The sequence below is a fragment of the Empidonax traillii genome, unplaced genomic scaffold (assembly GCF_003031625.1).
Source record: "Empidonax traillii isolate 1590-97213 ecotype Southwest subspecies unplaced genomic scaffold, ASM303162v1 scaffold368:size764316, whole genome shotgun sequence".
Classification (NCBI taxonomy): Eukaryota; Metazoa; Chordata; class Aves; order Passeriformes; family Tyrannidae; genus Empidonax; species Empidonax traillii.
This window is the reverse complement of record NW_020955561.1, coordinates 233,770-377,948: the sequence shown is the minus strand read 5'-3', so window position 1 is coordinate 377,948 and position 144,179 is coordinate 233,770. Positions and strand designations below refer to the sequence as shown.

Sequence of the window (144,179 nt, the reverse complement as noted above, 5' to 3'; positions counted from 1 at the left end):
AGAAATTGCAAGAAGTGGATTTTTGTCATCTTTGACAAAATGCACACCATCTCTATTCACATTTTCTATTATACTGAATCATTTTATGAGCTTACCCCCAATATCTGGCCGAAGCTTATTGTCATACCCTTGAAGTAAGGAGTCCAGTATGTGAGTTACATCCCCACCATGAATCTTTGGTGCAAGGACCCATGTTTTATTCCCCACTGGATCTTCATCGTCCTCGTCATCTGGTTTATCAGCTCTATGTGGAGTGAATAAAAAAAAAAAAAAAAAAAAAAAAAAAAAAAAAAAAAAAAAAAAAAAAAAAAAAAAAAAAAAAAAAAAAAAAAAAAAAAAAAAAAAAAAAAAAAAAAAAAAAAAAAAAAAAAAAAAAAAAAAAAAAAAAAAAAAAAAAAAAAAAAAAAAAAAAAAAAAAANAACTCCATTCACATTTTAAGTAAGCAAACAAACATCACATCCGTGTGCTATGACTAAACATTAGCAGAAGCTGCAGTCATGTGTCAGCTAAATATCTGCATGTATATATGGTTAACTGAAAGGAATGGTGCACCATTTTAAGACCATTTGTTAGCTATCTATTTTATCAAGATGAAACAAATGTACAAGGAAAACACACATTAATCTATCGCCTATCTTTTAACTAGATAAGTAGCAATATAGAGCTAATCACTAAGTCATTGAAAAACATTGCAATACCTTGGTTGCATCTGAAAATTAACTCAGACCAAAAGGTCAAAGAATGCCTGGAAGTAGTTTTCTTTCCATTTCAATCAAAAGAATATACACTTCAGTACTCCTCCAGTGCTAAAACTGCAATCTGTATTACTCATCTACTTTATTTCAAGGAACTGCTATGGGCTTGAGGTCAAGCAAAGTGCATCAGATGGATAGCAGTAACTCTGACAGTCGCACAATCTACCTTCACAAATGGGCACTGGCTAGCAATTACAGAACATGTGCAACCCCTATAAATCAGATCCAATGTTAACATAAGTACAATATTCCAGTAAAAGGAAGAAATTAAATTACTATCCTCGTGCCAATTTGTATTGTACACTAAAACTAAAAATGTTATTTCTAAATTACACAGACATATTCTGACCTCAAAATTAAGGCTGGTACTTTTCAGTAAATTTCCTACAGGAAACCAAACCTCTAGTACGTTCCATGTGAAGACTAGACAGAAAAAAGTCAGGAAAGGACAGAGAAAGAGTATGCAAGCCTGGCTTTTACTGCAGTCCTTTGTGGGAATGCTTCAGACTGGTCTGTAACCGCAAGGCCTCGCATCACCTCTTGGATAACACTAGCAAAAAATCACAACTATCATGGCTGTGCAAACTGCTCAGTGGTTACGGCATGCCTGCTTAATTTAGGAAGTGAGACAAAAACCTCAACTCAACAGTGCCCCAACTCAGCAGGTCCCCAGAGGATGAACTGTTTGGATATCAGGGCTTTCATACCTAGCTTGCTGCAAACAAGTTGAAAGAGTCTGTTAAAGCTGAAAGTAATATGACAGCTTCCCTGTAACAGTCTGAAAAGCGCTTTCATTCTTTTAAATTGAAATGCACTATAAAATACTTAATCTTTACTGCACTACATAGACATTACAGAAATGTCAGATATTAAATATTTAACATTTCCCATTAGCAGGATCCCACTAATGGGAGCACTAAAAGAAGTAGGAAGCTAAGTTTTGTAAATGTACCCTCTTTTTCCCTCAAAGCTACCTATTGCCATCTCTTTCATGTTTTGTTACCACGCAGCTTTTTTTAATGTGTCTATTTATGGTCTGCTTGCAATTTTTGGCATCCAATTACTATATAAATTGGCTTACAGTTGCTCAGAGTAGAGAGGCAATCCCAGTCTTTTCCTGAGGGCATTAAAATGATGAGGAGTAAAAGTTAATTTATAAGTAGCTCTCTAAGGAAAGAGACATACCCACTGCAAAACTGACCTTTTCCTTCTTCCTCTTTTTGTCCTCCATCCCATAAACAGCAGAATGTACAGTGAAACAACCAGAGCTCTGTACAGATCCAGGGCACCTGACTCACTGGATCATCTCAGTTATTTGCAGAGAATCTGAAGTGATTGTGACACTATTTTGTCCTGCTTTAATGTTCTTTCCACAACGTTATTAAGAACTGAAGAGATTTAGCCAAAATGAAAAGTACAAGAAGTCATGCCATTACTACCAAAAGCCAACAGGAATTACATCTACAACACCTCCACTCACAGTCACTTGAATATCTTGACCTTTCAAAGAGTTCTTAATTTTATTTATAGATTCACAGGACAACTCAGGTGGGAAAAGGATCATGAGATGTGTCTCTAGTCCAGACTCCTACTCAAAGCAGGGCTGGCTCTGAGGACAGAGCAATGCGCTCGTGGCTTGATCAGGCTGGGTTTTGCAGACCTCCAAGGATGAAAGCTGCACAACCTTTCTTCTAAACAATCTGATCTCCACTTGTTTCTTTTCGGTTATTTACTCTATTTGAATAAATTTTAAAATTGACAAGAAAAAAAATTAAAATACAAATCCATTTCAAATTTTCACTTTCTGTCTTGCTTGACTGGAGAACCTCTGGTCCCCCCCAAGCCCCCCCAGTTTTAAAACTCTGAATGGCAAATTTTCTAGACACTACTAAATAAATCCATTTAATAAGACACTTTAATTAGAGGCAACACTTATTTACTTAGTGTCTGGCACGTTTTGGCTTGAAATGTGCATTTCTGACTATTTACACGGAACTATCTGATTTTATCTAGAAAATATGGTACACTGAAAGAAGTGCCAACCACTAGAAAAGAAATACAGTAGACTTCCATGCTAATACACAAGGCTAACAAGAGCTTGTGACTCAGCTATCGCTTAGATAAACCAGCAAACAGACCAACACAAATCAGATAATACAACCAAATGTGGAGGAACTGCATTATTGCTGTTCTACACAGTGAAAACAGCTATTTTCACTCTGTCTATTTTCATCTTACTAGGTTTTTCAAATGCTATTGCTTGAGATGAATCCATCTCAAAATCAGAATACCATCTCTTTAAAATGTGCCCAAGATCACCAAGCATGTAATAAAGACTATATTGTCCTTGCAATGCTGATGACACTCAGTTCTACATCTTTGATTCCTGAGCCATAGCCACCAGTGTGCAACAGCAGGACTGGTAAGAAGGAATGCTGCAGGCTGGAACAAGGAAGTGACCCAGTGAGCAGTTCAGTTGAGATGTTGTTGCCAGCATCTAATCAAGCTTCCTGGACTATATTCTTTAAAAAGACATTCACTTTGAAAAACATGATTCAAAACTGTTACTCTTTTATCAAGTTACTGTGTATCTCCAGCTCTTTATGCAGGGTTTGGAATGGGCTAGAAGGAAAGATAGAAGGCAGCAAACTTCATTTCAAACCAGAAAATAAAATGTTAAATTCAGGTATACCATTCAATTATTTAGTAGCAGTTAACTTTGGTTGAGCACTTTTTTACTTCTTCCCTGTTAAAATAAATCTAACAAACCTATGAAGATTAATGTCAATTAACTCAATTCTCACTGTAACAGTAGCACTTTCCCCTCTCTCTCACAACCTCAGGAAGAAAGGCAAACTTAATTAAAGAGGAATTCTTTTCCTTTCCAAGTTCATCTAAAGGTTATTTCACTATACATAGAAGATAATACTTGATCCTCTCTCCATCTACTGTAAAATATATTTTTTCCAACAAAGTTCAGACAGTATCTCTTTTTCAGAAAGTCTGGAGAGACTATGACTTAGAACAAAAATACAACATCAAACATTAAAACATTCCTGTTTATGGCACAGCACTACTTTACATCTTTTTTACTGCAGGTGCTAATCCTGATTTTAATGACTTTATAAATAAGAAAGAGACCTCACTTAAGATGCTTGTTGTTGTAACACTTCAGCTAGTCTCATAAACTCAACAGTAAACTGTATGTACACAGTTAACAGTAATTAGGCAAAAAATGCCCCAATTATGCTCTCTGTCCTTCAACTAATTGGAGACATTACCATGACTAATAAATCCCTGAGCACAAGTGACTAATGCCTAAATAAGTCTTTTCAACATCAGACAACATGCTCATCTTCAGACATTAATGTCATAGGTCTTTGTTCTCCTTTAAATATGAGAAAAACCAATCAGATGAGCCTTGAGTTGCAATTAAGATCTGTCAAGTTACGTAATGAATTGGAAAAAAAAAGGATATAGTGAAAGTGTTCCTACTGCTATTTACATCATGCATGTCTAAGTATTACACACAGAAGTACACATACAGCGTAAGTGGGAGTATTTAAACATGGCTAAGCATCAATTTAGCTGCCCATTCCTAGGCTGCTATTCCCATCCAACACACACAAGGATATCCAGTCCTCCAAACTGGGTTGAGGAACCTGTAGACTTCTAGAGCAGTAGAGACTTGGCAAGGAATATGAGTTATCTCCACTGATGCTTCACGTCTGTGCACAAGCAGCTCAATCAAGTCCTAGGTATCCATGAGGTTTAGACAACCTGCATAGTGGCCTTGTCTATTTGGAGATAAAGTAAACCTCCCGTACAAGGAATATTCTGCTAATCGTTTAATAAATAAATAAGGAGAAAAGTCAGCATTTCAGATAATTTCTATTTTAAAAGACATGAAAGGTATATATGTACCTTTTTTCTTGTCATGTTATGTACATTAATGAAAACAGTAAAACTAATTGCATTACTTCATCTAGCTGAGGGACTTCAGTTGCTTCAGAAGTTTTACCAGTACAGGGGTAGGGCACAGTGATACTTACCTAAATGATGAAACATGCCTTAAGACAGCTGTTATTCACTGGCTGTGCCTCCCAGCATATTATATAGATGTCCTTTGTCTAAGTATAATACAATTTAACCTTTATTTTCCATTACTTAATAAACAAACAAACAAACAAGCAATTTCTCTCAACTTTCAGAGAAATGGTAATGCTTCTTAATGTGTAAACATGGGAGAATATTTTGTTAGCAACAATACTGCTTCAGAGGTTTGTCGAAATAGTGCATTTAAACCAGACAGGGCTTCCTCATAAGTCAGTCATGACAGATAAGTTTCCCAGTGAAGTGTTCCAAGAGATCAGACACCTAACTGGCCACTAGCTTACTGCAAAATACCAAACATTATATATCTGTATGCGGTGAAAAAGTATATTTCATTGCCCTATCTATAAGAGGTCAGAGCTTGTCTGACCTAGCCAAATTCCACACATGAAAGAAGACCTAAAGCATTGCTAAAAAGCTAAACATGGTCACTGACACCCCAGTGTCGAGTCAGACATTTGTACAGAGGCTGTAGAAATCTAAGTACTTAGGCGTGTGTGAACAACCAAGGCATAGGAACAAGCATAGATGAAAATCTGAACTCTAGAGGGATGATAAGTTCAAGAAGTGCCTGAAACAGGGGAAACTTCCTTAAATAGAGCACAAAATGCAACTTCACCATGGAAGGAATGAGTAATTACTCTCATGTCAGCAATTTAGATTACACATTTGCATATTTTCTTAAATCTTCCTAAGATAAAACAAGGGCCTCAGATAGACTCATAATATCCTTAGAAGCTGAGAAAGGACTGGGACTCCTGTACATACACAAATATTACTTCTTTTCAGTAGCAACAATAAACAGGACCACATAGTCATGACTGCTAGAATAGAATACAATTACATTTTTCTACAGAAGACTTTCTTGAAAGCTCACTATCACTGCTAGCTGTCAGTAGTGAATGGTTTAACCATCTCTCAAGATTTATCTTTCAAACTTGATGGCTGACTTCATACTCATCAGTCCTATTAGCTTTCTGCAGAAAAAAGCTCTCTTTTGCATTTCATCAGCAGCATCATCACTCATATGCTTTATGTGTCACAGAAAAATTCTGGCAAAATAAACATAACTGCAAGCAAAGAAATACAGGTACTGAAAATACATTTCCAAAAGGCATTACTTGCTCTTCCTAATCCTGTGGGATATAGAGTCACTGATGTTGTATTCCTTCATGTTCATCCTTCCAAAACTAGTTTAGACATTCTCTTGACAAAAATCTCTTTTCTCCCCATCCATTCCATCTCAAATGCTTTCATCAATCTATTTCCCAATCCTTCTGCCTTGCCAGACTTTTTCATATTCTTTTCTGTGTCAAACTGTATTTCACTCTCCCATTGAAGTATGTTTTGCTTATTCCCTACATCATTTTTTCCAGTACACCTGCTACATACTGTTAGGTTGATTCTTCTGAATACACACAGTGCCTTGTGCTCTTCATCTTTTCTAAAGTCATATTTGTCTGGCTATTTATAATTTCTTACCCTGTTTTCTCTTTCCTTTCTTCCTCCTGAGTTTTAACTGAAGGGATGAATCTGGACCTTAATTACCAGGGAAAAGTACAGAAAAAATATTAGAAATACGGGGGGAAAAAACCCATAAAATAAATTAAAAAACCCACTCCAAGAGGATTTCTGTAATTTTCCACAGAAATTATTAATTTCTACATACAATTTAGAAAGGATTTTGGGAAGTTTACTTCTAGTCAAAGGAGGGTCACTGAATTCAGACAAAGCCTGATCCAGTTGGGTCTTTGAAAATTCCACAGACAGACACCCCAAAACCTCACTGGACAACTTCTTCCACTGTTTAATTATCCTCCCTGTGAATTTTTTTGTTTAAAGCTAGTTGGGATTTCCTGTGTTGTAATTCATCACCATTGTTTCTCATATTCTTACCATGCAGCACTAGGAAATGCATACCTCTATTTTCTTGATCACCTCCCTGTAACTGCTGGGGGCTAATGCTGAGTTCTCACAAAGCTATCTCTTCTCCAGCCAGATCAGCCTTCTCCCCATAGGGCAGATGTTCCTGACTGACCAGCTCAGTAGCCCTCCAGTTTAAACCCCAAACTGGATACAGTATTTCAATGCAGTGCCACAAGTGTTGACCAGAAGGAGACAATCACTTCTCTTAACCTCCTGAATGTTACCTGGATCCACAGCCTGGGAGGCTGCTGGCCTTCTTTTGCTATGAAGGTTCCATGCTCTCCACTAGGAACTTGAGATCCTTTTGGAAGAGCTGCTCCCCAGCCAGCTAGCTTCAGTGTTGTTGATGGGGACTTGTCACCTAGGTGCAGGACTTTAGCACTTACCTTTGGTAATTTTATAATATTCCCATAAATCCATTACCCAGCCTCTCTTCCTCCTCTTAAACAGTAGCCCTGTCTGCAAACATAGGCTTGGTAAAAAAACTATCTTTCAACATAGAAAGAAATAAATAGTTTTCAGGAAATATTATGCTAATTCCTGTATTCCTGATTTTCTGAGCAGTTCTTGTTCCAACCCAGACAAACGAGGAAATACGACACACTTCTCACTTCTCTTTTCTTGCATTGATTATTTGTAATCATTCTGATTACAAACTTGCAGAACATGATGTATGATTTGTTTTCACTGAATCACAGAACCATTTAGGTTGGAAAAGATCTCTGAGATCACTGAGTCCAAGCTTTGATGGATCACCACCTTGTTAACTAGACCACAACACTAAGTGCCACGTCCAGTCGTCTCTTGAATACCTCCACAGATGGCAACTCCATCACCTTCCTAGGAAGCCCATTTCAATGCCTGAAACCCTTTTAGTGAAGAAATTCTTTCTGATGTCCAGTCTGAACCTGCCCTGGTGCAGCTTGAGACCATTTCTTCTTATCCCATCTCTAACTGCCTGGGAGAAGAGGTTGGTCCCCACTTTTATGACCTCCTTTTAGGTAATTGTAGAGAGCAATAAGACTGCCCCTGAAACTCCTTTTCTCCAGTCTAAACAACCCCAACACCCTCAGCCACTCCTTTTAAGACTTACTCTCCAGACTCTTCACAGCTCCATTGCCCTTACCTGGACTCACTCCAGCACCTCGATGTCTTTGTTGTACTGAGGGGCCCAGAACGGGACACAGTACTCGAGGTGTGGCCTCACCAGTGCCGAGTACAGGGATAACCATGGCCTTGCTCCTGCTGGTAACACTATTTTGGATATAAGCCAGGATGCCATTGGCCTTTTTGGCTACCTGGGCACACTGCTGGCTTATGTTCAGCTGTCTGTTAACCAGCACCCCCCAGGTCCTTTTCTGCTGGGCAGCCTTCCAGACACTCTGTTCCCAGCCTGCAGAGCTGCCTGGTGTTGTTGTGACCCAGTATTTGGCCTTGTTGAACCTCATACCATGGGCCTTGGCACATCAATCCAGCCTTTCCCTCTGCAGAGCCTTCCCAACCTCCAGCAGAATAACATTCCCCCTCATCTTGGCTCACAACAACTGGTTAAATTATTGGTCATACCACCTATGCTTACACCTCTTCCTCTTTTTCTGAGAAATCAGGTCCAGCCTGATCTATTCTTGAGAAAAGCATTACTATTGTAATGGTGTTAGTTTGAACTTCAAGGACAATCTTGCCCTGAAAATTTAGTAGGGGCCCTTATACCAACTATATTTTAAGATTAGAGATCAAGAGCATTTTGTTACTGTAGAATTTGTAGACAAATATATATTCATCTTCCTCTACAAAATGTCTTCCAAGTAAAGCCTTCCATTTATTGCATGTGACAAAAATACAACCTATTAGGAAGATAAAGCAGGCTTTAGCATAACCTGTACTGCCTTGACTGAAACTGAAGTCTAAGACTGATAAAATTCTTAGGGAGATTTATTTCAGCTGGACTTGAATCAAACCTGTAAATGTAAGCTTGTAAGTCTTATTTTTTTGGTTGGTAAGTTTTACCTTCTTTTTGGGTTTTGGTCATACCATGCAATCAAATAAAACAGATGTAGTCTGCTGTTTATCCAGACCAACCAGCAGGGAATGAATGAAGACTCCAAGAACAGAAGATAAGAGGATAACCATAGAAAATTATAGAGCCTAAGTAGATATAACTGAAGAGGGACAAACAATACTAATTAAACATCAAAATACCCCCAAATCGCTGAGGAAGGACACGGTGATGGAAAGGCATCACCTCTCTGGATATGTGAAACAGGTGCTAACTGTGGCAATACCAGATCTTCTGGGAGCTTCAGACTACAATCTTCACACAACAGACACACATAAATCCATGTACCACGTGTCAGCACACCATCCAAGAGGCTGCAGATCTCTATCTATGCTTGACTGATAAAAGATTAATTGTCATCAGGTTCAAAATGAACTTATACACTGTTGATGGGCTAAGTGCCTTGATCCAAGAAACACTTTCCATAGTGAAACTAGCCTTAAAACAAATGTATGATAAACGAATGCTGAGAACCATAACCTCAATAAAAAGCAGTCAGCCTAATTAAATGCCATCCCACAGTCACTAAAACATTCACCAAATTGCAAAGTCAACTTTTTTAGATTCTACTTTAAAATATCACAAGCATCTCAATAAATATGTAAAATGAGCTCTCCTTTATAAGGCATTTTCAGTCATTTAAGTTGATGATATTTCTACATATCCATGTGAACATTTGTTCTAACACAATTCACTGCATATTTTCTGCAAAATCTTCAGGTAACAAGAAATATACTACAGCCCTTCACAAAAACAAACTTATATGAAATAATTCCAACTTCTGATACACATACGAGCAGGTAGCAACCTCCTCCCACAGGAGGCATAGAAATGCGTATGGACTGAAGTAGCAACAGAATCAAAGACTTGCATTGAATTGTGCACCATAATCGTGGCATATAGGTAAATGTGGCTTGAAATCACAGAGAAAAACCATACAACTACAATAACTAGCCAGCATATCCCCATGAGAAGTGCAGTGAAGGGCTTCTACTGAAATTTTAGTGTAACTGTCATCAGACAATTATGGACTAATCCAAGAGCCAATTAAGTTAATGAATAATTGTTCAAAAAGGTAAATATACTGTGTAGGGACTAATGGAAATATCTAACCCATGTAATAAAAAGCTTACTGTCTCTCTCTTAACAAAATTTTCTCTTCTCTGATGTAGTTTATTGTATATTAAATATAAAACATACCTCTTAAAACAGGAAGGAGTATTACACTTTATTTGAGATGGTGACTAAAATTTACGGTTAGCAGAGTTGTCCTCTGCCAGATGTAACCCACAGGCCATAAGCTGGATGGCCCTCATTGGCAAAGCAAGAACCTAAGGTGTAGGTCCATCGCTCACCTGCAGCAGGTCTGACAGAATCCAGTACATATTCAATGGCTGTATGGTCATGAGATCCAGTACCATTCTTCTCCAGAAAAAACAATGAGGGCACTTTATTTTTAAAAACATCTACATAATTTATTCTGTCCTGTAAATATGGCATTGGACAATGAGAAAAAAAGATTGTCATGACTTATAATGACAGTTAAACACCTAAATGAACACTTAATGCTACTCCTGTTTCCTAATATAAATTCTATCTGGTTGAATTTTATTCTGAAACATAAATTGGACAATAATATTATAATAATAACAATAAAACTTAATCCCTCATGGTACAGTGTCTTAAACAAGAAGAAAGCCATATTAAATGAAAGGACTAACAATCTAATTTAATCCAAAGGGCATATATCTCATGTTACCTCGGATTTTTCCTATTCACAATGTCTTTCTTCCTGAAAACAAATAAAAATGACTGCATATAAATTTGGAAATTCAGAATCAGCCATTCACACCTTATCAGAGATCAACGCAGTGACACATAAAAGGATTTGAGGATCAAGGTAGAAAGTAAAGAGAACACCTGAGCTATACTGAAGCTAATCCTGCAACAGAGTATCTGTGTAGTATGAAGTAGTAATAGTGAACCAATATTCTGTGTGTATCTACCATTAATGAGGTTAATAATTACATAATCTACCCATTTTTAACTATGCTCTTCAAAGAAAAATGGAAAGGGTTTACAAAATGGTTAAGGAAATCAATATTTTCTGAAGAAATGTAAGTAGCTCAGTTTCCTTATCTGAGAGGAAAATGTAAGCAGCTATCAAGTTGCCTCTTGAACTGCGTATAGCAGGTATATACGTCAAACAGTAGTTCGAAGAACTGTAGTTAATTTGACTGTGGCGTGGGTAAACCTAATTCAGCAGAAATTTCCGTTCTGCATTGAGTGTCTCCAATTGTGACATATTTGTATAGCACTTTCATTTTGGATTAGGTCACTCCTGCAACAACTGCTAGGCATTTAACTGCACTGCAGCTTCCCATTTCCAAGAGGTGAGGAGGTTTCTACAATGCATTATGAAAGATTTGACTGGAAAGAGAAAGGCACCAGGGTATTTTCTGACCAAAATGCTGATTCCTTTAAGAATTTTCAGGATTCACTTGTAATGCTCTGAGTTCTTGTAAAGGCAAAACTAAGCAGAGGCACACAGGATGAGCTTTCATGACTGGTTTCCCTCTTGAAGAGCAGATGGATGCAGACCATGCTCTGTTCCTGAAGAGCAGTTGCAGCCATTGGCTGCACCCTGAGGCTACCCTGCAGAACCAGAAGTGTCAACCAAGACCTGGATTTCCCCACAAAAAGATGGACAAGGGGTCCAGTGACTGAGCCAGCTGTAGCAGGTGGCACTGGGAAAAAAAAAAAAAAAAAAAAAAAAAAGGTTTTATTTTACTAGCAGAAGAAAGCAAGAGATGCACTGGCTGGAAGCCAGAGAAAACCTCACTCTAGAAATACTGTACAATACTTCACTGGATTCCTCCTCATGATGTCTTTATGCAGGGACTTAGAACAGTTATACTGAAGGAGGAAACCTGATACAGAAGCCAGGGTAAATTCTCCAGTTTTGTTTATTCTCATACAAGACTAGATTGTCTCAACAGATCCTATTGAATGGAACTTCTACCAAGTAAAGCATATTTTATAAACTATTTCCATCTTTGCCATATCATTGAGATTTCCCTCTTCTTTGAAATAAGTTCTGTACTGATGAATTAATGTTGATCTTTCTAGTCTCTCTAGTCACCTCTATTAGTTCAGTTTTGGTGAATGATTTACCATTGTAAGTTTAGATCTACAGAATCAAGTTTTTTACATAGGCATGTAATCCACTGAACTTACCACACTATTTTCAGTGTTAATAAAAATATTTGCAGGTGTGAAAACGCAAAATCGGTGCTCATGTGTCATCTCTAGATTAATTCGGTCACATCTAAATTACTCTGTACAAATGATTACCATTCAGAGAAATTGTTAAGAAATAAAAGTTAGTGTTATTGTCATCCACAACCCTTTTAAAGGTTTCTGACAGTTTATTACAGTAATTTACAATTAACAATTGTCTCTGATCCTCTTTATCAAATAAGTAATAACATTATTTTGCTCAAGTACATGATCAATTTAGTATGCCATGAAAGAAAGGGTTATGCAGGTAATTAAAAATGTGCTAGTACTCTTCTCTCACAAAAGGTTCAACAACAATGGGCCTTGAGATGCTTACCTTTGGTTTTCTGTGAGTACAACATCCATGACTTTTTTAGTTGATATGTATGATACCCTAAAACAAAGCAACTCACTTTCAAACAATGAATATGCCTAGTCTGTATAAGTGGTCTTACTTACTGGCCATAGAATTGACCAAGGTTACTGCCATTCCTCTACAGCTTCAAGGAAAAAGCATATATTACCCAATCCCCTTGTAATCAACTCTGTGGACAGATTTACGTATTCAGAAAAAAAGTTGAATAAGGTCAACAAGTGCTCATCTGTAACCTTTTCTGTCCAGCTCAGAAAGGCTTGAATAGGTACCCATGGTGTTCTTTGTAGCATTAGGCATATTTAACAAAAAGAAAGTTAAAAGTAATTGAAAATGTGGCTCAATTTGTTAACAGCTTTTTCTTTTTTTTTTTTTTTTTTTTTTTTTTTTTTTTTTTTTTTTTTTTCAGAATAACATAGTTGGAAGGTTTCCTTGAAACCTTGTAAGAAGATTACATGCAAAGAACTTCTCAATATTTCTCAATATTTCTGTCTCTTTAAACTTTATACTAACAAAAGAAATTATTAACAAACTTTTCATAAAATAAACTATATTCTAAGCCACTGGGACTGCTTAATAACAAGTTCTTCACTGTCACATTATGAGCAAAGCACATAAAAGTGCAGATAATGATGAATAAACATCACAGACACTCAAATGAAATAGTAAATCACTATCACCAAGCACTAAGAAACCAACGTTGTTATGGCCAGTTTAACTCTGATCCAGGAATTTATATGAGAAGAAAACGTACGATGTATTATATATTTTCCTAACAGATACTTTGAAATAGAAAAGAAAATATTAGTTGACATTTGTACCTGCTGACAGTGCGCCCAGTTGCATTTAAACAGAGCATTTTTAATTGCTTTTAGAACATCAGATCACAAAACTAAAGGGAAGATATGGCCAAAATTAAGTTAAGCTTACAATATACTATTAGGCATGTTGACCAGCACATACTATTTAAAACAGCATGAATTAGAAGAAATGTTACTGTTAAGCTGCACCTGTATGGTTGGAATTAAGGACATAATTATGTTGTCAGCTCTTATGCTCTGCCTATGAATTATCTGTTTATTTGAGTTCAACAAGAATAATGGGTTTGCTGAACATTTAGAACTGCAGTGACTGCTGGGTAACTACTCTTTCCCTGCACGTATCTTATAGAAAGGCTCACAGCCCAGTTTCTGCTACAGATGTCTGCTATTGACAAAAGTAGTCCTTCAAAACAATAACTCATGAAGTTACATCAAGTGCATTGGCCATTCAGGTCTGTTTGTGCTGCAGGTGAAGAACTGGGCATAAACAACTGTTTTACAGAGTTCACTTTGGTGAGGGAAGTTTGGTGTAATGTCACACTACCACTCTTGGGGCAGTACCTAAAAGCAATAAACTCTTTGATAGGTTCAAGTTCCCGTGTCCTTGCTTAGGCTTTAGCTCCATTTGTAACAGCTGAAACAACTTTACTCACACTCAGCGCAAAGTACTTTGCGTAAAAATGCATACTAAAAGCACTGCAATATGCAATCTTTCAAAAAGTATGTGTTGAGAAGGTGGGCTGGCTCCTGCAAGATGTTTTTAGAAAAAAAGACAGAACTGGTGCAACCTGGTCCATTCTTGAGAAAATCATTACTACTGCAATAGTTTTAGGCTGAACTTCAAGGAAAATCTTGGGCTGAAACTACAGAAAGGCCTCCAAAAAAGCAGACTTTTTTGTGGCAGACTGTTAAAGGGCGCCAGAGGTCTCTGCAAACACCTTGGGTTGCAACGCATTACACACCAGAGAATAATGATCTGCAAAACATATCCATTTGTTGCCACTTAAAAAAAGATGGGGGGGAAAATAAATCTTTCAACCACCATTTTTCCATGCATTCTCTGAATGAATGGCAAAGCTGAAAATAGTTCATTCAGATACATGGATATTTATACCAAAGGTTCCATTTTATCTGAGATGTCCTGTAATAAAGAATAAAATAACACATGTAAGTTACCTCTCTTCCTCACTGAAGACTTCTTATCAACTTATTTATAAATACTAATGTTACCTCTTTTTCTCACTGAAGACTTCTTATCAAGTTATATATAAATACTAATGTTAATGAGATGCATACATAATAATCTGCACCTAGTCCTATAATTCAAACCGTACTTTGACAAACAAATAATTTTTTTTTTTTTTTTAGCTAGCCCTACTCCTTTGTAACTAGGTCTTTGAACTGATAAATTAGCATGCATATTCTTTTCTCTAAAACCACTTGATAATTTCTTTCATACCTGAGGTACACTATGATCATTAAGAAACATCTTGAAGATGCACAGCTGCACTGGTATAATTTTCATCAGTGCCTTTGAAAAATATTTCCTTAATATACCAAGATTTTAAAAGACACAGATAAAAAAAAGCATAATAAGTGGTGATTTTGACTAGGATAACACAACAGCCTTCTGAAGATGAGAGATGTCATGAGATCAACACATTAACTGATAAATCATCATTCAGCACGGGGAAGGGGTCTGGAGTCTGACAGACTTTAAAAAATGTTTAATAGATTTTTCCCCTTTTTTCTTTTCTTTCTTTTTTTTTTTTTTCACAGCCTTTACATTACACATTTGTATATCCTCTTAGAATGATAATTTGTTCTACTGTTAAAAAGAAAAAAACACTGGCCAACAGTCAAATACCCTTTCAGTGCTGCTTTGTGATTTTTTTTGAGAGTGTAACCTGTGGAATGGTTCACATTAGTTCTGTATTATTAATGGAGTTGAATGATCAGATTTCTTTTTGTTAACTTGTTATGGTTACTAATAAGACACGTACACAGCCGTACCAAACTGTGGTTTCTTCAGAGCCCTTCAGCTCGATATTCTAGTTCTCCCTTAAAATGTACGTTTTCAACTTCTGGGACGGGAGCAGCTGCCCTTGCCCCATCCCACGCGTGAGCCCGATCGCCCCCCCGAGAGGTGCGGAGGTAGGCGCGGGTGCCGTGCGGGAGGTGCCGGCGCCGGGAGCGGTGCCCTCCGCACCACCCGCTTACCCGCCGAGCCCGCTCCCCGTGTCCCCGCATCCCCGGCGGGCACGGGCGGCACTGCTGCCCGAGCTCCCTGCGCTCCAGGCGCCGGGCTCCCCCCGCCCGCTGCCCCGGGCCGCACCCGGCACTGCATGGCCCCGCCGCCCTCCCCGGCGTGCCGGGGACACGCTTTTCCCCGCACCGAGCCGAACCTGGACTCATCATTTAGCCCAGCGAACAAGTGGGATGCAGCTGAACTTTTACTTTGCCGGTGCCGGCTCCCCCCCGCAGCCGCCCGTGGGAGCCACAGCGGCAGCACTGGCACCTTTTCCCACTGAAGTTTGGCGGCGCAGCACATGCCGCCTCCCTGCCTCTGCTCCCGCCGCCAGCCTGCCCGGCGTCCCCCGAGCTCAGCCCGGGGCGCGAAGGGCAGGGAGCCGAGCCCGGTCGGGGCAGGTGCGGGGGGCCCGCCGTACTCACCCGCTCCCCAGCCGCACGGTCAGCAGCAGCAGCAGCAACCGGGCCCCGCGGCGATGGCTCCAGCGGGGCGTGGGGCCCCCCCATGCATCCATGAGCGTGAAGGAGCTCTCTTTTCCCCGGGTTTTCTCCGGAGAGGCTGAGGAACGGCGACCCTGCTAATCCCACCACCCCCCGGCACACGGCAGGCGGAGGGAGGGGACGGGAAGGGTGAAACACCCAAACAGGTAGAAACCCACTCTGCAAGGACCGAGCAACTCGCCCAATAGGCTCATCAGGTTGCTCCATAAATTATCCTAAAAACTGCTGGGCGAATCAATCCCTAGCAGAGGTGGAGCCTCCTTTACTAGAAGGCAAACATGCTTGGGAGAAAGGGTGGCATTGATTTCCCGAAGAGGGAAATGAAATACACCATGTATGTGTATATATATATATGTATATATGCATATATAAATATGCAGAACATATAGAACGTTAAATATATGTTTAAAGCTATATATTTAAATCGCTCTATTTTAAAGCTACTCGGAGGGTGCCTCGCAATCCGACAGTCAGCCCCTCGGCCCTGCCGACCGGAGACCCGCAGTGGGGAGCAAATGCGCCGGGGCATGTGCGCGGACACCCGCAGGGACCGCACGGCCCCGCGTCCGGCACCACCTCGGTTTTGGGGAGGTCCCAGCCGCGGGGAAGGGAACATCCGCCAGCCTCTCGTTCGTCCCCAGGAGACGGGGCACACCCCTCCAGCCGCGGTGCCTAAAGCCATGCTGAAGGCAGGCGGCGTGATGGGCAAGAGCAGCTGCGGGAATTACGCTCCCAAGGCGCGACGGGAGCAGGCTCGGCTGCTGCAGGCGGCTCTGCGCGGCCGCAGAGAACCCGGAGGGAACGAGGAGTGGGGTGTGCGATGCGCGGTGCTGAGCTGTGAGATGCGCCAGGGCATGCAAAACGCGCGGTTTGGGATTTTTTTTTTTTTTTTCCCCTTCTATATTCCTCTTTGCGTCCTCCTCGGGTGCTCCCTCCTTCTGCTTCTCTCAGGACATGTACGCGGGAACGTAGCCAAACGCACACCGCCGACTACTCCCCTACCGAACACCGCAGGGAAAGCACCGCGGTGGCGGAGGAGATCGGAGGTTCCTCGCTCGCAGCCTCTGCCCTGGCCATGGGGACGGACGGTCACGTCCCGACGGCACCAGAGCTTAGATAACGCGTTATTTCTTCTCTCGTCTTCAGGGTCGGATGGCCCCTGAATCTCTCCCCAACCCAAATTCCCTACCCCTGAAATGCCTCTGCTCGCAGGTCTCTATAGGGCTCTTCTGGAGTAACCTGCACAACGTGTTATCAGCGTTAGGTTCAAACCGTTTATCAGTCATCATCATCATACTCCTTCGAGTCAAGCTGTCACTACACAGAAATGTAAATAACCCCCCATCCAGTAGTTATTCCGATGAAAGGCAGTGTTTTGCCTTTACACATCATCATTTGATTATTATTTTATATGTACAGCTTACAGCTGCTTTAATGGTTAAAGAAACTCACCACGCTTCAGAGAGCTGCAGTACATTAACTGAAAATTCAACGACTTGAAAATTAATAGCCAGTCCTGTGGGTACTGGCAGACGGTAAAGACACATATTATTGTATGACCTGAGGTCTCTTTACTGGTGGATTAACACAGCAGGCAGCATCCTAGCATGATGGCAGAGGCATGAGCTCAGAGGAAAGCATATGCATTTATTACAGAGTAAGTGCAGAAGCAGCTCCTCTGCTGCAGCTGGTGGCACTAGCTCCAAGGAGCAGGATTACTGTCCCCCTCAGCAAGACAATAAGCATGGCCTGTCCCCAAGTCCCTTTCTCTCTGGGAAGTCCTTCTGCCCTGAAAGTAGCCATGGTTCTAAGGTTTATTATGGATTGATCTGTCAAATTGACTGCATTTTGCAAAATATGCAATGAGTGCTTCTTATGTCTTTGCATCTGATGTTTATGGAATCATTAAAACTCTGTACCAGTCTATAGAATTTCATCCTGTCACTAAAAGATATTATGCAATTACAGTGACTACTGAGAAAATTTGACATAAGAAGTTTAAGTGTACTTACAGGATTCCAAGGCATCTTCTTTCTATGTGAGCAGTTTGGAGCATCTATTTAAAAACTTAATATCACCCCTGGGTAGATACAGCAGCTTGCTACCACTGAAAGAGATGGGAGACTACAATTAAAATAATACATAGCATGAATAGTGAGAAAATTAAATTTTTCGTTTGATTTCTGGGTTTAAAATGCTAAGACATATAAAAATACTATTAAAATAAAATTAAAATGAAAACAGCACCAATGAGATTTCTTAAATGACTCGGGATGACTTCAGGACAAGCTGTTTTCAGATAGTCCCAAATCTGAATTTTCCTTGTACTTTAATGTAAAGAAGAGAAATCCATCCCTTTCAAAATCATACGAAATTATTCCCTGAGTAAGTAAAATACTAGATGGAAAGTAGATATAGAAGTTTTGAAGAGCAAACAGCGAACAAAAAAAAAAAGAAAAAACCCTTTACCTACTGGAAGAAAACTTGAAGGAAGTCAACTCAGTCATCTCAGATTGTCTGTATTCCTAAGAAAAATTTTAAAAAACAAGAAATAAAAACTGCAAAATGGAAAGAGAATATCAAAGAAAAGCTGGGGAAATGACCTCGCTGGGTGTCCAGAAGAATGAGATGCTCATATATGGTAGTACAATGAAGAACAGTGACTTAGTTATTAGGGCCTGGTGATATCTGATATTTCTCAGCTGCTTGCTGAGTACAGTACTGGCACAGCTAGCCTAAAAACAGCATTTAAATTCTCAGTTAAAAACACCTTCTGCTGCCGAGAGTAATAAGGCTGTCTTAAAAAACAAATAAACAAACAAACAAACAAACATAGGTGAAGAAAGGAGTCAATAGTATCATTTCAAACCTGCTAGACATCACTTCAGAAACAGCAAAGTGACCAAGGTTAAGTAAAACTGTAGGATTCAAATCACTATTATTCCTAAGTTTGGATTCTGCTAAGGAAAACCACTATCTTCTGTCTTCTTCAGTCATATTTAATGAGTATATGAATAGAAAAACAGGGCTTCATAATTCACTGCCTTTCAAAACCATTTTAAGTGTATCAGTTATTTGTTAAAAGAGCTGCATAGTTCTGGGGTGAATAGGAAAGTAATGCCATCTTCCAGAATCTGCTTGAGACTACCATCAGAGTGATTAACATTCCATGGAAAAAAACATGAATCTTGAGTTCTTAGGAATCAGCTCTTGAGCTTATCTTTCTTAACTGATTCCTCACTGAGGTAATGGTTTCGAAGAGAAGAAATAGAAAAATTTACAGACGAAAATTTCAGTTTGGTTAAGTGTATAGAAAAAAGTAGTGAATATTGATTAATTCATCACAGTGTAGAATATCAGTTATAAAGTGGGAAGCGATGGCATGCTAAGAAATGGAAAAAGAAAAATAATACAAAGTTTGAATTTGGTAATGATTTTAAGTATTTAAATGTAAAATCACATCTTAACTTTCAGCTCTGCTGCTACCTAATAGTGGAAGATCTAGAGAAAACATATATACACTTAAATTTCTTTAGAACTGTAGAGCAACACCCATACAAACACCCAAAAGAGCACTACTTTGAACAGCTCAGCACCTAAATTCTGCCCAAGCTCATCAGAAATCTTTCTAACCTCCAGGTTTGGGGAGTGCAAGACAACAGGATTAATTTGATGTAAAAACCTCTAAAACACAGCCAAGGTGTCTCACCTGTTCCCTGACTGCTTAAAAGTGTAATTATTGCTTTGAATTCCATAGAAAGACACCTAACCCTCAGGCATTGTAAAAGGAGCAAAGGCACTTAGCACAAGTTCTTGGCTTCCAGTCTGGAAGCGACCTATTCAACCTCAAAGTACCTACAATCTGTACTTCATCTAAAAGGATATGAGAAAAAATTTTCATACTTAAAGATGAAGTCCAAATATAAGGAAAAAGAAAAAATCCCCACATTAATTCATAAATAGCTAATATCACACTTAACCTTCACACTTAGTATCAAAGAGCATTTTGATTCTTCAAAATTTAATTGTTCAAGACTACTGAGGAACCCATACCTACACGTATGTAATTTTCCGTAGCTGACATCCTACATCTATTTCTCTCGAATATAGCTACTTCCCTGGCAGGGACATATAAGACTTGATGTACGATTTGTGTGCCTGCATACCATTTTGAGTCCATAAGAGCTTTGAAAACCTGGCCTTAGTGGATGGTCCGTCTTCATTCACTGTGCTTGAGGGAAGTTGATGGCTCTCACATAGTTCTGTAGGGAGCACTTATCCTGATGAGAGCAAAGTTATCCAGTGTGTGGAGAGGGAAGGAGAAATTATTGTAGTGTTCTGTTCTCCACCAAAACCAGCATATAGAACAGCAAGAGCTGAAGGACCATTGCAGTCACATCTTCGAAAGGGTAGATTTACATAACAATATTTTGATGAAATTGCAAATGTAGACCTTAACTGTGCATTCACAAAGCAATTTACCTCACCTCCTAGATTTATAGAATAATGGAACAATTTGGGTTGGAAGGGACCATTAAATGTCATCTATTCCATTCCCCCTCCCACGGGCAGCAACATCTTCAAAAAGTTATGCTTACATTGGAGTAAGCATAAACAGAAGTGCAGAGTCACATGCACAGTATTTAAAAACTGCAGCCCAAATGAAAACAGTTCCATTCTTCTTAGGGCAGTTCAGAAAAAGTGGTTTTGAATATGCATAATCATGCTTAATCCTACATGAATGTTTACTCTGATAAAATTAAAGAAAGCTATCTTAAACACCCTAGTAGCCTACTGTTGCAGTAGATGTAAAAAATATCTCAAGAAGAAAGAAAATTATTGCAAACATTTTGGCACTGGCCTTTTAGAATGGTCCTTTAAATTTGGTAATAGTGGATATCCACAGGAGAACAGAAAGATGCAGAAATATAACTTCAGTGAAGCTTTTATATTGTGATTAAACCCACAAAATAATTGCTTTCAGTGAAACAGTCAACATCTTAATAGAAAATAAATTATGAAACTCTCACTTCCCATAACTAAATACCATTTTAATTAAGATTTTATCTATGATACATTGATTTAACTGCTCACTCACGTTACTCATTAAAATGATTACTAACAGTACGGCTTTAGCTGCACTTAAAAATCAAGCAAGAGAAGTAGTCTCAAGTCAACAGATGAAGAAAGAAGACTGCACCCCTCTTTGCATCCAGGGGAAGGGGGACTGTTATAGCATATAAGATGATATTCCTTTATCATTTCTTCTCCATTTAAGCTATGTTACCCTTCTTCTCCATTTAAGCTATGATGAAATGAAAAACAAATTGAAGTATAGACAGATCTATGGTAACTAGGCTGAAGTGCTTAGGTACAGAAGGAAAGTCTCAAATCACAAACATTCCCTTGGCCTATTACTATTCTCATTGCCTTTCACTAGACCTTCAAGTATTTTCAACATGAGCCAGAAAAAAACAAATAAACATATTTTGATCCTTCCTGTATTACAGGGCATAAATCCACAGTCCCTAATACTTCTTCTCACTAACAGCACAATTTTATCTTTGCCTTTCCCTCACCTGTCAGACAATTTCCCAGAGAAGAGAGTCCAGGACCCTGGATTTCTCAGGAGCCTGGAGTTTCCTCTGTCAAGACACATCTTCAAAGGCAGTGGCCTTTCCTAACAAATATGGTTACCAGCGAGAAGAGAAGCACATCCCAGTGGGAGGCATGAGTGTGCTGCAGACAAGGCAAAGAGTCTTACAGGAGACTGGGGCACCAAGGTGCACTCTAGTTCATTTAGGAAGTTAAGTCCAGCTTGGATTACCCCAATGCCACGGGCAAGAGATGAGTACTATTCAAACTCTTCTCCAGTCTGTGCTCTATTTCCCCTGTCGAGGAAGTGGCACGATTAAACCCAGTGTACCCCAGTGGCACAAATCTACAAAGACTACATGGTATACATTGGCACTCCAGTTCAAATGAGGAGCTTCAAAAGTGAGCCTTGGAGTGCATGAAGATGATTGCAGCATCTATTTGGATGTGCTTACCAGGACGGTTGGAACATACTGTGCTCCAGCACCGATAGGTCTTCAGTCTATGGAACTAGATTGGTACTAGCCTAAAGCAAATCCCCTCCAAACCACACTTCCTGTGGGTGCTGGGTTCCCAGCACCAACCGATTGTCTTTGAAGACCTGCTTCCATTTCACCACAGTATTTGCCAATGTAGCCAAAGCCACTGTGATTATTTAGAGAATTAGGACCTTGGCACAAATCGTGGCAAAACAGCCTGCCGATTTATGTGCTCCCACACTTTGAAATTATACAGCAAAGAAATCTTTTCTTTTTGCTGATTCCTTTTGTCTTCAGGTAGGATGAAAATTCCCTTCAAATGGCAAGAATAAGAATCACTTCACAGCTTATAGGATACTCTCAGGAGAATACTATTTGATTATGTGTCTGCTCTTATTTTGTTAGAGGCTAACAGGGCAGCTGTTCTACCCGACTACTGTGAGCACTTACAGTTCCAGCCAGATCAGGAGGACAAAGACATGTGAAAAAGAAAAATAATGGGGCAGGCAAAGACTGTGGTCTGTACTTTTTCCAGTTTCAAAAAGATTCAGTTGATACTTGGCTCAGCCTTTGTTAAAAGTTGAAAGTGGCCTTTCAGTATACCCTATCCTGACCAGTCCTCCTTAGAATATAAGAAGTTTTTTAATCTGAAAAGCACAAGAGATGAAAAGGTCTCTTCCTAAGACTGGTCTGTCTGATAAATGAAAAACATTTTCTCCAAAATGCCAATTTAAACTTGGTAAGAGAATCCCACAGCAAATCTAAAGGAAAGGTGATATAATGCTGTCCAGAACATTAACACTCTCTCTGCAATATATTATGTCACTTGCTGAACTTTCATAATTGTTATTAATTGACCTCTAGACCTCTCAATTGTAACAAAAGCCTCAGATATTTAGAGATTGCTTTTTGGTATATTACATTGTATTTTGCTGCCTTTTATAGAGGGCATACATTTTCTGAAGTTGCACTAAATTTGTCCTTTACTTTTGCATCTCCCCCTTTCTTCTTAAGGTTCCTTTTCCATCTTCCAATTACTGGTTACTATACAGCAATTTAGGAAACAAATGTTTAATTTCCATATTGAATACATTACTGTCATCAGTATCTTCTGTGCTTACTAGAGAAATAAGTAGAGATCTGGCTGAGCTTCAGATTAGTTTAATTGTTATTGTGTATTCACTACATAATCAAATAGAACTGTCCCACAATATAGCTTGGTGTAAACCCAGCGATCAGGTTGATAGATTTATTTGCAGTGGTAGGAATAGGTCAAAATACTTCATGTAAAACCAGCATTACTTCCAAGTTTAATTATTGAGAGGAAAAAGGAATAAAACCCTATCTTCCTAAGTAGTCTGTTATGACAGGTCCTCACTAGATTGTGCAAAGAAAAGGCTGTTAATTGCCAAAAATCACTTTTTGATGACATCAAACTTTTCAACATTTAGCAGCACTAGGATAGCATGGAGGTTAAAGAATATAGGCATATTCCACTGTGTTATAATGCAGAGGTCTGCCAGTATTTTAAAGATGTACTTTGTGGTATGTTTTCAAAACTACTTAATTGCATCATCAGTATGAAAGTGCTTTGATTTCTTTTTTTAAACATAGAAGAGAAACAGAGAAGAATATTTTTCTTTCTCAAACAATACCAGAAAGTAGCCTTAGAAGACCCTTAATCTTAGGTCTGTTGCTCCTAGACAAACTATTTTTTTCTGCAGTTGTCCATAATCACTAACTTGGATATTCTAGCATTTGCATATGATGAAAATTCATCATTCTAGCATGAAAAATTTTGTTGCTGTGCAGAGATAATTCTGGTGAATAACATAGAAATCAACTGTTTTTGAAAGTGGAAGAATTATATTTTATCATACAGTCTCAGGAAGGCCATTACTAGTTATGATTATCAATACCAATTCACCCTTTTGATTGGAGACTGATGAAACAGCTGTTTTAGTTTGTATCACTGATGATTATTATTCTTAAGAATGATCCTTCTGTGTAGAAATTCAACCATTTTCTTGAAAGTATCTCCTAAAATAATAACACTTACAAGACTGGTGGTATCTTCTGCTTCAGCTATGTTGCAAATGATACTCTGTATGTCACAGTCTTTGGTTTCCCTAATAGCTGTTAAAAGCATTGTATGTTTTTGTGAAGTTTCACCTCAGTTGCCACACTGTATTAACCATGAAAAACAGATTTTTTATTTAGTCTGGAAAAAAAAAATCATTATAATTTAATCTGATTTAATAAAATAAAATGTAATTTAATTTTCTAATCTATTTTGTTTCATATCTCATTTACTTGAAAATATTTCTTCTAAACTACTAATCCTTTTATACCATTTAATACTCATCAGCTCCTGGCAAAACATTGTCCACCCAGAAACTCACCTTTCTTTTTTAGGAAGTATTGCAAAGTTTACTGTATGTTAATAGCTGCCAGTCTCAGAGTGCCACAGGCTTATGACAGGTGTAGAGTAGAAGCTGCCATTCATGCAGAATTTTGCAGTGTCCAGTAGCTGAGGAATTTCCACCATCCATCTTCCACAGCTCTTTAGCATAGCATGTAGTTTTGGGCACTACGGTATGAAAGAGACAAGCTATTAGAGAGCATCCAAAAGAGGGCAATGGGAAAGGTCAAGGGACTGGTTGCCAGCTTTTCCTGGTGAATGCTGTGGGATACAGTATCAAAGGCTTTACTGAGTACATGTAGACAACATCGAGTCTTTTCCTCATCCAATAGGTGTATCACCTGGTCATAAAAAGAGATAAGGTTGGTCAAGCAGGACCTGTCTTTCCTAAACTCATGCCCTCTGGGCCTGATACCCTGGCTGTCCTGTACATGTCATGTGATCACACTCAAGATGATCTGTTCCATAACCTTCCCTGGCACTAAGATCAAACTGACAGACCTGAAGTTCCCCATATCCTCCTTCCAACGCTTCTTGTAGGTTGGCATCACTCTGGCTAACCTCTAGTTGTCTGGGACCTCTCTCATTAGCGAGAACTGATGAAACATGTTGGAAAGTAGCCTGGCAAACTTTTCCACCAGTGCCCTCAGTACCCTCATGTGAATCCCATCCAGCCCATAGACTTGTGAGTGTTTGAGTGGCACAGCAGGTCACTAGCTACTTCCTCCTGGGTTGCAGGGTGTCTACTCTGCTTCTTTTCCCTGTCTACCAGCCTAGAGGGCTGGTTGCCCTGAGCATAACTGGTCTTTCTGTTAAACATTGAGGCAAAGAAGGCATTGAGTACCTCAGCCTTTCCTCATCCTTGGTGACAATATTCCACACTACATCCAATAGAGGGTAGAAATTTTCCTTGTCCTTCCTTTTGTTGTTAATGTAATAAAATAATATTGTAATATAATAAATACACTTTTTATTATCTTTCACAGCAGTAGTCAGATTGAGTTCTAGCTGAGCTTTTACCTTTCTAATTTTCTCTCTACATGACCTAACAACATCCTTGTACTCTTCCTGAGTTGCCTGCCCCCTTTTCTGGAGGTCACACACTCTATTTTTTTTCCTGAGTTCAAGTGAAAGCTCTCTGTTCAGCGAGGCCAGTTTTATTCCCTGGCAATTAGTCTTTTGGCATATGGGAATGGCCTTCTTTTGCGCCCTTAAGATTTCCTTCTGAAAGTATGTTCAGCCTTCCTGGACCCCTTTGTTGTTAAGGACTGTTTCCAAAGGGACTCTCTGAATCAGTGTCCTGAACAGGCCAGTGATTGCCCCCTAAAAGTCCAAGGCAGAGGTTTTTGTTGACCTGCTCCCTTACTTCACCAAGAATTGAGAAATCTATCATTTTGTGGTCACTGTGCCCAACACAGCCTCCAACCACCACATCTTCCACCAGCCCTTCTCTGTAAACAGCAGGTCTAGCAGGGCACCTCCCTGGTAAGCTTGCTTACCGGCTGTGTCATAAAGTTATCTTCCACACACTCCAGGAACCTCCTAGGCTACCTCCTCTCCTCTTTGTTGAGTTTCCAGAAGACATCCAACAAGTTAAAGTCTCTCACAAGAACACAATTAGCTATAATGAAACATCAGCCAGCTGCTTATAAAATACTTCACCTGCCTCTTCATCCTGCCTGGGTGGTTTATAATGGACTCCCACCAGGATGCCTGCCTTGTTGGCCATCCCCTGATTCTTTCCCATTAACACTCAAGTCTGTCATCACCATCAATCCACCCTATGCAATTAAAACACTCCCTAACATATACGGTACCCCATCACCTCTCCTTCCTTGCCTGTCCCTTCTGAAGAGGATGTAGCCATGCATTGCAGCACTCCAGTCATGTAAGTCATCCAACCAAGTTTCCATCATGGCAACTACCTCGTATCTTTCCTGCTGCCAGTGGCTTCCAGCTCCTCCTATTTGTTACCCATAATGTGTTCATTGGTGTAGACACACCAGCCGCACGTCGATTGGATGTGTTCTCCTGTTCCTAATCTTCTAGTCACAGACCAATGTACCCTACTAACTGTACCTATCACTTCTCTGAAGGTGAGTAGGCTTTTCCCACTTTCATCCTACACATGCCTGTGGCTGCTTTTCCTTTTCTCTGGAAGCAACTCAAAAAATCTTAATAGCTGCAAATAAAATCATAGTAGACAGTGTGTTACCCTCTGAATGTTTTTCACCATATCAGATAGACAAAATAAACCAAAATATTAAACTAAGAACCATCTACCCTTTTCTGTGACGTCTTAGGTCCATGGGACTTGAAGTTGTTTCCAAGTTGGGGATGCAGAAAGCTTTCTGTCCTCATTATAAAGTGCCTAGTTCTCTGTTTTCATTGGACTGAGTGCTTCTTTACCCATTCCAAGGTGCCTTTCCTCTTTCTTATCAGAAAAAAGTTGTGACTTTCCAAGAGCTTCTGGTCTTGTTTTAAATTTCACATTCTTGCTTTTGTGGGGGAGCCCCAACTGTTACTTAGGCTTTCAAACCTGGTATATTACATTGCTTGTAGATTCTCCATCCTTATCCCCATATAGTTCTACCACCTAGGATAGCAGCAACACATCTGTTCTGTCAATTTTTGTCTTTTCTGAGAGAAAAAAATTTGGGATGGCGTATTAGAACATCTAAGATATCTGGAGAAAGCATACAAGCTTGCAAGTACATGATGTCTTCACCAAGTCTGAAAAATTGTGAAAAGTTACAAGCAAAGCAGAGATCAAGTGCAGTTGCTTTGGATTTACCATAGTTACGTTTGTCAAACAGACAAGCTGAAAGCAAAGAGCACTTAGCACTTGCTCAACAAAGAACTACAGGAGGTAGTAGGAGATGAGGTAGATTGGTTTAATGATCCATTTCAATGTGGTTCTAAATCAGAATTTTACATTTAAGTAGCTCCCTGAATATTTGGCTTCTTGACTAAGAGAACTGAAGGTTGATGTTTTTGAGCAAATTTCTCAAAATACCAGATAAGTGTTCTGCCACGATATCTTGACACTATTTTTCCATCAAATGCTATAAATTTTAGTACCTTTTAATGCCTTTAAATCTGTCACTTAATCTTTTCAACTCCTAAGCAAATTTATTCAAATACTCTTTTCCAAAATCAGCTTGAACTCTTCTATGCTGAAGACCTTCCACTAATACAGCTCTTAGAAGTTTGTTTCCCAGTTCTCCCTCTTCTCTGCAAGAAGTCTTACTCCTTTCCAGAATTTTTCCTTGTAACTGTGATGTTTTATTTTTAAAAGTCTTTATTCTAATGGAGTCAGTCCACAGTTTTCAGTAAGACATTCCAAATCATTTTTCAAATATGTAACTGTCAAAATGTCTGTTCTTGAATGGGAGAGGACTTGATAATAGGCATACTGGACTACCCTAGCCCTGTGTCACCAACCTGTTAAGGTGGTGTAAATACATCTGCAAAACATAAATGGATTTCAAACAATTAGGTTTATGACCAGAATTAAATCACATTTATAATAGCAATAAGCTGAAATCAGTGAGTTAGGAATAGCATCCCAGTACTACCTAGCAATGAATTTTGCATATGCAATGCACTCAAAGAGAATTACTCCACAGTTAATCCTACACAGCTTTTGACAATGTGCAAAGTGCACTAAGGATTTGAGTTCAACTGTTCAAATCTGCTCTTAGCTCTGGAAGCTACTAACTCATACTGACAAGTTAAAAACACTCCATAAACTTTTTAAAATAGCTACTCCATTTCTAGTGACTGAAATTCCTCCTCTGGTAAAGCAATTTCGATAACAGTGACACTGCCATAACTAATAGGTTTTAATAGTAAATAGTTACCAAAATGTATCCGCATACAAATAGATGTTCTTGTAGAGCATTATTTTTTTTGTGGCATGAACCCTCGACTTATCCTGGAATGAGACTGTATGCTTGACTGGATTGTGCTACTATAATGCTAATTACATTATTGGGAAAGAAGAGCTCCAAGGCATTTGAAGGAAAACGGGGTTCTCCAAAAAATCCAAACACAAGATACAGAATGGACCTTGAAAGTGCAAGAGCAGGATGGCATCAGAGGCTTTAGAGCCATAGACCAGAGTAGTACTGGATACAGTGATGACAAAGACAGCAAAAGTCATGTATCCAACACATGGGAAATACACTATGTATAGTAAAACCTAGTGATAACTTGGAATTTGCAAACCACTGAAGAAAGAGCAAATAAGTTTGTTAGTAAACATACAAAAATAACACCAAGTCAAACCAGAAATGAGAAGGAAGAAGTCATTATAACCACCATTTTCCTGTCAGCGAAGCACCTGAGATGCTGGATCCACAGTACAACTCTGCTCCTCTAATATATTCTGCCTAAGGAACACTGTTGATCTACTGACCAAGAATAATAAAGACAAGTGTACAAGAGACAGGGATAGACACTAGGAAATCTGTGTTCAATAACTGTACTATACATGAAAATTTGCTGTAATTAGATAATTTCAACTGAATGTGTCAGCATCCTTGTAACTATATTAGTAATACAATTTTGATTAAATTTCTAATACTTTGATTGGACTAACAGTAAATTTCTGAGTTTGTATAAAGTGTGTTTCTTTAGCCCACATGCACTGCACAGAGCACTTGTTTTGATACCTTACCCTTGATTGTAATTTGAATGTACTGCTTTTTAAAGTTATGTAGGATATCTCAGGCATCATTTGTTCTTTTGCTTTTTAACACATACATCTAACTTAATGATAGACAAGTTAATAGGATAGATTTTATTTTAATGATAAGCTGTGCATATATGAGGGCCTAGTGAGTAGGTGTGTTTCATTAGCTTTGATGGTGCAACAATCAAAATGAGAATAGTGGCAATTTGGTGAAAAGACTGCCATGGCTGCCCACAAGCCTCTGATGCTCTGGAAACAAGCAGGGATAGCAGGGCTATCTTCATAGCAAGGGAGGTACACAAACCTTCACAGCATTAGTCACTGAGTGGTGTTTCCTAAATTACATGAGAAAGAAGCCCTTTGTCACACAGAAAGATGTTAACTGCACCTTCAGTTCACTCAGGCAGACACCATTTGACCTCCTGCCCCTCTCTGAAATGCCTGAATGTTCTACTTGCAAATGCAGATGAACAGGTAATCCCATCCTGATGCAAGTCTGGCTGCAGAGTTTGTTTTGTCCACTCACAGCTCCTCTTCCAAAGCTCCTGTAAAGTACCTGTGATCAAACTCTTCCCTTTACATAGAAAGTCCAACTTTCTCCTGTCTGCAGAAGGCTTCTATCTAAAATCACAACATTCCTGAAGCAGGAGGGAATCACATCAAATAATTTTTTTGTATCTTTGATATTTATTAGGGTATAATTATAATTTTTCACTAGTAGAGGCATTTTGGGAAAAACAAGTGTTTATAAATTAGTGATAAATGCTCGTGAAATAAACTGCTGGAATTTTGATAAAAATCATGGCCAGTGGGACCAAGACACGTTTAATAAAGAACAACAAATAATTTTGCACAGCACAATTTTTTATAATGTATCTTTACATATTGAAGCCCCTTAATACATAATCCCCTCAAAAGTCCTTTCCAGGTGTCTTTTTACCTCCTTGATGTATCTGATTCCTTCACCAAAGTTCTAAATAATCCACAGCCAAACATAAATCATTAATCTTTAAGAAGAATATCTTCTGGAAATCTCCCTTTAAAGGAGTAATACAGTAGCCTGTCATTAAATATAGCAAATTATTAGTGGTTCTGCTTGTTTCTTTACCTATTCTGAATTGCCTAAGCATAAATTTTAATTCTTTTTTCCCTGTATCTACTTTGTAAACATTTTTTCCTCTTCAAAATACCTGTCTTAGTCATAAAGCATAAAGGAGCTATAAAAGCTGACTTTAAGTGGTGTCCTGAAATCCCTTAGGGACCATCCAGCATTCAGCAGATTAACGTAGTAGTTTTTCAAGACTGAAATGACATGTGAAAACTCATCTTAGTAAAAAAAAACTTGTTGGATACTAAGGTAGACAAATGAGTCTTTGAAAAGAAAGCTTTTGCAGTGCACAAGTCACTACCTGGGTATTAATACATGTCTCAAGTCTTTCTTCATACGCTATATGGAAGTGTCTGGGATGAAAAAAGGCTGCTTGTGCTATTCATCTTTTACACTGCACGGTGCTGAATTTGGTTAATGCTTTGTCCTCTCCCAACTGTACCTGTTGCTGTGTGAAGGCCTTTCTAATGGAAAACAAACCATTCCCCCTTAAAATTCATTGCAAATTTACCCTTTGAGCTTCCAACACAGTATCTGTAAGATGCTGTGGTGACTGGATACTGTGCAGCAGCTCTAACATTCCAACAAAACTATTAACTGTTCACAGATAATGAGTTATAAATGTTCTTTTGCCAATAAACATAAAATGCTCCTGCCGATGAAAACACAATCATAATCCAAGAAAGTGGCGTAGGTAAACTTACTAGTAATGAAAATCTGTAGCAAAATCGAGGAATTATATTTTGTGACACAATACCCCAACAACTACTCTTCCATGGCTGCAATGCAATCAGCAGGGCTTTGCCTGTGGACAGGCTCCTAGGAGGCTTAGAATGCTGGAGGGAAGAACCTCATGGGTTAGCAAAAGCCTCGTAAACTTCAGAATCAAACTTAAGAAGAGATACCTGAGGAAACAAGACTTTGAAGTTGACCTTTCTTTGTTATTATTTCTAGAGAAAGAAATGATGGGACGGTTTCACTCTTCCTGCTCAGGCAAAAAGAAGAAAGGAGAGATGGGCTCTTTGTGCATGTAAAGTAAGTGAAAAGAATTCTTGTGAGGCAAGTTAAAGGACAAGCAAAATAAAATTATTTTTCATGCCATTGAGACTAACTGAATTGGGAAGGGAAATGCTGAAGGAAAGGAAATCGTAAAACGCTGAGCTGTATTTTATCAGTGTAGCTACAATGTGATCTGCTTTAAGAGAATTCCCTGGAGATCAGTCCATTGTGCAAGAATTAATATAGGCTCTCACTCAACATTTCTGTAATAATTTGAGACACCACACAATTTGGAAGAGGTAGAACATATCTTAAATAAACTTAACTTAAATATCCCTTATCAAAATATTGCGAATTTATTGAGCCAAGAAGCTCCTTTAGGGCTATTTAACACTTGTTACAATTTCTAATTGTCTCCCACATTATTCCAATACTTAAACAATCCCAGTAGCTTCTAAATGGAAAAATACAGCAAGCTACCTTGCCAAAATACACCAGAAAAAGTGGTTGTTTACATCTGAGACATGTAGAGGGAATTTTATTCTCAAAGGCACTTCTAAAGCACCTGACTATCTTACTGACACTACAGATTCACTTGATCATTTTTATTATAGAATAATAACATGGGATTTGCTTGGAATTAATAAGGGTTTGAATCATCTCTGGGTCCTTTCTGGACAAATTTTGGGTTCTGTATAAAAAAACAATCTAATGATACGGATCCTCTATTTGATTTAGCTACATTATCTTTTATGTCTTGGTAAGTTCTGTCTCCATAAAACTCACTGTAATTCTCCACCGTGGTCTTTTGAAATAACTTCTGTTGCTGCTATTTCATCTTACTCGAGCCCTATCTTCTGCTGCAAAAGGATGGGACACACAGACCTGTATCCTGTCCTGTGCAGTCCTGTCAGTTTGCAAAGGAAATAAAGCAAACACCACAGAACCAGTGGTGGTCCCCTGCCTGCCCTTGCTGCCCTGAAGGAGAGGGGGCTTGTTGTGCTGTTTACACCCACCTGCAGCTCCAAAAGCCCCTAATTTATCCCCTCCCTGAGACAGTGGCTGAGCCAGCCTAAGGGAACCAGGCAGAATTTCTCAGTGATTCAGAAAAGCTAAGGAAAGGATTATGGCTTTACATATATTATAAATGGTTACGCCTTCATACCTTCAAACTATCTGCAAAGGGTATTATGTAGCTGGGGTTTGCCTGTTATTGACTTCTCTCCGGTGCATGCAGAAGTTTCTGTAAACAAAAATGTTTCTTCCTCAAAGTTCTGTGCCTCAGAAATAAGAGGTGCATTGAATCTAATCTCCTCAGGTTTGAGGGGCGATAGGAGACTTAGAAATGCTCTTGTTAGCTCTCATACTTTTATAGAAAGAAATATGATGTTATGTATGGAAGCCGAGGAAAAATTCATTTCTCTAAGCCAAGAAGGAATTCACCAGAATGAAACATATCGGGAAAGCAACTAAAATCAAAACCAAATAAAAAACAACTCCCAAAACCCTAAACAAACAAACAAACAAACAAACAAATCCTCGATTCCTAAACAAATGGGATTTAAACAAATCAATTTTGGAAGCTTGAAGCTGTAAAGAAAATTGGAAAATATCTGGAAAAGCCTGACACTAAGGAAAAATTTCTTTCAACTAATCTATGGAAAAATTCACTTAGGTGAAATGTGTTAGGAAAAAAATAAAAGCAAACAAAAAGCCCTTAAACAAATAAAATTTAAACAAACTGGTTTTGGAAAAAGCAATTTCTTCTCAATTGCTCAGCAAGTCTTCTTTGAGAAAGTGCAAGTTCAATAGTTCTCTGTTTGTCTGACTTTCTACTATAAGAAAAAAAGCACGAAACTGAAATATTTTTCTTTAGATCAAACCCTCCTTGCCTTGTACACGCATTACAAAGAGGTGAAACACAATAACAACTGCCTTTATCCTGAACAAGTCACCTTGAGAGGTACAATCTAACCCTGAATTTATTTATGGCGACTATGAAAATGACTATGAAAGGGAAATTTAGTACTGAAGAATGAATATGAAATATGTTTTTGTTGAAGTAGTTCATTATTACATAACCTCTCATTTGTTATATAGCCTCTTGTAACCTGACAGAAGGCTGCACGAATGAAAGGGAGGCACTTCAGGTAGAGGAAGATTTTCTAAAAGTCACCTGCAACAAGAGCTCCCTGTCAAGCATAAAGTCTAATCCACTACAGTCCCCTCTTCCAAAATCTCTGTGGTATGGCTTTCAAATAAAAAGCACATCTAAGTATTAACCTTCTGGGGAAGAAAAAGGCATAGAAGAAGAGAAACTGACAAAACAGAGACATGTATTTTCATTAATTTTAAAGAATCTGCATTTCTCCTTCTTCATGCATCTCTGTTGGAGAGTGAAGCAGCCCAGGTGAGAGCTAGACCTCTGCACCATCAGCTGCATGGGGGGAGAAATTAAATCAAGGATCCATTTATTCAGAGATTTCATCAGGATGTGAGTTGCCTTAGAAAATATCAACTTTTCCTAAATATGTGTATACTTATTATAAATTATTGACAAATAATACAGGTATTGATATTCACATTCTGCTGCACTGTGTATGAAATAACTTTGAGTTACTCCTTAATTATCTAACTAATGGCAATTACCTAGACTGAATTTCTGGTTCACAAGGAGGGAAGTAGTCCCAGAAATGAAAATATATACTGGAATCCCAGGTAAAATTTACAAAAACCCAAGTGCCTGTTAAATATTTTTATGCTTAAAGAGTCACATGAACAGGTAGGATGGAAAACTTATACAGGTTTTCTTTTTTATTATTTTTCTGAATATCAATGATGATTACTTTAAAAATAATCCTTATAGAATCAGTGATCTCTGTCATGGAAGACTTTTCTCACTTACTTTGATCACAAGTGCTTCCTATGAATGAGAAATTTTGTTTTCATGCTTGTTTTCAATACAATGTAGTTTATGCAATCACCATTTTTAACCCGAATTTGACACTTTACTGAAATTATCATGTTTCTGTCTTGGCAAGAAGTGTGTCTGTTGTGCTTTTTGATGAACTTTTTAATACAGATGTATCAATAAATCATGTTCCTTTACGTAGTCCGATTTTCTGAAGTAATAAAAGAAAATGATAAGCATCAATTCTTTAATGTATGTCACGCCATGAGGCAGTTCAGATCAGAAACAAAAACATTTTCTATGATTTCATCTTTAAAATGCATTTCAAATATTTAAACATACAAATACCAAGTTTCTAAGCAATTTGTTTTTAATTTGATGTGAAAATAGTGTGTCATTATCATGAAGTATTCTTCTTGGATAATTTCTTTCCTTCAAATTACTTTGCAGTTAAAGTAATTATTTTCCTAGATACTTTGCATATTTTCATTTTCTTTGATTCCCTATGGTACTGTGTCATACAACAGATGTGGTTTCCATATCTTCTTGCTCTTTCAATTAAACTTTTTTTTTTTTTTTTTTTTTTGGAGTGGGGGGATGTAGAGGAAGGGAATTCACTGAGATATCATTTCAAGGGAATGCTAAACAAACACCCAGCTTATTTTATGGGCTCAATATTGCTTTACATTTTAATAGCTTTTATGCAAAATGGAAAAATATAAGCCATAATGGTCCTTGAATGTTAGATAATGCCTTCAGGCTTAACTGTCAGCACTGTTCCTGGATTAGGTGGATTGAAAACCATTCTTGGTATAAGTCCTATGAAAAAATTCATTGCCTTGCTGCAACAAGACTACGCTATGGACCACTGCAATGGGAGAACAGAGCAACGGCCTCACCCTCGCTGCATTCCATCCTTCTTCCTTTGGGGCTGCAGTTAAGATTATGAATGAGCTGGTCAGATAAAAGAGAGACAAACGTGGACCTTCCGTTCCTGCACCTGCACCATGAGAGGGTGATTGTCAGGGCTCTGTGTAGAGAAGACCTGCCCTCACAGCCCACCTGGACAAGAAAATGCTTTGCAAGGAGCTCCGTTATTTTATATGGGATTACTTGGGGAAAGTAACCACCACATGGGCAAGAGAGTAAATCAGACCTGAAATGAGTACCAAAGGGGTTTGCCTCAACAGAATCATGTTCTGCGTTTGGGTCACTACAAGTTTTACTCAACTGTAGGTGTGTGTAGCCAGTGCCTTCTCCTGGGCAGAATTCTGGCCACTGTTGCCAGAGTTTGAGGTTGATGGGGAGCCTCTAAATTCACCACGATGGGAATACAGTCCACTATAGGCTCCTTCAGCTGTAATCTGGGAGGACTTTCTCTGCAATTCAAGAAGAGGTCTGAGCTAGTAAGGCACAAGGTGAAGGACTGGTACCTAATAATGGTTGGTTTGATCTTTTCCTTGAATGAAATTGTAGACAATTACAAATGGGAGTACCGCATAGATCATAAGGTCAAGTGCTTGCCAGGTCAAAAATGCCTACTTACCCACTCCAGCCTTCTAAGTTGTTTGCAGCATAATGCTGTAATTAATTCAAAAATCAAATGCTATTATTTTCCTTGGGAAATAGACAGGAAGAAGACTTTGTCATCTGAATGGTAATTCCTTCTAATACAGGTATGTAATTCTGATATGCAGTGACCCATTACCCCACTGAAAAAATCTGCAGAAATTGTAATCAATAAATGAACTTGCAATTTAAATCATTAGTCACTGTGAATATTATATCTATCATCTATTAATTGGAGATTCAAAACTTATAAGACTGCTTTGCCGTTGATCAAGATAAATTCTGATGAAGGAGACACGAATATTCTGAACAATAGTATTCAATCTATGATTGCATCACATAGCACAATGAAAAAATTAATCATTACTTGAAAAATGTAATTGAATGCAAGGATATAATAGGCAATGGATGCTTGAGCAGGTGTAAGGGATTCAGGAATAATTACTACTGTGAGAAATGAAATGCCAACATACATAAGAAAATAAATGTCAGAAGTAATTCTTGTATGTGGAAAGGGAATAGTTTAATCACCTTTATAAAAAAAATTCAGTCAATAAAACCAGGTAGAAACTCTGAACAGAAAAGAACAAGATCTGCAATGGGAGCTAGTGAGGGAAGTCAAGCTGAGGTATGCTTCTTATCATAACCCAAATACACTACTGCATCACTCATAGCAGATTCTCACTTAATTGTGGTTATTCCTTTAGCTTTGATATTCACAATTAAAACAATATTGATATGTGCATCACACTCAAAGGTCTTGAAAGCTTTGCCATTATTATAACTTAGGAACAAAACTATAGTGAGAAAGACAATTTCAAGTGGCCAGCTCTTTATGGCATTGTGATTAGTTCAGAATAAAAAGAAATAATCTGATTACCATTAATTCTCTGCAAAACTGAATGGACAATTTGAAAATTTTCATTGTGAAAATGGAAGATGGCTAGCAGGCAAAACATTGATTCAGTTGCAGGATCTTCACATTAAAAGGACTATTTTATGCGGGTTTAGACTCATAAACATAAGATATCAAAGTATAATAACAGGTCCAGTCATGCAATAGAGAAGAAATAACTAAAGACATGAAACATGGGACAAGCCTTTTCACAAACTGGCTTTTCTGTGATAGACCAACATCAAAACAAGATGTAGCAAAATGAGGTGTAACTGCAATTCTAGCTTGTGTTGTACCGCAGGAAACAGTTTTTTTGGAGGGCAGGTGTTTTATCATTAATATTATAATAATTAATAATTATAACTTTTAAATATCCTTCCTTGGCTTACAATCTGCAAAACTTAGTTTTGTTTGATTCATAATACTACAGCACTACATAAATCTCAGTATATGCTCATATTTTACAATTTCCTCTTTCCCATATCCAAATAATTGTAGTTAAAAATAAGCATTTGTAACCTAGGAGAGAAAATAAACCCTCTTCCTTGTTCAGATTACTTAAATGGTCTTATTTGGAGTACCAATTAAATCATTAACTGATTTTTCCACTACACACTAAAATGACACTTCTCAGAGGTGTTCTATTGAGTCAGATTGTCTGCAGATTCAGGGAGTGCTGTATCTTTTGATGTGGGGCATAATTCAGAGACTTTCCTTGTAACTGTAAGGAATAGAAACTATTGCTGAAAGGCAAAATATCAGCATACAAGGTAAGAAACAGGGCAATAGTGATGGGCTGTCTACTGTGCTGGCTGCTCTGGGAATGCAAGACAAACATAATTTTTCTTGTTCTCCCTTAATGTAAGGAAAAATTATCTGCAGAACTAATAAAAATCCTAGCACCCCAAAAAGTAAGGTTGTCCTACATGCTGGTAATGCTGAAAAAGTTACACTCGTTTATGCTGCACTTTTACATGTAATGTCCCATGTAATGTAAATTGCCCTTGGAGTTCAATGGATCTGCTGACAAAAGGGAAGTTACTACTCCTTCTAGATGGATATGGGCTATGGAGTTTAGACAGCCTATTCTGCTTTTCTGGCTGACTAACCAAGTAGGCTATGGGAGTATGCCACTGTACTTAGAATTCAGTTAATAAAGAAAGTGATGACAGGCAAGAAAGTTTGACATTTATGAAATGGTTAAGTTACAGACAAAAGTATGTGCTAGTAAGAAGTTGGAGGACAATCTTGACATCCAAAAGTAGCTTTAAAAGGAATGAGGCCAGGATTTCACCCAAGGATTGGAACATCAACAGACCAGGCAGGCAAAGCTTAACGATGTGACTTCACAGCTATGCTAAGCCCTTCCCTCACCTCTGGATACTCATTCCCATTCCTTCCATTTGGCTAGCACTTGCTTTCTGTTTCAGCTCAACTGGTCAAATTCAGCAGCTAATACAGCCATTAATAAGTAAATAAATAAATAAGTCAGCATTTAGCATCACTAATAGTGTTTCAACATTTTATACTGTTATATCTACTAAAGTAGGAAAGTTCCTCACTTTCCCTCTTGAGCCAACAGTTTGGCTCAAGAGACATTAGCTATTCTGCTCTAGTTACTTTAAAAAGTGATCCAAGCAACAGCTTTTAGTGATTCACAAATTATAACACAAATATAATTGCCATTAAACTGTGGCTTAGACCCATAGCTTATGCAGAACATTTCTCTAACACATGGTTCATTAATATCAGGTGGAATCCTGGGTTTTGCCTTGTTTCTTCCTTTAAGGATCCTGAACGACACCATCTCACAGTCAGTGTACCCAAGGTTTGGACATTCCCAACCAGTCAACCCTTGTTTGTAAGTATGAGCTGTAGCACTACGCTACCCCTTCTTGACTCCTTCATCAGCTGTGCCATGAAGTTGTCATCAATGCACTTCAGAAGCCTCCTATATTTGCCTGGGGTTTTCCACAATATTTTGTTGGGTTTTTTTAACACTGTCTCAGTCTGAGGTGTGAGGGTATTCCCACCATTGGTAAATGGCAAGGTTATCAGTTGAATCTAGTTTTTGATGTTACCAGTACCACTTGATCACTGGCTCATTACTATTATTGGACACTTGTTCTAGCGTATTAATGCTGTCAGAATTCTTTTTTTTAAAAATATAAACACTGACCACTGTACACAGCCTACAGTAAAAACAGTTGAACTCAACCTATGAGACAACATGAAGCATGTTTTGACTCTAAACTCCCATCACTCTCATTTCTGCAAACACTAACCTGTTTAGTGTCAGGTGGCTGTGATAAAAAGGGGTGACAGAAAGGGGTTTTGGAAGAAAATATGTTTCATCAGAAAGGTTTATGTCAAAAAGCCAAGCCACAGCTCGAGAGCATTTTCACTGCCAGTTCTGACTTGGGGGGAAGGGAGAGGAGTGCAACAATTATATATGTTGCTCTGCACAAAACAGTAATCTTCACAAACCTTTGTCACATTCTTTGCATTTGCCACTCATGTCCAACATTAGCAAAAAATGCTGCTAGTATTTGGAAAGTTGAAGAGACATTGAATTCCTTCCTCTTTAATAATTTATACCAGGGTCTCAAAAGATCTGCAAAGAACTTGAAAGCAGAGTTGCTTTTCAATATTTAAAATGTTATGAATATTTATTTTTCACTTGTACTGTGACTCCTATCCACCACAAATGCAAAGGACAACTGTTCAAAATATTTTCCACGCTGGATCTAGTTAAATGTTTCTCTTCTCCCATATGATTTGTCGACTCTGCAAATATTGCTCAGGCCCCCTGGTTCCTTCATATCTGCACATAAAGCATAGTTTTAAAAATAAATCCTTATTCATCACAGACTGATTTTTTTATTTAAACTTTCCTTAAAATTATATATATGTTATAGACTATTTTCTGCATTGCTCCTAATCCCTCAGCATTCCATAAATTGCCATGGGCAGGGACACTTTCCACTAGACCCGGTTATTCAAAGCCCCATCCAACCTGGCCTTGAATACTTCTAGGACTGGAACATCCACAACTTCTCTGGGCAACTTGTGCCAGTTCCTAACCACTCTCAGAGAAAAGAATTTCTTCCTAACACCTAATTTAAATCTCTTGTCTTTCAGTTTAAAACTTATGCCCTTGGTCCTATCACTACCCACCCATGTAAAAAGTAACTCTCCCTCTTTTAATAATCCCCCTTTAAGTACTGTAAGGCTGCAATGACGTCTCCCTGAAACCTTCTCTTCTCCAGGCTGAACAACCCAGTTCTCACAGCTTGTCTTTGTAGGAGAGGTGATCCAGCCCTGTGATCATCTTTGGGGCCCTCCTCTGGATCCACTCCAGCTGCTCCATCTCTTTCTTATGCTGAGGACCACAAACCTAGATGCAGTTTCATGAAGGCAAAGCTTCTCCCAGTCTGGATTCGTGTCTGGCATTGCCCCAATTCAGGTGCAGCACCTTGCACTTGGATTTGATCAACCTCATGAGGTTCCCATGGTCCCACTGCTAAAGTTTGTCCAGGTTCCCCTGGATGGCATCCCTTCCTTCTGTTGTGTCACTTGCAATGTTCAGTTTCATGTCACCTGCAAACTTGCTGAAGGTGCACCGGGTCTCACTGTCTGTGTCATTGATAAAGACATTGAAGAGCACCAATCCCAAGACAGAGCCCTGAGGGACACACTTGTCACTGGCCTCCACCTGGAGATTGAGCCACTGACCACAACTCTCTGTCTGTGTCCATCCAGCCAATTCCTTACCCACCATATATAGTCCACACCTTCAAATTCATGTCTCTCAATTTGGAGATAAGGATGCAATGTTCTTCATCTTCCATGAAGAACATTTATGTACTTCTCATGAGAAGATGCAATTTTCCAGGAAAAGAAAGGGCCATCCCTGAAATATTTATAGCTTTTGCACTGAAAGACTTGGAACTCAGAACACTTATTTAAAAAAAAAAAAAAAAAAAGAAAAAAACCAAACCCACACCCTACTAACAGTATAGTCATTTGGTTGTTTCCAAGTAAGTTTGTTACTCCATCTAGTCCCACTGATAAATCAAGGTGTCCAGTAGGAGGTTTCTTGTGTTTCACATCAACTGGTGGTTAGTGTATACCCAGCAGCAATAATATGCTTTATAGCCTTCTGAAAACACGAAACATTGGCATGTGAATATGAATACGTGAGGGCAATCTCATCATATAAATAGGAAACCTCTTAAACTCTCGCCAAGATAAGGAATATTTTTTTCCAATTTATTGTTAGCTTCCTTTGGGAAATTCTGTCTTTAATAAAAAAGCACCTTCATAGAGGCTGTAATGGGTTGCTTAAAAGCAAGCAAATGAAAAACCCACACACAAGTCCTAAGAGAAAAGCCATGGAGGGAATTAAATATTTTTTGCTGTCAAAGCATTAAAAACAAAAATACAAAATGTGCTATATTTAAATTAACTTTAATAAGAAGTACAAAAAGATAATGTTAAGCAATATTTTGCATGTGGTTAATAAATATTCCTCAACAGCAAGCAGTGACACATTCAAACATAAATCCAGTTATTTCTTTTACATTTTAGAAAAGTAACAATTTTCCCAGTTAAAACAAGGTCACAAATTACAGAATATTATCATCCTCTTTAATTATTTATGACTATGAAACCTACTAAATAAGTGAACTGTCACCCAGAAGATTTTGTATGATGTTGATGTTCAAAGTTAAGTATACTTACATTTATCATGCAGTTTCTTACTGTGCATATTTGATTGGTGTTTAATTTTCTTTAATATTATTGGTTCATTCTTCCTGTTTCCTTATTCCTCATTAGTATACTGGAAGCATTTATTTTCCAAGTGCTATACATTTTCATGCCTAAGTGACTCACTAAAGTAGATTTGTCATACAATGCATAAATGCTTTCTGACTCCAGCCCAGCTGAGAAGTTGCTAACCACGTCTGAATCAGACTCCACTTTATTTTTACAATTTTTTTAAATAAAGTATAAAAAGATTTAATCTAATAATGTCCATTAAAATTAAAGTGCCTTCAAATGTTTCCTAATAAAGTGACTATTTGGAGGGGAGAGGGTGAAGGGGTGCTGTTTAGGAACTGATTCTTTAACAGTTTATAGATACGGTGCATATGTATTCTAATAGATGTAAAGTACTACATTGCATTCCGTGCTAATGCTAAGCTACAGTAGCCTATAAACTGATAAATTCAGCCAAAATGAACATCTAATAAAGAATATCAAAATCAGTTGATCAAAGTAATATCTTGTTTCATTCTCTATTTCCATTCATCCTCAACAGCATAGTTAGATGGATTAAGTACTGGAAAACAAATATAACTCTTCAACCTGTTGAAGCTTGAGTTTGCCTCTTTTAATGTCAGATGAGTGAAAGCATTCACTAAAAACCTTGAATGCATAAAGACATGTTCCAGAACCCCTGATTGAGTGAAGTATTCACAACGTTATGATAAGAATTAAAATTTAAAAGCAAAATAGAACTTTTAATAAACTTTTAATAAAAATATAATCATATGTATTTATGTAGACTTCAACACTAAAGGAAGAGTATCTTGCATATTTTAAAACATCCTCCAAATTCCTTTTTGTTAGTGTTATCACCTAATTCTCACAGCTCTTTGTAAACATTCTTAAAGGGCATTAATATATACCAAAAATAGAAAAGACATCAAGTCCTGTATTTCAGTATGGTTGACTCTTCTTTTAAGGGTTTATTTTCATGGATTAAAGAACTGCCAACCTCTATCCAAAGGAGAGTCCAGATGTACTGTTAAATGTACTCCTCCTCTGTAAAAATTCAGTTTTACTTTAAATTCAGTGCTAATTTTGCCCTGATCTCTATCAGAGATGACAAGCCCTCAGAGTTTAGCCTCTTCCAATAAGATGTAAACACAGATTCCAAAACGCAAGCTAAACAATTCACATACAGATGTGAATCTCAAAAAGTAGGTGGCTTAAAGTAGAGGAAAACAAGTATTTTATGTGATGAAGATCTGCCATTCATTGAAAGTAAGTTTTGATCCTTTAACTTCTACTACTAAAGGCATGAAGTGATGAAGTCCCTCACGGATTCTCAGATGGCTCTAATTAACAATTAGATTCAGAATATAATTAAAAGTTCTGGTTGTTAGGGAGTTTGGGTTATCTGCAGAAATGAGGCAGAGAAGGTCTTCTTGACTAAAAAGAAAAAAATAGCAAGACATTAAAGGGATATAACAAAGTTCTATAGCACACTGAGAGCATTTTAGAAGAAGGTACACTGTTACGTGGAGAAGGTGGAAGGAATCCTAACACTCCTTTATAAAGAGCCATTATCTACACGAGGCTGAAGCATGAGCTGAATTTCATATAAATTCACATAATTACTTTAGTGTTTCAGTGTATGGAAGACAAAAACTTTTTATGTGACATCAAATTATACCACAGAGATTATATTTCAATGTGTTTGGACATTTGTACATTTATCTTATGTGTTTTTAAAATAAAGATATTTAACTTCCTGGGTTTGTTTTGAAATGTTTTCTTCCTCTACTTTAGAACTCATTGCATCGCTTTATAAATTTTAGCATTCTGTGTCTACACATAACTGGGCAGAGACTGATGATAGCTTCATATCCATGCCAAGATAATCTTCTGTGCAGACTTGTTAGGAATAGAAATGCTCAGCAGCACAGACCATCTATTTTGTGAAAGGCCAAGGCAAAACTTGTGCACCACTAAACTTTCAGAATAGGATTGAGAGGTATGGAGGATGGATGCTGACTGTCTGAGCTTAAGTGAAAGTCACACCTTTTAGGAAAAAAAAAATGTAGAATTAACAAAGTGTTACTTAATTTCTGAAGTGTATTTTCTCCCTCTACCCCATATGTCCCAAATGGCAGGATACACACAACACTTCATGGACATTTTTCACAAAGCAGTCAGTAGAAACCTTGCACTTTCAAAGGCACAACCCATGTCCCTCAAGTTCAGCAGAACTGTACAAGAAGTATTTCAATTTCATATGCTCTAAGAGTTACTTTCCCACAACTCACATGTGGCAGTGAAGGCTCAGAACTGAAGCTGAAACAGAAATACACATTAATTCCTCGATGGCTTCTTCCTCGGTTACCTCACAATCCACTGACATGGTAACAAAGCTTTTTCTCCTCCTTCTTTTCCTCCCTCATACATCCTTACCTTCTCCCAGCTGCTTCTGATTGATTTCATACAGACAGTTTATGGTCACCCCACTTTTGAAAAGTCTCACCACCTATAACAACTGGCAAGGGAAGGTGATTCAGTAAGGCTCCCGTTTGGTGTCTAAATGCTCTCTCCTGTGACTATACGGGCAAATACTATGCTCTCTCCTTAATTTAGAATAATGTTCACTGGTATGAGTAGTCTCTCAAACTAAAGCTTGTATCTCAGAACACCTACCATAAAATTTTTTTTAAAGATGCTCAACAATGCAGCAGTTAAGTTGAATTAACCCAGATATGGAAGGTGAAGGTAATTTCACTGGCTACAGTATAACTAAGAAGTTTGGAAGCCACTCTTTTAAAAGCAATCTGTCATGAAGTGTCCAGCAGACAACTCTGGCTGATAAACCCTGCTGATCTCCATAGTTTTCATGCTGATTTGTAAATTACTGTTAAATTAACTGACCACATGCATCCAGAAGTCTGTACCCTAATACTACATTGGAAACTGATTCCTAAACCTCATGTGGAACTATTGTAACTCCAATATAAGTTTAACAGAGTGTAAGTATATCTTTGTAATAATTTCTTAAGTCATATAAAATATGATACCCTGACCCAAAAATAATGGGAAAAATAAATTAGATTAACATGTCAACCAAAAAATTTACTGGTAGATTCCATATGCAAGTCTTTGAGAGAGAAGTGACCTACGTTTTCTCACTCATTCTCTCTCTCTCTCTCTCTACTCGAATGAAATGAAACTTCTGGGTATTTGCATTTCACTTTGTGACACCAGCTTTAAAATCCCAAACACAGACTCTATACTGCTAAATGAAAAGAAGGCTAACTGTGGCATTCCTTGTGCAGTGCTTCCATTCATTTAAATTCACATTTAAATTCACTTATCCAGTTGACAGTCTTACAAATTTGCAACTTATGTGTACTCAGTTTGCCCACTGTAAATGTTTCTGTAGTGAATCAATAAAGCAGACTCCTTCTTCCCACAGAAGGAGTTTGCTTTAATGTAGACAAACTGACCTAAATGTAAAAGTGAAACTTCTCTGGAGCATATACACTTAAAAGTCTTGCTGATGCCCACAATAACTGCATGTAAATGTTTAAAATTTATTCTTTTTCACTGCGTTTGTATAGTATGCCCACTTTTCTATATTAATGTGCAATAAATGTATCTTTAGCATGTGATAAACATCTTTTTGACCAACTCTAAGCATAACACAAGCATAGAGAAAAGGGTCAGTGAATGAAAAAATAGTTGTACCCAATAAAAGCAGTAGTAGCAGAGCTGACTAACTTTAGACATCGTCGGCTTCTTGTGTAAACTCAAGATACATTTTTTGCATGCAGCTCTGAATTATCCAGATGTTATTTTCCAGAGAAGAAGTCTTGTTGGAGAAGACTTGTACTGTTAAAAACCTTTGAAGGGTCCCATTCTTAGACAAGGATGTAAAATCCTTCCTTATCAGGTAATTCAACATGACTTTGAGCACACTCATATTTGGTGTGGGCAGAGTTCTGACTATAAAGTGTCATGCAAGGAGAAATACACAACATCACGTCAACATTGGGAAGGCTTTGAGTACCTGGGATGTAGCCAAGCGTGAAACACAAACCTCTGTTTCTCATACCCCAGTCCAATGAGGTTTGGAGAGTCCCTAGGTCATGATGTAAACAGAAGGTACGGACTCCCAGTAGGTCACAGGAGGGACACCTCAGTCACAGAAAACATAATCAAGCAGTTTAGCATGGGCCTCCATTGAACTATACAGTCAGAGCCCTTTGCCAAAAACAGAGTTAAAAGGGAAGGGATTTTTCTGTAGTCCTAATATTTACAATTATTTGTACATATGTACATATTTATATACTTATTCATACCTGGACAATGTGATGTTGAAGGGAAAATTTATAATTTACAAATGAAACATTTTAAAAATGTATAGTTATACCATGAAAAAACCTTTTTTTATTGCTTGCCTTCCAGCCTTATGCTCATAATCACACTATTGCACACATCTCCATGTTACATGGAAGATCTACATTTACATATAAATATATATGAAAATAAGGATACTTTTTATTTTAATGTTCTGAGTAAAGTGCTCATTTTTTAGCTACTGTTGATGAGAAAGGTTTAGACTGACAGTTTACTTAGAGGGAATTCAAGGGATACACACCTTGTCCATGCTTCTCCCTTTCATTTATAACCTACAAAATGTCTTTATTTTACTGATTTCAGCTCTGTCTTAACTATTAATTCTATTCATAATATGCATTTGTGACCTTGGCGTGTATACTGTCACACAAAGTACAAACAGAATCACATCAAAAGCAAATAAAAAGCAAGAAAATAAAACAGCAAAAGAAAGCAGTGTTTCTCTTTGTTCTTTTTAGTACATTTCCATGTCTTAATATATTATTTTATTTGATTTTAGAAATATTTGTACAACTTTTTTTTAAACTCTGAACATATCTATTTTATGCACTATACTCAAGTACTGTACAAAACTGCAATAAATGACACTATACGACTACAAATGTCTCTACTAGAAGACATCATCATAAAGGTGTATCTTTTTTTAAAGGTCAACTAATAACTGCTAATGTATGTGTGAATCAAAATATTTTTGATTGGCCAAGTATACTAAAATCTAAATACAGTACACAATTATTTCTTATGATTTACCAGGCCTTTAGGGGCATAAAGAATCTTTGCAAAGGCTTAGATGAAAAACAATTTTACTGATAGTATTAAATGTTCTTATAAAATTGCCAATGACAGCTCCAATTTTGTTGTATTTGTGTGTATGAAATACAGTTGATACCTACTGATGATGCATGACCTTTTATTAAAAAAATAACATTCAAATCTTAGCAAAATCATTTCTAGTATACAAAGTTGTTGTAAAGTTATGTCAGCGAAATGTAAAGTTGCGATTTACAAAAGCAGCAGTAAATTTTATTATATGGACAATTTCCTCAACTTAAATCATGGTTCTTGTTTCCTTTGAAAACAGTGCTTCCTGGGACAAACACAGGTAAATATTTTAATGGTAAGCTTTAGGAAAACATTAGGCAAGGAAATAAAATATATTATATTACTGATATACTTAACCCTGAAAAATTTCTGAGAGCTCTAATGAACCTGATAACACCCAATTAAGAACAAAATCAAAAGGCAAAAAATACTCCTTGCTGAACCAGACAACCCGGCTTAGCAACATCAAATAAATAAAGCAATGAAAAGAATAAGAGTCTCACTAGCAGAAGTTGGTTTATATTGGAAATTTGATTAGCACTTTTTCCTGAAATCAATTAGATGAATTTATTAACAACTTCAAAGAGGATAGAAGTAAGAAACTTGTGGCTTTTGCCATATAGTAGTCTTTCCTGCCTCTTCAGTCTAACTAGTATCCAGAATGTTTGTGAAGAGTAGAACTGTACGGCCTCTGTACTCTGTTATGTACATGGGTACTGCTATTGTATCAAACAATTACACCTCTTTAAAAAAAATCACTTTTTTAAACGACATTTTCTTCCATTAAAGTAGAATTAGTTACTTTATAGAAAAATATTTTAACTTTAAAATAAAAAAATACTGTTCCTAAATAATTATGTAGGATCATATCTTCATTTCATTGTATGGAGAGAATATAATTCTGTATATTTGAATGCTAGTTCAACCGAAGTCCCCTGGGTTTAACTTTTAAAGAGCTGGCTGTATTTGCCATGGGTGCTATCTGTTTACAGACCCATGAATTAACACTGTGTGCCTCCTTTGGAGATACACATTTATATACACACTGTACATAATGGTTCACAGATTAGCAGTTATTAGTCAGACTGTACATAGCAAACAACCTATCTGATTAGAATGATGCGTTAAGTCCTCAGTGCAATTCAGCTTTTAGGTTGATGGCGCAAAGCCAAGTAAGACAGGCTCCCTGTTTAAATACGTAGCCCAATACACTAAATTAAAAGTACCAAATAATACTGGAAACACTATTCTAGACATTCTGTCAATTTTGCTAACACTGTTGAATGTCTTCTTTGCTTCTTGTGGCTTCGCTTCTGGTTTTGCCTTGTTGGGTTCTGCGGTTGTAGCACTCTTGGAGATGGTTGGTAGCACTGAGTCCTTGGTAATATTTGGAGCATAGTTGGCAACAGCCACTGCATAGGCATTATTTTTCTTAATGACAGACGCTTTCTCTTTTTTCTATTGGGAGACAGCATGAAGTTAAATATTTAATGTGTATTTGCCAGAATAGACTTAAGAAAACATAATTTCAAAAATAAAAGAAACAAAAATAAAATGTGTTCTGAGTATATTAATGACTATATAAAATCAATACCAGGAATAACATACTGAGAAATTCAAATATTCCAGTCTATCCAAAAATAAAGTAGAGGTGACGTAAAATTGCTCTTGCACCATCAAATCCCCACTGAAGTTATATGAGGAAGGGTCTGTTACTGTGATTTTAAGGATAACTGGAAAAGAGTTGGACTTTCTCTAGTTGCTTTGTATCAGTCTCCTTACAATAGAATTGCAGTGATGAGAACAGAAATAAGAACCTAAAAAATAGCAGAAGATAACAAAAATGGGATGGAATTAAAATAATTTAATTAAACCGGGCAAAGAGAAATGTAAATCCTGCACCTGAGGAGAAATAACCCTATGCACTAGCGCAGGTTGGGTCTAATGGGCTGGAAGGCAGCTTTGCAGAGAAAGCCTGGGGGTCCTGGTAGACACTAAGTCAAACACAAGCCAGCAATGAGCCCTCACAGACAAAAGGCCAATAGCCTCCTGGGCTGTGTTACAGAGAGCGCTGCCAGTAGACTGTGGGATCATTCCCCTCAGCTCAGCCCTGGTGAGGCACATCTGGAGCCCTGCCTACAGTTCTGTGCTTCCCAGTTCAAGAGAGACATGGACATAATAAAGCAAGTCCAGCGGAAGAACACAAAGCCTGAAGTATCTGAAATATGAAATGCTGAGCGAGCCGGGGCTGTTAAGCCTGGAAAAGAGCAAGCTCAGGGGGGAATCTTAACAATGTGTATAAATATCTGATGGGAGAGAGCAAAGAAGACCAGACTCTTCCCCGTGGTATCCAGTGGAAGGACAAGACACAATGAACACAAACTGAAATACAGAATATACCACTTTAACATGCAAAAAAAAAAAAAAAAAAAGTTTTCTACTGTAAGCATGACCAAACACTGATTGCCCAGAGAGGTTTTGGAATCTCCATTCTTGGAGATATTAAAAAAATGTCTGGACGTGACCCTGAACAACCTCCCCCAGCTGAGCCTGCTTGGAGTAGGGGAGTTAAATTCGATGATCTACAGAGGTCAATTCTAACATCAAGAATTCTATGTTGCTATGGGATTGTGTATGCTTTCAAAGGGCTAAAATTCAGCCTACAGTAGTTCAGTAGAGAGTCTATGTGTACACACAGGTACAGGGCTGTGTAGGTAATGCATACAGGCTTGAGGTTTTAGACATATATATAGGTATGCAGATGAGCTCTGCAGTAAGATTTTAATGTTTTAGATTGATTCATTGTTTTGCAGCAATGTCAAACTATGGAATTTCTAATATCCTACAGGAAAGAATGGAAGGCAGTTTCTCAGGAAGCAACAAATATTATTTTCATCTCTATAAAAATATAACATAAATTATACATAAAATGTAATAATTTAATGTAATATTAAATATATACATATATTATTTAGAGACCAGCAAATAAATATTAGATTCATTCCATCCCTTCCACAAAATACAGAATTAAACAGATGAAGAAACAGTTAACTTTTGGATTGTGTAAGAAATCATCAGCTGTTTTATTGCTTTGTTTTGATTTTTAATCTAATGAAAGTGCATAAATGAGGGAATTCTTGTGACATTCCTCATACAGGTGCATCTCTCAGGTGCATTTAAACTTTTTTCTTTCATTGGGAGGCATCTACCCAATTTCCAAATTTTGGTTTTAAATTATGTCCAATTTGATATTTATACATGCCACCTAAAAATCTTAGTAAGATCCTCATGGTTAGATGTTATGCCCAAAATACCTTGTCTTAGGAGACGGTGTCACATAAAAAGAGAATCTGGGAATCAGTTGGGAATTTAGCATTGTTCCTTATTGACTGGAATGTGAAAAAGTGTTGATCAAATATGTAGCTTGTTCCTGCACCTGCTTTTCTGTGAGACAAATTCCATGTCAATAGTACTTAGACAAGAATTTCCATGGAATGTGAACACGAATGACTGTGACTGAGGAAACATATTTAACTTTAATTGGTGAAGAGTAAGCCTGGCTTTAGGTGTACAGATGCATTCAGCAAAAAATTAAGAACAAATTACCAAATCAAATTATGATATAAACACTTTAATTCATCTATAATTCCTTCCTTTCAGACACAATTAGTGTGTTTTTAAAAGATATCTGTACTACCATTAATGAAACCAGCATAAAAAAGATGAACCATATTTTTGTATGAGTTAAAAGTTTAGCTTTTTGTTAAGTCAGTTGGAAGAAAGTAGAGAACTGGACATGTGAATGGTATATAAATCTTAGAATGTAATGGCTAATTTTGTCATTCCTAGGGAAGGAATAATACCTAGCTGTTAAACAGTTGCTGCTCCCAAGATTATGAGACAACACTGCTGTACTACTTTAAAGGAACAGCCAAAGGATGATTAGAGAGTTTATAAGGGCTCCCTGCACTATTACAATGCCAGAGCAATGTGCTGGTCTGAAAAGCTTCACTCATGAATGAGATGCTGATAAACTTGTAGTGATTCAGTATCTACCTCTTGCAGGAGGGAACAGATCCTGAAGTTATGGATAGTTCATGCCCTTAGGAAGTCACAGAGACTTACAAAGAACATACACTTCCTCTAACTCTTCTTTACTATTATCTGAACATTTTTCTTCTTAATGCATTCAAAGTGCTGAGAAAACATCAGTTAATGAAACTTTGCTTCACATCTACTATAATCATTTGAGAAGCAAAAAATACTCTATCCTATTTTAAGAAGAATTACAGAAATCAGTGTATTCTTTGTCAGAAGAAATCTGTTTTCATTGGTAGAATCAGGGACTGGGATAGAACAAAATTATATCATATATTAAGTCAGTCAAAACAGGTGAGTTTTAATATTTGTTCTGTGTTATTACAATTCTAATCTGTAAATACAGAAACTTAAGTTTATCCCCAGTTCATTCTGTTCATGAAATAAGAAATTCTTTCAAGTTAAAACTTCATGCTATCACACCTACATCACTATCAAAACCAAAAAATTAAGGCATGACTGTATTTCTGCACACTCAGAGCATCAGTACCTAATAGGTGAAGAAGAATTTTGTAAAACTGCTATTTAAATTAGCTTTTAAATTAATGTTTACCTATCATTAGGAAATGTTCAAAAGTTTTAGATTTTGTTATTCATAGTTATTACATGTATGGACAATAATTTGTTTTCTGATCCTTACTTATCAGGAAAATTAACATACATTATATCTTTCTGTATTCTTTTTCTTATTTCCAACTCAATTGAATTAAAAAAAATTTTAAAAAGTTATAAACCAATATAATCTGTATTAAATTTTATGAAAGACCAGATAAAGTTACATCTGAGGAGACAAAAAAAAGGCAGACAGTTCCCAATATAAAAAACAAAGTGCTTGATAACTAAATCTGGATTAGAGAGACCAAATGGGATTAGCTACATCAGGGCAGATATATTTTCATTCAGGGCAGAAAATACATCCATATTCTTTTGATTTAAAGCATCATGTATTATTTTTTTCATATAGCCTATTTTATGAAAATAATCTATTACAACTGGTTTAGTGCAATTGACTGGAATTAGGACTATTTCCTTAGGACTTACCTTATCATTCACTACACTTTTTCCATCCCAGGCCCATCCTCGTTTTGTGAAATAATTTACAGTTGCAAATTCAATTAATGCAGAGAATACAAATGCATAACAAACAGCAATAAACCAATCCATAGCTGTTGCATATGCTACTTTGGGGAGTGAATTTCGAGCACTGATGCTTAGTGTTGTCATTGTCAACACAGTTGTTACTCCTGCAAGAAGACACAAAAACATAACATCAACAATTTTTCTTGGATTTTGAATGTTAAGAAAAATACAAGCCAAAAACTATTACTGTTTGTTTTTGAAACACAAAGGAAAATTTGCTTATCTAAGTTGGTGATAAACTGCCAGAACTACATTTAAGGTTGCATCTGGCTATTCCTGTGAAGTATTCTAGTTCAATTTTTTTGTCTAAACTTCACTGATGTTACAACACAAATTGACATTTGTTATGAGAATTTTTTTTTCCTTTTTTTTCCAGTAACTGTCTCTCAAACCATCCAGTGACATAGTTGAAGGCATAAACAAGGCAAGTTTTCATTTAGGTAACATGGATTGTTTTCTAGAACAGCACTGATTTGAAATGCCAGATTATTATAACTATATTATGTGTCAGAAAACAAGACTTGATGATCCAGGAAGACTGTTCATTCACTGTGGCAGTTATTAAAAGCATTTTGCAGTACTTTTTGCATAATGAGGACCCAGTAGGTAGTCAGGAATTATACTCAAAAAAAATCAGAAAAAAAAGATACATGGGAGGAAAGCAAGAGAAGAACATTTTTCTGAATCAAATATAGCAGGCAGAAACCCATAACCACAAATGCAGTCTCCGTTCCTTAAGTAAATCAGTTCTCCCACCTCAGGCTGAATCACACTTAGACAAACTAAACTATTCCCTCTGTGGCACACCATTAAATACGTCTCCAGAATTAAAAGCAACACCAAGTGATATACTTAGCACAGATCAGCAAGCCCACACTCCATTATGACAGGCAAAGGAGAATGCCATGGCAAAAATATATGCACATCACAGCTTCAACAAATACACACTCATAAAATTGTTGTAAGAGGCTTCCCAAGAGAAAGTAAAGTCACTCTTCCCAAGTCAGATCCTCTGCTGTCAGCAATCTGTCACCTGGGTTTTGAAGGATCGACATAGCTCAGATTTTCCTTCTGCTACAAGAGAAACAATTTTAACCACTGTGTGAAAGGGAAGAGAGGCAGCAATTACACCTACAAATACCTCCTCAGGCTTAGCGATTTCCATCCCTCCAGTAAAGAATCTCCATCTCTGAGGGTGCTACAAAGGGTAGCAGAGCAAAGCTAAGTGGACTCAGCCTCAGTGCTCAGTCTCTTGATGAGCTTCCAAAGGTCTATGCAGCAGGGAAAACAAGGCATGGAAGCATCCTGATGAGTCACACAGTATCCAGACACTTAGCAAACAGAAATCCCTAATTGCTGTTTTTCAGCCTCCATAAATTTAAGAAGTGGATTTGGCCTAGAATCAGCCATGACACTGTTGGGATCTACTAGTCTGTATAATGAAAAGGAAGCAGCTGTGATATTGTGTGGTTTTAAAAAGTGCAGACAATATATTTTGTAAAGAACTTGTTCTCTCCTAACACTTACACAATATATGGCTCAATTATTTTCAGCATCTAAAGAAAAGACAGCCTATCTTACATATAAAGTTATCACATGCAAATTTTAACACCAGTCCTGAGCTGCAGATAAATCATTATAATTATATGGAAGTACGTTTCTCACACATAAGGTGACCTCATTGACATGTAAATATATACAAGTGCTAAGGTACTGCTCTGTTTAAGTCCCACCTTTCAGAATAAACTAATCTTCAGGAAGCCCCATTGACTTCTTCAGAGACCTGATTTACGATTTACTGTTGATCTTTTCTAGTCTCAATTAAAACATCACAAAGGTACATCTTGTGTCTTGCTAACACTTGAAAATTTCTCTAAACAATTCAGCAAGTCACACCACTTTGTGACCCAAATGCTAATCAAGCAGTACACTGTCAGACCATTGCCAACATACTTTCATTTATTCCTTCACTCTATAAATCCAGTTATGTTCAAGCTTCCACACTCATTTAAGCTGAGTGCAAAAAAATTGGACAGAAAATTTAATCTGTGATGCCTGACAGTTTAGGATTCTCTAGTCTTTTTACATTGCCATTATTCCTCAGAAAAAAGACACATGATTTTGCACATTATAGTTAATTTGAAAAATCAGTGTTATCAAGTCTTCTTTACAAAAAAGGACTGAATGGAAATAACCTGCCTCCTTGTCACTGCTAAACCTGAGAGGACTGAAAAATAATTAATGTGGAGGAATATGGCCAACTTGTAAACAAAATTCATTTATTTCACAAAGACTTAAAAAAAACATACACTGACCAGTTCAAAACAATCCTTCATTGCTTATCTAATTCATAACACTAGTGCACTAAAACTGGTATTAAAAAAAATTAGTATATTGTACCCCTACAATGAAGTACTCAAAATATTAAAGGAAAAAGTATATTTAAAATGCTATGGAAAGACTGCATGATATTTCCCAATGATGTAGAAAGATTACAGCTTATATATAAAGTAAATAACTATCTTCTGTAGCCCAGCATCCATCAGATGTGGCACTGAATGGATGCCAGAAGGAAATAGACAAGTATAATTCTATAAGAGACCAAGAGTAGTCATCAGTTAGCCTTTAAAAAAAAAAATCAAAAAAATAAACCATTGACACTTCCTTTCTCTGAAGAGGACCAAGCATTTTTATAGTTGACAGTAAATATATCACAACATCCTTACAAGTTTTGTTCTCAGCAGTCCATGCCTATAAAAGCTAAATATCTTCTATCACCACAGATTTTTCCATTTAGACCAAGACGGGAGCTATTAGATTGCCTGGGATTTTTTTAGGTTGTTGCTTTTGAAACAGCATCTGCTTACTGGAGAGAAAAAATCCATCTCCAGGGCTGCAAGTTTAACACTTTTCACTGGCACTAAACTTATATCTGTGGAAAATACCAGCTCTGTTATGTTTATAACATAGATAACCTCAAAAAGTAGAAATGCATCATTAAAAACATACAGTTGGAATTGGAGGAGCTAGCACATATATATTAAAGTTAAAATCTGTCATGATGACTAGTTCATGTCCACATTTCTGTGCAAAAGCCTTGTAAACAATTTATACAAAGTGTTTAAAATGAGCTCTACTTCTTATAATGTCAGGCTAGTCTTCCCACTATTTTATCCTTTCATCACAGCAGTTTGCAAAGATGTACATAATGGTTGAAGAACACACCACAGAAAGATTGATAAATTACCTTACTTTTTTTTTAATTAGGAAGTTAATTTCATTGCTCTATTGTTTTATTCTTCTTTTTTTTTTTTTTTAATAGTAATTGCAAATTTTTTTTGCTAATTAGATACCTCCACCTGGTCCAAAACCTGAATAGATTCATAAGTACAAATAATTGTAGAAAGAAAAGACTGTTGTCCATTTTAGAGATACAGATTACTACTTCATTTTATCACTCCAGGAGCAAATGGTTAGAGGTATAAAAAAAAAGCTTAAAAATTCTGGAGACAGAGTAATTTTAAAGTATTGCACCATAACATTTGGCTATACACCAACCTGTTTGTTTTTTATTTACACAATGTATATGTATTACTAGAGAAGGCAATGCAAAAGGACTGTACAATGATTTTGTTTAAACAGCAGGAGATAAGTCTGAACAACCATCGAAAGAAAGATTACAGAAAATAGCTCAAGTGCTCTGTCTACCCTTTTTACTGAAAGAACAACAAGAAACAGCCTCTTTAAATGGCACGGGAGGCAAGGAACATAATCTATTTTCAGAAAAGTTTTACTCACTCAGTCAGTTAAGCTACATATACATATGGTAAAGCTGGTGCTCATGTTGCTTCACTGTATCAATACCGAGCAATGGAACAAAGTTCCCCATCAATCAACAGACAAGCTTATTCCAAAAGTTGAATGGCAAGTGCTGTTTACCTCAACTCCAGTAAAATTGCATGCAATTATGTCACTAGAGAATACTGAGGTGAGAAGACATATCAGTTTGTTTTCAGCCAACTCAGTCTCTCGCTCAGGGCTACACTTTTCCAGTGTCCAGTGCCTACCACTAGAGTGTACAGTTGGTAGAAATTCCCATTAAAAAATTATAAACTGAAAGTAGAGGGTGATGGTGGACTATCTCTACAGTCACAAAAGATAATCTACAGTATGTGAAAGGAGAAATAAATAAAGACAGTTGAGATTTCTTTCAGTGAAATGGGAAAGGTACTTTGCATATACAGAATTGCTCAAAAAGACAGATCTCTATTATTCAATTCCCATGTAAAAATAACCAGAGAAAAAATCTAAACTTTGGTTTCCCCTTTCTGTAGAGGCACAATTAAAAAGTTACTCTGAGTTTGCATGGCAAGATTTTTGTAGTGTGGGGCTACAGGGGTGGCTTTTGTGAGAAGCTGCTGTAAGTTCCCCCTTTGTTTGAGAGGTCCAATATCAGCCAATCAAAAACAGACCCGCCACTGCTGGCCAAGGCCAAGCCCAACAGCGATAGTGGCAGTGCATCTGGAATGGCATATTTAAGACAGAGAAAAAACATTATTGCACAGAAGCAACTGCAGCCAGACAAGAGGAGAATATGTAAGAGAATATGTAAGAGAAACAACTCTGCAGACACCAAGGTCAGTGCATAAGGAGTGGGTGGAGATGTTCTGGTGTATCAGAGCAGAAATTCCCTTGTAGACCATGGAGAAGACCATGTTGAGGCAGGCTGTCCACCTGCAGCCCATGGAAAACCATGAGGTACAGAGATCCACCTGCAGCCCATAGAGGACCTCACAAGAGAACAGGTGGATGCTTGAAGGAGGCTGCGAGACGATGGAAAATTTGCACTGGAGCAGGCTGCTGGCAGGACCTGTGGCTCCGCATTGGAACAGTCTGTTCCTGAAGGACTGCACTCCATGGAAAGGACCCACACCAAGAAAAAGCAAAAACACAGACACGGGAAGGCAGCATAACAATAAATTATCCCAGTGAACTGACAAAAGAACATTCCTATACAAATTTAAAATTCTTCATTTTGGACAATATCTTAATTAGTAATATGACTACTAATTTTTGTTCTTGTTTGCTTCAGTTAACAAAAACTATATTTTAACATTCTTATTGATACTCCATGTGAGTTAAAACACAGATAACTGTAGCACTAAGAAAACTAATTTCTGATTTTCTATCATCTGCTTCTTATGCTGCTATTCAAACACATGTGATGCTTCTAAATGCTATGGGCCACTAAAAATGAAGTGAGAATTCAATAAGATGCACAGGATTAGTTTTGCTAATATTGTTGACACTAAATGTATAACAATAAACACATTACTAAATGAAACAGATTGTAATCTTGCACTAAGTGAAGGCTTTATGAACCAGGCTCATTCTCTTTCATTAAGAATGCAATCAGAAGCTTTTCAGATTTATCTGCTGCAGAAAACACATTAAAGACTTATTTAATCAACGATGACAAAACTTTCTTCTTCCAATAATTTAAAGCAAAGTCGAAGCAATATAATATTAGGCCACAATTCACTTGGGGTAGGGTAGGTCAACAACATTAAATAGATGCCATAAAGGAAAGGGATTAAATAGCTCAACTATAGAATAAGCCTCATTATACCAAGCTCTTAATGTTAACCTAGAACTTGAAACTACATTGCAAGAGAATAGAAAGAGAAAAGTAACTTCTTTCACAGTTGAAATAATAAATGCTAAGTGGTGCTTTGAATAACTAGAAGTTACATTTCTTTGAGAGAAACAGTATTCCAGCAGTTACTGCTTAGCTCTCAAGAAGGAACTTGATATAAATTTCTCATTGATTCTCATTGATTTTCTAAAACACATTCTCAAAACCAATAACTTCTGTTTAATTATATTTTATTATTGATATATTTAATATACAATGCAAAGACGAGTATCCAGCAAGGGACTACTCCATATAAAAACTAAAAATTAAGTATGATCAATAAAACTGTAAAGGAAAAATCTCCTACAATTTTTATATTCCCTGCTGAAAGTAGCCTGTTTTATTAATTTCACTGTAGTTTCTTATGTCACTGGATGGAGTCTACCTGAAAGTACCATCCAAATGAAACCATGAGTGTACCTCTCCAGCTCTGTCAAGAATAATTCAGTAGAGCCATAAAACAGTAAAAAGCAATATATAAACTTGTTATGAAACTGTAGCTAACTTCACACTTTTGTAGCACATTTAGGCAGGAGATCAGAGGGTATCAGAAATCCCAGTGACAACTGCTGCCAGTAGGTATGGAGAAAGACTGGGAGATTGATCTGAGGTTATGTATTTAGAAAAGCCATTGGCTTAAGCCATTGTAAGCTTAAGATGACAATCTCATCTAGAGTGTAAAAGAATGTTAAGAAATAGCTCCTCAGGGAAAATCTAACCCAAGACAACCTAATGCAAAAGGCTAAGCCTGAGGTGAAATGCTACATGCCAGGGTTAGGCTGCTCCAACAGGTAGAGCCTGAACTGTCCTGTGTCTTGTTTCCCTGGTCTTGGGATGCCAGTCTAAGCTGGCCTGGAGGGGACAGAGACCTGAGTGGCAAGTGAGGTTCATGTCTGTGTGGCAGAATAAAACACTAGCATAGAAATTGCTATCTCCTCCATATACTCATTGTGCTAATAAACAGATTTCAAGTTTTATGCCACTGAGTGCTTTAGTTCTGTTCTTGCAGCCATCCTACACAGCTCCCCCAAAACATCCTGAAGCAGGCCACTGTTCATTACCCATCTTACACTAATTCTCAGGGGAGTAAAGCAACAGGCTGTCATGCAGATGCTACTTATTTCCAAAAAGCCCCCATAAATTAAACAAAAAATAAATCAGAACAAAACAGAGGTGTACAAGAAGAGACACAAAATTTCAGGAAAACTCTCCTAGTGCCTTGTTACTGATGTAGTGCCTTTTTACCAGTGACACAGTAACAGAAAGAGCATTTTAGGAAGAGCAGATGTGAGACTCTTTTTGGAGAAACTAGCTACACTGTCCTAAATGCATAGGAATAGGTACAGAAAAGGGCAAAGACAGAGATATAGAAGGATTTGACTGTGTACTTTCAAGGCTAGAAAACAGGAATGTGCATTTTCATAAGCAGAAATGTCTAAATTCACAGAAGATTTTGAAAAAAGAAATCTGCCTGATAGCTGTCCAGGAAACCATGGTAGAATTCTCGTCCCACTGAAACCACTGAACAATTTCACCTGACTTCAATAAGGTTCATGTTTAAACCTGAAATTTTCACGATGTTTTGTATGGCATTTTATCTACCAGGAATGATAGTAAGTGCTTTGTTGTACATCATACTTAATATGCATTTGAGATTAAACTGTTTTTTTTTTTTTAAAGTGCATAGTGTTTACTGATGACTAATCATATGATTTTATGCATCATTTCTCATGGCTGATTTCACAGAGACATTATTTTTATTGTGTCAATCTCTTTTTCTTTAAAAGCAAACAAACCAAAAGAACTTTATGTTACACAAATAAGAAAGATGTTTTTTATTTGGCTTAAATAGAGAGCCAAACCTTATTGTAAGAGAAGCACCTGATTCTGCTGATGCTGTTCACTGCCTCACAGTACGCTCCAACTTGAATTAGTGAAAATGTGTTGCCCAGACCCGCAGAAAAGGGGTTTTTTTAAAGAACTGCAGCTCAAAATATTTAACATAAATAATTCAACAAATTCAAATTTAATTTGCTTATTTTACAAATATATTTAGAAATCTGCTTATTTATCAAGTACCAAAATACTTGGACAATATCAAGGTAAGTTATTTCAGAAAATCATCTATATTTACTAAATTTACTTTTAAAATAGAAACGTTAATATCTTTTTCTATTTTGTGCTTTTTTTTTTTTCCATAAAAGAATCAAGGATATATATGGACAGTTCTCTTGTATGTACTGATTTCCATTAGTATGTACTAATTGGGATTCTCAGGAGATGTGCAATTGAAAGCTGCTTGGACTAGAAATAACATCACATTCTACAAACACTTTACTTCCAAAATACTTCCTAGCATCTTCAGCTGTTGCAAATAGAGTTAATGCTACTCAGTATACTCACCAAAGACTGTCCTGGCAGGTACAGATTCTCTGTTCAGCCAAAATGACACTTGAGAGAGAATGACAGTCATAATACAGGGGAGATAAGTCTGAATGACAAAATAACCAATTTTTCTCTTCAAGTGAAAATGAGCCGTCATAACTGTGTATTCACCTAGGTGCCACAAACAAACAAAATACAATGAAACAAAATCTTAAGAAAGTCCATTTCTTTGGTAAGAGAATGTTTGCTACATTTATGTAAACCAAACATGCTAGAGTTATATTACAGTGAAAGTATTCTGTAATAGGAAGCATCCTATGGAATATAAGAAAGATTTTGTGTACAGCTCTATCTTATTCCCACTGAGTTCCACGACAGATAAGTGTTAAGGAATTTCCAGAAACTCTCATATTCCCTGAGAACTTCAGCTCTGAAGGCTTCTGCACATAAGCAACTCTGCATTCACACAACAGCTCCCTGAGAACTTAATCATGGTTCGAGAGCAGTCGTGGGGACCCATCACAGAATGGCACGTGTAGGAAAACAATCCAGTCTGATAGAATAATCCAGTGTTTAATGCCAAAAACACGATGGAAGGGAAACCTGTATGCTTTACCATTTAATAGACAAAAAGTGTTCCTTACCATATGAAATTAAACAAATATTCCAACCTTGAGTTGCAAATATAAGGATTCAACACTGAGCTCCAGCCAGCATTTAAAAAATAGTTACTGCAGACAAGCTCAATTTTGCTCTCACCAGTTACTTATTAATATGAAAGAATCAGTGAAGTGTTGTGTTACTTGTACATTGACTATGCCTCACAGATCACATTTTGCAACATTTTTTCAGTAGCCTTTAACAGCACCAGAAATATATTCTCCACAGCAAGTAACTGTCTTTTCTTCAAAATATCTTTTACTAACCTGTACTGGATTTAACTGTCTCTTTTCCAATTGTTTGACCCAAAAGATCATACTGATTCAATCTTGAGCCATCTGGTGCCACCTGTACCGAATCTGAAGCATTATAAGTCCAAATGTATGTCACTTCTGAAGTTGTGTATGCATCTGTGAGAAACAAGGTAAAATATTTTGTCAGCAATTTAAATTAAACAGTTTCCATCAAAACTCATAGAATTACAATACCAAGTAAATTTTCAAATTAAAATTCACCCCAAATAGTTTAAAATTATATAGTAAAAAATATAGCTGGTTATTTAAATAGCTTTACCATAAAGTAAATACCTATTGCAGCATGGGAACAGGGTACTCATTTTTGATCTTATTAACCACAACTTATTTCTATGAAATTACCAACAATGTCTACCCTTGTCAGCTTGTCAAAAGCTTGTCAGAGATTAGGTATCCTGTACCTAATCTCAGATATATGTATCCTGTATCTCTGGTAAGGAACACGAAAAGATCAACAATTTGCAAGATTTAAAATATATGACATTTTTGAAAATTCAATCCTATATTGTTCTGACTTTCCATTGTTCCCACTATCAGCTTTGGTAACGTATCTAAGCATTTTATCATTAGCTGAAATTCAGGCTTAAATATGGGAAGCCAGGGTCAATGACAGTGCCTTGCCCTGCCTGCCCTCATTAAATCTCACTCCCTGCCATCATTTTGAGGTACACAATGACATTAAGCAGCTGCTTTCTCAGTACATTCATCATCAAACATACATTTAGCTTGGGGTCTGTCAAAATAAACTAGAATGAAAGCAAATCAACACTGTATTTTAAACAGCAACAATGTCACTAAAGTAAGAAAGAAAAAAAAAAAAAAGAGTATGTCCTGAAAGGTTTTCCAGCCTAATATCCCATTGACAAATGGAGTGTGAAAGGTAAAGGGTAAATCATTGATGGAAGAAGTAGTGTGTTCATTCTGATTGACTGAGACAAGCACATTCTAAATCTTACACCATAACCGTAGTGCAGTGAAAGAGGAAAGCATAATTTCTGTTGGTCTGCAAATACTCGAGAAATTTCTAGAGACTCAGAAAGAAGCTTCTTCATGCAACTAGACATAAAATGCATAACTAACAAAATCTAGCAGGTGGATAGCATGTAGAGATTCTTAACACTTCCCATCTATCTTTCCAGCTTTCCACAAGAATATCTCTGCTTTAATGCAAATCAGCACTAAATGCAAATCAATATGGCCAATTATTGATTTGTCCCCATCCTACCCATTGTTGGTTAGACTTTTGGAAAATAATAAAGAAAGGGGATCTATTAAACTACAGCTTCTCCAATACATTCAGTTTGGCTTTTCTCTTACATATAAAAAAAGACATTCATACATCCTGATGATCCTCCCAGAAATGTAAGAATAGCAGCATATGAAGAGCTGTGACAAATATATACCACTGGCAAACTTGCCTCAGTTAAACCCAAGTCCTCAGTATCCCTGCTTATTTTCACCACTGTTCATCATTCAGATTCTATCCCAGAATAAAAGCTGAAGAATGCACAGTTGTCTAAAAATGAAAGGTAAGGAAATAAATGTGAAGCCATTCAAAATGAATAGAAATCAGAGTCCTCTGGATATGCCAACAGGCCACAGCATAAATGACTATGAGAGACATGAAAGAGAGTTTTTTTTTTTTATCACATTGCTCACATTTAGAATTCTCTAGGTTATCAGAAAACCAGAAACCATAGGCAGAGAACAAAGAACAAGCTGGTAAGCAAAAAACTGACCAAACAAAAACCCCTCCTGTTCACACAAAGTTGAATATACCTAGTTAAAAAGGTTATCAATTTAGAAATGCAAATGAAGAAAAGTAGCCTCTTGGCCTCAGTATGTTTCATTATTACAGGATATTTTTTTAAAGTTCTTTTAAGGCTACATTTCAGTCTTTTTTCCCTCCCAAAACTTATAAATCAAATAAATCTTCCTTGCATATGTGTGTAAATATTATTAGTCAGTAGCCAATTTTGGCTAATATCTCTGGTGTTAGTTATTTAGGCTGCATTACATATTACAAATACAATATTTAGGGGGCAAAAAAGGTTCCATGATACAAACAGTACTAATTCTAATCTCCATAGATGAGATTTCCCTCTAGTGTGGAAACATCATCAGAAGCACAGGCTTGGTCTAATTTGCTCCAAACTCCAAGGAAAAGAGGTATCACAGTGCTATGGGGAGAGTATATACAGTGCTCTTAAAATTATCATCTGGTTAATGATGTCCTTAGTGGCAGTATATCCCCTGTTTTTAATCTCTGTTTGCTACAGTTATTATAAAATCAGCCAGAATTTAAAAGTATTAACTTGTTTCCTAAAAAAAAAAAAATCCCTTTCCTGGGCCCAACAGGCAATGTAGGCTGCAGCCCATGAAAGAAAAGAAAACTTTTAGTGTACAAAATCCAGGAAACATATGCAATGAAGAAGAAGAAGAAAGGCTGTAATATAAGTAAATTAAATAACACTGCTGGTAAAATAACACTAGTCAGATCAAATTCCATCTAACATGAAGATGCACTAACAAGTAAAAATTTTTATCACAAGGTGCCACTTGTTATTGCCTTCATAGAAGAGGATAAAACCAATATCATTAACAATGAAGAGAAACTAAACGTTCTAATAAATGAAAACAAACTCAAGTCTTTGGTCTGCTCTTCACTGATACCAGAGAGGCTTTGTGGGTCCAGCTCTGTGTTCATCAGTATGGTTTGCACGCTGCAATAAAACTAGACCAATGCAGTGTTGATTAGGTGCAGCTTTTATTGTTAACTGGAGTCATGAAATCTTTAAAATACACTAGAAGACACAACACTGAATAGAGAAAAGAGATTTTGATGTGTCAGGTTGCAAATATTTTTGAAAGTATCATCTTGTGGTTAAAATATCTCATGTAAGAATTTCCTGAAACAAAATTCTGCAGAGTAATGTTAGATATCACTAACCAAAGGCCCCACTTCATATTATATACTTACAGCTGCCGAATTTCAGTGGGCATGAGTGCGCATCCATGGGGAAGTCCTCCAAATGCATTGGACATTCAGCTTGGACTGTAAGCCTAAAAGGCAAAACACTGAGATGCATTTAAATCGTTTAGCAGGACAAGAAATTCACTTCCAGAGAACTGAAAAGTGATTAAGAGAACTGAAGAGATTAAATTGAAATTTTATATTAAACTAACAAAAATTCAAATCAGCTCTTGCTTCTTCCCTTTTATGTGTTCGTTTGGAAGGCAGTAACTTATCACATTAAAAATTCTTTCTCCTTTAACCTAAGGAAAGAAAAGAGAAGGGGGGAAGGGAGCTGCTGTCCTAACTTTCGGACATTTGGCAGGGAGCCAGGTCCAAACCGTCACAAAAATCTGAAAAAGCTGACCTCAAAACTATGAGCAAAGGCCACTTAAAGACAAATATAAATTACATAATTGCAGGTTGTTAAGAACAGTAATTTTTTCTCATAATATTCTGACATACATGTGTGCTTTTATGGCTCTCAAAGGCTCATTATAAAAGCATATAAAATACAATTAATTTGCCAAAGGACTGTTCTCCAGAGTCTTCTGAATTTATATTTTTTTTGTCTGAATGGAAGATGTAGAGGAAAAATATTTGTGTTCTTTCAAAAGATTGCTGCTACCCATTCTCCATGTTACTTGTGATTATTCTTTTGATTTATGTATAAATTTGACTGTGTTAACACTATATCCACTTTTGCTGATTTTGTGGAAAAAAAAAACAACAGCAATATCTCAGTATCATACATGGGAATTAGTACAATAAAAAATAATTTTAAACATTTTTTACAGACTTTCTCATTATTTTTAATTTTGAAAAATAAAAAAGGCCAAGAAAAAAATATCTTTCTCCTTCCTATCCTGTAAGTCTCCTCTGCATAGAGTTTTTTTTCTGGATGCTTTAGTTCCTCTTCATCCAGCCTGAAACATCAGCTACATCACTCTGTACTCCCAGTAGTTTCTAGTCATTTTATTCTTGGCTGCTTCCTCCCACTCTTCCACTCAAAAATATTCCATATTTCTATGCCTCCACTCCCCAAGAATGTTTTTCTGAATTCAAGGGGCAGAGAGAGACAAGAATCAGGAAACACCTGAAGGCAAAGAAAGTAATTGCATGAGCCTCTGGCAAAAATCACACAATCATTTTATGTAGACACAGACAAAAAAGGCTGTTTAAAATCTAGGCAGTAAAAGCAGTTTACACACTAACCTTATACTCTGAGAAGCAACATACTTACAAGTCATGAAAACGTTTAGTTAATTTTAGTTAACATGACCCAGCTTATGTTTCATAATGGTTTCAAATAGTATTTCTTTTTATTTATAGCATATGATTATAATAACTTCTGGTGGAAGAGAATTTCAGTCAGGTTATACAGATGCTGGTTCAAATATTGATTTGAGCCCAAGAAAAAAAAAATACTAAAACTGACGTCTCAGTTGACTTCAAAAATTTTTTCTGAACCTCTCCAACCCTCACATCATCTAATAACATTAGCAGTCTACCCATCAACAATCAATATTGTCAGGGTTTCAGAGCTGAATAGTCAAATGGGGCTTAAGGGATGCTAGTATGGCTGCATGGAAAAAAATCACACAGTACATGTTTGCTTTGCAGCTCACATTTTGTATCTTACTTAGGCTGGGGATTTTAACTCTACAGGAACAAAAACTTCAATTTATTAAATATTCTCCAAGAAAAAGAAAGAAAATAAGTCAGGCAGGGTCTTCTGGAAATTTAAAAAAAATCCATATAGGTAACATTATTGTTAAAATAGTAATCAAAGAAGAAATCAGTCTTATAAAAATGCTGCTTATAACTATGTATACATGATATTTATAACTTTTTCATAAATTATTTTCTAAGTAAATTTAATGTTTTTTACCAGCTAAATATTTATGGTAGCTGCTAATGATGCATAGGATGCAAAAATTAAAACTCTAAGCAAAATACTGCAATTAGATATAAAGAAACAATTATTATAGCCTAAGACATATTTTCCCTATAGCTCTTGCTGAAAAGAATTTGAGACCTTATTAACTCTTTATTCCTTGATTTTTTTTTTTTTGTTGCTGCTGATCTTAATAAATTTGCTTAAGGGTTCACATAGTCAATGCAATAGGTGCAGTAACAGGCAAAACTCACATACTATTTTAATCATTCTAACAGTGAGTAACTCCATCTGAAGGTCTCAAAGCACTTTATGCAGGGGTTCAATATCTTTTATGCATTATAGAGATATTAAAACTGAGGCACGTGTAGGAAAACTGATCTAACTCATTATGAGCCAACAGACTCTTAACAGAACTGGAAATCAACCACACATTTTGTTAGCTTTCTTTCTGCTAGCACCGAAATACAACAAAGGAGAGCCCTCCTGGAATCTTATTTGTTACTTCAAAAAAATCACATCAAGAAATAGCATAAGTAGAGAACCGATGAACAGAATTACCTCATGGTGTACAGCAGAGTTCCATCATCTTGGATTCGTAGGAGCTTGTTTGGCATTGTCATGTTATGAGCCACTGACTTCTTCCCATTGTGAAAAAATGTATCTGGGGTCCAGATTTTGCTGGCCATTAGGTTGTTCAACCGAAGAATGTTCATTGGGCCCTTAAACTTTAATCTCTCATCCTTCCATCTCTGACGGAAGAACACATCTATTGTGTATTCCTGTAATGGAATAAATATATGCACTTTTTTGACACAATGAAACACTAATCTGCTTTCTGAGAATCAAAACAGAAAAGCTCTTTTGCTGCCTTCCCTTGATAAAAATGTCAAGGGAGAATGATCACCACATAAAATTGTATAATACTGAGAATAATAAACAGGAATTCAATGTATTAAGGGTATGACATTCTCCTTCACGATTGCTAGCTCTTGTTTGTATATTGAAACCTTCCGGTATTTAGATTTCTGTACCTAATAAACAGTGGGTACGTGACAAGGCTAATTTCAGTAAGCATTGCTATTTTACATTAAGAAGTAAGGAAAAAAAATACAGAAACACATTAAAGAGTTGTTTTGGCATCTACTGCTGTAGAGTAATCCAGCATTTCAAAAGCCCAGAGAATGGCTGAGACTAGAAGTAAGGAAACAAGGCAACCCATAAAGGGTTCAATACTTTCAAGTACGATGATATAAAGATTTTCCAAAGAGGAATGTAAGGCTCTGTAGTGGTATGGATTTTATGAACAAAAATACATAGGTAGGAAACAATAGGTGATGACTGACAGGTGACACACACTCTCTATGGAAATTTTTACTCTGATGCTTAAACTCGGAAAGGCAGTATAGCCTGGGAAAAGAATACAAGCAGAAACAGACTGATGACCTAGACCAGATGCCTGTGACAACCAGTTCTGGGCATCCCATCTGCTGGGTTTTGTTGCTGTTCTAAACAATAAACAAACAAAAAAAATACTGATTAAACATTGATGATGTAAAGTCATCCACTAACTTCAAACTGAACCTGGAAATTGATTTAGTGTTTTGCTACTGTCAGCACAGCATATAAATTGGAAATGGAAGAGCATAAAAACTTTGTTGGAAGGAAACTGCATTCTGTGTATTGGCAAATGCTACCTTTTTGTTTTGTTGGACAGGTACAAAACGGTCTCATGACTTCAAAATATTAGTATGTTGCAACAGTTTGTACTATTGCAACCATTTTCCAAATTATCTTTGAATTGAAAAGTCCTGATAAAATTCAACCAATACAAAATATTCAAGTGATTTCAATATAGAAGTGACTTCAAGGAACTTATCAGCCTCCATCACTTTCTGCTGGGTCCCTTGTGTGCTGATTAACAAGGCTTAAGGTTCTTCTCCATCAACAATTCGGTGGTACAAAAGGAAGGCTGATTAGACAGCAATAAGTGACAGCCCCTTCAGCTCCTTTGGTCTGTGAGCCAAGGAGCTGTGAGGACCTTTTCCAGGTCAGGGCCAGAGGCTAAGGAGAGCATATGGAAAAAAGGAAAGAGAATTTTATCACCTGAAGGAACTCAGTAGGGCAGGAGAGAAAGCAGTTCTCATTAGGAACTGCGACAAGTGCGTGTTTTGGAAATTATGGATACTTATAACCTAATCTGGCAAAAAGTACCAGCTCAATTTTCAGCTATACCAAGAGGTCTTGCAATAAAATACAATAATATTTTGTCATTTTTCTAATTAAAGTAATAACTATTCAAAATTATATTAAATCAAATTAACACTACAGTACACTGAAAATTAATTTGCTTGGTTTTCTTTAAAGTCAGTTGCTATTATCTCTAATAATATTTTAGTAAATATATCTGTGAAATATAAAACTAGAAACCTCTAAAACACGAATTTCTTTCCTATTATACTCGATTTATATACAGTCTCTCATCACTACCAGAGACAGTCTTGTGATAAACAGTTTGCTCATTTCTCTGTGATAAATCACATTCAATTGAACTCTTTATTTGCTGATTTATATGTTGTTTTATTTGTTAAATATCATGTGACTTTAAATCCCATTTAAAAACAAGAGTTTATCTATCAGTTCAGTTATAGACCAGGGAAAGTGACAAAATGCTTAGTATCATGGAGGATCTGGAGCAGTAGGAACAGTATGCTTGAAGAAGGGGAATATATGAAATTTGGATAGAAATACAGTGTAATTAAAGGAAAACAACCGTCCTAAGAGCTTCCTTGTGTTTCTTGTCTGAGGGGTTTTATCAGTAAGTCATTGCTACGTATGATAAGATTGATGTTTGAGGTATAAAGAAGCAGGAAGAAGAGCCTGAGGGAGTAAGACTTTGAAATCCCACTGAAATTCAAAATGAGTGATAAGTCCTATAGATTCTTTTCACAAATATTCCTGCACATAAATGATTAGAATATAAATCTGAACTTTCTGCAATGTTTCCATCACTAAAGAACTTCAAAGGTCCCTCTTCTTCCCTGTCTTCCAACATATATAAAAAGAATCACAAGAGAGATAAAACAGGAAAAAAAAAACGCAGACATGATATGCCACTAAATAAAATAAAAACAATATTTTAAAAAAATCCCACATCTGCTGCATGGTAACAGCTTAGGAAGTAGAATGAGTAGGAAAGAATCTGAGCTGCAGTCTTGAAAGATTCTACTAATAAATCTCTGACTGATCCACAGGTAATTCTAATCTCTCCATCCAATCCACATTTGAGATCTTTATTTCAGAACATACCATTTAGAAGACAGAAATGGGGAATAAACCAAGGTTTGGTGTGAATGACGATAAACACCTTCTTCTTCCATTTACCACAATAGTAATAAAATCTCACATATTTCTTAAATGACTTTTTTTTCTAAAGATCTCTGTGCATTTTTTTCAAAAGAAGTATTGGAATCTCGGCTTTGTATGAAAGAAAACTAAGGCACTGAGGTGAAATTAATTTGTCATGGTCCATTTAGAGTGATTATGAAAAGCAAAACACAACCCATGCCTTTGCATCCCAGTGCTATATCCACTGATCCCATGCTCCCTCCTGTGCCAAATCTATTATACTTATGATCATGGATATCCCTGTTGATGTTTACCATATAAAATAAATTAAAAAATATGAAATTTTTGAAGTATTTTGAATATATTCAACGTGATAAAAAGCCAGCATTTTTCAAAATACACCACATAAAGATTTTGTAACTAATTCCTATTCCATATACATAACACTTTGTGGTAAATGCTGTGTGATAAAGTTTACTTTTCAATGAAGACTAACATTCTGTGAGAAATTCAAATCTGGACTCTAGAAAGGACATGGAAAATAATTTTTTAAGTTTCATTCAAACTGCAGATATTCTTCTATGCAAAAAAACCTGTGCTGTCTTTGGACACGACCAAATTACCCTCCAGTATAGAGTGCAGTATCTCCACAAAATCACAGGAGATTACTTCCAGGTCTTCAAAGGACTCCTGCAATCATTGCTAAACAATAAAATGCTTCCTACTGATTTGTGTCTAATATGTGCTTTCACAGCTAGATTCTAACACAGTACAATTAAACATAATCTTTCAAATATGTATTATACCAGCTTATGTGAAATTTTAGGTACAGAGAGTAAGTTCATACTACAGTATGAAGAAGCACTGCCAGTTCAATGCTCAGAAGAATAAAATGGGGAAGAAATTTCATTCTTCTTTTAATATGCAGTTGTTGGGTGTAATAGTATGAAGCATAAAAAAAGACATAAGTATCTCTGGCAGAAACTTTAACTGACCCGAGTACAAGCAATCCCTCCTCATCACATGACAGTCTCTCTTTTTTTGCTAAGGACAGATTTGTATGGGAAAAGTTCAGACAACAAAAAATGTACTCTCATCCTCTGAGCTAACAGTTGGTAGATTTTGGCAGTTTTTGCATATGGAGTAAAAATGGACATGTTCCAAACATCTCAAAAGTTTTAAGTGTCTATTAGCAATCAGTACTGTCCTGAAGCAGATTGAATATTTTATTAATCACCTTCTGGAACACAGCATTTTGTTTAATGAATAGTTTAGGCCAGAGCTCCTCATTCCCTACTTGTAAAGATTTTTCCTATTCAGTTCTCTAAAGTACGTTTGTCTTTCTCTTGACCAGTCTTAAAGCCAATAACTGAAACACATTTATAACCACGAAAACAAATTTTAAATAGTGTAAAATATAAAACTTTTAAAAGGCAAGTACAAAAAATTGAAAACAAGTAAACAGAAAATGGCACATATATCTTTTTATTGATTCCCTAAAGGCAGTCAGAAATACTGTGGTTGATACACTGATGAGATAAACACTTCAGATTCATGGACCTAAATCTCACCTAGCTAATATAGGGTCTTCTTATTAATATTTATTTGGACAATAGCATAACTTCATAATTTAAATTCTTAAAAAGTAAATTCTTGTTATCATATCTATCTTGAAGAAATACCCATTTTTTCTTTCAGTTTAGCTTAAAAACATTAACAATGTTAGTATGTGTCTGGTACTGTTGAATACTAACATGATTGGTATGCATCTAGGCATCAAAATGACTTCCAAGAAAACCAAGAAGGAATTTTAGACTCAAAAAGATGCAATTATGAAAAGAAAACTAATCTACAAAGTATATGCACTCCTTTTATAACCTGATATTTGTGAGTTTGATGAGTGCAAGTTTGTGATGCAATTTCTGCAAATCAGTTTATTAAACTTCCATTCTAAACATTTTGAATGAATGCTGAAATCAGATTTAAGGTAGGAGGATCAAATCATTAGTTTGTTGGTTTGGTCATTTCATTCTCTATGGGACAGATCTATGCATGGTGCAGATGGCATACACAAGGGCTAACTCCCTACAACATTCTGCATAACCTAGTTTATCACTGTATGGTTTGGCTTTACCTGGGCCTGTCTACCATACTGGATAAACAATCCATCTCACTTTCTACTTATCTCTTCTCTAAAAACAAATAATTGTCTAACAACATCAAGACTGAAATAGTTCTCCTCCAAACCCTCTCAATGTTCCAATCACAAGCACTTACTACTCTGGCTCTGTACAAATACTTCTCCGTTTGTGTATCAAATATCAAATCTCACTGCACAGATAAATAAGCTGAGTCCTTTTGCTCTTCTTCAAAACTTACTTTTTCATGTGTGCACAACACGGAAAATAGAAATTCCTTTCAGGTCTTTCTGGGGTGCGGATCTTTCACATTGGTGAATAGAATCCTTGAAATATTCTGATGAAGGAGGGCTGTGGTTTGAAACTGCATTGTTGGTTATTTTTTATCAAAACCCTTAATGGCCCTGTTAAAACCTGAAACACTATCCCATCACTGCATTTCACAGGAAAGTGTATTAACTTTTAAATATGCAAGTACTGTCTTCCAGATATATATGACCTTTAATACTATCAAGAATATGTGGAATATTTCTAGGGAATTGCAGCATGATTTTCCTGTATCTGAAGAACTCATTTCAAGCCTTTTATTTCTGCTTCATCTGCCAACATCAGTCATTTTTGTCTAAGCATTGAAACTAAACATGATGTATTAAAAAAAAAATCTGGAAAAAGTGTGTTTAACCAATTTGAATGATAGTGTCTAGGGAAGAGAATGTCTTTCTATTCATATTCATTTATGAAAAGGGCCTTCTCTGAATAATTTTCTCTTTCTTTCTATAGACCTGATGTAAAATGAACTCTGAGTCTAAAAGAAGCACTAAAGAGGGATAAGAGAGGCATGTGAAAGATACAAGTAGGGATTACTTAGAAAAGAGACTATGGGACATTATTCACACTGCTGTGACTGAAAACACAAACACTTCTCATTATCCCTTTTTATTCAGACATGGAGAAAGAGCAATCCTGAAAAACAGTTGATGCCTGGTGCCGGGAACAGGAATCCAAATAAGGGGTACACAGAGAGCTAATGCTGATGAAGGCCTTGGACACAGCCTCTGACAAATCAATCTCCAATACAGATCCACTTGGCAGGATGTTGCACAGTGGAACAAGCCTTCCCAACAAAATAAAAGGAGAGAAACTCTACAATAGTTTGTGAGAGATTTCCTCATCAAAATTTCAGCCCATGGATTTAATTTGCAAAGGCAATGATCTGAGCCAATAAAAAAAATGTAATAAAGCAACAACTTATAGACTTTTCAGAAACATATCAATTATAAAACCTCAACCTAGATGCTCCCAAATATCCAAAAAAAGCCAAATGTACTTATAATTTCTTGTACTTTTATTCTTCTCTTACTGAGTTAAAATAATAGCTACATTAAAGTAATTGCAAAGTAATCCTTGTGGAAAAAAAAAAAAAAAGTCATCTTGATGTGTTCCCTTATTCTGCCCAGACTTACATATCATACCACCCCTGTAAAGCTTCCCTCCAGTTAAGGAATTCTAGCTAATAGACTCTGAAACAGCTAAAAATAAGTTTCATAGAAAAAAACCCCAAAATCTAAAATACAAGCTGGAATGAGGAAATCTGAAAAACAAACAGAAAAATAAAAAAACAACACCAGGGTTCCCAGTTGAGTCACTCTCTCTAAAGAACCATCCTCACTTGTAGTGAGAAGTAATGTAACAATACTTCTGGCCATTTCTGAATTCAACTTTCAGCCTTCATTGAAAATTTCTGTTCTGGCTGTATTTGAAGAATCAGAAACGTTTACTGACATTGCAATTGAAAACTGAGAAGACGGAAGTGTGTGTGCTGTGCATGACCATCTCTACAGAGACACCTGTTCCTTGACTCCAAAGTGATAAACTGGAGACTTCTCGTCAAGAAACTAGGAAATCTTGTTGTTTACAAACAAACTGGGACAAAAGATGTAATCACAATAAATGAAACTCCCTAATGACAGTGAAAATGTAAGGTTGAAAGTTGAAATGCAAAAGTTTCAGAAAGCTTGTTAGTATTAATATTCAAGCTAAATGGATCAAACTGTGTGTTGTATGAAAGCAGCAAAGACTGTTCCCGGTATCAATCAGAAGGACTGCTCTGAGGCAAAATCTGGCCAAATCTTGGCAAAGCTTTTCTCACAGTAGGTTTCAGTATCTATATAATCTTACATGCAATAACTATTTCTTGAGGAGTAAAACACTTTCTCATTTATTATATATATTATTTTTTTCTATTATGGACATCAACACTTACTATGTCTACGGCTATGTGGAAAATTTTGGAAGCCAAAGTGTTGAGACAGCCTGGAAAGAAAGCAAGGGTGGAAAAAAAAAAAAAGTAAAAGTACATTGCTTTCAGTGCTGAAATCTGAGTAGCAGATAGATTTATAATGGATTTTTATTTTTTAAAAAAATAAATAATCAAGTTTAATGTTTAAATTAAACTATAGCCTTTTTTATCATACAAATTATAATCCAGTGAAAATTATCCTTTACCTCTGAATTTTCAAACATTAAATATTTTCATTTCATTATAAATGCTTTAATTAGCTTCTTTAATCATAATTTAACCTCATAACTCTAGAAAAATCAGAGATGCTTTGTTTTTCAGTTGTTCTGTTCAATTTTTCATTTGTTTGTTTTTCTAAGCAGTGCAGCTATTCTTCTCTTAGGCTAATGTCAAAATAAATTTGTATCACTGATAAGGTTGAAAGCCTATAAGGCATAGCATCATAATACCGAACTTAAACATTTCTGAGAAGTAACAGCTCAAAAAGACAGAAGAGTGGAAGTAAAATCTGTTTGATCCCGTGTTTTGCTTTGCCTTTCTCGATTCTCACTAGTTTGCAAAACAAAGTTGAAATTTCTTGTGTACTGGAATTGTATATTTGGCATTAAATAGAGTGTTTGACATACAATAGCTTTTCTTTGACACAACTGATATAGATACCCAAATATTTTAGTCACAGCCGTTCATTTAAAGCACAGTTTGCAACAGACTCCTGGCCAAGAGTGAACAGATTTGGTAGCTGACTATTTTGGTCAGAACAGAGAGTAACATCTTCTTAACTTAGTGAAGATGTTAATCCACAATAAGGACCAAATGTTTTTGACTCAACGTATTTGGAGAAAAATCTCAGCCTCAGCTTTTACCTCCTGCACTTCCAATGGCAGCTTCAGCAAGCTTAAAATCAAAGATCAAATTCCCTTGGACTTAATTATTTTTTTGCAAAACTGTGATACTGGAAAAATACAGAGACTATGAATAAGAACCTACATTTTAGCAATCATACAGAGTCACAGATTATACACAATACTGTATTATCACTAATGGAAACTAATAGACAGTGAGAAAAACAGAAACCTCACAAATTGCTACCAATTCAAAAACAACAAAGGTTGGAATGACATTTTATCAACTCCATGAATCAACACTACTATGAGAGAACTGTGTCCTTAGCTCCAATCCACCCATCACTGTCTTTGTGCCACCTCTTTCTTCCAAACTGTAAAGCACAAATTATCCATCTCCCACAGCAGTGAATCCTCTTCCTGTTTTCAAAAGGCTTTTCTTCTAAGCACCATTATACAAGGTGCTAACCAAGGGGAAAAAAAAAACCAAAATGGAAAATAGGTCATGCAAAGGGATACAGTCACACATCTGATGCCTTTTATTGCTATGAGAAATCCCAGGGAAAGGAACCCTAGGGGCAGTGATATCCACGAGAGTTTTGGGCAACAGCAATGTTCAGCCTAAAAACCTGATACGACTGAAGGCCTCACCATTCAGACTATGGCAGCAGCGGACCTCAGGGGCTGTGATCCAACCTTCCTGAAAAGATCTGAGGTTAATTTTGGGATCCTCTGAAAATTCAGGACACAGGCAAGAGTCAAACTTATTTTTTAAATGAAGCTTTTTAAAGAGGAAATTTTAAAAATTAGTTTCCCTCCTTTATAGAAAAAAATATCAACTAATACTCTGCATAACAGTTTACATTATCAATTCTGTCATACAGTTCATAAATAAAAGAGTATTCATGGCTAAAACTCTAATGTCACCTTCATGTTCGACAGAATATGTGACAGTTTGGAAGCTATTATTTTAAAGCTCACATGTTGAAATTTTCTGATTGACTGCTCACATGTTTCAAAATGATTTTATAATTATCAACAGAACAAGCTAAATTAACCCTGAAGCTTGTAGTAATAAGAATTAAACTGCTCTTACTTATCTATCTACTTATCTGCAAATAAACCTACCCATTACAGCAACAGCTGCCATTCTGATGCACTGCGCTCTGCTTTGATTAACACCTCTGCATAGATCTGTAGCATTAAACAACCTGATCCCTTACTGCACTGTTATATATGTCTATGCAAATTGACACCCAGAGTTCTCCACACATTTACCCACTGATGTCAAAAATGTTTGGAGAGTTAAGGAATAGGCTCAGGAAGGTTTTTATTAAATTCCCATTTGAGTACAGATGACTTGCCTAGCCTTGCATAAGTCTCCTTGTGCCTCAGTACCAAATCTTTAAAAGTGGGTTTATATCATCTCCCCGTTACACAGGACTACCATAAGCGTAAACACTGTGAAGTCATGTGATATTAGACCACTGAGGTCAAGATGTTCATATCATCTTTGTATATAGCTGTGGATACCTGGTTTGTTTTTTGTTGTTTTGTTTGTTTTTTAATTAGCAATAAGAAACATTTTAGAAACTTAAAATCATTAGGAAAAAAACACCTCAAAAGAATAAGCAACTTATACAGTAACAAAAGGACAATAAATGTCTATTTGTCCTATGAAATGGTCTTTATTGTGAAGCTTCAGTAACATATTCATTACTGTCAAAACAGAGACTGAACACTGAAACTATCACACAAAAAACAAACACAAAACCCCACATAATATATAATCCAGAGCTACAATTACCTGTTAGTCAGTGAGCAAATAACTTTTAAAATGTACAGTGTACTGTAAATAATTTAGTTTCACAGCAAACTAGTTCATAACATCAAGATGTTCCCTATTTTGTATGAAGCATAACCTGAAAGTTTTCCATAGAAAAAGAAATATTACTTTATTAAAAAAAATATTATTTCTAATACCTACAGATATACCTAGGTAGTATTTTACATGTCATATAATAATGAATGTTCAAAACACTTCAAAAATAATTTCTTGGGAAAGATAGTGTGAGAGACTGAAATGTTAATAGTAAAGGCTCAATCAGCCATTTGCAAAAGCAATGGGTGCTTTGCTGATGATGAGCAAAGTAACAGCCCAAGTGCAGAGGGCGTAAGCACCAGAAGATGACCACAACAAATTAAGCTTTGTTTAGCAGGAAGCTGGGGTTTGAGTCAGGTAAGGGAAGAGGCTGATAAGAAGCTCATCCTGAGAAGTGGGACAGCTTTTTATCATGCCAGTGTCCTCCCTTACACAACTGCTTCAGTTGTAAAACTGGCCATTCCCTGGGAAAGTATCTGGATGTTGACATTACTCATCCCTTCTGATGGGGCATGATGTCTTAGAAGGTGTCATAAATCACCAAAGATCCCCTAAGTGCCTCCAGGCTCATTTCTGTGGCCTTCCACCAGAGAACTGTACATGATCCACAGTGTTGCAACAGATCCACACTGTTGCAAAAGATCCACAGTGCTGCAACAGACAGTGAAAAACTCCCCACCCCAGGGGAGGTACCTGAGCATTCCACCCAAACCCAAGCATATATTTACCCATTGGACTTTGTGTTTCCAGGGCTTCCTCCACCCTCGATGGACCAAGACTGCGACCATCACTTCAACCAACAGACATCGAAATTGCAACTATGAAGTCTTGTCGCTGGATCCATGGGTGGTAATATCTTTCTACCCTTATCCTTTGTTTCTCTTTCTTTCTTTTATTCTTCTCCTATCTTTTTCTCTTTCTTCTCTTAATTTCTTCTTCTCAAAATATATCCTGAGTCAGACTAAAACATTCCCGTCAATGCCTTAGTAAGTGCCTTGTTGAATCTGGATAAGTTAAAGTTGACTAAGTTTAAGTTTGATAAGGTAAAGTTTGTGAAGTGCCTTACTTTGTCTGGATGTTGTTTTAGAATTTGCCAAGTATCCAAGAATTTGGCTTATTCAACTTAATGTTCTAAAGTTTGCAAGTAAAAGTTTGTTACTGAACCTCCTGAGATTTTGTTATTTCTCCCACACATTGCCCAGAGTGAATCAAACAATCTTCTCCTAAACCCGCTGAGCAGACTGGAGCACAAAAGTTAGTTAAAGTAAGTTTCAGTTTGTCCTTCCCTTTTAAAGAAAACAGATCTTTCTTCTCAGTGTGAAACATTCTCCCTAATCTCTGTATGATTTGCCATAAACCTTCGAAGAATACTTTGCCTCAAAGGTTTTTTCCATTAATGTTTTCATGAAAAACTGTAATCCAGAGCAATATTCTGACAGTTTCTCTATTTTTTTTTTTAATGTCACTGACTTCCTTAGGTGGTTACTAAACAGTGCAAACTATGGATAGATCTGTAGAACACCACAATCATGTTGATAACCCAACTTCCAAGTTATGTCTTTTAAGAAGTTTAGTTTAGACTTCCATCAGGTCCCTCAGTCTGTTGCAACATTGGGGCTGCTCCTACAGCGCACCTTTCACTCCAGTTTTTCATCCAAGAGGAATTCAGTTCACTCATCTCAAGACTGCTTCAGAACAGAAACCAAAGTATAGTCAGTGGGGACAATCAGAAGATTCACTGGTTCAAACTAAACTGCTAATACAAGCATACTTATCATGTAACATCTATAAATCAATAGCCAGCTTCAGAACTAAATGGGATTTGGCACTTTCTGATTTCAACTAAATAGTTTCAATTTTTTTCACAGTAAGTAAAAGCAGAATACAAGCTTAAAAGCACTTAATAGTATATATCTTACACCATTTGCCCATATATGCAAAAGATTCAGGAACTCACCATATCAGTATCTGAAACAGGTCCAAAACTGGTCACATAGATGTTAGTGAAGACTTCAGTAATACTATCTGATATAAAAAGAAAAAAACATAAGCAAACATTTTAAATTGATAATATTTCTTCTAACTTTCTATGCAAGATTATGAGATATTTTGAAGAGGTTTCTGTTCTCGTTTACTACTCCTAATCAATATTCTGGTGTAAATACTAGGGGTCTCTGCCCCACTTAACACAGAGGTTATCAGACAAGAGTTTGTCCCATGGTAGTTTGTTGCAGTTAAAGAACTATACAATCATCAGCAACTACACACATACTTCCCGTTTCTCTACCAGCAAAAATAACCACACCATCTTGGACTTAACATGGAAGTACAGTTCTAAACACAAAATGCCTTTGTTGTAGAGGTGTTATCTCTGTTGATGCAGATCACTCCTATTAAAGCTTTTCCAGCTGAAGGCTGCTTTCTTCATCCTTAATAGCTTTTTCAAAGCCAAAGACAAGAAAAAGCTTACAAAGCAAATATTGACAACACCAAGTATAGCACACAGCAGCATCCTACTTTTTCAATGGACGTGTTTTTAAGCAGCAAATATTCTAACATAATAGTTCCTTCCCTTGATACACGATGTTCCTGAAACATTGTTGTGGTACTTGTAAATAGTATAAGAAAATGTTCTTCCTAATCATTGTAGTCAGACAGCCATGAAATCAGAATATTAGATATTGTACTGCAGGGAAAAATAATTGCTGAGTTTTCTATCTTGAGTCTTCAATTAGGCTCAAAATAGAATGATATTCACTAAGAGGGTTAGCACACACTTGCAGAAAATTTCTTACAGCAGTTGCCAACTACTGTCTGCATTCAAGACAGTCAACACAAGGAATTCTCCAGCTGCTGACTGGAAAAGAAAAATTTAAATACAACAAAGTGCAATTTGACTCATCACAGAATTTCCTGTTCCTAAAAATAATACAACTGCCTGTTATCCAAGTGATCCTGCTGTTAGATTATGATTTCCCCATTTAATCATCATTTAATATGAATAGTTAATAGTTTCTGTTTTCCTAAAAGCTACCTTTAGACAAATATGTGGTATAGACAAATTTTACTTTTAATTACATTGAGGCCAAGAGTATAATCCCTGCCTTTTATTGGGAGAAACCAGTGATGCTCATCTAGACAGTAGATGCTCTACCAGCTACCAGGGCTAAGACTGTTCCATGAGCAGCTGCTTGGGGAGCAGTGAATTCTCAAAGGGAGAAACAAAGACATAGTGCTTTCAGAAAACTTCTAGAGCATGAGCAAGGAACATTCCTGCATTCTCATCCATAAGGAAACTTCCTTCTTCAACCAACACTAGAATACAGGACTTTGTACAGACGTTCCTACAAAAAAGAATCTTTTTTCCAGTATCATCTCCGCTCTTTAGGAAAATAAATAAAGGCTGACTCTTAGTATGTGTCACTCTGAAAGTTCAAAAGCACAATTCTCCTCATGTCCTGAGATACGTTTATTTGTGTGATAGAGACTTCAGTAATACCTTATGAAGCATCCTTACACAAGCTGAGTAGATTTCTACTCCAAACATCTTAACAAAAGCCAGTGGAAAACAGAAGGTGCTGACTCTGCACTGCTCTTGATATTCAACAGGATAAAGTATGGGTCTGGCTGAAGAAACAGAAACCACAGGTACAGTTCAGAGGACTAGTGACTTCATGCTGCCAGTGGGAGACTCTCCAGAAAAAAGATTATTATCTCCAAATGTTTACTTGGCACAGGCAGGAATTAAATGGAAGAGTGACAAGAGAGCTACTCATCAGGAGGTAAAATGGTGCTGCAGGGACTAACTGTGAAATTTGGCCTGTACGGTGATGACAATACAAAATTGTAATTACAATTCCATGAAAAAAACCTGATGTTAGAGAAATACAGCTGACAATCAAGTATCCCAAGAGCAGAGCACCAAGGCTAATTTGAATTATACTGGTATAATTTGAAGGTACCCTACTAAAGGCAACAAAGTTACTGCATGCTCCCCATCTCCCAAATGATTGGAAGCATGGTCCTCTTGTCACCTTATTCTACTGCTATCCATTGTTTGCATCTGATTTATTATCTGACATATGGGAATGATTTTACAATTTCCATATAATAAACTACAGGACATGGCATCTTCAAGCTTGCCTTGCATTCCAAGCTTTAATTTAAAAGAGTTCCCATATTCTATTATATTATTTCAACACACTTCTAGATCTCTCTTTCCACCAGAAATGAGAAGAGGACAGAGAGGAGAACAAACATATTGACTACAACTTCTCATTTAATGCTATTGCAACAGTGTGTAGATTCCCCCTGTTGGAGTGTGTTACTTACTTCAAATCACTTCAGATCCTTGAACTGAACAATCAAGACTTGAGGAGTGAAGAGGAGATGGATGGGAGAAGCAGTAGCTTGCTATCTATAGACCCTCAGTTGCGAGATCTTGATTTCAGGTTACCATAATTAAGATCAGCACTTCAATGTACGTAAAAAGTCCTGGGGCAAATTCATCCCTGATAGCCTCAAGAATGGGAATGGATGAATATGAATTGTGTAGCTCTATTTTTCTTTTTTGCCAAAACCGTCTTAATCAGCATAAATGCAGGCAATGGTGAGAGCAGTGAGTTTTAACACAACCAGTTTCTCTCTCCCGAGGTGACAGCTAACCTTAACAGCAGGCACCCCACCAGGCCACTTCTCCTGATACCATGGAAGAAAATGAAGACAGTAGGTAGAGGGTCTTGAAACAGAGCAAGAAAGGGACAAGGGAAGCTGAAAAGTTACAAGGTATGAGAAGATTGAGAGAAAAGGAAAAATAAGAAAACATAACAATGGAAGGCAGGAAAAAAAAAAAAAAGAAAGAAGGAAGTGCACAAAAGAAGAAAATGTTAAAAGAGAAGCCTTAGCTGACTTAGATCAGGTCAATCTCTTAGACTACAGAAGCCAAAGATAAAATGACAAGAAAATAGTCAATAAAGTTAATAATAAAGAGAGAAAGAAAAGCATATCCTTTGGAAGTAATAAAAGGAGTAACTATTAGCATCACATTTCATATGCTTCTCAAGCACTAGTTTCTTCTGATTCCCTTTCCTTACTTGAACTGACATGATATCATTATTGAAAAAAAAATGAATCAGAAAGTAAGGAAAAGCAATAAATATACCAAATTCCAAAAGATTTATACCTCCTTATCTATCCTTAGTTGGAAGGTTTACTGGGTACTTTAATTACATCTAGGATTTTAAAAACATTAATTATAATAACCCCTCTCTGAAGTTAATAATTTTATTATCTTTAATTTTCCATACTTGGAAAGCTGAGGCAGAAGGATTAAATTAAGTGTAAGTAATGTGAAGTACAGGTGTTTGCCAAATCTAGCTAAAGCTACTAAGTATCCACATTGGAAAATGTCAACATCATTTACTTGTCAAAAATTAGAAAAGTGGTTCAGAGCTCAGCTAGAGTTGAAATCAGTGCCACTGTCTACTCTTTATGCTAGCTATCCTGCTGTTGGGATACTCTTTACGATAGTCTGAAGTCATGCTGACTTGTTCCTCAGTAGAAGAGCTGGCTCAGCTGAAATAGGCTGTTTCGCAGAGAACTTGCAGTGGCTGAAGTGTAGATCAACACAGGCTGAGTAATGGAGATGATCGGAAAAATCAGATGAAAAGGTCCCCTCATCAATATGTACCAATATGTCAAAATTGGAAAATTCCACAGCAGCATTTAAATTTTGAATTAGTTCCTTTGGCCTGGTACCTGTCAGGAAGTTCTCAAAACTCTTCCACTTTCATTCAAATGTCGCTTTTCAGCTGCCCAAATCTCTGACATGGTGCACAGAGATCCAGGGTTTGTTATGTGAGATAGCTGAGCATGCAAGATTGGGCATACCTGAGAGCTCTCCCTTTCCCGGAGAACTCTGAGGCGGGATCATTTTTATTGAAATAAATTTTCTGACCATTTTTCATATTTAAGAATGATCTGTGTATTGCTCATTCCTCCTCTCACCAAAATAATCTACAGTCCTTTCTTCACAGAGAGTAGGGACAAAACAGGCTCATTCTTTGTGTTTAAAAGAAGGAAAGAAAGGAACGTGATCATTACAAAGTCTTCAGAATGAACCATCAGCAAGGTTCCAGATGCTTGTTTGCATGAAGCTGGCTATATTATTGATTAATGTGTCAAGGCTCTTTTCACAAGAAAACAGGCTAGTAGATTGGGTTGGATTTTTTTTTTTCTAATCTGAATTTTCAGTCAATAAAACTGTAAATACATTGTTGGAGCAGCTAAAAAAGAAGGCAATCTTTTTGATGTAATCCAAAACCATTAGAAGTATACTTGGTGGGACAGAGCTTTTAAAACATACATATGCAGTTCTAATGCATAGTATGAAAAAACTTCTGACAAACACTATTTTAAATGTAGAATTAATAGTGCCCATGAGAACACTGTAGGGCTGTAAATGAAGGGCTGCTACAGCATGTAAAAAAAAAAGAAAAAAAGAAAAAAAGAAAAAGAGAAGTGAAAATAAAATACTGTTCTTTAATTAAGTCAAAAAAAAAAAAGGAGGTCAAGTTGCAGTGCTATGGGAGCCTTTTCTGAGGATTTCTGAGTTTTTATGGAAATGCTGTCAAAAGTTTGATGTTACTTTAATTATTTTTCTATAAAAATTATTTAACTAGAATTGACATTATTCTGACATTGTAATATGGTCTCCAGGGGCACGCTTGGCAGTGTTGCCCAAAGGCTTTGAAAATGCCATTCGTAATACAAGTCAGAAATTGCACAGGTAAAACAGCCAGGGTCTTAATCCATCAAACACTGTTCCAATTCAACATGCTGCCCTTATCTGACAAGCTCCTTAGTGTGTCTGTTGACAGCTGAAGACGCTGGCTGGCTGGCAGGGAATGAGAGTCAGAGGAGGTCATGCAACCTGGAGCCGTAAGAGAAGCAAAATCCACAGGAACATAGATATTTCAAAATAGTGTTCTGACATTTCTTTATGCTTGGTTTTGGTGGTTTATGTGACAGTTTTATTTATCCAACTACTCGGCATCTTCATTCATTATCCACTGTTAAATTACAACAGTTTCCCCACATATGCCTTACATAAATACATTTTCAATTTGTGAACTGAAGGCAACTGTGAGAAGAAACAAATTCACTTCCCTCCTTGACATCAGCACTTCACTTCCAGTGGCCTCACTCTATTGGCAGGACAACTTCATAATATGAGCCATAATTCTCTTTCAAAACTCCATCTTTAACTAACCATGTGTAGAGTAAGCTTATCAGTAAGATCTAGTATTACCTGTGTTACTATTAACAATTGCTCTCTTGATTCACTTTAGTGTAAATAAAACCAGCATCATGCACTGTACTCAGTTTCTCGTGGTGTTGATTAGAACAGGAATATATTCTGGAGAAAATATCTGGAGAAAGATACCAGAACTGAAAGCCAGTAGGCTAACAGACCCCAACTGATTTCCCTCTGAAGAGCTTATATCTATTAACAGATATTATATCATTTACTAAATAGCCTCATATAAAGTCTATCAGAGACCCTCCAAAGGACTACACAAAACACATGAAGCTGGGCAGTCCTGTAAAGCAATACCATAAATATCATTACGTCATTTAAACTGACAGAATACTTGGTTTGTATATAAACCCTCTCTTTTATTTCAGCAAAGTAGTATTCATTATTCTGAAATGGATAAAACTGATCCAAAATAGCAGGAATTTACTATAATAAAAAAATTCAGTTAAGCATGGATGTGTCTTTGGATATAAATAAGACATTTTGACCATTAAAAACCACACACTGACCTGAAAAAAAAAAAAAAAGAGAGCAGCTAAACTATCAACACCCTTTTCTTCTGTAGCAGAAAGTATTACTTGGGAAAACATTTTTACGTATGTTTTTAGTTGAGGTAACAGCTTTTTTTTAGGTGTAGATTACCCACAAAATGTTCACAGAATATGTAGGTACATCTGCCACTTAAATATTGTGGTATATTGCCACAGTCAGTATTTACTCTTATTTGTCCTATATGAAAGAGACACTGGTTGAAACTCTAAAAGTGCTGTTTATAGATAGTAAATGAAAAAATACAACATTCTCTCTGTGCTGAGAGAACATTTACAAATTACTAAGACAAGTTTTCACATTCACATGACAGACTTGGGGGTTAACTCTCACTCAAAAAGAAGAGTGCAGATCACACACAAACATCATCTTTACTACTTTTTCTTCTCTCTCTCCCTAGGGACCTTTAATTTCCAAACCTTACTACTTCAGGTGACAAAACTAAGCATGTTTCCAAAGAATCCTTTGAATTAAGAGCTTTGGATACAAGTGACATTTGAGATTCAGTTTTAACTTTATTACAAGCGTACTCCACAAATTTGAGAAAGTCACTCAAGGTTAGGGCTAAAGACTGATTTTGGTGCCCAATTATCTCTTTAAGTATATTGGACAAACTCCACAAAGTTATTTAAGCTCCGAGTTTCCATTTAAATCAATAAAATTATTCTGAATGTCTCTGTGGTCCAGATCATAATGACTAAATTTTGCACTTATATTTGTCTGAATTCCCTTTAGTCCTAAATTGCTGTTTAACATTGTCAGTACCCAAAATTCCCTGGCTGCTTATATTTTCACCTTAAAGCAAAAATATCCTGATGCTGCCAAGCAGCTTAAATAACTGGCTCTCAACCAAGTCCCAACAAGTTCCTCAAACTATAAATAATCACAAATTTACTGGGCCAGAAAGACTCTGAGAGAGAAAGCAAGAAAATAAGCAAAAGACTGATTCCACAGCTTAGCAGTTCTCATGGGATATAGCAGACATAAATTGAAGCCTCTGCTCAATATCTAATTATTTACACAAAGCAAAACAATTCCTTCCAACGACTGAGGAAGCATGCTCTCTTAGAAAATTCACCTTTGTGGTCAAGACAGAACCCAACACGCAGTAACTGAGTTCATGTCTCTGCTTTACATTAGAGCATGCACTTGACTAGAGCTGTTCTCTCTCTAAGAGGTTTCCATTACACCTATCAGCTGCTCTCATGGTTTTTTTCAGGAAAGGAGGAATGGCATGAGTTCCAGAGGAAGAACACCCCTATGAACAGTTGAAGAGGAGAGTGTCAGTGTTTTAACCCCCAAACTTGAATGTTTCACATGTGTCAATAAGAAAAGCTTCCACTGCATGCCCTTCCTCAGCCTTTTTAATTACTCAGGTTGAAAGATCCCTACTCAGTTTATTGACTTTATGTACCACCTTTGTGGACAGTTGAGGCTATGCCCACACCATTTCTGAGGTGTGCCAATATGCCCAGCTTTACACATGGTTCTCACATAGGATGCCTGGCTGTCTGAGGCAAGGAATTCCACTATACATGGGATCCAAGAGATGTGGGCACTGACAAACCTAAGCCTTCAGTCTGTATGGGATTGAATGGCTCTAGAGTCCAGCAGTAAAAAACAGAGATCTCAGTCCATGTTCTGACACATGGATATCTATAAAAATAGATATTTTAAACAAAGGAAAGCAACTCCAGTGGAAGAAGCCACTTTTGCAGAACAATCAAAAATTCCATGTCTCCACAACAGGGTTGGAAAGTGGGAGACATTGATTCTTTTTCCAAATCAGGTAGGGAACAAGTAAGACGTTTAAGCTAAAATGTAATTCAGGCCTGATGAGAAGGCTACTGTACTGACTGGTGCAGCCCATACCACATTGGGCCAATCAATCAAACAGTGTCTAGCTTGAATCCTGCCAGTACTTCTACATGAGAGTGATTTCAAAGCAACCCAGAAGTGCATAATTTAATTGGTTCTTTGCAGGGGGAAAAGAAGATATTTAGATACTCTCACTTGTTATTACTGATGGACTTCATAGGCTTTTGACACCTCCAGCAACATGTTGACAATCTCAGAGGTATCCACTGCCAAGTGATTAAGGAAGTAATTAACTATCTAGACAGCTTTCTGGATTTTTTCCCTATCTTTTAAAGAGAGAATTCCTCCAATTTACAGGTTCATAGTAAAGATATTAATAGAACATGGATGCTTTGGTTTTATAAACACTTGCTTTGGTTTTATAAACGCTTGCAACAACTGGGTAATTATAAACAGTAGTCTTGACTATGGTACAATTAGCAAAGGGAAAAACAAGAAGTTGAAAATAAGTGAACTAAATCATTGGGAAGGGCAATCTAAACACATAGGCAATGTAAAATTTGTTCCCATAAGGCCAGATAACCATGAAATCCACCAAATCTCATTTTGTTCCCTTTTCCTCTCACACCATGGGAAGAAAAAAATTAAAAAGCAGTCAGCTCTAAAATAAACTACCACTGTGAGTCAGTTTTACTTAGAGTTGCACAAAACATTCAACAGGAACATGAAATTGAAAATATAGTTGAGTTTCACTGAAAGAAATGTGATCTTACTGAAATGGGTTACTTAAAAAGTCGAATTAAAAGGAACTTAGCTAACACAAGACACATTTGTCAGCAAACCAAAACTAAACGTCATTCAAATGAAAAATAAAATATCAGCACTAAGCCTTGTCCCTTTAAACACTACAGCTTCCAGCAAGATGGAAAGAGACTGTTTATAATAACCAGGCTGAGTAACAAATAGGTCTACTCCATTGTTTAGATCAACTGGATGAGCATGATAAGGCTAAAATGAACCAGACTGCCCCAACACTCTCTAAATAATGAGACAGAGGAAGACAAAGAGAACAAGAGCACTTAAATGAATCTGGAAATGGAAGGGAGCAGACTTGGATAAAGTAGAGCAGTAAATATTTAAGCTGACCTGAATCGGTGTCATCACACAAGTAGGGAGGGCAAAGTTACTGTTCTCATGCAACCATATTTCTGTCTACTCTGCTTAGAGGTTTGTGCTATTGGAAAGGAAACCATAACATGAAGGTAAGGCAGAAAATTTTCCAAATTTACTTCAGATTGTCAGAACTTAGAAGTCTTCCTCTCTTTTTTTTTTTTTTTTTTTTAATGTTTGAATTTTATTACCTCAGTACTCAGAGTCATGGAACATCTTGGAAAATTCTGCTACATTACCCTTCTAGGCTACTTTCAGGTTTAATCTATATGCTTTATTCCAAGCCACAGCATTTATAAACCATTTTATTTGACACACTCACTCTGACAACCCCTCCTGTATACCAGACCACATCTACCACTAACAGCAGTAACATTTTTAAAAAGCAACAGCTTCTAGTTTCTCTTCACAGTCATAAAGCAGCCAAGTCTGGGCTTCTTAAGATATGCTTTTATTGCACGGTGGTTCCAGACTCACTTGATTTTAGTTGCTAGCTTACTTGATGATCATCTCCTCTTACACAGGCCCAGTTGCTTTTCTAACCAAGAGCACTCATCCTAGATGTTATTCAAGCTGGATTTTAGGAGCCACTTTGGCTTATGCTGGCAACATGTCAACTTACCAGTACAAGTTATGAAAGGAGGCTTTCCTTCAGGACCTTCCCACATTCTAAACATTAAAAAGAAAAACAAAAACAAAACACAAAACCACAAACAAAGAACAAACAAACAAAACCTAAACAAATTAACAAAAAAAAATTCTTGTAATTCCCTGGAAGAACATCAGAAGTCAAAGTCCTTCTGCATCAAGGACCTGTGAAATGGCCACAGAACTCACGCTGGGATGAAGAAGAAACTGCAATATTAAACAGATAATACATAGAGGATTTCACTGTTTGGCTACACACTACTTTGTTGTAAACGAACACTGTCACAGTGCTTATTAGCTTGCTAACTATTAATGAAGATTTGGGTAGCATGCCAGAGCCCACTGAAGTCAGTGAAACAGTCTTTCCCTGCTGATGCCCAGCTTCCGCAGAAGTCTTTGGAGAATGCCTCTGTGGTCAGCCATGGCAAAAAAAGTTGTCACCCTGGAGCTGACAGAAACTGTGACATAGCTCTGGGAAGGAGAGTCCTGCGTGTTCTGTGGCAAACACTCCTTCTGTCACCAGAAGCTGGCATCTTCCCAAGGCTTGCTGCTATTACAGCAATGTATGAAATGCTCATGTTCCAAAGTCCAAAAACCTGATGGAACTCCTCTAGAGATCAACAAACATAAGAAAGCTTTGAAAATAGTTATCCTTTCAGACAGATTAATTTTACTGTCTTGTGCTTAGTGTCTGGATACTATAGTCCTGGATCATACAGTCATTAAAAATGGAGCTACAGTTCTTTTATCTTTTGCTAGCCTTGTAGTTTGCACTCAAGCATGACAGGAACCAATGGCAGAAAGAGGTAGTACCTTTATTTAATAGAGCTGTGTATTAGTGGGCACTTTTAATGCGGTTTTTTTTGCATCCGGATCCTCAAATATATTTTTTATAGGTAATGCTCTATAAAATACTATAGTAGCGTTTCAGAAGATTGTGGCACATTGTCAAAAACAAACAAACCAAACAAACCTAGGTAGCATTATAATCTTCTACCAACCAGTCAGCAGTCCTTATTTTACGCCAGGTGAAATAACTATGAAGTACAGCAAATTAATGTTTATCCAGACTACTCTAATATTCTCAAAAAAACTACGAAAATCAGCTGGAGGTTGTGCGTATGTTAACACTCTTAATACCCAGTGTGCATAAGAACATTTTCTTTCCACGACCCTGTTCCTCACGGTTGCTAAAATGCAGCAAAAGGAGGTATAGAGGTATGGGTTTCAAGACACAGCACAAATCAGACTGGCTGCCAAGCTGTCTTTCTTTTTATTCTTAAAATTTTTTTGCTTGGTAGGACAACTCCTGGGATGGTCATGGATAATAAGCTTCTTGCTAAACAGGAGTCCTGACAAACAATGAGTTCATGGCTTGATCCAACAGAGAATCACTGTAACACTTAAATCAAATAAGTGCCCCCCAAATAAGCAAAAAATACCAACACAGTCAGCAACGGAGCAACTTTTTTAAATCCCATTTTAACATGTTACAGAGTTGTCAGTTACTCTTCTGCTATCTAGTTAATAATAAAAAAGGTCTAGACTAAGGCTATGCAATGTGTCTACAAGAAGTGTACTGCAGCACTCAAAAGTCCCACGGCTGAGTCACTTAAATGTCTTCAAGCTACTTTACAGATAACAGTGTTTCCCAGAATCTCCTCTAAAACATACTCCCAGGATACTCCCAAAGCTTGGATTAAGCAGCCTCAAATTTTTCTTTTATTTTTGCCTGTGACAAGAGAATTCGCCTCTGGCTGGCCATGGGACTTTCAGAATCCATCAGGCTTCTATATGTGCAAAGACTATATATTTGGGACAAGAATCTGATTTTAATTAACAGGTTGGAGGTTTTGCAGACATAAATTAAAAAGCACTATCTTTTTTTCAAAACAGTGCCTAATATTTAGTTTATTTAGAATCCAGTTTTTTAAAGTGCATATTCTACTGAGCAGATACTATGACTTCGTGAAAATGCAGATAGCATCTATCACACAATATAATTTTAAAAGAATTGGTTATTTTAAAAATAGTATATTATGCATAGGCAAACAAGATTATCTGTTCCTGTTTTTTTATGGTCACTAAAGAAAAAATGCCTAGCAAAAACATAAAGAATTTCCTGACAGCTTTTAGAACCCAGCAGATGGAAAGGGATTATTAAAGATGTGACCATTTCCTTATCTCAAACAACAGGTATTTATATTTCTCCCTTATCATTTTTACTTATTTATTTATTTTTCCAGGTGAAAGTTTCTTCCCTTTTGTTCAGAAATTGTATAAGGCAAGGCAATAACAAGTTCACATTTAAAGATCTAGTAAAAAGAAGTTCACTGTTTGGTGTTCAGTTAATGTTATAACACAGACAAGTACTGACCATGAAACATTATTGAATGCCCTCAGGATAGCAGGGTGATTTTATAAACCCAGCACTGAATCTAAGGCTAAAACTTTTGGTTTTCCTCATTTATATACACCATACTGCAACTGCTCCTCAGCTTCTTCTCATTCAGTGAACCTTTAAATTGTGAAAAACATAAATTGCTTCAAAAAATGAGCATAAGAAGGCTTTTCCAGTAGCCTTTAGATTGTCACTCAGAATGAATATCTAGAATATTATGCTGGTGTATTAAGGGCAGGAATTGTCCCTTCAATTCACTTCTAAATTCTTAAAGCTAAACACAGACTCTCTTCCCTGTTCCCTTCCATTTCTGCTCTCTGGTGTTGTGCTGAGAGGCTCACACACTTGAGAAGATGCAAATAATAACTCTAATAAAAGTTCTATCAACTCCAAGTTTCCTGATAGAAGTGATCTGAGGAACTAGGACAACTAGTCCTTGTCTTAGGGCAACTGAGTATGGATACAAGAAAGAAAAAGCAGGGAATGTGTTGGAAGACAATCATCTTTCATGAATGAGAGAATCAGCACCAAGCAATGGAGACCAACAGAAAGAAGCGACAGGTCAATCATTCAGTCAGAAGATACATTGCTTTCATGACATCTAGGTATTTAAGGAATCAAGAGAATGCAATTTTTTAAATTAAAAAAAGAAGAAGGTGTTAAACATAGATAGGTAACTTCAAGAAACTACTTTCCCATCAAAGATCATAAATGCAAGCACTCTACAAGATGGGGATGTCACTTTACAGGGCACATCATTTTTTAACTGATTTTTATTGAACTGCATGTGTCAGAACATAGTGATGGTCAGTGGTCCATGGCACTGAATTTGAATTGCAATCAACTCTATTAGTCATAATACTACAAGATTATAAAATAATTAACTTACAGTTGGTAAAAAACACAGACTAAGCAGATGGAACACGAGGCATCCATGTTTTTCCAAACAAATTGCAAATAAGGATGCATGATCTCTACTGGTTCAAGTAAAACATGAACCAAATATGTACGTATGTACATTAAAAAATGAACCTAATTTGGTCAGATGTACCCATATCCAATCTCTGCAGATGCACAACTTTACTAAAGAGTGTACAATAATCCCAGGTATGAGGGAAATTGATTTACATTGCCTTCACAGAGTTAAGGGCTATTTAATAATTAAATAGCCCTGAACATATGGCAAGAAATTATGGAACGTAAAGCAATAACTGTGTGCTACAAAGTAATCACACAAATGGTTCCCACATAGCAACACCACTTCTAGAAGGTTAGCAGAATCATACCTTTCTGGTGTACAGACAATTTCAGAAAACTAGTGATGACATACTCTGCATTATAAAGTAAACTACTATTAGGGTGACAGTGATAAACAAAATTTCTTTTAGATTGTGATTAATTTCATTTGAATGTGGAAAAAACCAGATATAAAATGTATTTAAAGATTAATCTTATCATATTAAAGTGCTTTGATTCTTATAATTAAAATTTATTAGACTTTTGACAGTATTAATTCAAAATCTTCTGAAGATGCTTTAATTTAGCACATTGGTGAATTGGACAGCAACACATCCACTATAGTTGCTTCTTGACACAGATGACTCATTGTTGAACATTAATGTCGGAAATTTAAATGCATGCATACACAATAACAATAAAACTGTCTACGCTATTCTACTTTCAAGTTTCCAAAGGATATTTGAAAAGACTATCATACAGTTGTCTTAATCTGCCTTTTGTTTAAAAGTGGTCAATGTATAGGACCACAATTTTATCTCCCTCCTTCACTCCCCATCTCTTTTGTCCCACCCTTCTGCCCTTACCCCTGTTTCTTGCTCATAGTGGTTTTTCACCTTAGCTTGTATTACCCTAACACTAGGTTGCTGAAAAACAGCATTTTGTTCTACATCATCTCCAGTGGCATCTTTAGAAGCCACTGTTAAATATTAACAGTAGCAAATAATACCAACATTTAATACAGACCAAAATACTGTAAAAAACAAAGCCATTGCAGTTTTAATATACAGGCATTTACAATATCCTTCTGTATGATACTTGATGAAACACCCCTCCCTCTCTTCTCTCCACACTATTAATTCTAAAAATTGGATGCACTAGATTGTGCATTGAAAAGGTTACTGTTAAAAATGGTCATGAAATGGTGGCACTGCAAGAAAACAGACTCACAAATATGTAGCCAGGAGTACTGCCAGAATCAACAGATCTATCTCAGACCATTCAACAACACTAGCAAAATTGTACTGGCAGAAAAGGAAGGCCATACAATCTGTGGATAGAGAAGGATCTTTGCTTTCTACCTGCTCAGGAGTGTGCCTCCTGTATCCAGTTTCATTAGATAAAAAAATCTTTCAGGCAGTTGGATATTAGTGACTGTACCTGGGAGGTGGGTAAGGCAAGTCTGGGTTTCATGCCACAACAAAAACCAGACAGCTGCACCTACATGGGATGTCTCACTTGGATTTGGTTAAAGCTATATTTACATGGAATGAAATAAATTACTGACATTTTGATCAAAGAAGACAGGTAGATATTTTCTATAAAAATGTACAAAATAGATACGTATTTAGGAAAGGGAATGGCAATATAAAAACAGAAGAATAAAACAGGAGGAACTCTGGAAAGTGTCTTGGGGCACTTCAGAAGGGCAGTGTTCAGAAGTTCCTGGGTGCTTTCTGAAGAGATATTATCATTAGGATACACAGTGTTGTACAGCTTTTCAGTTTCCTGTACTCTGTCAAAGCAAACCGAGAATGATTCAATGAAATAGAAATGAAACAGAAATTAAATACAGTGCTTCACCTTTAAAATACTGTCTTTTCCAATATTTAACCCTTTTCAGGACCCTGGCTTATGGTGATGGCAGGAAAAATGTGGCTAGAGTCACTTTTAGTCCATTAGTCAAGTCAAAGAACTTCTGAATGTTAGAAAATTCAAGGCAAAGACCATAAAAAAAGGATATATCCTCTGCATTTCTGCAGATCTTTTTTGTCTACCCCAAATCTTCTATTTATCACTGGATTTTCATGAATAATAAGCTCGACACTTGTGCAATATTTTGCATTCTTCTGTTCATAAGCAGTCTAAACCTTTCATCTACACAGGAGTTTTTATTCAACTATATCTTCAAGAATGGACATACTAAATTTAAATTTTTTCACCTTTGCCAATTAAGATGGAAAACTGCAGCCACTATTTCAGTATCTTGCTGGCTGCCAGTCACAGAATCTTAGAACAAATAGTTTAAAAAGAACCTTTGGAAGGTCCAAAGCAGAGCCAGATCTGAAGATATATCAGGTTGCCCAGGTCATATTCTGTCAAATTTTGAGTGTCTCCATGAAGATGGAAACTCCACCACTTCTCTGAGCAGCCATTATCTCTGCAACTGTTGAAAATCACCATCATTGGTCTAAGAGTTATGAGGTTGCCTAGTAAAGCTAAGGAGGGAAAAAATAATTCTTGTTCATTTTTTTGTCATTTTAGATTATGTATCATAAATAAAGACAGTATCGTTACATTGTTTTCACCACAGTCAGGCCTTGAATGTAGTAGAGGTCTGTTTTGCTATGCAGAATGTATGTCTTGTGGTAGTTTTTTTCTTTCTGGGGTGCTAAAATACAGGAAATACACTTAAATATATATTTACCATTAAAGGTTTCAAGAACGAAGGCTAAAAAAACCCCAGCCTTTTCTGCATAAAGAAGCTGAAGGAGTTCTCCATGTCCATTTAATCCCAAGTTTTTAGTTTTCATTGAAAATAAAATGTCAAAACTTGCCAGTGAACTGTCTTGAAAATTATGCATGACTTTTTGCTTAAATATTGGTTGATCCCACACAAGCAGAAATCAACATCACTAAACTAGTGATGCCTATTCCTATCACAGCATGTTGTAATTGCCATTTTTTCTTAAATCAAACACCCATCCAAGGTCTATTTTTCCAGCTCTGTGAAGAGTAGAGCATTATAAATATTGTCTGCATCCTATATATCTAAACCCAAAAAGTCAAAGTCCTCCAGTGTTTTATTAACTGCTCTTTTAATAGGTCTTTACCAAAACTTTCATAATACGTTAAGGTGATTATATAACTGAATAAGAGATCTATATAGCTTCCTTCTTATTTTCCTAATTAGCAGTCTTTTTTTGGTATATCTTATTAAAGAAAATATTTCTGTGTGTTTCCAATATTTCTGCGTGTCTCCTATAAAAAGAATGCACAAAACAGAATACTCCATCACAGCAGTAAACATTAAAGGATTTCCCTGATACTGTTTATAAGTACACCTTTTAGTGTAACCTAGAACACTATTAATTTTGTATTACAATATCTCTTTGTTTCTAGAGAAAGACTAACAATTTTTTCATTGCAAGTAACATATACATTGATTACTACAATTTAAATTCACTTTTCGCTTGGTTAAAATCCACTACTAAAAATCCATGAAATCCCCCAAAGTTATCCTGGATGAATTTCTAATGCGCTTAAATATTTCTGAAAATGTTTCAGAGCTAGATTATTTAAATAATAATTATATTTCCAATTCAGATGGCATTATGCAAATTTTATCTTTTCACAAGGGTAATAAAAACTTTGGGACTATGATATTGCAATCCTTTGGTACTTAGCTATTTAAACTATTCAGATTAATGACAAGCAGTTCTATATTTCAGATAGAAAAAATCTTTGCAAGATTTATGTAACGTGATAAAAGGCCTTAGTGCAAAACAGTCAACAGTAGAATACCTTGGATATCAGCAAAACTACTGCTTTGCAACTTCTTTCTAAATAACCCAGAATAACTGCATCACAGAGAAAAGGTGGTGTTTGTCTTTGCTCATCAAATCTCTCTGAAAAATTCAACCATTCTGTCAGTCTTATTTACAAAGAGCACCAGTGAGCTACACAGAAATCTGCAGTATTTGCTTTCATGTCTGCCTTGTAGATGAGACAAAAGTAAGCAAAGCTTTAATTCAGCCTTGGTGTCGTCAGCAGTAATTCCAGCATTAGAAGCAAATGCTGATGCCTTGCCAGGAGAAAAAAAACAGAACAGTACTGAATATACATTTTCAGTGATCTGGGAGATCCTCACAGACAAGTTCCTTTATAGGCATAGATAACTTCACTGTCAAGTACCTAAATTTCTGTTAACTCTTCTGACGCATAAGATTTTGTCACTTTGCATCAGGCAACACTTTCCCCAGCTGCAATTTTCTGCACAGTAGTAGCATTCATTTTATTTTGCTACCTTCACTGTTCATTTATTCACAGACTTTAAACAGATAGATAGATAGATAAATAGAGAGAGAGAGAAAGAGACAATGTTTGTCTAGCCACTCAGTCACTATCCTATTGTACATAATTTTTGTTGATTTGTTCTTTTGTATTAAAGAGGTTTTTGAGGGTTTTTATCCTTCCCCTTTCCTAATGATTCATTCCCTGAAATGCTTATAGTTGCGAGTTAGTTCTGTTCTTGGATTTTAGCACCATCTGCATGCCCTGGATAAGTAATTAATGAGATTTTCATATCCTCCTCTCTATTGTTTTTCCATTTTTTATAAGGAATGCTTTTTGCCAATACACATTATCCTCAGCATTAACATAAATTAACCTGAGTTTCTCGATGACTCCTCTGAAAGCACTATTTTGGCAAGATTCCATGTGGTTCTTCCAGGTACACCCAAAAAAGGAGCATACAATAGTTTACTTCTTTGTGTCCAAGCATAACTACAAAGACAGTGGGATTTTGGAAAACTCGAGTGCTTCTCTGCATTCATCTGCACCAGCACAGAGACATTACCATTTCCAAAAGATGAAACTGGAGCCAAGAAAGGCTAACGAAGCAACCAGAACTGAGCGGGGAAACTGCACTTTTTTTCTTTAAAAACACTAGTAAAAGCTTTCCAGTAGTGTTCTACAACAAAAATAGTCAAAGAACCTTCTTTTAAGATACACTGAATTTGTATTAAGCATGTTGGGGCTGATAAACACCGCTAAGCTTGGAATGCCCAGCTAGGGGACTGGTGCACCTACAAACATAAGATCTTAGAATTGCAGAGTCATGGAATTAGTCGGGTTGGAAAGGACCTCTGAGATCATCAAGTCCAACCCTTGATCCAACACCACTGTGGTCACTGAACAATGGCACTAAGTGCCACATCCGGTCTCATCTTAAAAACCTCCAGGGACAGTGACTCCACCACCTCCCTGGGCAGCCCCATTCCACTGTCTGATTACCCTCTCTGTAAAGAATTTTCTTATTTAAAGCTGATTAAAACCTCTGAATCACAGAGATGTAGAAATATACTGCCCTAAATTTAACATATTCCAGATTATCAGCATATGATCATGACCTTGTGTCCTGGCAACTGGCAACATACAATTATTTGATAAACACACACACACATATATATATATGTATGCAGCTCTCCTGATCTGGGTAGCATAGGTATTCTGTGAAAAACTGGGTTTCCCCTTTTGCTCATGTTGCTGAGCACTCCATAAAAATTTTAATCACTGAGTCTGATATTCTACACTACTATACTGATTCTATGCAATGATATATCCAGTGTTCCAAAGATGAAAGCTCCTACCCACAAGTGCTCAGGCCCCACCATCTCTTTGACAACAATACTTAGCTACAATTCCTCTCAGTTCTATTCAGTTTTCCTTCTCAGTTTATTTACAAAATGTTGGGAAAAAGCAGGTTTCGTCTGTTTGTAAGTGAAATGCAATGGAGATTCTTGTTTAAAGCAATTAGAACATCTGAAAGCAGAGATGGATCAGTCAAAATGGAACTACAGGGGCATTTAGTTTTCTCCTACCTACTGTCTCATCTCTCTCTTTTTTTTATTTAACAAGCAGCATTCACCTCTTTGTTTACAATGAGAACACTACTCCTGAAGCTGGCGAGACTGACCACAGTTTGTGGAAGGATCCTCAAATTGTATAAATTTCCATAGTTCTTCTGGATGCGAATATGGTTGTTGAAACTTCAGGCTATGAAGTCCAGTCCTCTGTCCTTGTAACCTCCCTTGTTTGTTGAGGGTTTTTTCCCTCCAATATTTTTTTTTAATTTATTTTCTGAGTCTCTTATTCAATTATTTTTTATAAATTGGGGAGAGTAGAACAGACAGAAGTTCTATAGCTGTTGGAAATTACCAATTTCAAATGTGAGAAAATAATGGAGGCTTAGCTTATGGAGGGATGGTCAGAATACTGAAATATCCAACATGATCATATCTCTTTATGGGGCAGAGGAGAGCAGACAGAGTAGACAGGCAATTCATCACTTCCAGATTTGAATGCAGCTATATCTCAGCTTCAACATTCTGTTCTCATTATTTGAAGATCTAGATTCTTTTTTTATCCCTTGCTTAGTTTGTTGTTTTATGGATTTTTTTTTCTACATCCTAATAAAAATCAAAGGATTTATGAAAAAGTATTACTCTAAGTGTCTTGCAAATATTACAGCAAATAAAGATAAGAAAATATCTTCATGATTTTAGAAAATCATAAAAAATCAAACCCTTTTTCAACTGTCATTTGCAAGGCTGTACTTCATACAAATTAGTGCTAATGACATAGGGATTTTTTTGAAGCCAAACTTGTAATTTATTTTGATGCCTAAGCAGAAATGGCATGGAATGTTTGGGTAAAACAGTTCATGTCATAACTAAAAGTGCAGTCAAGAATGCTCCATCTTCGATCCTGTGCTTAGCATAAAATGAATACAGAGAAAAAATTATCTCCCCTTGAATACACTCATGCATATCCATATAAACACAGTAGGCTGGGGTATTATCTAAGTCATATGAGACGTCTCTGGTTTCAGAGGATTGTGCAATGTCTTCTTCTCCCTGCTCGCACCCATTTTGCAGGTTATTTAATCACTGTAGTGTTTATACATCATGCAAGGATCCCAGCTGCTAGGACAGCCAATAGCCAACAGCCAAAACCTGTTTATAGGACAGAGCTGTTATCACCAGTAAAAGTTAAAGCTGAGTCGTCGACAGAAAACAGTACTTGGTTTTGAAGTGCAGTGATGTATCAGTAAAGCATCAAGTTACATACTATAGGAACTCACACCAAGTCTCCCAGTAAAATTAATTACAAACCTGTCCCTCAATTCAAGAACTAATTGCCAAACATATATTTACTCAGCTGAATTTACATACAGTCTTTCAAGGAGCATATGTTTCCATTTTGTGGCTCAATGGCTAGCAAAAATGACACTGTTAAGCTAAAACTTTTCATTACTAAAAGGATGAGCTGAATTTTTGCTGTAAGACATCTCTGAAAATGTCTTTCACAGCAAGTGAAAGTGGGCTGATGAACAGCTCTTGCTTTCAGAAGACTTTAAAAGAATACATCTCAGACCATGAACTATTCTGTTGTAGCACATGTTAGGCCAGACTGTGATCTCAGTCGTAGAGTAGCATGATAACACAAACTGCTACGCCAAAGTAAACATTCTACTGGTTTCAGCTGAGCTATTTCAGATTCGTATAAACGGAAGAACAGAACTCAGACTAAGTATATTAAATTAATGACGTGTGGCATGGTCAGAATGCAGTAATCTATGCATAAACACTTTTAGAAACTGTCAGGGCTTGTTAGGTACCCATCTTTGAAAAAAAAAAAAAAAAATTAATTATTTCCATGTCTCTTTTCAGAGTATAGGTCTATAGAGAAAAAGGAATAAAGTCCTACAAAATTCCTGAAATATGAAAGTCCATAATTACTATGCATTATGTACAAAAGCATTGTTTAGTATACTTCATATCATGGATTATCACAACTGGCATTTACAAATTGTCTTTTAAACTGTAAGCATCCATCTATCCACAACTGAAGTATTCTTGAAGATTAAGTTTAATGTGTCATGAATCATCACGGTTTAATATGCATGACACAGTTTCATTTCACACATGTTCTGCATGGGTTGATTGTCGTGTATACCAATATCAAGCAGATGTAAATTCCTTAATTCCTGTGCTCCCAAAGTATGTTTTAATTACTAGGAGGCTTCATGCAGAAAAAGAGGAAGGTATTTTTAAGTAGATTTAATGAAAAATCTAAAAGAAAAATCCATTCGATTTTTTTTATTTCATGTTCTTAACCATATAAATTTTAATATTAAAAAGAATACTTGATATGCAAAAGGAACTGCAGACTGCTTTGATTAAATGGCACATTTCTTGTTGTAAACAAGAAAATAAACTTTTATTATTTTTCTAATAAAATACCTGCCAACTGAACATGAGCTTGGTGATATGAAATGTTTCTGCAAGTCATGGTATGTGTATACAATGCCTAAATTTTTCAGTTTGTGTATTTTGCAAAGAAATCAAAATTCCATGTAAAATATCACTATTTGAATTCTCACATCAACCATGCCATAAGTCCTATTTTATGTATGATCTAAATTAAAAAGTCTTTAAATGTAAAATATTTCACAAGTCTCCACTGTACAGAGGTCAGAAATGAACATGAGAAGATATCCTAGGTTCAAAATAATGTATAATGAGGAAGCTGTTTCCAGACAGCGCCAGCTCCCACTTTCTGCTCTGTCAGGTTCAAGGTGTGATTCTCCAGGACCTGGAGAGCAGCAGAGCTACAGGTTAGGATGGAATAATGTTGAATAAAAACTGTGAGCTTTAACTAATTGCTAATTTGGTCAAACGGAATTGTTACTGTAATTTCCATGGAAGTTAGAGTACATCTCTAGCTTTGGGCCCTATCTTACTGAAATCAACAGGAATAGGAATGGCTTCCAAGGACTTTGCACTAGAATTAGTTTTAGCAACCTGAAATAGTCTCCACTTGAAAATAAATATCAAAACTGTTACAAATAATAATAATAATAATAATAATAATAATAGTAATAGTATTATATTTGATATATACATGTTAATGTTAGATAGCATAAATAGCAGATACACAGTAATAGTAGAAAAAATATTATCAAAACTAAGATGTTGAGCCCTGCCCCATGCCAGAGATCTTTTTGCACAGCAATGTTTTCAATACCATACAAATTATTTAAATTTCTTGCCTACATACTGACATAAGCTGGCATAGAGCTTTCAAATGAAAATGTGAACTGACATTTTGAAAAATAACAGACAGTCATGGCACTAAAGTGCAGTCACCTCTGTCCTCCAATATTCTCTTTTTTTCCTTTTTCCAAATGCCTATATAAGTGCAAGATGCCCAGAAACAAAATGTGTATTACCAATGAAACCTACTTCCAAGGCAGTTAAAATACATTTCCAATGAATTTACTGGGCCAAGAAATGAATCTACATCGTAGAATTCACACACACCAAACAAAACACTTGTGTAGATTTCTAAAAACATACACTCATCGCATTGCAGGAAATCAAGCCTGCATTCCTTGTTCAACCAAAATTCCCTGGCTGGAATAACAGCTTTAGATGTTATTTTTGTTCTCATTCTGTTTTACTTTGTTAAATCACCAGATTTCTTTTTTCTTTTTACTTAAGATAAATGTGTGAAAGTGCCTCCTTTCCATTCATGGATGTTATCTTCCTCAAACTTCAAATGATTCATCTGGGTGAATGTAGTTATAAATAATTTATCAAGATACATAACCAGTTGTTAGGGAAAAAAAAAACCCAAAGGAAGAATATCATTGCATAAAATCTGAACATTAAAATTGATTTTTTAAAAAATCAATCTTTAATTGGTTTTATTACCTCCTAATCCAGGTCTGAGGCGATTATCATAACCATCCAGAAGTCTGTCTAGAATTCTTGTGAAGATGGTGATGTTATTCTTAGCTTCATCTTCCAGTGAGTCAGCCAGCACTGATCTAAATGGACATTTTACATTTTAGAAAATGCTAAGTATGCTTTAACATACACTCAACATGCAGTTTTTTCAGGCTGGCCTTTAACTTGCTGCACTCTAATAGGAAGGGTGTAGTTAACAATATATGAATATACGATTTATATGTATATATACAAAAAGTTCAGAAATATAAGAGTCAACGACATACTATTTAAAATTTCAAGGAAGTAATTTTCCAGTAGCCTCTACTTCTACTCATCATTGCATCACTGTGAATGCTACTTCAAGCTTCCATAACACTGTGTAGGTGAAAAAGTCTAAAAGAGCTTCCCAGGCCTCAGTGGCGCATCACTCAAGAACCGTCTCCTTTCAGCTCCGTCTTATCTGTCCTCACTTAAATATACTCTATCTCTGGATAAATCCTGTGGATATGCTTCCACCCAATGGTCATGTAATGTACATGACCAGAAGAACTAACATGAGGGAAAACTCCAGTGATCATGCTCAGGGAGTCCTCTGACGCCAGCGGTTGGTGGGTGGAAACAACAATGCTGACTAGCAAGCTGCAGGATAGCTGTGGATAGCCTTCATATTTCTAAAATGCTATTTTGTCATAAAAAACATTATCTGATATTCCACTAGATGCAGACAAACCTTACAAAAGTTGGATAGAGAAAGAAATGATAAATGACGAATAAAGAAGAATCTATAGATCATCGATTGTTTCAAAATTCCCCAATAAAGAAAGAGACATTACAGCTTTTATGGGTCAGATTTCTATGGAAGGGGCTGGAACATGAACCTGCTGCCCAGGCAGCTGTGGTGCTTAACAGTCCTCCCAGACCTGGGCATCCAGACCAAAGGGGTTTTGTGCCAAGGAAACACTCACATGCAGAAAGCCTTACACATGCAAATATTACTGTGCCAACAATTTTAAGCACCATGCATGTTAAATGCATGAGCTCATTAATCTTACCTACTTAATACCAGCGTACTGATATCAAGGGAGTAAATCATCATATGCTACACGCAGTACCATTTATACCTTTTCCAGCCATCTAAATTTTTAACCTGAAATGTTTGAGTATTTATCCTCTCTGAATGAACTACTGATCAAGGCATTCTGAATGCCATAAAAGTAAGCATATTTTCTTCCTCCTCGAAACCAAAGGTAGGTTTGGGTGATGTTTTCTACAAAGCAAGCTAGAAAATTACTAAAGACAGGCTTTATGTTGGTCTTCAGTTCAACAGCATAGAGCAAGTATTTAAATGTAAATCATTGCAGTCTGTGCTTTCCATCACATAAAACACACAAACGACCCAAATCAGATAACTTAGAAAGAACATGTCAAAATGTCATGTGCGATTTTACTAATGGATCAGTTTCTTCTTCATTTTAATTACAAGGTGGCTCATTTTTTGTTTGTTAAATGTATTTCTGTACCATAAGTCTCTGCCATTTTTAAGCCTCTTTTTGAGATACAATAGTTTTTTGAACTCAAGATTCCACTAAGAAATTAGATAATAAAATTATATCAAATTAGGGTCGAATCCTGAAAACTTTACTCAGGCATAAACTCCTTAATTACGCATGTAGTCTCTTTGACGTCAGTAAGATTACTCACTTGAGTAGGGTTTGCAGGATCTGGCCCACTGTGACTCAACTAATACTGCACCATAGTTAGGTATAAAGTGAAATAGAAAACACAGTTTCAGGAAATATTTTGTTCACTGAGAAACAAACAAAAATAATTGGAGGCTTTTTAAATCATATGAAACTGGCATTATTTGGCATACAACACTTACCATATTAGGACAAGACCTACTGCAGCCAAAGAACCAAAGCAAGTAAACTGAAGTTGCAAACTACAATTAATTGCAAGTTTAGGGACTGCAAGCAACACAAAAGTATTACATGATTAAAATTACTGCCTTTTATGCTTTCGCTTTACAAAGGGAGAACTTTAACATAAGAAAAGTTGATTAATAAATTATGTTATTGTTTTATTATATGTGATTGTGAAGTTGTATGCTATCTCCACCTAGAGGTTTAAAGCTTTAATATCATTTTGAATTGTGTTATGTTTGACTAAAAAAAAAAAAAAAAAAAAAAAAGACATGCCCATATTACAAAATATTTAAGCATTATTTTAGAGATTGTGATTTGCCGTGTGACTTTGTGATAATCTATTTCTCCATCTTGACTATTCTGTATGGTACAGAAAAGCACTGATACAGTAACTCCAACAAATCTTTAAGATCCAGTAAGGCATTTAAAGAGATTGCTATTTTAATGGTGAAATAAAGCATGAATTCACTAACTGTTTAAAGACAAGAGACTAGGGTTTTATGGTCCCTAAACTACATTCTACTGCATTTGCTCAGGAAACTATGTAATACTGCATTCAAACAGCTAAGAAAGATTTTTTTCATTACATTACTACATACTACACTTTTATAAGCTCTCACACGAGCTTATTCTTAACAGATCAGAACATACATGTTTGCACTGAACAACAAAACAAAATATCCTCTCACCTTGTTGGTAGCCACACCAATAAAACGAGAAGAACCAACTGCATCTCGGAGAGTGTCAGCTTCCTCTTCATCGCCGCTCTTAGCAAAACCTAACGGTGCAAGAAAAACACAAACCCACTCTCAACGACAGTCTCCGCCAAGCAGTGCTTTCAACTTAACTCGAGGAAGAATATGTCACTTCACTGGAGAAACCACTGAAATTCCGCAGCACTTTTCACTACTAGTAACTTATTGTATCTCCATCTTTCCCAACGATCCTGCTCTGTGCAAAGAGGCAACGTATGATCAGAAGCGGCATGTGAGCCGGCGCATCAGATGCTTTCCTGTTCCGTGATGTGAAAGCCCCAAGATGAACAAAAAATAAAAACCGTATGTATGGGAGGATGGGGGTTTAACCACCCCTCGCCTCACTACGGCACACCGCAGCCGGGGGGGCGGGCGGGAGGCAGAGTCATGCCATTCGGTGCGGGGACCGCGGGCGAGTCGCCCCCGCCGCCGCCGAGCGCCCAGAACGTTTGACAGCTGCTCGGCGAAGCACCGGCGGCCGCCGCCGCCGCGGGCGGCAGTGGAGGGGGGCGCGGGGCGGCGGCGGGGGGCAGCCCCCGCAGGCCGACAAGTTGCGGACAGCAGCGGAGCCCTGCCGCGGGCAGGCGCTGCCGGCGGCCGGGGGGGACCCCCCGGGGACCCTACCTGGGAGCTGCGGGCGGCCGGGACGGGGAGGGAGGGGGGAGAGGGAAGGAGGGCAGGCGGCGCGGCCGGGACCGGGCGCGGCCGGGACCGAGCGCCGACCGAGCGGCGGGCGCGCGCGCGCGTGCCTGTGCGCGGCGGTGCGCGGAGGCGGGCGGGGCGGGGGGCGCGGGGCTGCCCCACGGGGCGCGGCGGGGACGGTGCGGGCCGCGCCCACGGCACAGCACACCCGGCCCGCGGCACAGCACACCCAGCCCACGGCACAGCCCACCGAGCCCCCGCGGCCGGTGCGGGGGGGGGGGGGGGGGCAGAGAAGATGCAAGTCACCCTGGCGAGCCGCGGCTCCGGCCCCGGGGGCTCCCGCGGCCTCGCAGCCCTCGCGGAGCGGGCGGGCGCGGCAGCGTCGCCGGTGCGCGAACGGGGAACGGGGCGGAAAGCGCTCCCCAGAACGGTACAAGACATCTTCCGTGGCCTTCCCTCCTCAGCCTTTTAATAGCCCCTTGTCAAGTACGAGTGTGACAGGGCACAACCCCGGCAGCCGCCCGGCGCTCCCCGGTGTGCGGCGGGAGCGGGGAGCCGCCAGCCCCGGCTCCCACCCCGCTCCCCGGCTGCCTCATTAACATTCCCTTCCCCACTTGCCCATTGGCACAGTCTAATTGAAATGCAGAGAGAAGAAAAGTCTGTCATTTAAAGTGAGCTCAGGATGCAGGCAGACAAGGAAACAAACCTCCCTTTTTTTTTCCCCCATCAGATTGCATTACTTTCTGTTGTGTTCTCTTTTAAAGTACGTTGCCCTCCTTTCGTATATGCAGTCCTCCTCTGGTAGTAACTGGACCACTGCTAGGATTCATTCCCATTGATTTCAGGTTTTCCAGAGCAAGTGGAACAGGACAGGCTTGATAATTAAAGATAAGGGCTTATATTTAGTGTATCCTCATTTTGCATTGTTAACTCAGAAATAATTAAATAATGCTGGCAGTAATGTTGCAGCTTTTTTTTTTTCTTTTTAAACCATTCCCTGCCTATCTCCTGTTCTTTCATTCTCTTAAATGCCTAAAGCACCAATCTCAGTTATCCTCTCTTTATGTCACTGGCCTACCTACTTCTTGCATTTTGACTGAAGTTGTTTTGATGATGTTTGCTTCTGAATCAATACCAGTTCCAAAATGAACATTTGAAATTGGATGCACAGACATTGAGGGGGAGATAGGAAAACAAGCAATAAAAATTTCTTCAGTTACCTTTAGAATAAACTACCAAAAATTGGAGGATTATTTTTCCTACTCCTCTTTCTGCTGTTTTATATTTGTTTTCTGCTTCCCAATTACTGTAGCTTGCAACTGGAGGTGTCCTTGTTTTCCTTCTCCTTTAGTGGCTTAATGACTCTACAACAGAGCACGAGAAACAAAAGAAGGAAGAAAAGCTCTTGGGCTGTCAAGACAATTTGTTACTTCCAACTTTGAGGTATTTCATAACTTGCAGTAAGACTGGGAAAAGAGAGAGAATGAGCTGAATGGCTTTGTTTTAAAATAACCAGTAAAATGACAGCCCAAACTGTGGGACATGACAAAGATGAAGACACAAGTGCAGAAACTGAAATCTGAACAACACTCATTCAGCAGCTAACTAACCCTGGATGTGTTTAAGGTACAAGGACCTTCTCTTTACCAGTCCAGATGTGAAAATGTGCTCTGTTCATTGTCAGTTAAGCATCTATGGTCAATCTAAAGTCTTCTTTGGATCTTCCTGTAAGTTCCATGTATTAGGAATTAACAACTGATACTTAATGCAGAATCAACCCTTACAGTAAACAGTTTTACTGACTTGTCCTAAGCAAGGGTGGCTTCAGAAATATCAAAATGCAGGGGAAAAAACCAGAAAAGTCCACTAAAAATGAAGAATCTTCATGATTTACTTTTATGTGAAATATACTATTTAATCAAAGCAGAATATTTTTTTCCATGGGTATTTATTGCATTCCTTTCCAAAAACACACTCCCAGTAACTATAATACTGAAGCTGTAATCTAATTTTCATGTGTGAGTTGCATCAGAAAACAGAAAAACACTTTCATTAAGGAAAACAGTTACAGTGGCTCCATGTTGCTGTGATAGCATATTGTCATTCTTCAAAGGCCACATGGGGTAGGTATGTATTTATAATGAGCTTGTGTTCACAGCCTTCCCCAAGAAAAACATCCTGGGTTTTAGGCTCTAATCACAATTATTACCTGTGATATTCTTTGAGATTTGCCATAGGTTCATGCACTGAAGTCATGCTTCAGATTTGAAACTTGAAAATAACTTCTCATTCCCATTTTAGACAAGTTGGACAGCCCTATGGGGCATCCCAAATCACAGGGAAGCTGAGTACAGCGACAGACTACTGTGGCAGTGTGAGAAATAAGAGGCAATGTAATTACTAACAAAGAGAAGGTTTTTTATGCTAGTCCTATGTGCTTATAACCTGTGCTGCTGAAGAACTAGAAAGTGTTTGGGAAGAAAAGTGTGGTATCGGTGGGGTTTTATTGGTTTTTTGGGTTTCATGCAAGCATGGCTCACACATACTAAATGTGTTAGCTCTCGTCAGTTAGAAACAGTGTGCTTGGGTCCCCTCAGGTACACAGTCAGCAGGGAACCTTCTCTTCCTTTCTGCATTAATATTTGTGATGTGGTATTGAATGCTGTCATTCACTATTGAATTTCAATTAGCTCTAAGTGATATGTAGCATACAACACTTCACTTTGGTTTGTGAGACACACCTCAGTCCTGATGCAAGTGCCCTGGAAGGTGGGGAATCATGCCCTTGTTTTGAAATAGTCCACTGGAAGGCAGTATATTTGCTGAAATATAGAAATAGAATTCAATTCCTATTTTGATATTTAAAAAAAAAAAGTCTTAAAAACAAACAAAGGATTTTACAATCCTATTATTCCTCCTTGCTAAGGATCTCAAAACTCTGCACAGGCTGATAAATGATGTCTCACAATTCTATTGTGAGATTGGAAAGACTTCCTCTGTGAGCACAAATTGAATAGCGGGGTAGGTATGTGACATTTCATAAGCACTTCTTACAGTTTAGAGGTAATAGAAACACAAGAGAGGTTAAGCCCAGGCTAGTCATTATCCAGACTGCAGAACACTAGATTGAATGCTTCCTTTGAAATTGTGCTTAAAGGAATCCTTTATGTGACAAAGTTATACCATCCTTCAGGCGAAATAAATTACTCAAAAACAATACCTTCAATTTGTAACCACTAGGGAGGTGACAATAATCATTTTCTGTCATGGACATAATCAAGTAATGCAAAACAGAACTTAACACACAATGCTGATCTGGGGTACATTCTGCAGTATAACAGTTACAGACAAAAATTTTGGCAGATTGAGGTAATCATCATTTACTTTGTACTGCTTGAGAATAATCCCCACCCTTATATCTAGGCCAGCAGCACTCTGAGCTGTAAGGATATAAACAAGAGTCACTGGAGTTCAATGAAGTGATGCGTATGTGTGAAAGTTACAGAATCACAGGACACTCTGAGTTGGAATGGACCCACAAGGATCACATTGTATGTGATATAGCAGTGGATTTTTTAGTAAAAATTATTATTTTTATATTTTTTACCTCTAAAAAGCATGAAAATACCTCAATATTATATTATTTTTGATAGACTGTTTTATTTATCCTTTTAAAATTTTAATTATATTAATTTGTTAAACATTCATGCATAAATGCAAGTGTTTGAGATATGTATCCAAGATATAATTTCTGTGTATATTGTTTAATTTTATTTATTTAAATAGCAACAAAATAAAACATTGAAGGGGAAATTAGATTTTGACCAAGTCAGTCTCTAGACTGATTCATCATGCAGGTACATGAATGCTAATCTGAGCAAAAAGAAGAGAAAAGCTGTCTCTTTTCAGGAGCAACTACACCGTATGTCCCAAAGAATGATGATGGAAATCAGATTTTTGTAAGAAAAGAAGACTCAGGTCTCCAAAACTCTTCCAGTCACTGACTTTATGCAAGATTGCACCCCAAATTCCTCAGAGAGGTGAAATTATTTTGAAATGTGTCATCTGACAGCAGATGCTAGTATAATAAACAAGAATGCAAGAAAAATCTTACAGCTTTATGCAGTTCTCCCTGTTGTAAGTGCCTGAGCAACTTTCAGTCTTTAGAGTTTTCCATCTGACTGTGACACTTATGGATTGGGAAGAGCTGCTGTGTCTGTCCAAAAGCTCCAGCTATCATACGTACCCTCTGATTGAAGAACAAAAGCAAAGGGCCAGTGCCAACTTTATTTCAACTGTGTGCAATCAGCTTGAAGTTACTTTCTGATGTGCACTGGGAAGAACACAGCAGAACAGGACATTGAAATGAGCTTTCCCACCTTAAATATTGATGAATGTTTTTACTTTCCCAGGATTATATTTCTGCCAAATTTGAACCTTAAATATCACATGAGGATTTTTAGTTTTCTCCAAATACACTGAGATCTAAAGAAAAAGTGAGAAGAGACTCTTTACTGTTTATTAGCAGCAGTGAGAATTACTTCATCCTTTTAGAGGAGATCTTCCTTGATGGGACAAATGTAAGGCAAGCAGCAGAGGGCAATACAACACATGCACTGGCTGGGATGGGTAAGGTCAGATGAATAGAACTGGCTAATAGTTCTTGTTCTGAGTGAGAGGAAGGGGAGATCTGCTTTTGTAAAAGCAATAGTTTCCTTCAACTGCAAATTCATGTTTTCTGTTTTCTATCTCTGAGGAGACCACATATCACAACAGGCTAAAAGTGGATTTACAGCAGAATGAAAACTTTGCTTGAGTAGATAAGACAGAATGCAGAAAATGCAAATATATGTTAAATTGTTTCATAAATACAGTCACATTTGTGTTACTTGTACAAATACAACATATTTTATCTTTCAGCTGTTCACTTAAATATTCTTTGGACTCTGAAGATGTTTTTTATATATAACAACACAGATCCATGATATTTCATGTATCAGGTGTCCAGTTTGGGGCAAGTAGAGCTTGTTGCTTACAGGGATAGAAATATACTTAATTTCTGAAAATCAGCATTACAACATGGAACTACATTGAGATTTATTTTGTTTGAATATATTTTGAAGTTCAAAACCAAGTCCCCTTCTATTACTACAGTGCGATTGATATTCAAAGAAAATTTTACAGACATGGGACATTTATGGTCACCCCTTTTTCCAGGAATACAAAGAAAAGAGAGATACTAGACTTCTGTCATTTTGTGTTGCCCACAAAATTGCCATGTGCCACTTGCAGTCTGGAAATATGAGGAATCATTTGTCAATGATTGTCTTTCTTTCTGCAAAAGCCTCATCTCCCCTTGTCACTAGCTAATACAGACCATCCTAAATAATGTTTGATGTGCACAAGTTTATCAATGACTAATGGATTTGCCTAAACCTCAGGGTCCCAATCGAATTCTGAGAGGATGTGCTTCTGCATATCTTTTTCCCCCACCATAATGCAGTCTATAGGCAGATGATGCAATTGAACAGTGATATTTCTATAATAAAATATTTAATTAATTAGTTTAATTTTCCTTTGGAGGATTCAGCAACATGAAAGATCAGTAAAAACAAGCAGAAAGTTAAATGGAGTATAGTATGACAAACAAAAGAAGTAATGAGGGATGAATTTTTCAGAAAAACTGGTTCAAAATGTACTATCTTTTGTGAACAAGCACAAGTCACTTTAGAACAAAAAGCACAATACAGACCTTCAGACTGCCTGAAAAGTGCTGAAATGTGCAGGTCTGGCAGTGACAGGTTTTGAGTAGAAAAAAATCATGGGGTTTTTATTCCTACTAGGAGTGCATTTAAATTTTTACTTAAAAAAAATTGATGCTTTTCTAAATTCCTGATCAAAAAAAAATCCAGCCTTTGGCCTGATATCAGTGCTGCTTAAAAGAATGACCAGAATTCAGTTAGCAGTCTGTTCAATAACTGCTTCTAGTCAGGAAAGGTTTTGTTGCTGATCCAAGATTACCTTATCTCGGGTGGCAAAAAGTCTGTATTTTAAAAATGATTCTGCCTCCCAGGACTTCAAAGAGTTTCCTCCTGTCTGTGACTAGTGTTAGCTAAAACACACACAAAGGTGTTCTTCTATCACTAACAACAAATAATCAGAAGACAGTTCTAACATGAAATGTCTTGCCTAGCTTCAACAAGAACAAGAAAAAAAATCACATTACTCCATACTTGAGTCAACTATAGCTACAAATGTAGCTACTCCTATTAAGTCTAGGTAGGAAAATTTAGAAGGAAGAGTATTGGTCTATGTCCCATGGTTTTTAGAAAAACACATAAACCACTTAATTGCTTAGGAGTGTAGCTGCAGTCTGTAGCAGTTCACATACATTTTGCAAAAGCAGAGAGCTATTTATAAATATATCTGGGCTAATTAACTGCCATTATAGTGTTTTTATGCATTTAAAGGAAGAAGTATATTTTTGGCACACTGCAGATGACATATTATTCAGGATGACAAATCATAGTAAAGTCAGTGGCATCAACAATGGCATAAACTGCTGGATTTTAGTGCCTGCTCCATGTATTACTGTTTCTTAAATTGCCCCTTGCTGCACCATGAGATAGAGAGATCAGGGAACTCCCAGGGTGGGCAGATGCGAACCACCCCAGCTCCTGAGCAGCTGGTTAGATGTGTTCTCAACCAGCTTTGCTGGAGGAGGTTGAAGTACCCAGTGAGTGCTCCTGGCACACACCTAAGCTGGCAGTATGAATCCTTCATTCTTCCATGCTTTTGGGGAAGAGACCTTTATGTGAATGAAGATCCTCCATCTCATCTCTACTCACTTCCATATGTGCAAATGCCAAATACAGCCCTCGGCCTGAGAAAAAGTTTCAGACTTTGGTTGCTGTCAGTCCAACCGCATTTCATTGCTTTGAGAATACCCCAGGCTAAAATAAATAAATAACCAGATAAATGGATGACAGTTGGTAATAACAGTCCTGATTTGCTTTCCACTCATTTCAAGTAATGAATCACCAGTGAAAGAGTGATGACTCACTAAGGGAATCCAAAACATGCTTTCTCTTTCATATGTGAGTCTGCAGTAGCCATCCATGCTCCAAAGGGGGAGAAAACTGGGCTGCATTTTAATATTCATTTTCATAAAGCTGAGTCAAAACTGCCTGTAAGCACAAAGGGACTTTTAAGGAAAAACAGAACTGCCCTCATATCTCACTAGTGTAGTGAGAATGTATAAATAGCAGCACATGGCAGATAGTTTGTGTCAACACAATATTACATTTGTGAGCATCTGGGTAGCAACTGCTGGACACAAGAGCGCATTTGCTAGCAAAATATTATGCTGTTGTCTGCAAAGTAAGTGCTGTGTTACCCAAAACCTCTGCGAGGTGCTGTTCAAGTCTGCCACACAGAAAGAGGTGCCCCAGGTAAGAGTTTATTAAACACCACCAAGATTATTTGAGAAGAGACAACTTGCTGTGTTCTAATTGTGGTAACTGGCTTTATGCTCTGAACTCTTTCTGATGGTCTCTATTGTCTGTCTAAGAACGTGGACAGGTTCTCACCTTGGCCTGGCCTGTCCCTGGCATGGGTGGACAAAGTTGCATTCAAAGTTTTGGGAACACAGCGACAGGTCCCTCTTCCCTGATTGGATTTCCCTCTTCCCTCCACACAATTTTCTCACTGTGCCATCTGACTTCAGACGCCTGATCTGGTGTACTGCAAGTGCCTTTTTTCTGGAAGCCCTGAGGAATGCTGTGGGTGCACAAGGACAGATTCTTCCCTGGCGAGTGCATCTGATGAAGGAAGCTTTTAGCTAACCTGAAATTATCAGTGTATCAAAAAGCAGGCATGAGCATGGCCAGAAGTCACAAGCATGCTTGGGAGCTGGGGCAAGATCCTCCCCAGTGCTGGCTATTTTGCAGGATAAATAAACATCAGAGGCAGGGGGACAGTGATCTGGGATGCAAGACACTGGAGACACATGAAGGAAGAAAGTCTATTTTTAATCTAATTTGCCAAGCCACATATCTCCAACTTCCAACTCCACACTTCTCACAGAATTCCTACTTCTCTCTTTTGTTTCCCATTTACCACAGGCAACAGTTCACCAGGAACCTCATATCATCATATTTTTGACTGTGTGGTTTTTTGAATTATGTATTTAACAAGCAGTATTACTTCCACAAAGAATTGTAGATGGCTGTTATGATTCCCTACCACAGTTTGTCTTCAAGAAAAAAAATTGTAGCTGAATGGAGTCCTATTTAATTTTTGATATTTTAAAGGACTACAGGGGCCTCTGTTTGCATAATGACCTTTCTATTGCTCTGAACCTAAAGCCTACATTAAAATAAGTACCTGGCTAGGACATTAGTCTACCAAAACCTTCCAAACAGGTTACTAGTTCAAGAAACTATAGAAAACAGGCAAAGTAGCTTTTGGCAGACTTGCAGCTTTTACATATTTTCACTGGAGTAGTCTGGATTGCAGTAAACATCTTCCTTCCCTGGTTTTATGTCACCCAATCTAGTCCTTCATAAGTACATTTAGGAAACAACGGATATTAAATAATTTCTTTCTGCACAGCAGCAAGTCTATCTTTAATTCAGGTATAAACACAGTATTTCCTCAAAATCATTCTTATCCTGCATTAAAAAAAAAAAAAAAAGGGGGGGGGGAATCAAATGGATCAAGCTATACAAAGAGACCATAAAAAAAATTTATTTAACTACAGCTCTCTTACCTTAGTGTCTTACCTCTTCAGAGAGATTTTCTTCTCAGTTTCCTGCATTTTCTACCGTCCTGTTCTATTTTAAAAAAGAGATTACAGGCTTTAAATTTCTCCTCTGTTACACCACAAAAACTGTGGAAAAATTACTATTTCAAAGTTATTTCTTTTATTTTGTGTACATTATTTTAAATGTAAAATGATTCTTTGGTGTTTCATCACTTAAACTGAAAAATATTTTTGCAATGAAGAATTTTGTACTTCACTAATACCCCAGCAGTTTTGAGAACGTCTCAAAAAGTGTGAACAGTACTTGTAAAGTCAAATAACTCTCCTCAAATGACTCAACAGGGTTTTATTTGGTTGAAAATGAAAGATTATATGTAGGGTTGATCCTGAATACTATTTCAACACCTTATTTAAACAAACTCTGCTTGTTTGCAATTTCAATTATTTATATATTTTTTAGTTCAGTTCTATCATAAATGCGCTTTGTAAAACAATAATTGTATGCAACCAGCTGAACATTGTTGTACCTTTCTTCAAGTTTTTATGTATCTCTTCATTCCAGTCATCTGGCAACCCAAGCTGTAATGTTAAAACCCCCAAACAATGCACTTGACTTCCACAGGGCCCATAATTCTTTCCAATTTTTTCACTTCAGAGACTCATTTGAAGGTGAGTCCTTTGGATATATTTCACAGAAGAATGGCAGGGACTAGCACATTATTCCACCCAAATACTTGTGCTTGAGTGAGAGCATCCCTATTCTGCAGTTATTTGGCAGAGAAATGTGAAGCTTTGACGTAGTTCGAATTCTGTTAACAGTGTAGAATTTGGCAAGATGAGTGACAAAAATAACATTGACACTTCTGATAACATCGGCACTTTTGAGATGGCAGGGTGAACACTTCATGGTTCATAACTCCATGGTTCTAGTGCTTTTAATTCAGGTTTATCTGCAGGTTGCTCTATACTAGATGTATCAGGATGAGTCCCCCTAAAACCTTCATGATTTTCATACAGTTTTTAGGAAACATATTTAAAATCCATATTTTAAAATATTTAAAATTTTAAAAAAGTTTTGCCTGTGCTCCACAACCTCCTTCCTGTACCTGCTATCTGATGGACTATATAGAGGAAAATTAATACATTATCAACTAAAAAATGGGAATTTTCTACATGTATTGGGTTTGGAATAATCCTGAAGTATTATCAGACCATGGAAGGACTATTAGCATAATATATTTATACAAGGACAATGTATATTTAATCAGTACTTAATGGTGATATAATAATAGGTTTCTCATAGAGAATGACAATATGATTTTCATCTTTCTGAATTAATAATCTTGCAGAATACTGAAGACCATTTTTACACTTCACTCACATGCAGACTGAAGAAATCTTTTTCTGAGCAAGTAAAGAAGTCTCTAAAACAAATCAAAGATGTGAGCACTGAGCACAGAAAACTAATTAACTTAAGGCAAGTAACCGAGAAAAATTAATGCTGAACTGGGGGTAGTTCAAAGACTTCAAGGGTAATAGTTTAAAATGAAGCAGTTATAGCCTTGAATAGTTAAGACCTTGTGAATTACTGTATTCTATTCAGAAGGCATGAAACATCACAGGTGAGAGGAATAGAAATAAGTCTGTGTGTACAAAGTGATGGGAAAGAGAAAGGAAGAGCTCTCACTGTATTCATAGAAGGGCAAGATTCCTGAAGATCCTCAAAGTCTGCTCAGGATATAGTGACCACTACTACTGCACTATGAACAGGGGCATGGATGCAGGGAGGTTGTCAAAGAAACACGTGCAGATGTTCCAGAAATTCTGAATTCCCTGTCAGGTGGTATGTCTGGTGGATGCGGCACCTGTGGCAGGGTCATCAGCACCCAGCATGTCCCATGTTTGTAAGTAGCTTCTTTATAGTGTTGCTAAATTCAGTGTTTGTTACTCAGAAAAAGAGAAGGTTCTGAATCACTGATGCAAAGTGGCACTGTAAAGGAAATGTGATCCTAGGACACACCAGGAAGATTTGTGCAGGATAAATAAAGCTTTAGTGCTTCAGTATAAGATGCTCATGTGACCCTGTCAGGAATAATAATGATCAGCTTTTAAATGGGTGTTTCAGAAGTAGGAATTGAAACTTGGAACATCTGTCCAAAAGGGCCATTGAAATGACAGGGCTACTTGTATTGCGGAAGAAAGTAAGAGTTTTCAAAGAGAGACAGGAAACTCTGATAAGGTGTCACTAGAAAACACCAAAGCAAAAAAAAAAAAAAAAAGATGTTGCTGCTGAAGGACAAAAGGGGTGAGTATCCACAGGCTTTTAGTAGATGTACCCATGAAAGTAGAGGTCTTCTAGCAAAGTGGAACAGCTGCAGTGGGAGACTAAGAGGGACAAACACAATAGTTGGTAAGAAGAAGGGAGTAAAGCCGCAGTTTGAACATCCCTTTCCTCAGTATTTGCTGTTTTGGGCTATATTTCTCCTTCTTTGATTAAACTTTGAAAATATCCTAAACTCCTCTTTTATCATCTTAAACTATATTGTCTACCAAAAGAGACTGGGAAAGCTATAGGCAGGAGCAGAGTGAGGTGTTTTACTTCTATACGTCTCAAAAATTTCAGCACTGTTTCTTGGTGTTAGAAGAAAAATAAAACCTAATTAATGACAACAATAATGCTATAATAAATATGGTACAAAACTGAGAAACCTTAACATAAGAAGCTACACTTTTGATGAATGTTAGTCTGGCAACAATGGTAACATCTATTGCATATATATTTAAATACCACCATTGTCAGGTTTTTGGACAGAGCTGTCTTCACAGAAAATTTTATTTTATTAGAATGAATAATGTATATTGATTCCATCTCAAACATACACAGGCAACCTGCCTTTTTTTCCAAGCAACCTCACTATGTCAACTCATTATGGTTAAGGAAAAGAGCTAATATTAAAATATGTTGGGTAAGGAATTTTATTACACTAAAGGTTTACCATGTCTCTAGATCACAAAATTACCTTTTTTTATTGTTGTTGTTGAGATTTCTTAGCTGGCTGAAACAAACTCTACCTTATTCCTAAAGGCATAAAGAACAAACTACAGCTCTTTTCCTTGTTTAATAAGTTTAGGATATTCTCCTTAGGGCTCAGAGTGGATGCAGTGACATCACAGTTGTATATTTTCTAAAAACATATATTCTAAATGCCTCAGAAGAGTAAAATAAGTGCTTTCACAAGTCAGAAATAAGTGAAGTTTCTCAAGTTTCATGAAAATGTATGCATGGGTGAAGATCAAGTGAGGAGATTTTCTGCTGAACAGGAGAGTATTTTTACAAAACTGCCAAAACACTTCTAAAATAGTATTTTTAATAATAGAGCATCTTATTTCATTTTACTGTATAGCAAAAATTACTGGCCCTACAGTATCACCGCAATTTCTTTGAAATCCTACTCCCTTAAGTTTATTTTTTCTTGATCTGAGAGAATGATCCATGATTTATATTTTTAAACGTATACACACACACACACTAAAAGACTGTGATTGATTAGGCCTGATTTTGATTAAGTAGATAGGTGTTGTTCATTTCCATCCCAAAAGGGATCAAGAAAGTATAAAATGAATGAAAAATATTAGCAAGTCATTTAAAAATGAATGTGATTGTAATCCATATCCCCCTTACCGTACCTAGAACTCTCAAGAACAAATGGCAAATGTATTCCAGCCACTGGTAAGCAAAGAACAGATAATAAATCTCAGAGAAATGAGGAAGGTTAATGGAAGACCATAATAGGGAAATTAAATTATCTCACAAAATTCAATTAGGAACTTTGATATCTAAGGCTAAAAGTAGAAACCAGAGGTTCAGAGATACCTGGACACAGAATTGTATGTAACTGAAACAAGAAAATATGGAACAAAACTGTTTTTTAGTAGAGAGAAATCAGTTTTACAAAGGTGGAAGAGGGACAGATGTATTCACTCCATTGAAAAATCTTCTTTTATAGCTGGATTGGATAGTGTTGTTTCGTTATATGCAAGCTGGATTGCATATCTGGATATTTTCTACACTGTGATCATCTGTCAAATCATTCTCAGTGGTCAGGAACACCCCCTGTCTTCTTGTCTCACATGGGAGTGCATTCCCCAGTGAAGTCTACAGCCTTGTTTTTAACCTTGATTAATTAAAAAAGGTAAATGAGTAAGACTAAACACAGAGAACAAAGAGTTTTCAAATACTTTGGGCTGCTATCAATGAGGGATACAGTTAACAGAGTAGTTTACAACCACTATCAACTTACTTCCAGGTCCTTATCCAGAAATACAGAAAAGCTTGTGCAAAACATCATTTTCTGATTTTATAAAAGACAGTACCACATTTTTAAAGAAGAAAATACAGGGATAAATGTTGTAGCACGTTCATAAAACTTGAAGTTAAAAGTATAACTAGAAGTTATGTCTTTCTGCAGCAAAAAGCAATTAAGTATCAGTTAAAAATAAATGTCTCCTGGAGCTCAAGGAATTGTTGTTCACACACTTGGCCAGGAGAGGGACTGCTGAAGTCTGAGTCATGCTCTGCCCAGAAGAAGCTGCCTTAGATATGCAGAAAAAGCATTTCCAGGGCAGTGCAGCTCCCAGGTAAAGAGTTTTGGTTTTGGTACTAATCTGCAACATGAAGGCTGTCGACCTGAGATTCAGTGAAGTGCCCAAACTTTCAAAAAATGAATCCACACCTCAAAAGTCAGCATCTTCCCCTAATGGATGAAGGGGTTTATTTAGACTGAAAATGACAGAAGCAATTCTTCAGGCTTTAATTAATTAATTATACAGCAACTACAATACAACTAAATCTCAGTAATGTCCAGGCTGACACCAGCAGTTAGCCAGTGGCCAGCAATCCTCTCCATTCATCTACCTCCCTTACCTGCCAGGCAAGCCTTTGGCCCTCTCTGGACATTTTTCATTTAACAAGCACAAACTGGGCGACTAGTTCTCCTCATACTATAGTAAGTAATGGCCAGTCTTCGCGAACGAAGAACCGGGGAAGGTCTTTACACCTTCCAGCCTGTGCATTGGATTTTTTAGGTGAGACACAGTGTGCGCGGAACTGAGCCCACCCTTTAATCCTGAGGTTCATCTGCCGGGGCCAAGCGAGCTTGGACGGTGGCAGCGAGGTCCTCAGGACGTAGATGGATTGCCTTACAGGGATAACGAGCTCCATCTGCCCGGGGAAGGGCCCCGACCAGGAATCGAACCCAGGTCTCTGCAGTGACAGTGCAGCACCTTAACCCCTAGACCACCAGGGGCTCATCAGTCTAACCTGTACACTTTTATGTTTCCAATAAAAGACCCAGACTTCCAAACAAAGCTTGGAAATACATATTGTTATCATCCTTATGTTCCTCCTTTTATATAACGACCTAATGCTGCTTAGTTTCAAACATTTTCTATTTACAGACCTCTAAAATCTTCTCAGTGGAGATATACAGTGAATTTAAGCCTACTAACAAAATGCTTTTCATGGTTCCATTTCTCAGACCCTTAGGGAAGGAATCCATACACTTTACAAATTGAAACCCACCATAATGTCCAAGCCTTATCTTAATTGCAATCAACCAGTGAATGTGTCCTGTAGCTTTAACTGTACCATTTGATTTTACAGGCCTGCCTGAAGGCAGAAGGATATAATTCCCATGTAAACAGTCTAAATTGGTGAGAATTGTCTTATATATATTGAACAGAATTGTATGTTTCATTTTACCAATGATTATACATTTTAAAGAGATATAACTATTAGAACTTCCTCCTTTAGTCAGCTAGAGTATCTTTATTTGTATCAGAAAAGTGCAAACATACCAATAAACTCAAGAAATTATTTTAAGTGTATGCATGTACTTTACAGCCAGAGGAGTAGTATTCTGGAGAGCAAATTTTCCATCTGCATGTGCAGTTGTCACCTCAGATAGGGCACTCACCTGTTATGTGTCTGTCCCTCATTATTCCAGTTGTTGATGCGTGCACAGTAACCAGCTCCCAGGCACACTGTGCCAAGACAACCAGTTGAGGCTCTATCCAAATTAGAACTTAAGCAGAATCTAGACCTTACATTAGATACTTCAATACATAGGGAATGCAGAAAGAGAGAGAGCTCAAACAAGGTCCATAATGGCTGCCTGGTATTTTCCTGAGCTTACAAGCACTTTAAAAATCAACCTGATATCTCTTTTTAGAAAATACTGAGGCATTTGGTTCTTCCACTCTAGGCAGATGTTTATCTGTCAAATGCATTCTGGCCCACCTCTCTCATAATGGCACCCCAGTCAGTGTCCTAGTTCTGTGTGATACTGTGAAAACTTGTCTATCAACATGCAACAGAACAAACTCCATCTCAGCTATGGAACTACATGCTGTTATGTAGAAACAAAAGGGATGACCAAACAGGATGGAGATCATGGCAAGTTTCCTGGGTATTGCTATCAAGACAGGTTCAGAAGTCAGCTTGCATAAACTTTGTACAAGCTATTTCCAGAAGCGATGTGTTCCAGAGACAAACCAAAAACAAAACTCCAAAACAAAAAAACAAGCAAATAGAGAAAAAAAACCTACACACACAAAACCCCCATATTTATTCTCTGTAATTCTCACTGACATTCCTGAAGAAACTGTTTTAAAAAAAAAAATTAAAAAGAGAGAAAAAAGTTAAAGTATTCTTTCTTTTCTCCATATGCTTCACAATTGTCTAATTTGGAGGCACAGTGGTGGGTGGGTTTTTTGGATTTTCAAGGACAGTTGCTCCAATTGTGCAGAAAAGCTCAGCATCCCTTCTATTTCTGGCAGAGCAGAAACCATCTAAGTAACTAGCAAAGTAGAAACAACAAAATCTGTATTCTTACTTGAATTTAACCTCCAAGCTTCTGACTATAGGTGACAGACTACATTCCCCATTGATGCAAATTCTTTTAACTAATTAATTAATGCAAATTATGTACACTGTAAAATAAAGGCATTTGTGTTTGATTTTCTTGTGCAGCAGAGAAATACTATTCTCTTCCTATTGTTATTGTCTAATACACAAGTCACACAAAATATTTTTTGGAGAAAAGGTTTAAAATCCAGTGGCTTATGCAACATGACACAGGAAAGTGATGCATGAAAATGCAAGCTGTGCTATGTAAAGGTGGTTGCAAAGCAAGCACTACTTTTAAAGCTAGTTCACTAGAGTACTTGAAAGACCTGTTAGCCCAACTTCTCATTCACTTGTAGGAGCTTCATAAAACTCGTTTTAAAATGTCTCCCCAGCCATTTCAAAGAGATTTTATCCTTTGTTATTTCAGTATTTTAAAATGCTGAGCATATGATTTAATGTAAAGTTTTCATATGCCAAATAATGTTGAATTAGTGCATTAGATAATCAGCCTCTAAAATTAGTGTGGGAAGAGACAAACTAAGCAATAACTGTGTTTCTCTTACTCTGAATTAAGAGCTATAGTTCTGCTATTCACTTCTAAGTTTTTTATGGTGCGTTTGCATCTTTGATAATTATTGCAGTCCAAACAAAGGTTTAAACAGACAACTAGAGTTCAAATAGCTCTTAAATTTCATGAAGGCAGGGATGTAAATATTTGAAACCCCTACCTAAGTAAATTGTGTTAATTTAGGACCTTTCTTAATAAAGTTCCTTTTAGTATTAATTTACTTAGACTGAAAAGCCATTTAATAAATTCAGTCATAATGACTGACAGGAATCTCTTCTCTCCTTAATTTCAAGAGACATGACTGCTCTTCCATCTCATGAGTATCTGCCAATGAACTCTTGTGATACAGACTGCATATTTCAACTCTGGTATGCAATATTTGCTTCCATCCCACAGGCAGTGCTGAACAAATAAATCACTGTTTTTTGTGCAGAGATGAAACTAGTTATACAAGTTAAAGAAATCTGAGTTATACATAATCAAATTTTAACACTGTGGTATGGAAGTGTAGCCTGCATTACTTTTGCCCAATGTTATTAAAGAGATTTAAAAGAACATTTCCAGTAATCTCATTTTAAGGTTTTAGATTGACACTTCACAATAGCTACAGCAGAGTCAATTTAATGTTTGGGCACCAGGATGAGGGAAGAAAGGGAATTCATTTGAATTGATTGTCTTTTTCATCAGTATCGGCTGTTCTATTAAATACATCAATGGCTTGCTCACTGTCCTTGTCCTACTCAAGAGGCACTACCTTTACTGTAAAATATGGTTTGAGCTTCAATATCAGAAAAGAGATGAGAACGTAAGAATGTTGAATTATTGACATTAGCTTTATTTTTTTCCTTGAAACTGCTTTATCTCAAAAAGAGAGAAAGAAACTTCTGATAAAACATTTCAATGTAGTGGATCCAAGTGCTTAGACATCCTACTAGACACTGTAGTTATGAAAAAAAAAAAGGCTTTTTAACTGATAACACTGTTTCTTCAAATATATTTGTGACAGCTTTGACGTAGGGGATTGCCATACAGAGGTGTAAGTCTATGGGTGAAGTAGCTTCTACCCTATATGTTTTGCAAGGATATTTTTAAGGAGCAAGGTTTTTGCTTTCTTTATGCAAGAATATATCTTTTTTTTTTAGAGTTTGAAAATAAAATTGCTTCATTCCTTTGAAATTTTCATTTCAGCTCCTAAAAGAATGCAAGAGACACCTAAAATGTTTTGAGCCTTAGTTGCTATTTAAACATGTACCAAACTGGAACATGCCCTCATTGCTTAATATTCAGCCCTAGTCTGAACTCTCCCTCATCAGTGGTAAGTGCTTGGGCATCTTAAAGAAAATGGATTAACAATTGACTTTTAAAGAAATCCTGTCCTATCCTATGTCTATCACTCGACTCAAATTACTACCCATTCCAAATTAACATCCTTTTAAAGTGGGCAATTAATAAACATTTCTGACCTCTAGATTCATCTCAAGTTTCTTGTTTCTCATTCACTATTGCACAGGAATCATTATGGCTAGCATTATAATCTTCATGGTGACATGTAGTGGTGGAAATTGCTGCACTGTGTACATCTGCTCCCTAGAAATAATGTGTCTATAGAGGCAACAGGAGGACGTAGGAAGTTAATTTCTTATATTATCCACTGGAAAAAGCCATTTTAAATGAACAGAATTTAAAATGAACAGATAGAGACTACATCAGAAAATTGCTCATCTCTCCAATTTGTGCTATTGAAATAGCACTTAGGGACTGATTTGTGATAACCTGGTGATTCACTGGAAAGGGCTGAAGGAACAATATCCCCCCTGTTGACAATGATAAGCAAGAATGAGATTTCTTATTATTGCCAATGTATCTGCTGAAATTACTACTCAAGTACTTACTGCTATTGCTATTTTTCCTTCTGTTGTAATTAAAATAACACCAGAAGAGCACTGCCTTCTGCGGTGTCTCAATTAAACCAAGTCAGCTTCTTCACACAATCCTATCCAAGAGGGTTACAAGTGGAACAAGAGACAATATACTAACTTTAATAATGTTTCACAGGTTTTAGAACTTCCTTTATTTAGTGGTGGCTTTATCTCAGGGAATTGCACTTCCAAGTATCATGATAGTCCAGTTGGGTTTTTTGTTTGTTTGTTTGTTTGATTGGTTTGGTTTGGTTTGGTTTGGTTTGTTTTTTTCTGAGGTCACATCCCCATTATTAACTTAACTGCAGTAGGATTGCTGGATGATCCTAGATATTAGACATATCTAAAATGCAAGGATGTCCACTCATGGCCTGAGGATTTATTCTGCAATGACTCAGATAAAATTTCCTTTTCTTTCAGTAGCTGATTTGACTGAAGAAAAATAAGCATGGAAACACTCCATGATCTGATCCCAAACTTAGGTCAGATTCACAGATGTGATAGTAAATGTAATTTGAATGCTAAGATCAGGAGTATTAACTAGTTGCTGAGCAATATTCTCTGCATACATAAACTGGGCTTGGCTGTGACTTGGGTCTTCAGCCAAGAACACAGCTTCTTTGTCAGTCTTCAAACACTTCCCTTTATGCAGCAGCCACCTCCTCTGTCAAAGGCAAGGGGCCCCCTCTTTCCACAGACTATTTAGAGAAGGGTTATCTTAGGACATTGATCTAATATTTAGGCCATAAGAATTGGAAATGTGCCAATCCTAGGGGAGAGGAGGAAGAAAACAGCAAAAGGGAGGTGAAAACAGATGTCAGTAAACATAAAGGCAGGGAAGCCATGTCCATTTCATGTGCAGTTCTACTTTTACAGCTGTTTCTTTACTATTTCTTTATAGTCTGTTATATTGTATCTATGTACATGCTTACGTTTTTATATGCAAGTAAGAGGCAGTTTCGTACTGCAGCTAAAGATAACTAACCCCTAGCTGCAGTCAAGTGCTCCCACCACTCTCCTTATACTCTTTGCTTAGCATTTGTCTCACTTGCAGTGAACCAGTTCCAAACACCAAACTAGCACAGCTGTACTCTAACTTCTGTCAATTCTGAACAAATTCACCACTGAGTAGGACCCTATTATGGTGAGCATGTGCTGGAACCCAAAAAGGAAGGTAGAAGGAGGAAAACTGGGAGGCAGAAGGAGGAGCAGAGCTGACCTTTGTGTCAACCAGCAGCCATTTGACAGGCTCAGCTGTACTTCCAAACATACTCCTAATTCAAGAAGATTTTTATTCAACAAAGATATGTTGGACCTAGTAATATCTACTAGTTACATACAATGTGACACAAGCGGAAACAGGTTTTTTTGAGTTTTGGTTGGTTGGTTGGGTTTTTTTGAGGGGTGTTGTTTGTTGGTTTGGGGTTTTTTGTTTGTTTGTGGGTGTTTTGGTTTGGGTTTTTATTATGCTCATTTTTATTTCATTGTTTTGTTGTTTGATTCTGCTTGGTTTGGGTTTTTTACCCTGATATGTGGAGAATAATTTATTCCTCAAGACCTGAAAATATGATTGATAAATAGACTCAGATACATGGTTTAATTTGAAACTGGAGTACTTTCTACTTCTCAGGATCTGCTGTCTATGCAGTCTTACCTTGAATCTCCTGTCAAAGTAAGATTCTAGCATATACCTGCTGCTTCCTATCCAGTGAAGGAGCCATAATTACATCAGCAGCAAAAAAACACTGTAGTCTGAAATTTTTGTTTATCCTTTTAGAATGGTGTTTTCTGGGCACATTGTGAGTAAACCAGTTCTATGGGCTGAATCTCTCAGAAGGTCACTGCAGTATTAATAGCTGATTCAATTTAGCTAGTTAGAGGAAGAACAGTTTCTGAAGTTAGATTGGATTCCAACCACCTTTTTTTGATTTATATTATTTTTATCCTTTAGCACTAATTGCTCCCTGTGCATGGTTTGCAACACAGCTGTAATTCCTGTATCTCTATAATACCAAAATGAATAGCTGCTAGGCAATGCTAATCCTTGCCACCGTCACGCTGGGAATTTTATTGTCCTACCCCCACCTCCCCTCGCTTTGTTTGGATCTTTCCCTAAAAAATATTTTTAACTTCATCTCATGCTTCCCACTTCTGCATCCTTCCATTATCAGCTGCTACTGCTGATAATTTTACACTGAGCACTAGCATATCATAGAAGCATAGAACCCAAAGATGTGTTGGGTTGGAAGGAACCATAAAGATCATCTAGTTCCAAATCCCCTAACATGGGCAGGAACACTTTCCACTACACCAGGTTGCTCAGAGCTCCATCCAACCTGATCTTGAACACTTTCAGGCATGGGGCATTCACAACATCTCTGTTAGTAGTGCAAGGTATCCTCACTGCCAAGACATAAGAGGCACATTCAGCCATTCTGATTTAGGAAAGCTGCCAGCACGAGGGCTGTCCTCTATCAGCGTGGCTGTATAACAATGAAATTTATTCTAAGAAGGAAGTTTGCAAAGTAAAAATAAAACCTCAGCACCAAATCCCTTTCAAAAGGCAAAGACAGTGGAAAACATATTTCACTGTACCTTTCTCTAAGATCAAGAATAAATTGAGTATGTTCTTCAGCTACTTCTCTCTAGATACCATAATTATATTTCTTCTCTATAACTGAACAATATACAGAATCATTTTGCAATGATACTGCAACCCTAGTGATATTGTGCAGTGCTCACTCATAAAACACAGTAAGTTTTGTGTCACCAGAGGATATACAGTTTCTGCTCTGAGGATTCTTTTGACTCAACAATTTCTTCATTAATCATAGCCTTACATCACATATAATAAAATGCTTGCACAAAGAATTTGAGTTAACATTACAAATATCTTAGGAAATTAGGAACCATAATGATTTTTCTTCTTGCTACTTACTCCATTAAAAAATTGCTCTGGATGTTGATATTGAGAGCCGTGGATATGGGGGTTCCAAGAAAGAGCAGTAGCAATAGATTCACAGACACAGAGGAGAGAGGTGACATTAGCAGCTGCATTTTTTTCTGGGGAAAGGGAGAAAATTATGGGAATCTAAGGGGATAAAACAAATAAAGCGGTATGAGTGCTCCCAGTGTATAAGACTTAAGGCCTGAAAGTGTTAAGTCCCTGTTGAAAACAAGAGAAAGACAAGTTTTTCAGATGTGCTATGGGGGAAAAAAAAAGAAGCCACACATAAAAGGCATCTTGGGTCTTTGAATCCGGCAAGTACTGAGGGTCTTCTTGCATATTTTATGCTCAATATCCCAAGACAAATAACAACACTTAGAAAACGTTTGTTCCTTTCAGTTTTATTAAATTACAGCAAGTTACCTTCTCATCAATCAATTAAATAGGCAAGACTGGAACTTGATTATATATCCCTGAGTTGGTCTGCCATAAATCAAATCCACAGTCAAATAAGCATTTAATTATGTGTTCACAAACTGTTGTGTGTAAAGGAACATACCTTTATTATAGTCATATTTTTTATTTATTTTCTGGAGAATTTGTTTCTTCTTAACTGATGTGTAGCCACAGCAAACTTGCTTTTCAGCCCAGTATCAGGACAGCATCTCACCTAGGAAGACCCTAAGGGGAAGCCTTATGAGGAATGGCTGAGCTCACTTGGTTTGTTCAGCCTGGAGAAGAGGAAACTGAGGGGAGATCTCATTGCAGTTACAACTTCCCCATGAAGGGGAACGGAGGGACAAGTACTGATCTCTCAACTCTTGTGACCAGTGAGAGGACTAGATGAAACAGCATGAAGCTGTGTCAGGGGAGATTTAGGTTAGATATTAGAAAAAGATTCTCCACACAGAAGGTGATTGGGCACTGGAACAGGTTCCCCAGGGAAGTGGTCAGAGCACCAAGCCTGAGAGAGTTCAAGAAGCGTTTGGACAATGCTCTCAGATACATGGTGTGACTCGATGTCTTCCATGCAGGGCCAGGACTTGGACTTGATGATCCTAATGGGTCCCTTCCAACTCAGCATAATCCATGATTTTATGTTTCCCTTCACTCAGTTAATTCTGGCAGCTTGAGGAAAGGGCTCCATACCTTGCAGAAACAGGATTCATAATCTGAATGTGTGCGTTTCTGGCTTTATTTATCCTGTGTTTACTTTATTTCACCTGCATTTGTGAATAGAGGCCAAGGCTGAGGAAAGCTATATATCAAGATACAAGCAACAAACCTGTTTTTACACTACAGACAGGAAAAAAACCCCATGAATAGTAAGAGCTTATTTCATCTATTATGACAAGAAAAGCCACAGGTGCCTTCTAGTGCACCCAAGAGCAAAAATATCAATTTTCCAGAATGGATTTTGTGCCCAAAAGGTGCCATGACATTTTTTTTGTAGGCTTAGTAAATATTGGGTCATAGTCTGACCACTGTGTTTCACAATCTTTCTATGTTATTTATTCAAAAGCATCAGCCACCTGGGATTTTTTGTTTGCTTGTAGGAATTTTTAGCCTAATGGGCAATCACATATAATCTGTCTGCACTTCCTTGTTAATGTAAACAGTTGAGTTCACTGGACTTAGTAAGGCTCTCGGGCTATTGGTGGAAGTATCTAAAACCCCTAATGCCAGTCATTGCTGCCCCAGAGGGAGATATTTAGAGACTAAGGTAACACTCTGTAAGGTCAAAGCTATTTGGGATGCCAACCCCAAGTTTCACAACCATAATTTCTCTCCTCCTGATATCTTAAAAAACATGCTGTTAAGAACTATCCCCCCCTCTTCTTTATTTGGCCTTTTCAACATATTGTTCTCTTGAGAAGAAGACAGGTAATCCACATTTCCACAGTGACTCAGTGCCTGAAGGATTACATATGATCATTGTCATCAGTTAGTGAACCACTATGATGAGAAAGTCATGAGAGGAAATGAAGTTTCTATCACCAAAACTTATAATGCTTAAAAAAAAGAGTTACGTTAGACAAAATCCAGATAGTTCATCATTTATAACCCCAACTTATGCACAAAGTACTTTAAAGGGAAAGTCATCACAAATTTTCTCCTGACTTTAAACCACCTTCTGTTGTAAAAACACATCTTTTAATGGGCAGATAATCACAACATTAAGAGACGTGTATTCTCTTTCTTCCACCATCCCAGACAAGTCTGGAGATATTTCCCAGAATTTGACTTCTTAGAAACAGCAGACCTTGAACAGGTTTGGCTGGTCCCAGATGCCATTATATGTACAGAGAATAGATCACCCTATCACAGTACCCTTCAAAAACAATGAAATATCCTTTAATAAATTTGTATAAGGGCACTAACTTAAACTCCCAAATCAAAAATAATGTATCAATTCTAATTAATGGTGCTGAAATCTTTATCCTACATCTTTCACTTCTGCTATGAGCAAATATATGAACATATTTGGAATTCATAGAGGTTCCTACTGGGAAGCCTGATTTAGCTAGAGATCCCAGAATTACCACTAAACTGTAGCTTTACTTTTTGTTGAAGAACTGTGAATTGCATGGTCTTTTGATCAAATTCCAGCTTGCCACAAGAGAACCACACCCACACTCAAACAAAGTGATCTGAGAGCAGCAAAATTGCACATTCAGTGCAATTTTAAAACTGCCATGTAATAATTACAGATGAATTGGAAGACTAATTTTAGGGTCTTGTCTGAGTCATTAAGGCTCTTGGTCTGAGAGGAGAATGGTCAGATCCAGGCAAAGCATGAGATTTCCAAGAAACATGAAGGACATAGATCTTTCCATCTTCCTCATCTGTAATTAGTACATTCTTGGTGCAGCCGTCTTAGCATGTAGTAAATGAGACACTGTAGCTATTTTCACCTAGGTCAGTTCTTGCTGGCCTCAGTAACTTGCTGGCTTACATCTGCTTTGCACTTTTTGCTGCTGGGAGACAGATGATGACTGCCCTTTTTACAATGCTGGATACTCTTGAATGCAAAAAAAAGAAGGGAATGCATGACAAAAACAGTGTTCTGCAGCAGATGGACAGTGGAGAACAATGTTTAAATCATCTGATTATTCTGTATGGTTTTTTTAGGGGGTGGGGAAGTTCTCCTTCTGCTTTAAGATGTTGGACCTTGTGCATTGGCTGCATAGTAATGTATCACTGCTTGTACAGAAAAATGTGGGTTGTGATCCTGGTGTACCAAACACCTGTAATTTCTGGGCAGCTTCATATGCCCAACATTTTGTCAGACTCTGGCACATGAACAGTTCTATACATGAATTTAGCTAGTTTAAATTCCCTGAATCCTGGGATAAGAGTTCTCCTAGAAAAAGTCCAAGATTTTAATTTGTCTACTATATATGTCCTTGCCAAGGACATATCAGAAGCCAGATAAGATCATTCAACAATTTATTACAGCTCCAAGGCTTTGAACTAAGATAAATCAAAGGTAGATTTTAAATTTGAAAATAATAAGTCCTTAATATCTCTCTGGTACTTGACAAGTGTAATATGTTGGGTATTTTTCATTGGGGTGGAAAAGGACTGCATATTTTTCCTGAAATTAAAATCTATGTTGTGAATTCTTTCATTTCGAGAAAATGAATTTTTTCCCTTCTAGGATCTTCATAATTTGTTCTGATTCAGCAAGGTACTCAAATTTAAGGCTACAAACACCCTAAGATTAGCTCAGTTGGGTAGAGCCTGGTACTAATAACACCAAGTTTGTGGTTTTGATCCCTGAACTTGAAAACTGGACTCAATGATCCTTGTGGGTCCCTTCCAATTCAGAATATTCTGTGATTCTGAAAGAGAATGTGGAATTAGTAGAACTGTTTGTGTCCCCCAGCTAAGGAACATGCTTAGATATAATGATGAATTCAGCCTTAATTAGCTTCTAATACTGGTAAGTGCTTCTTAAGACAAGGAAGATATCAAGTACTTCTTGGCTGGAATGTTTCAAACACAGCAGGAATCGGGGTTTTCTTGGTCTAGCTGTGAATGTCCTAATTTACTGGCTTCTTGATGGCATTTATCTATGTAATTATTTATTTCAAATAAGAAGAGACAAGACTCCTAAATTTGGAGTTACCCTGACATTGCTAATACTACAAAATAAATTGTTAAGGAAAAGGAAACAAAGAAAAGCCCCTAAGATAGGAGTGCAATCACATCAGCAGAAACTATGAACTACCTTCCCTGTTGCTAAGAAATTCATTTAAATCATCACATTAGCTCTCTCTACCTATCTGTTCTTGCAGAGTAAACCAAATAAGTTGTTAAAATTCTGTTTACTTAATGGAGGGAGTCACTGCACTTGTTTTGTGAAAAGATAGTAGGGACAAGAGGATGGGTTGACCTGTTTGTGTAAAATTTATTTATTACATTTAAAAACCTTTGTCTATATACTAGGAATGCTGATAGGAAATCAGAAAAATGCAGAGAATTGAACCCTCTGCCTACAGGACTTCAGGACAGAGAATTTCTAGGTCTGCGTATGTAAGACAACACATGGAGAGAGGAGGCAGCTCCAGTGAATAGAAGGAGTAGGAAAATGATGGATAAGGAATGTGAGTTTTACGAACAGCCTTCTGAATAATTTTTTAACTGGATATTAAACTGATCAGAAATTAATGGAATTGGTTTAAAAAACATACCTATTTTTTGCATGCCAGCTCAAGTCAGAGCTTCCTGAAATCCTCATTGCCACATCCACCTTTCTTATTCTTCACATTGATACAGAAACTGTGAGATTTCTGCACATTGCAAGGATGCTTGAGGCCTTTTGATTTTCTTCTTTATTTCTCTGCTCTTTGTGTTATACAGTTTTTGTACTTGCAATATTATTAAGTACTTCTCCTTATATGGAAAATAAGAGTCAGAAAATCACTGGAGTAAAAAATTTGTTGATAAACGTAAGTGAATAAAGTAATGCAAAAAGACAGTGTTATGTGTACTTTAAATACAGAAGAAAGCAGCTGTCTCGTGAATCTGCTTTCCCACAGCCAAAACCATTTAACTTGTGTTTAAGAATAGTGGCAAATAGTGAAAATAATTAATAGAAACAGATTTCACTGGGGCTACTTAAGTAAGAAAAGCTAATATCGCTAAGTACTTGAGGGGATATAACATTTAATGATGGATACTTATAGGGAACTTTATGTGTTCCAGGAACTGCACTTACAGCAATTAATCCTTAGGACACCCTAGGGAGATGACTTGGTAAGAAATAGTTTCCTGTTCAGTTTGCAGAAGGGGTTACAAGCATGGAAACAAGCTGTCATTGTAATATGCCCAAGACTAGATAGCACTTTGATAGGAACAGCAGGGAAAGAACTCCTGAGATACTGGATTTCTTTTCTGCATTCATGTCCTCAAAAGTGGCAGAACCAAAGTGATATGGGAGATAAGCACACACACTTATTTTGTGTGTGTGTCAGGGTGCTCTGCCCCTAAGAGTGCATCTCATACACTGAAGTCTCATAGAAAGAGATCTAAAAAAATATTGGTATAATTTTCAGGCTGGAAATCCATAGCTTTCCTTCGTCATTTGCAATGGTATGACTAATGGAAATTTAAGTTGATTTCACAAAATAAAAAAATAAAAGGGATGGGTGTGGTTTTTTTATTTATTATGGAAATAGTAGGGAGAGAAAAGTATTTCTTTGCTTGTGTATTGAGGTTGAAACAAGAGTTGACATAAGTTGAAAATGTCTCATATTTTCCCTTGGGCTTTTATGTATCATTGGCTCATTTGAACAATAGAAGCTGTAAAAATACAAAATAGAGAGAATGTGAAAAAGGGCAAAACCTAATGTAATCACAAAGGGAAGGAAGGAAACTTAGCTTGTAATTTAAAAGTCCTCTATTATATTCGAAATATTCACTTTTTTCCCCCAACAGACTCATATAAGCAAGTCTTCATCTACCTTACTGAGGTTATTGCCTTCACAGAATAATTTTATGTGCTCCCATTTAAAAGCATTTTATTATACATACCAATTATAGACTATTATCTTTATTACTAGCATTGGGTAGGATTAGTAGACCAACATGCTATTATAAAGACAACAACAAAATCATTACTCCTTCAAACAACTTACATATTCTTTTTAATGTGATATGTAAAATGTTGTAATGAGAACCATTCTGAATGGTAGTGATTTTCTTGATTAAATAGTTGCATGTACAGAACCTTCAAAGCCATTTTTTTTTCTTGTAAGTCTTACATCTAGAATAACTAGAGTTTTAAAGCAAGATTAATAGAGAATTAATATGGACATAGTGATTTTTATTCAGTGATAATTAGCATCATTTTTTTAAACATCAGAGTTCTGGGACAAGTAAAAAGGAAGAATCTGATTTTGATACAACTGAGTATCCTGAATAATAAAAATTGAATTATCCTACCATGAGTCTCAGTGGCATAAGTCTATGGACTTCAGTTTTCATGCTCAGAATATTTGCAGTTATGTTTTCATGGTTCCTGCACAGGAGGGACGGATAACAATTGTTCTTAGGTAATATCTATCAGATATGCTGAGACATTACTTTTTGCATTTTGCTATTCCAGTTGATAATCCTTTCCTGCAAAGACCAACCATACTGTGAAGGCAGAAAGTGACTCTTGAAATCCAATCATGATTTGAAATACTCTGTTACCCTACTTTTCTCAAAACAACAACAACAACCACAACAACAAAAAAAAAAAAAAAAAAAAAAAAAAAAAAAAAAAAAAAAAAAAATATTATTATGGTTCCTGTGAGGCTATGGGCTATATGAAATTTGAATCTATTCTGTAGTTCTGTGGATAGCAGCTCTCCTACTTTGCACTTTTATTATTTTATTCCACAACACTTTTGTATGGAGAAAACAGTCATGATGTGGCCATACTAAATCACAATTTACAGTGCTAAATATTGCAATGACAAGACCTTTCCTAGACAAAGAGAAAGCAGATGAGGTCAGATTTTTTATTTTTACTATTTTTTCATATATGGTCTCTGAGAAAGAAGCAAATGGTAAGTAGGAAGTTACAAACCCTCTGTTGTGCATGAACAATGAATCCTCCTCCTAAAGTTCTCTTACAGCCTTAAAATAATTTGCAGAAAGAGCCAGAAGCCAGGAAGTCTTATTAAGGAACACAGTGGAAATATCTGTGTGAGATTGCTACAATTCTAATAAATTAGAGGCAGATTTGAAGGGAAGGAGAAGGTAAACCTAACTCCCAGTAGCAAGGGATGAGAAACCATCCTGCTTACTACTAGTGTCCAAGCAGCCTTAGAAGAGAGGACACAACTTCACAGCCATGCTTAAGAAAATAAAGGGGGAAAGTCTATTGAGAACAATGAGAGGAACTCATCCCAGGGACAATATGGTTTTAACAAAGACCAACAGAAGGTCTTCCAGAAAGAACTGCTAAAAAAACCCTTACAACAAACAATAAAAAAGGTCTTATGTAGAAGAATAGGGTTATCCTCCAGCACCTATCATTGCAGAGATGCTGAGGAAGGGAAAAAGGGAGCTTTAGCAGAATCCATCCTTAACTAAGGAACAAAGAGGGCTCATAAGAGTCAAAACCTCTGAGCAAGTGTTATACAGGACATCTGAGCTAGTTCCTGTGTCCCCACAATGGCTAATTTGCAGCAACTAGTGTTAAGACTGATGCAGAATGGCATTTTTTTGTGGATTGCTCTTTTTTGTGGGTTTTGTTTGTTTGTTTGTTTGTTTGGTGGTTTTTTTTTGGTTTTGGTGGTTTTTTGTTTTGGTTTGGTTTTGGTTTGGTTTTGGTTTGGTTTTGGTTTTTTTGTTGTTTTTTTCTTTTCTGACTTTTATGTTTTAAAATTTGTATTTAAAGACATTTATTTTCTGCCTGAACTGAATATGGTGATAAGCACTCTCAGGTTGCTCATCAGAAATGCCCAGGGATCATCACTAGGACATCCCTGCAGTGCTTATGGAGCAGCACATCACAGTACATCGAGGACTGAGGGCTGAAAGCTTGGCCAAGAGAAACATTCTTGGAAGGGGGTATTTCCAGGAACCACTGGGATTTCACATCAAAAATATCTGAAGGGGTATTCAAGATGTAAGCACTGACTTTCAAACAGATACTAAGGAAAACTTTTTATTGTCTCTGTTCCCTTTTGGTTTTCCCCTTTCTGCCTCCCTCCTTACTTTCTCCCATTTTTTACTCTTTTTTTGAGAGGAGTTCTTTGGATTCCAGCACTAATTCTTCTTGGAGAAGGGGCAAAATCTTGCTGATAAGTGTCAAAGCTATGGCTCTCTCTTTGCATATTTCTATGCTCCAGACTTCTTGTATCTCCAAGACAAATTAAATTCTTAAATAACGTGCTTAGGGCTGGTGTTAGCTGCAGTTCTGATCCTCCACTCATGTAGCATAAGAAAAGCATGAGAAAAAATAAGCTCAGTAGGAACAGGCTTGGGGGAGGGCTTTATAGTCCTCCTATGTAACAGCTAGGCCCAGCTCTTCACACTCATTGCCGTTTGTTTCTGCAGCACTTCAGCAACATGTAATTCCTTATCCTGCAGGTGACAGATATCTTTGGTGTTATTGCTGCTCTGTGGGCAATAAATCTTCACTCAAATATAAGCCTAGGTCATACCATGTGACAACTTCTTTACTTATTTGCATCACTGTAAGGCAGCCTGGCAATTATACAGAAAGTATGTTACCATGGTAACACAGGGAAACTGCAGCATCTAAAAAAAAATAAGACTGCAGAATTACTTAACATTTTATTCTCCAAAGACTTTGGTATTCTGAGTTTAAATTTTGAACAAAAAATCATAACAAATGGTACCTATTTCATAAATAGTGCTTCCTACGTCTTTTAAAAGTAATTGCTTCTTTTCATCAAAGCATTTTATAATTTGTAGAACTATTGAGTACAGAGTTTAATGAGTAAAATATTCTTCTATCCCCTGACCAGATTTTTTTTTTTCCAAAAAATACCACTTGATTATTAGTCAGGTCAAATACAGTAATTATTTCAGCACAGTTAATGCGTAAGTCCCCTCACACACCTCCCACACAAATGACTGCAGACAGCTCCAACAGCTCCTGAGTCCTGGTAAAGCTCTGGAACAGCACAAAAGAGTAGCTGACATTTTACTCAGCATAGGAGGGGAAGAACTACACAGTCAGAAGCACGAGAAGGGACGCAAAAAAGTGAGAGGAACACAACCATCCAGTGCCCAAGTCACGGGCTGGTACCCACTGACTCAAGACAAAAAACACCCTGGCTTCTAGCATAAATCACAAGGCTCCTTCTGGCTTAGTGCCTAATTCAAAACTGAGGCTTAGATAACCAAAGATGGTTTTGTCATCCAGGTCCCACCAACTGCACTGGTTTCAGATGTCACATATCATATGATTTATGCTCTTAAACCTTTTAGCACATGATGGTGATCACAAAAGTAATGGAGACACTGTTACCTTCCATATCAATCTGCTACTGCAGATTCCTTTGTAAACCTGGGGCTTTTAATAATTTAGTATGAGCTATTGCTGTCATATTATTACTATAGTGGCAATACAATGAAGTACACATACAAGATTAATGATATTTAAATAAATAAAAATATAAAATAAAATATTGCTATATGCCCAAACATTTTCTCTCAACCTCACTTCACCTCACAAACACAGGCAATGCATGTAAAGACAAATGCTGTTTAGTGGCCTAAGAATATTCTTTGTGTGACTCTTTGAGCAGAAACAATTATAAGCAAACATGCAGCAGTCATAGTTATATGACCTTTCTTGCAATCAGAGAGCAGGCAGAGTGCTCAGTCTGAGCACTTTTTGACAAAAATGGAACCATGTGACAAAGATAGAAAATTTTAGAGAAGCCCATTAATGCATGACTAATGCTCTACACTGAGGTTGATGCTCTGACTTCAATTTTTTTCTAAAAGATTCAGCAGTGCTGGCAGTCTACTTTAAAGTCTGATTTTGAAAAACACACCATCCATCCATTCATTGGCACAGTCAATAGAAAAACACACACTGACTTCTGAAGATCAGAGTTTGAAAAACAGAAGTCTTGCAGTGCAGTGTCTCTGATCTACATTCTGTGCTAATTAACCTATATCTTTCAATTGAAAACAGATCTTGGTTCCTTATCAAGAAGCTTAATTATGTTACCTATATTACATTTCTGAAATAGATGATAAAGTCTAGTCTAAAGTCTTTGTTAACATCTTTAACCAAAAAGATTCACAGACAGCTCATCAGGAAAAGAAACTATAAAAGTGTCCAAAGCATTTGCACGAATAAAACACACAGAATTTAACTACTGTGGCCTACCCAAAATTATCAATTGCCTTAGTATGTACAGTGAATAAAAAATACAAAAATGCAAAATAGCTCAAATGTCTATATAAAATTCTAGAGCTTGAGGCCAACAATACAATGGGACATAAAGTAATAGATCAACAAAAACTCAGAAATAAAAGAAGCAAGGATATGCAGATTTTTATTGCAAAATATAATCTCAGTGAAGAAGAACCAGGATGCCAAGCACATCAAAAAGCAGAAGCAGCAAAAGGAAGAGAGGTAACACAAGGAGATACTTGATGTTGTCAAGGAGTCTACTGACGTGTCAACTGAAGCAGCAAGATGAGATCTGTGAAAAGAAAATGGTAAACACAAAGCAGCAGCTCTATCATTTAAGAAGCAGCAGCCAACTAATGGTAAGTTACAACCACAAAGGAAAGATGACCACCTGGCACCACTGAGAAGAAAACAACAGCCCACTTCACATACCGACAAAATTACAAGAACTGAGTGGAAAAATCAAGAAGAAGGGAAGCCTGAAGGTAAAGCTGAAGGAAGGTCTTGGTCACAATGCAGACATTATTTGAAACTAATTCAGTTTTGACTACAGCCTCATGTTGTTGTAAGACATCATTCACAATTAAATGAACTGATTTCCAGGTGCTAAAGAGTCTGTGTGCCTTCTGGAGAAAATGAGACATCATCATAGGAACAGGATTACTTACCACCTCTGACTAACTGCTTACCCATTTCTGCTTGTCCAAGTGCTTAATTGAGTAATACTTCTATTCATGGGATAGGATTCCTTCCACATCTCAGCAGTATTTACCATCATGCCAAGCCCCAAATACAACCACATGTCTAACTAAAGAGAGGAAGTATGACACAGTAACATCAGCCTGGGACTTGAGAAATCAAACCAGTTCAATATCCTGCCCTGCCACATCTGAGGTGAACTTTGAAAAGCCACTTTAGGCAAGTCAAAATCAGTATACCATGGCTCATAGAGCCCTGGAATGGCTTTCCACCATGCTCTGCAGGTGATGCACAAGCCTGCATTGGGATACTACATGCTCCTGCAGTCACACTGGAAGCTATCCTGTTCATTGAACAAAAATAACAAATTTCCAAATCCTATGCAGATATGATCTGGACAGAGATATGAGTGGCAAAGAGCTAGTGATATGTTAGATCTGTAAACCCTCTTTATTCACAGAGCACAAACTTGTGAAAAATCTAGTGGATATAGGCTGAAAGGAATGTAAAGCTACCTCTACAGAAAACATATGGCTGAATTCAATCTTGGTGTAAACAAAAATACTCTGAGTTTCACACAATTTCATTTCCTTCTTTTTATTTCACACTTTTCCCAATAGCTGCAAACTATCGTCAAAGCCCATCACAGACGAAGTCATTTCTGAAGCCAAACTATGCATTTTTTAACACCATTTTATCTTTTCCCATATGTCACTCCATCTATTTCTGTTGCTCTTCTTCACCTGTAAGCTGATTATATAGCTGGTAGTTCACTCTCCAGTAAAGCCTGTAACCACATAAGGACAGATTCTGTGATGAAATCCTTAAGCGAGATGGTTTGGAGAAGGGAAATTTCAGTTTCCCCTAAAGATATTTTTCCAAGGCGTTCCACCACTAGGAAAAAAGCTCTCTAAATCCTGTGAAATTAACATAATGAATAATACAATCTGTAAGTCCAAAATTGCAAAATAGAAAAGCTGTTTCTGGACAGGTTTTCTTTCATTCAGTATTCCCCTGTGCACTTTATTCCTTTTTAAGGACACTCTTGAGAGGGGTAAGTTATATTTTGCCATGTTTACAGTAGTTACAAAATTATTTCACCCATTTTAACAGACATCTTTCCACGTTGTCACTCTCATACTTTTTTGCCTGTATATCCAGTCTTTTGACTCTAAATAAATGTTTTCTCCATGATTTACTTTGAATGTTTGGAACTTGTGGATACAAGTTTCCATAAGAAATATGATACTTAGGCTGCTAAATTTTTAGTCTCTAAAACAAGTCATTAAATATCTACCTTGTTTGAAATATTATTATTTTTAATACATCTGGTAGCCTTTCAGCCCTTTTTTTGGAACGTGCAATACTACCTTTTTAAGCAAATATGAATTAATTTTTGTCAGCTGATTTCATAGAATGATATAAAACTTTGAAGTGAAATCAGTACTGTAGCCTGTACAGCTGCTGATTTTCTACTGTGCTTTCAATAAAAAAAGAACAATTCAAAGTATGCCTTCAGAACACTTTTATAAGAATCATAATATTTCTTACTCAAAAAATTTTTATGTACTTGGAAAGAAGTTTTTCCCTAAAATTCTATTATGCTTCTAGAAGCAGAATTTAAATGTATGGAAGCCGCGTAACTATATCACCCCCTCTACCCTTTTCCTCTCTACTCCCAACTCACTAATCAGTACAAGCAGGTGTGTTTTCTCCCACTTCTAAGGAAGTGACAGGTCAAGTGTTCGCCCAAAAAACAAATACCATAAATTCTCCAGAATCCAGGCTCCATTACTTCAAGTGTTTCTTCACTTGCTCCCTTGTCCTTCCCTGAAATCATTTCTGTATGACCTTATCTTCTTCCTAGTTTGTGTGTGCCCATATGACAAAGAAATTTTGCAGAGAATCTCAATCTTTGCCATTTCAATTCATAATTAATTCCCTCCTCTTCATTTATTAATGAACTAATTTCTTGCTGAGGTTAAAGTTACTCAAAAAGGAAAAAGGCAGAACTTTTTCAGTGGATGAAGGTCTCCCATACATTAGTAAAGAAACATGTTTTGGTGGCCTACTTCCCAGAGGAGTCCACACACCACAGCAAGGAATAGCAGAAACAATATTTAGGAAGGCTGGGACCTGACATCTGTTTCAGATTTCTTTGCACTTCTTGGTTCTAAGCCATGTGAGTCTGATTAGACTCTTTGGAGAAGGAAAACAAGAGCAAACCCCTAAACCATTCCTCTATAATCACCCTCAGAGAAAATCTTTTTCACAGCTTCTGAAGATGTGCCTCCCCACCTTCACATCTGTAGATAGTACTTATTTTCTGAGGACCATGAAAACAGTCATTTGCATTTGTATACAAAATACCTTTTCTGATCATTAGCATCCTGGAATGGAAAGATCAGGATTTCAGGGGTCTAAATCAGGAATTATAAAGGCAAAACAGACTGTATGTCCCAGTGCAACTTTCCCTCCAACAAATAATATATATGAATATATGAATTTTCCCCTACATACAGTCTCATCATTACACTGAGCTGCACACCACTTCCTATAGGCAATATATTGCAAGGTGAAGGGAAACGGGGGTAAGTGAAGATAATATATCCATATTATTTGCAGAGAAGTTTTTCAATATTGCCACTAGCCACATCTGGTATATTATGCCTGCCTCCTGTTCTCCCTACCCTCTTGTGTGATTGCATGTTACACACTGATTTCAGATTAGGCTTGCTCTCCTTTCTCCTCATTTCTGTGTTCTTTTAGAAAATAGGTCTTTAGCTCATTCAACTATGCAATATGCATATTTCTAAAACAAAAAATAAGGTCAACCAAGGTCGCCGATTACTAATGGAGCCTATTCTAAAATTACATAGCCCAGATGTGATTTTTTTTTCTTTTTTAATCAAATGTAGGACAAGAGTAAAGAGTACTTGAATTGACACATTAATATAGGAGGCAGACTATGTGAAGAAGGAATCAGAGTTATAATCAAAGCCTGCTGCATAAGAGCAGACTGCTGAAGCTATTTTCAGTGGAGTATGATTTGAACCCTCTATCCACATTTTGATTTCTCCATGCTTTGTTACTGAAGGCTTATATTGTATTTCTATACACAGAGATACACAAACTATAAGGGAGAGATCACAGTTACTGTTGGCAAGGAAACAAGTTACTGAGTGTTGAAACCCACATTTTAGGTTAAAATTACGTTATGGTTTGAGGCAATTCATACTTCTAATTGTCAGTGAGTTTTTATTTGTATATACTTAGAGCAGGAAATCATTAATTATGATAATATATTTGAGGAAAACTTACTTATACCATTAGTGTTGAACGCAAGGAAGGATATAAGAAACAACTTGCTGAAGAATGGGTGACCATTCCCGTACAAAATTAAGCATATAAAATTGCACTAACTACTCTCCCATAACCTTCAGTAATTTTTGAGGAATCAAGGCACTAATCCCAGCATTTTTATTGGTTTCCATGAAATTGCTGCTATAGAATGCACATGAATTATCTGCCTTCCACATTTGCTGTCCAGAAAGAAAACAACTGTAATTCTCTTTCGTCCTACTGTAAGTCATACTGACATGCACCCTTCCTTGTACCCCTCTATTGAGGTCCCTCAAGTTTTGTGCCATTGTTGCAACTAATGCAGTACCTCTATTTTATCTTATGTTTTAGGATAAACCAAGATAAGAGCCTGGAAACATCCACTGGACCAAGGTTGTACAGACTTATCAGCAAAACTGGAAGAAAAAGATAAAGTTAACTACTTATGTCTCTTCTGAGGGCTTCAAAAGGCCAGGACAACATTTGTGTACCACACATTCCTAGGGTAGTGGCACCATTTTCCTACCAAATACTGTCTGTTACCAGAACAAAGTCCAATTACATGGATTGCATTAAACAAATTGTATTGTTCCTAGATGGAAAGATCTGAACCTGAATCAAAATGCAGTGCTTTATCAGTTCTTTCTGATGCAACATTTTTTGTTTTCTTCCATATGTCAATTAAAGAGATTAAGCTAGGGTTACTGAAAATGTTACCAGTTTATGTGAAAGCATTAAATGCGGAAATATGAAGTGTTGGCACTTCAAGTGAGAAGAGGAACAAGACAGCATCTTAAGTTTTCCACATATAAATAAGTTCATCACCTATATCTAACTAAGACATTATAACTGAAAAAATATAATTCATTTCCCATTCTGTTCTCATGGTAATGCTGGTATAGTCTGGGAATGTATCATCTCTGCTTGAAACACTTCTGGAGTTCTGTGCATGCTGTATATTGAGAATAAAACGCCATGCCATATTTTGAAAATGGCATTTATGGTCTATTTATGGCTTCACAGTTCAAGGTCATTTACAGGGATTATTACATCCACTTATTCTGCCAATTCTTTCAATAGTTTGACATAGTAACTAACAAGGTTTTTGAAAGGATTAAAGCACAATTTGTCTTAGTTTAAAATAGATGCTCGGTTAGATACATTGTTGAATTTCAAACTAGAAAAAAGCACGATATTTTTGCATCAATATATACGATTTATAGAGTCATGGAAACACAGAATATACTGTGTTGGAAGTAAGCCATTAGGATCATTGAGTCCAATGCTTAGCCCTGCACAGGACACCCCAAAAGTCACACCATGTGCCTAAGAGTGTCATCCAAATGCCACTTGAAGTCTGTCAGGCTTGGGGCTGTGACCACTTTCGTGGGGAGTCTCTAGCAATGCTCAACCACCTTCTGGGTGAAAAATGTTTTCCTGGTATCTAATCTAAACCTCTCCTGACTCAGCTCATGCTGTTTACGTGAATCCTCTCACTGGTGACAAATGAAGAGATCAGTGCCTAGCCCTCCTCTTCCCCTTGTGACAATGTTGAAGACCATGGTGCAATCTCTCTTCAGTTTCCTCTTCTCCAGGCTGAACAAACCAAGCGACCACAGCTGCTCCTCATTCGGCTTCCAGTCCAGACCCTTCACCATCCTCATGGCCCTTCTTTGGATGCTTTCTAATAGTTTAATGGGTTTTTTTTTTGTATTGTGGTGATCGAAACTGCACACAATACTCAAGGTGAGGCAGTCCCAGTGCAGAGCAGAGTGGGACAATCCCCTCCCTTTACCAGCTAGCAATGCTTTGCCTGATGCCTCCCAGGACACAGTTGGCCCTCCTGGCTACCAGGGCACTGCTGACTCATATTCGACTTGCCATTGGCCAGAATCCCCAGGTCCCTTTCCACAGTGCTGCTCTTCAGCATTTTGTTTTCTAGTTTACACACACAGCCGAGGTTGCCCCATCCCAGGTGCAGAATCTGGTTGCCCATGTTGAACTTCATACAACTGGTGATTGCCCATCTCTCTGATTTGTCAAGGTCTCTCTGCAGGGCCTCTCTGCCCTCAAGGGAGTTGACAGCTCCTCACAATTAGGTGTTATTGGCAAACTTACAAAATATTCATTCAAGCCCGTGTCCAAGTTGTTAATGAAGATGTTGAACAGAAGTGGGCCACTGATGGAGCTCTGTGGAACCCCATTAGTGACAGATGACCAGTGTGATGTTACCCCATGCACTGTTACCCCCTGTGCCTGACCCATGAGCCAATTGCTCATTCTCCACATGATTTGTTTATCCAGCTGTGCTGGATATTTTGTCCAGAAGGATACTATGAGAGACCATATCAAAAGCTTTGCTGAAGTCCAAAAAGATTACAGCAACTGGCTTCCCTTGATCAACTAGATGGGTTACCTTGTCATTAACAGAAAATGAGTTGGATAAGCAGGACTTACCCCCCGTGAAGCAGTGCTGGCTGAGACCAGTTACTGTGTTGCTTTCCAGGTGTTTTTCAGTACCTCCCAGGATAATCTTTTCCATGATTTTACCTTCCACTGAAGCGAGACTGGGCTGTAGTTCCTGTGGTACTCCTTCTTGCCCTTCTCGAAAATTAAGATGTTAACCAGTTATATTATAAAATGCAAGAGTATATAATTAACTAAGAATTTTAAGCATTTATTTGTAAAGGGATTCTTGCACTTCTGGAATAATTATTAAATTCTGTATGAAAGATGGTTCTTCTAACTTTATGTTTTTATGCAAAACAAATACTCCTTATAATTTTAATCTCAAATAATTTTGTTGTTGTTGTTGAAAAGAACAAATTTTTAAAATAATGAACTAAAAAAAAGATACTTTGGAAAAAACTATTAAATCCTACTACGTATCAGAAAATGGGTCTATATCTCTTGGACATTTTTAAGCCAGCAATATGTCAAACACTGGTTATGTTATGAGCTTTATTTCCTCTGAATAGCAGGAATATTCTTACGGATTTAACTTCATTTACTATGCAAAGCCATTGGCAAATTTAAAGAATAGATTTATTAGAGTTTTCCTGATCTCTCTAGGGACAAATTTTCCCTTTTTTCTCAGAAAGATGTGCAGAGCTGTCCTACTACAGTATTAACCTCTTAGCATCTACAGTAATGATACATTTTCCTACTTCTCTCCTAATGAAAATATTTCAGGTGTTGAGTACTTACTTTAATTATTGCTTCTTAGTACTAATGACTCTGTATAAGTGGAGCTAATAACACTGAATTATCAGTACTAATATACTCTAACAGTGAAACTATATGGCATCAGGTACTGTGCAATGCTGTGAATTTTATTATTTTTAACTGCGCATGCCCACAAGAAAACCCTTATTTGCCTACAGGTGATCAATAGAAACAAGAGATGAACCCAGTTCTTTAAAGATATACATGTTATTTACTAAGTATTAGCAAGTAAGACATGTGAAGACCAAGTATTTGTATTTAAAGGTACATACAGGCACTAGCTACACTTTGGTTACCACCTCTCCTCCAAAGTCAGGCAGAGAAGTGCTGTACTGTTAAGTCATTCTGCATTCTGATATGTTCACAATGGGAGCTTAGAAAATCTCAGTTTAAGTTGGAGTGGTTCCTTGCTGCACTTTTCAAAGATACTTCACACCCTAATGATAATGATGATATTTATCCTAGTCAGGTTCAAAGGGACTTCAAAGCACTGACCACCATCGATTTCAAAAGGAAATGCTTGGCTGTTTCAGAAGTACTTATAATTTTTGTCTGGCCGTGTCCTTCCCAGAATCCCAGTGCTTTATAAACACTACTGAACATAACACAGGTATAGACAAATGAACCAAATCCATCACACAGGTGTTCTCTTATGAAAGGCCAAAAAGGTCTTTCTTCTATTCTAGCCAGAAGACCAGAGTTCTGGTGATTGCTACAGGTAATTTTTTTTTAATTACAATAGCTAATAACAGATGACAACTCCTTTATTTCTTCTGCAATGTCGGCTTCCAAAATTAGTCTCTGTTCTATTGCATTTCTCTTCGAGCAGGTTTCAAAATTGGGATCCAGAGCCACATGCTCCTCATCCCAATGGGAAGAGAAGCATTTCCAAGCCTATCATGCTCAGAAGCCATGGGCGAAAGGACGGTTGCCTGAACAGGCTGAGGAAAAGAGGCTATTGGTGGGTCTC

At 37.1% G+C, this 144,179-nt stretch overlaps 2 protein-coding genes and 1 long non-coding RNA gene across 6 annotated transcripts in view; 1 reads left to right on the top strand and 2 right to left on the bottom strand.

Moving 5' to 3' along the window:
• Positions 1 to 16,237, bottom strand: part of LOC114061886 (gamma-aminobutyric acid receptor subunit gamma-1) — a 53,461-nt gene extending 37,224 nt beyond the window's left edge. Inside the window, exons 1-2 of one of the 2 annotated variants that reach the window (XM_027892791.1) lie at positions 15,998 to 16,237; positions 96 to 244 (exon numbers count right to left, since the gene is read on the bottom strand). In XM_027892791.1, coding sequence (XP_027748592.1) covers positions 96 to 244; positions 15,998 to 16,089 — 241 coding nt within the window. In that variant the 5' untranslated portion in view covers positions 16,090 to 16,237. The remainder of the gene's footprint in view (positions 1 to 95; positions 245 to 15,997) is intronic. The other variant, XM_027892790.1, reaches the window with a different exon arrangement.
• A 24,966-nt stretch (positions 16,238 to 41,203) lies between these two features.
• GABRA2 (gamma-aminobutyric acid type A receptor alpha2 subunit) lies at positions 41,204 to 104,457 on the bottom strand. 3 transcript variants are annotated; one of them, XR_003572242.1, is made up of 10 exons: positions 103,732 to 104,382; positions 101,100 to 101,215; positions 78,417 to 78,484; positions 66,512 to 66,732; positions 64,021 to 64,103; positions 60,993 to 61,136; positions 60,085 to 60,237; positions 51,888 to 52,090; positions 43,696 to 48,206; positions 41,204 to 43,562 (listed from the first exon to the last, which is right to left on the bottom strand). XR_003572242.1 is itself a non-coding variant. In XM_027892787.1 (10 exons), the coding sequence occupies exons 2-10, from the start codon at positions 103,800 to 103,802 to the stop codon at positions 47,898 to 47,900; spliced, it is 1,368 nt and encodes a 455-aa protein (XP_027748588.1). In that variant the 5' UTR covers positions 103,803 to 103,820; positions 104,422 to 104,457; the 3' UTR covers positions 41,204 to 47,897. The 3 variants fall into 3 exon arrangements, 2 of the variants coding, with proteins under 2 accessions (XP_027748588.1, XP_027748589.1); XM_027892787.1 differs by adding an exon at positions 104,422 to 104,457 and having other exon boundaries at positions 41,204 to 48,206; positions 103,732 to 103,820; XM_027892788.1 differs by lacking the exon at positions 41,204 to 43,562 and having other exon boundaries at positions 48,057 to 48,206; positions 51,884 to 52,090; positions 103,732 to 104,384.
• LOC114061885 lies at positions 103,990 to 114,777 on the top strand. Its single transcript, XR_003572243.1, has 3 exons — positions 103,990 to 104,100; positions 113,826 to 113,872; positions 114,553 to 114,777. It is a non-coding gene; the product is annotated as an uncharacterized LOC114061885 (long non-coding RNA).
• Positions 114,778 to 144,179: the final 29,402 nt, after the last annotated feature.

Excerpts from the sequence above, each read along its gene's own strand:
- GABRA2 (XM_027892787.1), bottom strand. The coding sequence starts at position 103,802 with ATGAAGAGGAAGCTGACACTCTCCGAGATGCAGTTGGTTCTTCTCGTT. Across the intron at positions 64,104-66,511 it reads ACTCTGCTGTACACCATGAG|GCTTACAGTCCAAGCTGAAT; the intron begins GTAATTCTGTTC and ends TTTGCCTTTTAG. Across the intron at positions 52,091-60,084 it reads ACCTGCCAGGACAGTCTTTG|GAGTAACAACTGTGTTGACA; the intron begins GTGAGTATACTG and ends GTCTTCTTGCAG.